Source organism: Gopherus flavomarginatus, chromosome 7, assembly GCF_025201925.1.
Source record: "Gopherus flavomarginatus isolate rGopFla2 chromosome 7, rGopFla2.mat.asm, whole genome shotgun sequence".
In the NCBI taxonomy this organism is placed as follows: domain Eukaryota; kingdom Metazoa; phylum Chordata; order Testudines; family Testudinidae; genus Gopherus; species Gopherus flavomarginatus.
In genome coordinates, this window is record NC_066623.1 from 79277272 (window position 1) to 79421450 (window position 144179).

The following is a 144179-nucleotide window of genomic DNA, read 5'->3' on the forward strand; positions in this document are numbered from 1 at the left end:
CTGTTCCAGTATAGTGATTCTTATGTTCTGAAATCACTACAGTAGGGAGAAAAAAAAAACCCCAAAACTAAGAAACAAACAAAACTACAAATGTTGGTCCCAATCCTGTCTGCCTTACTTATGCAAGAAGCTCCAGTGAAGTCAGTTTGACCACTTACATGAGTAAGGTTAACAGGACTTAGAAAATAAATGCTATGGAATGTGATGGGGCAAGGTCAGATGAGTATAGAAAAATAGTGGGAGATAGATATATTAGCCCCAGGTTAAACAAATCCCTGGTACCAGGATAAGTAAATGGAAGCTGCTCCAGGTCAATTAAGACACCTGGGGCCAATTAAGAGCTTTCCAGAAGGCAGGGAGGATGCTAGGTTGATTGGGACACCTGAAGCCAGTCAGAGGCTGGCTAAAACTAGTTCAAAGTCTCCAGGTTAGTCAGGAGCTGTGATGTTGGAGAGATTGAGCTGTATACACCAGATCAGGTGCAAGGAAGGAGGCCCTGAGGTAAGGGTGAAGTAGAGCTTGAGGAAGTGGGGGGCTGCTGTGGGGAAGTAGCCCATGGAACTGTATGTGTCCTGTTCCTAAAAGGTCAGCTACTGTAGCTGATACTATGAGGGTCCCTGTGCTGGAGCTGAGGGTGGGCCTAGGCTCCCACTCCTTTGTCCCCCGATTAATCACGGAGACTGGGAGACAACAGAGGCTGTGCAAGGAAGGATAGTTTCTCCTCACTTCCCTTGCTGGCTTATGATGAAAATGGCTCAGTGGACTGTGACCCTTCCTTCTAGAGAGAGAAGTGTTAAGTGGAGGGTCGCAGTGAGCCTCTGAAGCTAGCAAAATCCATCAGAAAATGCAGGACCCATGGAGACAAGGACAGAGCTTTGTCACAGGAACTAATATATATATATATATATATATAAAGTTAACATTTTTTATAGTAAAAGAAAATGTAGGCATATTTCACTACCCCAACACCTTTCCCCTTCTTATGCCACCCCCCCCCAAAAAAAAGCAAGAAGGTATTTTACCTTGAAAATGGAGAAGTAGTCCACTAGGGACTTAACTAGTGGAATTGATTACAGGGAACTCAATAAGACCCAGTTCCTCAAAGGTATTTAGGCACTTAACTCCCATTGAAATAAATAAGAATTAGGTACCTAAATATCTTAGATGCTCTTGGCTGAAGATACTATGGTGATAGATATCGGTATAAAACCTAAGATAGTTAGCATTTGCTAATAGCAAATATCTATGTTGGCTTTTGCAAACTTAGAATTATATTGCTAAGACATATGACAGGATTCCTTAACTGTATCCATCAGATTAAGCACCAAATAAGTCACCCTGTACAACATCTTTGAATTCAGCTATCAGCAAACTTTGCTACCTTCCAAGACCCAAATGTGGGACAAAGACCACCCAAATGAGGTACATAAAGAAACTGTCCATGCAGAAAACTTAAAATGTGGTGGGATTAATCACTTTAGTGTAAATAACTCTTACTAAAACAATGAGGAGTTCTTGTGGCACCTTAGAGACTAACAAATGCTTATGCCCATATACATTCGTTAGTCTCTAAGGTGCCATAAGAACTCCTCGTTTTTGCTGATACAGACTAACACGGCTACCACTCTGTAACTCTTACTAGAATCTCTCATCCATGATTCTTTCTCTGATGAAAAGAATTTATAACATTAGGAGTTAAGTGTGGAACTAAGTAATTTTGGGACTAAAAATGAATACTGGCCATTGAAATAAGGCATGGGTGTAAAATCTCTCAATTTTTCCTTCAGGACTCTCTCAGAATGATATTGCTACAAGAGGGGCTAATCTAGCCCATAAAAAATGTCTATTCTGTTTTAGCTTAATGTTGGGAAAGAAACATCTACCTATAAGATTTATTTTCTAGTAGTGGTATTTGCTATAATATGTGCAATCAAATCTAATTAAACTGTGCTTCTCTGCATATCTTTGCACAGAATTCATCAGATTCAAGCACTAATCAGTTGTATAACAAGAATCATAGAATATCAGGGTTGGAAGGGACCTCAGGAGGTCATCTAGTCCAACCCCCTACTCAAAGCAGGACCAATTTCCCAACTAAATCATCCCAGCCAGGGTTTTGTCAAGCCTGATCTTAAAAACCTCTAAAGAAGGAGATTTCACCACCTCCCTAGGTAACGCATTCCAGTGCTTCATCACCCTTCTAGTAAAAAAAGTTTTTTCCTAATATCCAACCTCCCCCACTGCAACTTGAGACCATTACTCCCCAGTGGTACCAGATGACAGAACAAGAACAGTCTAGATCCATCTTCTCTGGAACTTTCTTTCAGGTAGTTGAAAGCAGCTATCAAATTCCCATCATTCTTCTCTTCAGCAGACTAAAAAAATCTCAGTTCCTTCAGCTTCTCCTCATAAGCCATGTGTTCCAGCCCCCTAATCATTTTTGCTGCCCTCCATTGGAGACTCTCCAATTTTTCCACATCTTCCTTGTAGTGTAGGGCCCAAAACTGGACACAGTACTCCAGATGAGGCCTCACCAATGTTGAATAGAGGGGAATGATATAGCATCAGCTTGTCAATCTACAGTTTGTCTTTTCATCTCAGGCAAAATTGGATTTTAAAACTGATTTGGATTTAAAGGCTCTGGCCTCATATGGATTTTAAAAAGTATTTTACGTTAATTTGATGCTCTTGAGCTTGAGTGCTGGAATCAAGCATAATGCATGCTAGTACCGTCCAAGCTCTGCCAATGCACTTCTTCAGCACCCTCAGTTCTGGGTCACTCCTAGCACAGACTACCAATCTTTCTGATCCATGCAGTGGTTTTGGAATATGGATCAATGTTTGCAAGGGAGTAGTTTTGAGACCACCAAATTCATTTCCCACTTGTAGGCAATACCATGATTTGCATCCAGAGCTAAAGGCAAGAGCATTAACCTACTCTACCATTTACCCTATGTATTTTGATTTTTACAGCTTTCCTTCCGCTTATATTTATATTGTACATAAAATTCTTTCCCTTTCATTGGATTCTGAAGTACCCATTCAACCTATGTATTAGCTTTTACTTGCATCAGTTTAGTTGTTTGAAGTGTTATAGCCATGTTGGTCCCAAGATGGGAGAAGGTAAAGTAATGTTGGACCAGCTTCTATTGCTGAAAGAGACAAGACTTTCAAGCTCTTTCCTTTCCCAGACCTGAAGAAGAGCTTTGTGGAGCTCAAAAATTTGTTTCAGATGTTGGTCTAATAAAAGATTACTTTACCCACCTTGTCTCTTTTATTCACAGAGTCATTGGGTAATTTATGGATTGAGACTGAACAGATGACATTCAGATGTGCTTAACTTTTTTAATTACCCTGGGAAAATGAGACAATTGCCCCATTTTATTTTTTTAGACATTTTCCTGAGGGCCTTTCAAAAGGATGGTGGGGCAGATTCTCATCCCAGTCACACCACTGTAAATGAAGAATATCTTTAATGAAGTCCAGTAGAGTTAATCCTGACTTATATCAGTATAATTCAGTTGTTTTATATGGTAGATTATATCACCTTCCCTGTACTATCTCAGTACCTTTCAATTGTGTGTTAGGCAATGTAACCAACATGTATGCATGTGGTTCATTCTCTAATTCTTTCTTCCAAGGAAGAATTGTGTGTGCAGCATAGTTTATTTTAGTAGGACTTTTAAAGTATCTACATACTGGTATGTGTTTATATTGGGGGACGGAAAGCAAGGTTGAGGAAAGGTGCCTTGGAAGGTGATAAAATTTGTGATGGTCCTTAGTTTTTGTGGGAGTTTTCCACAGACTGAGACTCAAGTCTCAGAGAAAGCTGTGTCTTTTATGGCAGAAAGTTCCATGTGCTTGAGGAGTCGGATTCGGATTGTCAACCATGCTTCACCCAGGAGTTTTTAAGTGATCTTTTAGGTATACTGGACAGAGATCATTGAGCATCTTGAGGATAAGAACAAGAGTTTGAACTTGACACTCTTCTATGGGAAGCTACTTCAGAGAAAGCTTTGATGTGCTCATGGTAGCCCATGTTGCTAAGGAGATGCAAAGTTGTGTTCTCTCTGGAGTTTTCTGAGGGCTGATGGCTCAGTACCCCAAACTATTGCATTTCTATCATCCACACAGGAGGTGGCAAAGAATATATACTTGAAAACCAAGTCATTGTCCTTCAGGATGTGACAGTTTCCTGACAAACAGAAGTTGCTAAAAAGTGTTACTTGTAGATGATGCTATGTGAGAACTTAGCAAGAAATCCAGAGGTACTCCTAAAGTACAGACTCAGTTGACCAAATGTGGATGTGTCAACCAGAGTTTACTGCTCCATGGCTGCAAATTCTTCAAAGTGCTTTCTTCTACCCACCAGCATCCCCTGTGTCTTGCTAAGGTTCAACTTCAACCAGCTGTGCTTCATCCATGTACTGATTTCAACCAAGCATTGGACCATCTTGGTGATAGTGGTCTGGTCATATGCGATTTAAGTAAACCTGTGGTGTCATCTGTATATTGGTGGTGCTTGAGTCAATATCCTAGCTACATGTAGATCTTAAATAAGACATGAGAGAGAATTAATCCTTGTGAGGGACCTATTTGGGAGGTGTAGTTTCCCATCACTGTTCCTTGCATGTGTCCCTCTAATGGGGACATAGACCATTTTAATGCATGTCCCCTGGATGTCTTCTCCTTTTCTCAGGTAGGACAGCGGTATCTCATGGTCAACAGCATTCAGTGATGCGGAGAGATCCAGGAGGATGAGAATTGATGTCTGCCCTCTATCCATTGACAGCAGAAGATAATATAATTGGGATCAGAATCTGAAGCAATGGGGGGGGGGAATTGCTGCATTCCTGTGTTTTATCACTGTGCAACCTCACTTTTAAATTCATTGTGTCTTAAAAAAAGATGTGCGGTATCCATGACACCCTTAACTTACTCAGATGGTGCTTTCATGAGCAGAAACTCCATAAGGTATTGTCATAAGCAACCTTAAGGACATCTGTAATTAAAGTATATAAATCACATCCCAACGACTTATGCTGCACATTTTTTGAAAGTGCATGCAAGGATTTACCAAATTTATTTAGGACTAAGTGTGCCAAAATAATATTTTACTCAAGAAAATGCTACAAAACTGTTCAGGAAATAGCACTCAAATTGAATGAATGTCTCCATGTTTGACAAACACTATTAACCTCAAGAGGAGATGGAACAGGCCTTAAGAGTAAAAATCCCAGTTCTCCTCAATGAGAGCAGGAGTGGACCCTTATTACTACTATTAAATGTTCTTCTTTACCTTGGCCAGCAGTCTCATTGGTCCAGTGCACAAAAATAAAGTCCTTGCCAAGAACTAGCAGGATATCTCCTAAAGTACTTCAGGTATCATACCTGGCAGCATTTCTCAAATTTCAATGATCAGATTCCAATCTGAGTCTATTATTGCCACACACCTGGGGGAGGGGGGATATCTATTCACAATATAGTCCTTTTTAATAATTACAGGGGAAAAAAAATCAACTTCTTTCCATCAATGGCTCTGTAATGTAGTCACAGTAGTATCTGGTCCTCTATAATAGCCCCTGTTTTAATAAAAATGTATTAAAAAAAAATCTAAAAGCAAAGTTGATTATCTGAAACAGGAGTATTCATTTACATTGTTTTGTACTGAATTTTACTTCCACTCTGTGAAATTCTCTCATGGGACACTAGGTAGAACATAAATCAGTGGCTAAATTCAAGGCAGATCATGGCTCTGATCTGTGTTTTAAATGCCTTGAAAGTAGTAATATTTAATATAATGTTCTATGTGGTGAATTATAGTGTACCAAATTATGCAAAAAATATAGCTGGGTATAAATCTGCAGTGTATAATGATGATGAAGGTTGAATGAACAAGTTTTCCATTATACAAAACATTAAACTGACTTTTCCTCAAAATCAACTGTGCCTTTCTGCTTGGTCCATATAAGCTATATGCTACTTTCCATCTATGCACCTGCCTACCACAGAAGTGAATAAGAATTGCAAGTGCAGCTTGAGGTAAATAGTTCTGCGGAGAGTCTAGTGAAACTCCTGTGTCCCTCTTCCAGTAGCAGAACACAGTTGTACATGTTGGCTGGGGAAAGCATAACCAACCCATGTTAATTTGCTTTAAAGGTGGGGGAAGTGGTCACCACTACTGTGGTCAGAGAGAAAGCCCTCAGGAGAATAGTTAACCTTTTCAAATGATTGAAGTGGTTTGAAGCAGCAGGATCTATCCGGTGGACTGAGTGAGGCAGTGTCATCTATTACTGCCTGGGTGTTAACATCAGCTCTGACATTGATTTACTATGTGAACATCATAAATCATGTAAGGCTCAATCCTGCAATGGACTAAATACCTTTTACTCCTGTTGCCATCAAGAATAGAAAAAAGGCACTCAGCTGCCTGCAGAGACACTTTGAAGAATTTGGCCCATAATCTCCCTACCCTTCAGTTATCTTAAATCTTCTGCATACAAAAAAACAAAGGGAGGACAACACTACACTCATCCCCCAACCTTGAGCACCCTTAGACTGCTGCAAATCTGCAAATTACACCTTGCAGTAACAGGCTCCTGGGGTAATTAGAACTCCAGCCACATTCTATTCCCACTGGGCATACCCCTGACTCCACCATTCCTCATGGGGAAGATGTAGTGGAGTCCTTGGGTGGTATTAACAACAGGGGAATCCCCATGTAGCCAATTGAGCCAGAACCAGGCAAAGTGGCTTTATTGAAGGCCAGAGTCTGGTTCATTGTGAACATGAATAACAGAATTGGGCCTTCAAGAGTAAGCATTGTTACCCTTAATTGGTGAGGGGGAGGAGCTGGATTAATTGGAGATTTTGACTCCTATCTAGGTGCACAGAGGACTAAGGATTATTAATAGAAATGGGGCCTGGGCTTCCTCCAGCAGAACATTTTTTTGAAATATACATATAATCTGAAATAATTTAATTAAGGGTAAAACAAACCTGGTATATGCCATAGAACACTAACTAGCCTTTACTTAACAGTGTGCACCAATAGTTACAGAGAGTCTAAATCAGCTCCTGGATAAATGTACATAAACTCCATTGTAGATTTACTAGGTCTGATCTTAAATTGATAGGCATTGGAAGAGCTGCTGTAATTTCATTGATGCTACAGCAGCTGAGGATCATGCATCAATATTAGGTGAGAACTGGGTCCTAAGAGACATCATAGCTAATGATTGTCATGTTAGTATGCAAAGGACCAAATTCTTCTCTTCCTTTTTGCTAATTTTTATGCCAGTATAATATTACAGACTTCATTGGAGTTATACCTGATTTACACCAGCATGAGAGGAGGATCAGAGTGTTTGAAGTGTCTTTTTTGTATTTTGTTGCATTTCTGATGAATGTACAAATGCTGTGACCATTTCTAGACTAGCAAAACTGTCATGAGACTAGTAGCATTATGAGCAGAGTTGAGCTAGTTCTTTCTCAAATGCCTCACTCCCCCACCACCACCCATCCACCCTTTCCTTAGTGTGAGTGCTGAAGTTTTCTATGGTTTATTTTTATGGATGTAGGTCATTGCACATTTTCAAACACCACTAGCATCATTTCAACATTTGTTGATAGCTAAACTAAAACATATTTGGAATGCACACTGCTGAAGGTATGCCTTGGTTAACATGGCCAACATGACATTCAGATTCTAGTCCTTTGCATTCTCATTCCTTTTTATTTAAGTTAGACTGCAGCTTCTGTGGACAAACAGGAAGACATAGACATTGCCCTGAAGAGTACCTAGCACATTTTGGGCATTATTGTAATATTAATGAACAGCACTGTTAAATAATCCTTGTTGCCAAGTGCAGCTGAGCCTCAGGGTACAGCATTCTTTTTCACAGATAAACCCACAAATGCCATAAGAAAATATTAGCAGCATTTGCAAGATGTCTTTCCAACAGGGTTCAGTCAGTTGAAAGTTTCATTTGACCCAAATGTCCACAATCTGTAATTTGGAGGAAGGAAAGAGTAACCACACTTCTTCAAAGAGAATAACTAAGAGGTGGTTTTTAATAAATTAAGATGTTCCAATAGCAGTACTTATTTGCTTTTGATCTTAAATGTTGACAGTAGTGGTGGGTGAAAATGCCTGTCTCTGAGAGCAAGAGAGTATGCAATTTTACATCTACAATGTGTAGAGAATGCCTGGCTTTTATAAGAAAACAACGTATCAGGTGGTAAATAGTACAATGATTTCAAAATATGCAATAATTCACACAAAAAATGCTGTCAGAGTCACATACTTTTGACAAAAGTTAAATGTACAGAATAAAAAAAGAGGCCTTTGCCAGGATACCTGTTATGGAAGAATTCATTGAGAACAAACACATTCCTCTCTAAATGGTAGTGTAAAGTCTTTCATTTTTCCAAGCTGTGTTCGAACTCTTTTTTAAGACACTTATGAATTACTTATATGTTCTTAGAAATCACCTTAGGACATACTGAATTTAGGCACAACTCCATCACTCCAGAACTAGGCACAGGAGGCACCATAGCTCAGATACACCTTTGGGGAACACTTTCTTTCTTGCTTCTTCTAAGGGCCCGTTCAGCTGTGTTTGCCAGTGAATGGGGGGAAGCCAAAACTCATTCCACACTAAACACCTACCCATATACTCCAGGGTCAGGTAAGGGAATAGTCAGTCAGCTTGTACAGGGATGCAGTGAGAGTTCTTATTCCCCTTTAATATCTTTCACAGTCCAAGTCTCGATCTACAGCTTATAAATTAGATTAGATATGAATCAAAATGCAAGGACCTGACTCTGCCTATCGGGATGGCCCCTATGCTGAAAGTGTTGCAAAGGCACACAATGCTTCCTGCTGCTCCGGAGAAGCACAGCTCTCTTTTAGGAGCTGCCTGTGTGCACCTCATTCTTTATCAGGCAGCTCAGCTAGCTAGTGCATAGGTGGGGAAGTTGCCCGTCTCTTCCTCTCCATGCCCCTTTTAGCTTTGCTTGTGCCCCAAGAGATGCTAGTAGAGAACAGTTTCTGTGCCCATGGCTGTCACAGAAGCTACTCTGGATTTACAACAGTGTTAGTGAGAGTGAGATGCCGTATGTCATCTTCTGTATTTATGTAGGGCCAAGCACACATTTTTAGAATCATTTATAGTATTGCAGTGGCACCTAGAAGCTCTGGTCTTGGACCATAAGTCCATTATGCTACACACTATTCAGACAGAACAAAAATAGGTTCTCTGTTCCAAAGAGCTCACAATCTAAGTATTGAACAAGAGACAATGGGTTGAGCAGAAGGAAATACTGAAACAAGCTGGTCAGCATTCAGTGGTTTCAGTTACACTTACAGTCCCCAAACTCTACAATCTCTGCAGGTAGGGAATCTCTCTTCTACAGGAGCTGAGTGTTATTCAATGGAATTCACTCCGCTGAGCTCAGTCACTTGCAGGCCTGAGGGTAGTTTGAAGCTGCAGGACTGAACTGCATAAATAACAGTGATACTTTAGCAGTATCGTGGTTTCTTTTCAAGTCTGCAATGATTCAAACTCGCTTGACAAAATACTCAAGACTATACCTTACTTGAAAGGAGCTGGACTAGATTTCTACCTCTAACATGTTTCTATGTACCATGGCAACAGTCACTTCAGACAATGTGACCAAAATAAGCACTGACTTCTGCATTATTTTTCCTGTTTACTAAATTAAATGAAACAGTGAAAGCTTAAGCTTTCATTCTGATGACTCAGAGCACCATACTAGAACTGATATTCTATTTTCCTTAGAGCTAGTGATTTTAGCCCTTTTTCTTTTGGTCAGTTATCTGAAAACAGATTGCAGTTTCTACTAATTCACTCATTGTGAAAAATTGTTCACCAAGGATTTTATGTGAACAGATTTTAGCCTGTGTTTTGTCCATGAATCTGTGAGTATACCATATTCAAGACTGATATTCCAGCTGTGTGACTGGTCACCCAACTCACATGACATCCAGTTTGTTCTTTGTCCAGTTTACCTCTTCTTTATAAAGGGCTTCCACCGCTACTGAACATTATTCATGTTTCAATCAATCTTGAGTATTATTAAGGACTGGGCCTCAAGCAGTCTTGCTTAATGGACTAGAACCTAGCCTAATGTCCAGAGCCCAAATCAGGAGCCAAGTTGTCAAGTGCAAGGAGCAAGCCAGAGTCAGGAACCAGGAGCCAAGGGGCTGAAGCCAAATACCAAGTCCAGGCAGTGAGCTAGAACTAAACCTCAGGAAGAAGGAGCGAAGTGTTAGAACCAAAGTATTAGCCAGAGCAGTAACAGAAATCAAGATCTAGGAGCAGGAAGTGGGACCAGAAACACAGCTGTAGGTATAGAACATTATTAAGTAAAGGACCCACTACTGCTGCTGGGTTTAAGAATGTGCCTATGGAGTAATCAGCCAATGAGGAGACCAGGTTCATTAGCTAACTCAGCTGAGGGTAATGAGCTGGGTCTGAATTCAGCTGTGAGTCCCAGATGGGCATGATCCTGAAATTTACTTTTTGTGACTATTCCATATTAACAAATTTTTGCTTTCTCATATTCTCATTAAAATTGGTAAAAATGTGTGTGAACATTGCTGACGCTAAATTCCACATGGAGGTTTCTGAAATGCTTATGAGTTTTTAATTTTTTTTTAACCATTTGCCCAGCACTGATTTTCTATCTGTAATTCACTGGCTTTGAGTTTAAAACAAAAATGAAAGATTCCAAAATACTGAAAAAGCCTAGTACAGCTTCTAAAGTAACTGTCTGAAGGGTAATTCTCACATGGAACAACTACTGGGTCAACCTAAAGGTCCATCCAGCCTAGTATCCTGTCTGCTGACAGTGATCCAGAGGGAGTGAACCTAACATGTAATGATCAAGTGATCTCTCTCCTGCCATCCATCACCACCCTGTGACAAACAGAGGCTAGGGACACCATTCCTTACTCATCTTGGCTAATAGCCATTAATGGACTTAACCTCCATGAATGTATCTAGTTCTCTTTTAATACATTTACATACAGTGTTCAAATAATGGCCTGTGAAAGGGGCAAAGCTGGCTCACCCCAGGCCCAACTTCCTGCTTTTCTGTGAAGGATCTGTGATGATGCACTCCCAGCCAATGCTATAGCCCTAGCATTAGAGTGCCTTTTAAAGTTCTTTTGGAGAGTGGAGTGGAAGTGGGAATAGAGCTGGGGTTTCTTCCTAGGAGCAAATTGAAGAGAAGTTCCCCCTCAGAACTGGAAGAAAACTGGGATGAGGAGTGTCCATAGTCTAAATTAGAAGTGCAGGTGTCCTCCTGAGAACCTGGAGAATGATATGCAATGGGCAGGATATTCTTCCCAGAACCTGTGGAGGAGCAGAAGCTAGGAAAGTGGTATGCCTGGCTGAGGTGACGTATTAGACTAGCCACTTACCAGTAAGCCTGCTACTCATGCATGAGTGGAGTTATTATTTAGAAACACTTATGAAGTACTGTAATAGGTCATTGCCCTGAAAGGCTTACAATCTGAAGGCGTGCTCCTGCAAACCCTTACTATGCCCCTGCTACTCGGTGAATAAGCAGTAGTCCCTACATTCCATCCTAGCTGAGGAACTATGATCAGTCCCTAAACTCCATCCTAATTCTTGTCAGAGAAGTGAGATCCGGTAGCACACAACTGTTATGAAGCTAGTTACTGCCTATAATTGTATGCAAAATACTGTAAGGGCACTAACTAGAATGTTAGTTAAACAGCACAGATGTTAGATAGCATACATGTTATTTAACTAGCAAAATATGGAAGGCTGCAGAATATGCTATGCTATTTGCAGGGCAAATGTACAGTGTATGATTGATCTTGTGGGATGGGTGCTGGTATAGCTTGCTAGTTTAGCAGCAATAGAATGGAGTTGCTTATCTGATACCTACATCATGGAGAAGAATAATTCTCTTTTAGCAGAAGAAGGTCCAGCAAATAACATAGATCTTAGCCGTCTGTTGCCAGATGGAAGTGTTCTATATCTGAATCACAGGCTGAGATGACATGTTTAGAAAATTAATCTTTAGTAAATGGATCCACTGTACAATAGTGCTTCAGATTATGCTCATGTATTCATGCTGTGGTAATATTTCCTGCTTATTTAGATCTCACTTTATAAGGTGGCTGTTTAATTATGTAGGTAGTGTTATTGAGGGGAGGGATAGCTCAGGGGTTTGAGCATTGGCCTGCTAAACCTACTGTTATGAGTTCAATTCTTGAGGAGGCCACTTAGGGATCTGGGACAAAATCAGTATTTGGTCCTGCTAGTGAAGGCAGGAAACTGGATTCAATGACCTTTCAGGGTCCCTTCCAGCTCTATGAGCTAGGTATAGCTTCATATATTTTAAGCTGGCACTACATACTCAGTTCTTAGTGAGGTATTGCAGGGAGCATTGCGTGAGTAAGGATGCTGAATTTATCCCTAGAAAATCATCAGAGAATGAAAACACAACAAGGAATTCAATTTTTTGCTTTTATTTGCACTTGTGGAGTCTATGGAGGGTTAGCACAGGTGCCCAGGATATCACACAAAAATCTATACTCTTTGGTAATCAAATAAGGTTCTTACGGTTAAGTCACAGGACTGAGAGTCTGCCAAGGTACTTTCTCTTCCTGGCTCAGCCTTAGACTTGCTGCATGAGGAAAGATCTTATTTCTCTTTTTTAAAATTGTTTTGGAAATATTTACAGGGAATTTTCTCTATTGGTTTCATTCCCCAGCTCCATGGAATAGATTTTAAGTACAAACTATAGGATTAAGATTTGCCTTGATTTCACAAATGAAGTTCTCCTATGAAATTCTTTTACAGGTTAATCCCATATTAATTTGCCTGCTTGAAAATTGAGAGCATTCACCCTCATTTTCTTAACATAAAAATGTCCTTGCTAGTCTCAGTGATGCATCTTATTGGGCAGGGCCTAATCCTGTGTGCTACAAACATAATCCAGCGAAAGCCCTTCTTGGTGATGGCACTTTTGATTTTATAACATTGAACTCTTGTGAGAGATGTTGATTTGGTTTCTGACAAGCTTTCAGATCCTCCCAATACTAATCTCTAGATAATGAAAGATATAAGAAAGAAAGGGCTGTAGTTGTTAGTTGATAGTGGAGTTATGTTCTTTCATGGTAATAAGATTGTCTTTCAATACCGATTTACTCTGTCTGTTTTACAGTCTTTTAAAAACTCATTTTATTTAAATCCAAGGAAGGAAAACATCACTTCACATAATTAAAAATGCACAATCGTCAGAATTCTAGCACAGGATAGGAAGACAAGTTTTTGTTCGGTGACCCCTTTTGTTAAGTGGGTAGCATGCCACTGGGGAGGGAGATAGGGCAATGGTTTTGGCTGCAGCGTCACCAATGTGCTGATAACATGCAGCTTTACTTTCCAATTTCTTTTGATCCAGATGGTGCAGGCACTTGGCTTTCTCACTGCATGGCTGAGACTAGGGCTATGATAAAATTTAGTTGGTTAAGGATCAGTCCTGACAAGAGGTGAGTCTGGTGGAAAGATACAAGTATCTAGAGAAAATGCAAAAAGACCAATTACCCTGAGTATTGAAGGGGAGGAGTATCCAGAGTTTGTCAATGAGATTTACAGTTAATGGTTTCTCAGGCTACACTCAATCTCTGTTGCTTTCTTCTGTCTGCATTTGGCAAAGAGGTTGCAACTTTCACCCCTAATGTGGACCTTATTCATGCCTTTGTGACTTTCATTGTGATCACAATGCACTTCACATAAAGTTACACTTGAAGGTTGTCTAGAAGCTCCAGGTCATGCGGAACAAGGTTGTTCACCCTACTTGATGGTGCAAGTAAGTCATGGGTAGTGTAGCCCATCTGTTAACATACTATGTAGACTTCACTGGCTTCCTAGTTTGCTTCTGGATTCAGTTCAAGGTATGGAGTTTCTTTTATAAAGCCTTATACGGTTTTGGGCTCTGGCTATCCTAAGAGATCACTTCTCTCCTTCTGTACAAGCTTGACAACCTATATGAGCTGAGTCACTTCTGCTAACCATCACTGTATATACCAGCAGTTTATAGAGGATTGGATGCAGAACATTCTTACTGGACATTCAGTTCTGTTGTTCTGGCAAATCCTGAACTTAGTATTACTGAGTTCTTCCAGGCACAGTGAAAAGACAATCTTTCCCATTTTTGCTTTGCAACATATTATAGCACAAATAGTGATTTGGAGATATGTCACACAGTTGCTCCAGTGCAAAGAATCCAACTATTTCACCAGTGAAAAATTCTAACCTATAATCTTCTCCTTTTCCTCATCTAATGTGAAAAAATATATGTGAATTTCTGATCTTTGATTCTTTAAAGTTTCATCTGATAGCTTTGCAACACATGCAATTATGGTATGGAAGATCTGTGTTAGTAAACAGACTTCATCTCCATTTCCTTAGCTATTTGAAAGTGCTCTGTAGGCTGTGGATGTGATACTGCCATCTGATGGATGGTATTAGCTGTCTCTTTGCTCTAGCTTAGCATCTCTCCCTCCACAGATCAGTGCTGGCATCAACATCAGAGAAAAGAGTGATTTAATGGCTATACGAGCAAAATTTAAGATGTGATGGAAACTTTTTAGGAAAAAGAGGGAAAAAACCCAGCTCAGAATAGTGGGAAGTCTAAAGGGAGATTCATTCTTGATGTCTAGAGTTCTGCTGCTGATCAGTCAAATGCATTCTTCAGTATTCACAGCATAAGTGACTCCTCCAGAAAGAATGACTTAGAAATACAGTGGCCTATATTGCAAGATTTGTCCTGATCTTTTGTATAATGTAAGGCTGATCAAAGCCAAGATGGTATTGTGAGTTAGAATAAATATCGAGTCAGCTAAGAGAGTAAATACTTTCTTCTCTTTATATGTGAAGGGTCAGTTGCAGTTTGAAAAAACAAATTATGGGTTTTGTGTGTGTGTGTGAGAGAGAGAGAGACAGAGACAGAGAGACACACACAGAGAGAAGATGAGCTAGCTTCTTAAAGAGTTTTTCTTGAAAGGAAGGGGGATGGAAAGAAAAAGAGAAATCTTCATTTTCAGCCTTTTTTCTACGAGCAGAGTGTCAACTTAAATAAAAATCAGTTAAAAAATCTTGTTTGTTAGCTCCTGTTAGGCATCATGATTGTATAAGTGCATCCCTTTTCTAGCATCTGTGCTATCACTGCCTATGAGGAGCAGCTGAGAAAGATTGGAGTGCACCAATTTACTATCCCCTTCAGCAGCGCATCAGTTGCCTGTGGAAATCAGAACAAAATCAGTGTTTGCCATGTGACTCTGTGTATTCAGCCTAACTGTAACCATAGAAATTAGAGATGGAAAAGACCTATAAAATAATCTGCTCCATCCACTAGCATGTGCAAGATTGTTCCTTCCAATTTATTTTTTGTCCTGTCTAATTTTAGCTACATCAAGTAATGGAGTGTCATGGTTACCAGGATAGTGAACCTTTGAACTCTTGTTGGTCTCTGAGTGCATCGCCTCAGGTGCTTGGCCCTGTACCTTCACTTCTTTGAAGTGTAATTCTGTAATTCTCTTACTCTTAGACAGGGTCCCTTACTCCTTTAGCTTGCTAGATCTTTATTCTAACTCACAATACCATCTTGGCTTTGATCAGTCTTACATTATATAAAAGATCAGGACAAATATTGTAATTTAGGATCCTGTATTTCTATGTCTGGGCCAGGTATGACATTGGAAAATCTATCTTTCAGGAGCTGGTGACTGGTGGATAACAAAGGTGACCAGGCTGCTTTCTCAAACCAAAGTATTGTTTAATATTAATAGTAGGACGAAGGCAAACCATAAAAGAAAAGGATTTTTAAAACAATAAACAGTCTATATGTATGTCTATCTTACCCTAAGCCATACCATCGTGTAGTAATAGGCCAGGTAGGGTTTGCTTTGTATCCTCTTGTTCTTCTGACAACTGCCTCCTGCCTCTCTCTGGAGAGTGACTTTTAAACTGTATAGTGCCCTTTTGACCTTTTGGCTCCCAGCCTTAGCAAAACAAGTCTTATAATTTGCTGGAACTTTTAGGTACATCTTCCCAGCTAATAGCTCAGATGCTTAATTACTCCTGCCATTACCTTCCTGCTAGTTTCCTACCAGCCCTGCTATTCAACTGAGCAAACATGTGCATATAGTAAATCTTCCCTGAGCCCAGTATACATTCGTTATTAGAGATCAGTGCCCATGTCATTCACATGGAGTTCCCACTGTTTCACTGACAAAATAATGCCACCATCTAAAAGATTTCACTGTCAGGCAATGTTGCCTTAAAGCTAGTTTACATTGTAAACATTGCAATGATTGTGTCAGGCAGCAAACCCAGGAGACATTGCAGGCCTGCCTGCATTTTGCTGAAACGAATTTGGAAGCTACCAACCATGTGTGCACTATGTAACATTTACTGGATGGGAAGGGAGGCAAATAGCTAGTGATAACTTCAATAGAAAAGTTTAAGTGAAGAATCCTGCTTTGGCTGCCTGTTGGTATATCCATTAGAGTTTGAAGTCTTTCATGACATGGTATAGTTTTGGAAAGCTCTGAATTGTGTTTGGTAGTACAGTCATTGAGTTTCTGTAGTGCTTGTGCTGGTGTGCAAATACACAAAAGACTAGCATAGTTGAATCACCTCCGATAAACCAGTCAGGGAGAACACTTTCAGCTACATACATGCTAAAATATTATAATGAAATAGTTTCCAAAGTCACCATTGTAAAGGAAGAGTATGTTTTCCATAGATTAACAGTCAGATTCTGGCATTCTTACTCATGCCTTCCAGCCTGAGTAGACAGTGCTTCATGGATTAAGGTACTGCTTGATGTGAATAAGAGATTACTTCTAATCAAAAATTAGTTAAAATTATATAGTATGAATTCTGCTGCTGATTTGTAAACAGAATTCCCCTTTGAAAATAATAGGGAGTTTTGCTTAATAATTAAATACATCATATATTTAGATGAATTGTTTTAGAATCTACCAAAATATTGGTTACTTGGATAAAAGCCCTGCAAACTACTGTGACATCAGAATGAAGTGTCCTTTAGCATGTTTATAGTCTTATTTTACTGTATGTCAAAATGTGACGAGATTTTGACTCATAAAAATTTGTAGTGCATACAAATTGCCTTTTATCAAAAGAAACAGAAGACAAGAGATTTATACTGACAAGAGCAATTTATTAAACTGACAAATGGATAAAATAACACAAAATCAAAGAAAAACTGATATTTTGCAGCATTTTCTTTTCAGGTGGTATTTCCAGGAGTAATCAAACACTATTGTAGTTGATTTTAAATGTTATTGCATCACGGGTTCTGGAATAGTTACGATGGAGCAGGTAACTGGTACTTTTCCTCACTCAGAACTCTCAGAGTGGAAAGATTTCAGAATTGCTCCCAGCTAGCTACCCTTCCTTTGGAAGAACATCTTTAACTTGCCTTATTCTGGCACAGCTGAACACTGTACGTAGAGGAATTGGCTTTGTGAAAAAAACAGTTGCAAAATCATGAAAATTACAATAAACCTTGAAAAATAAAATACATGGGGGGGGGGCGGAATCAATAAGGAACTGCAAGCAGTAAACTCTACCCCAGTCCAGGAAAGCACTTAAGCTCCTGCGTAACTGCTAGCATGTGAGCAGTCCCATTGAAGTCAATGGGAATAATCACATGCTAAAGTTCTCTTCACTGCAGTGTTAGTTTGAATTATCTACACTTGAGTTAACTTCTTTCGTGAGAGTGCTCACACTGTAAAACAACACTTGAGCTACACGGTGAGCGTTTGGATTAGCAGCTGAGTCCCTACTACATAAGTAGCTTGACTGCTAGCAATACCGTTTAGCACAGCTTTAACCCATATCCCCCTGCAGTTATGTTTACCCTGCAGCTGAGAGTGTACCCCTTAGCCCAGATAGACAGATTCACACTAATTCTGCTTGAGGTAGCATGCTAAAAATAGCAATGTGGACATTGTTGCATGGGCAGCAGCTCGGAATAGCCAATCATGCTTGGACATAGGGATTGGATGGACTTGGACTCAGGAAGCTAACCTGAGCCACCACCCATGCTGCAACATCCGGCAGTGCTATTTTCAGCACACTAGGTCAAGCAGAGCTCATGCTAGTCTATCTATCCAGGCTGGTAGACATGTCCTGACAGGCCAGCTAGCTTGAGTTTAAAGAAGCACTCAGCTGGAGCTAGAGAGTTTTGTGTGTGGACAGGAGTCAGGTTAAGGGCTACATTGGAGTTGTGCCTCAAGCTAATACTGAGGCGAAGACAAGCCCCTAAAAGATAGAGAAGGGTATTGATAGATAGAGATGGCGTTATATGAACAACATAAGATACTGGAAGAAGTTGCTGTCCATTAGATTTTTCAATTACTGAACATGTATTTTTCCTGGTATGCTTGTTCCATTGTACTTAGTGATTATGGTTGCCAGGAGTCTGGTTTTCGACTGGAACATCTGGTCAAAAAGGGACCCTGGCAGCTCCGATCAGCACTGCTAACCAGACTGTTAAAAGTTTGGTTGGTGGCGGGGGGATGAGGAGGGAGCCTGCAGCAGCTCTCTTTGTGGAGCTTGCAGGCAGTGCGAGCACCAATGGGTAGGGGATGGATCCCAGCGGAGGGGCTGGAAAAAGCATTTGGCTGCAGACTGGGGCCGGCAAGGTTAACCCCAGGCAGCAGCCTCTGTGGTTGCCAGGGGTGCCCTGCGGAGCAGGCATTGTGGCCTTCAGGAAGTGCCTTCAGCCTCATCCCTGCCTGGCCTGGCGGGAGCAGAAAGAGGAGCTGGCCTTGCTCTCCACAAGCTGCATGCAGCCGGCAGCAGGGGAGGGATCCAGCCAGGGTGAGACACTGCTGCCTGCTCCGTAGCCTGCTCCCCAGGGGGCTGCTGCGCTGGGCTCGTCTCGGGACTATGTGGCCAGCAGGTAACAGGCTGTGGGCTTGTCTGTCTTCACTTGGGGATGAATGGGTTGTGCGGAAGCATGGGGCTAAAGTTGGGCTGTTCTCCCTGTGAACAGGTCCGAGTAGAGCTGGGCAGCAGCTGGGCAAGGAGGCTCCAGCCAGCGGCCGGGCTGGTGGGGGGCAAAGGAGAGGGTCTGGTGGTCACAGCAAATGGCAGTGGGATGAGGAGGAGCCCTGCAGCAGCTCTCTCCCTGGGGCTGCTGTGATTTGCGTTACACTGGGGTCACAGTGAGCCAGGGGCCGCAGTGGGCTGTGTGGGTCACTTTTGGGGAATTCTCACCCCCCTGCCCCTCCCTCCATTTCAGAGAACAGGAAAAAACGTTGTCCTTGATGCACTGGCCAAGCCATGTGTCCAGGAATCATGGCAGATATAGCAGTCTCTGAGGCCCAGGAAATGCCAGGGCAGCGCCTTCCAGAGACCCCGCAAACTGCACCAACCAGAGCTGCCTAGAGCCTGCACCCCAACCCCCTGCCCCAGCTTGGAACTCCTTCCTGCATGCAAACTCCTTCCCAGAGCCCCCATCCTATGCCCCCTCCCACACCCCTTTCCACACCCCAATCCCCTGCCCCAGCCCGGAACCCCTTCCCACACCCAAACTCCCTCCCAGAGCCCACACCCCATGTCCCCTCCCACACCTCTTCCCACACCCCAACCCCCTGCCTCATCCTATTGCCTCCTCCTGCACCCTAAACACCTCATCCCCAGTCTCACTCCAGAGCCCACACCTGTGACAGTTGCAGTCTATATGGGTTTATAAAATATGCTAATGAGTGAATATAATGTAACTGGAATATGCTTCACACAAAAGGTCTCTTGTAAGGTGTCATTACAAAACTTATAATCTACTGAGTGTGATCATCCTATTTGTATAACTGTACCACTCTCGTATCTGAAACTAGAAATATGAAACATAAATCTGAGGGCCTATTGTAATTATGCAAAGTGTGGGCCATTAATGGTGGTTTGGAATCTTGATGACTCCCATTAAACAGGACAATTGTCTGCAGATGGGTGTGTTTTACCTGTAAGTCTTCCTGTATACCTGTGTGCTGGCAAGTGGGCAATGAAGTCTTGCAGTGACATGTGATCATATCATCTGAACTGGAATCCATCTTTAACCTGGTGTCTTTCCATTGAGAAGGAGGGGGTGGGAACTCAGAGAGGGACAAAAAGATTCCCGCCTTATGCAAAAGATATATAAATAGATGGAACAGAACAAAGGGAGGAGAGGAGCCATCATGAAGAATCCCCTAGTTACCTCCTTAGCTGAAACAAGAGCTGTACCAGATGAAAGAATTGTGCCCAGGCCTGGAAGGTGTCCAGTCTGAGGAAAAAATTTACTGAAGCATCTTTGAGGGTGAGATTATCTGTATTCAGTTTCATTAGACATAGATTTGCGCATTTTATTTTATTTTGCTTGATGGCTTACTTTGTTCTATCTGTTACTACTTGGAACTGCTTAAATCCTACTTTCTATATTTAATAAAATCCACTTTTTAATTATTAATTAACTCAGAGTGTGTATTAATACCTGGGGGAGCAAACAACTGTGCATATCTTTCTATCGGTGTTATAAAGGGCGAACAATTTATGAGTTTACCCTGTATAAGCTTTATACAGGGTAAAACAGATTTATTTGGGTTTAGACCCCATTGGGAGTTGGGCATCTGAATGTTAAAGACAAGCACACTTCTTTTAGCTGCTTTCAGGTAAACCTGCAGCTTTGGGGCAAGTAATTCAGACCTTGGATCTTTGTTGGAGCAGACTGGCATGTCTGGCTCAGCAAGACAGGGTGCTGGAGTCCTGAGCTGGCAGGGAAAACAGGAGCAGTGGTAGTCTTGGCACATCAGTTGGCAGCTCCCAGGGAGGTTTCTGTCATCCAACCCATCACAACCCTCTCAGTCAGAGTCCTCACCCCCTCCCATATCCTAACCCAACCCCCTGCCCCAGCCCAATGAAAATGAGGGAGTGAGCAAGGTGAGGGAGGGGGGATGGCGTGAGTTGGGGCGGGGCCTTGAAGAATGGGCAGGGCCTTGGGCAGGGGACGGGGCAAGAGTGGTTTTCTGCAGTTAGAAAGTTGGCAAACCTAACAGTTATATGCAAAACAATAACAAATAAAAAAAATCCACAATAGCAACAAATAATTTTAACTTGTGAAACTCTGTATTTTTTCTATAATCATCTTAACATTTTGTTTGAGTTGGACATTACACAATAGGCCTCCATGATGTTACACAGGTTTACACCTGCTGAGAAGCTGGTCCTATGTTAAAGGTACATAGAATAATCTCCCTGTTTTAGGGAAAAGTTATTGACAATGGAGGTTGAACATGAGTTTATTTACATCATGCTAGGACAGGGGTTGGCAACCTTACAGAAGTGGTGTGCCGAGTCTTCATTTATTCACTTTAATTTAAGATTTTGTGTGCCGGTCATACATTTTAATGTTTTTTAGAAGGTCTCTCGCTATAAGTCTATATATTATATAACTAAACTATTGTTGTATTGTAAAATAAACAAGATTTTCAAAATGTTTAAGAAGCTTCATTTAAAATTAAATTAAAATGTTGCTCTTATGCTGCTGGCCCGCTCAGCCCGCTGCTGTCTGGGGTTCTGTTCACCTAGACCAGCAGAGGGCTGAGCGGGGCCTGCAACCAGGACCCTGGCTGGCAAGGGTCCAGCAGCCAGAACCCCAGACCAGCAGCAGGATGTGTGGGGCCAGCAGTTGGGACCCCAGACCGGCAGTGGGCTGAGCCGCTCAGCCCACTGCCGCTCAGGGGTTCCATCCACCGGCTTCTGCCAGCTGGGATCCCAGCTGCCGGTCTGGGGTCCCAGCCCTGCCCACATACAGTGGGTACCTACCTTCTCCCTGGTTCTGGCCCAGTCTCTTCCTCTCTCTGCACTGAGCTGAGGGTGGGAGTGCACTGAGCACAGGGCTGGGGGTGAAGGGTCTGGCCAGGAGCTAAAATGAGAGAGGAGGCTCAGGGTTGGGGCAGGAGGTTTGGGTGTGGGGCACTTACCTGGACAGCTTCCATTTGGTGCAAGGGGTGCAGGTGGGAATGTGAGCAGGGGGTGCAGGAGCTCCCATTTGCTGCTTAGGGTGGGGGTGAGGATGTGGGGGGTGCAAGAGTCAGGATGCGGGGTTGCATGGGGTGTAGGGGGGCTGAGTATGTGGGGGGTTGCAAGAGTCAGGGCAGAGGGCTGGGGTCATGTGAGGGGGCTGCAGGTGTCAGGGAAGGGGGTGGGAGGGCTGAGTATGTTTGGGGGTGCCAGAGTCAAGGCTGTGGTCATGGGGAGGTGAAGGAGTCAAGCAGAGGGCTGAGTGTGTGTGAGGGGGGTACAGAGCTCAGAGCAGGGGCCTGGGTGTGTGTGCGAGGCACAGGGCTTAGGGCATGGGGCTGCGGGGTGTGCGGGGCTGGGGGGCTCAGGGCAGAGGGCTGGGTGTGTGTGAGGGGGAGTCAGGGCAGAGGGCTGGGAGGTGTGGGGGTGGGGCCAGGGCAGGGAGCTGGAGGAGATATGTGCCTGTTCCACACCCTCCTCCCCCAACGTCCTGCCCCCGCTTCTTTTCTGCCTCCATTGGGAGCAGCGAGCATGCTGACGGGATTCCGTCAGGCAGCAGCGTGCCATTAAAAATCAGCTCGCATGCCATCTTTGGGACGCGTACCATAGGTTGCCGACCCTTGTGCTAGGAGATCCCTCTGATTATGCAGATTGCAGAAAAATAGGAAAAAGCTTTAGTACATTTTGTTTGGCTCAATACTAAAGCAAACCTAAAGCCTAAAGCTCTGTGAACTGAATTCTCAGGGGGATGAAAGTAGGAGTGGATTTGTCTTTGTATAATCTGGTCTGTCAGATATGATGTGGCTTCACAGCTGCTTAGAATTCAGCTCTCTGTCTCCAGAGGTGTCCTTGTGCTGTCCTATTCATCCTCAGGTTTTCACTCAGTGTAATTTTGTTAATTTAGATCTCTGTCTCCTTGTATAGAAGGAATCTCTTACTTCTGCCTGAAGCACTGGTGTGAAGTGAGATATCAAAGACCTTTTGGGGTGAAATTCACCTGTGGTACAGAGGGCCAGCTCAAGGCTCTCTGGACCATTTTAACAATGCAGAGGGACTATGCAAAAAGACAGCTGCCACACAGGGATGGTTGTATAACCCCTTCACTTTGCAGAAAAAGTCTTTATGCCAGCGACCACATTGGTGCAGAAGGCCAAAATGGAGGAGGCCAGGGCAGACCAGGAAGGAGTCAGGTTTCCTCAGATCCTGTTGTCCCAACACACCCTGTGAAATTGGTGTGGGCTCACTTGCTCTGGGTTGCTAGAGGATGTTTCAGCTCCGCAGCCACTCTGCACTGTACCTGACATCAATGGAATCTTTGGGTCAGGCCCATACAGCCTGATCACTCATGCATTAAGATTGTGATGTGGATTTCCGCCTTTATGAATATGTGGGTTTTGTAAGATGGGGAAACATATCCTCATCGCTTTTCTTTTTTTCTTCATTAAAAGCCCACGTACTTCCCTATCCCTCAGTGCCTCTGATAAGACTTGCTAGGTTTGGCACTTCAAGGTATTTTCCTGTTATAAGTTTTTTTTTTCCTTCATAGCACAGTGACTTTGTTCTCCTATTTTCCTGGTACATTTACTATACCCCAGTTATGTTTTATGTCTGCCTTAAGGCAAAGAAGTACATTCTCATCATTCTAGGGCATATAAAAGCTACACATAACCCTAATGAATTTTGTTTATATTTAAGTACATTTGATTAGTTCAGAATGTTAATCTTTACATCCTGTGAATTATTCACACCTAATTTGCCTCTGGCCTGAGTGAAACTCACCCAGAAATTAAGAGACTTGTTATAGGGAATGTGTTGAAAGGAATATGCTAATTGTATCTCTCTACTGAATCTCAGATTTAGGGAAAACAATGGCAGAAGACAAGTCTTATTTTTGATGATTTGGTATGATTTTACACCCACTTTGCACTGGGGTAATGGACAATACAAGGAGAACCTAGATCATAATGGAGAACCAAGCCAAAGCAGCCTGCCTTGCCAGTGCTTCCATTTTTGTTTTTGTTTTGTTTTCTTAAGAAAATGCTGGGAGGGTAAGTAGATGAGCATGTAAATGACAGATGCATGGAGCAGGCATGAAATCAATGGAAGTTAGATGCCTAAATATGTCTAAAAACGTGGGCCTTCATCTCTTTAAAAATGCAAGATGCTCAAATATCTCAGCAATGGGAGCCATAGGAGTACCTTGGATGATAGGCATTTTTTTTCTGTTACTGTAGTGGCTATTCATATTTTACATGTTCATAGGTTCATGACAAATTTCAACACAACTTATGGGAACCACTTACCCATAGAAGAATAGAACTAATTTGATTTTCATGTTCATTCCCATCTTTATCATGCAGCTTCAAATGGTAAGAAACTATATCCCATATCTTGCACTTCACTGTGAATTGAATATAGGAATCATACCCTGTTCTTAAAATAAAGGTTCCCTAGGAAAACTGATGTTTAGGCTTCAGCTCTGGCTTGTTAGCTGTAGTGGTGCTGCAGGTTTGGGCAGAGTGTGGGTGGGTAGCAGTGTGAGGTTGGTGTCCGGAGGTATTCAGAGTGGACAGTGCAGAGAAAGGCAGGATGCCTCAGTTATCATGTTCTGTGTGCTGGGTAATAACATGAGAGAACTCTGTTTCTAAAATTAAATGGGTTCTCTATGAAGGAAACTATTTACACAGATAGCATTCAAACCATGGGCAGACAAACTGGCTCCTGGTGCCTCTTCCCACATGCCACCTCTGCTTGTGCCTCCAAGTTCCACAGAGGTTGCTCTGTAGAGGCTGCTGAGAACCGCCTCAGAAGTGGCATTTATTTCACCTTTAAAAACAGGTGCATCTCGGGTTCCCCTCTGTACCAATCTCCATGTACATGCAGTGCTATGGCGGAGGGGGAAACCTGGGTGTGACTCCTAAGGACTTCTTGATGCCAACTACAAGAGGGCATAAAGGGTGCATTAGGGTTACAGAGATCCCTCAGCCTGGTATTTTCATTCTAGTTCACCAGAATAATGTCATGTAAGACAAGCTCCTCCAGACAGCGGGTGGGAGACACATTTCTCCAGGTGGAATCATTGTGTGTTGCATGTCCTACAATAGGAGTCTATTTGCATTTGAAGTCAAATGCTAATGAAGAGCTGGCAGAGATTTGAGGAGGAAACTAGCAAGAAGAGGAAAACAGTAGGGAAGAGGGAAACCCTATCTTGAAGCGAACATCAAAGATCTGCTCTGGTATATTTAAATGTGCAAAGAGACACCCAAGCATCCTTCATCTAGGAAGTAAATGTACAGTGAATTTGCTTCATTAAAAAGGGATTTCAACCAGTCTTGGTTGAAAATGCTGGAGAGAACTTTGGGTGAGATCAGCTTCTTTAGCTAGGAGGATAACTTGTTAGTTAAGTTTAGTCTCTAGAAAGTGGATTATGATTTGGTTTTATATGTAACCATTTGTTTTGACATTTCATATGGATTTTTTCTTGAATCTCTATTCTTTTTTAAATTTCTTTTTATTTTATAACCAACTCAAGTGCTGTGAGTAATACTGGAAGTAAGACTGGTAAACTGGGGACAGAGGACCTGGTATTTCTGTAGGTATCTGGTAATCAGGGGCTGGACATCACAAGGAGACACTTTGAAGGTGCTGCGGTACATGTGTTGTCAACCTGCAAGTCAAAGGCAGGGCTGAGTGGCTGTCAGGCTGGTTGTGTTAGGGAGCTAGCACCCAGCCAGTCCAGGCAAGACCCCCTGATGCTGAGGGCAGGTGATAATAAGGTGACTTACAATCCTGTGCGCTCCGAGAGGTAGTCACACTTGGACACCACTCAAATGACTCCTTCACACCCCCTTTGGGGCACTGAGAGCTATCAACGTTGCTAGACAATCATCCTTTGTATTTAGGGAGCACAAGCAACAATCTTGAGGCTGTGTCCTCTGTAGCATGCTGGAGAAAAGGCTCTCTGTGTGTTCCCATCTCCATCCTCAGTGAACCTCAACAGTCAGGAGCTGGCCCTTTAAGCTCCTCGGTACTGGGATTTTACTTTCTTCTGTTTCTTCTCTTAAGCATACTCTCCGGACTCAGTAAATAATAAATAATAGCCATGCTGGCCCCTCTTTTTAATGAGCTGACCCCTAGGCCTAACATTCTGCAGCCATGTATACATGTTTCTATAGGCTGGGTTAATAGCTTACATTATATAACAATGTAGTTTGGGAGGAGTGGGTCAATGGGAGTTTTGGCTGAGTAAGGAGTGACGAATTATAAACTTCAGGATTTGACCTTGGATGAATAAAAATAAATTGATATATAAAGGAGCTATCATTTTCTGCTTGTTGGTAAATATGCTCAGTCTTTAACAATCAGAGGCACATTTCAGGTAACACGTGCCATGCTCCTTGTTTTATGAAGCATTTTCTTCTTCATTGCTTTGTGTAAACATGAGCTGAATGCAAACAGCCTTTGCTGCATTTGTTGTAATTAAATGCTGTCCTAAAAATGTTCAGAATGACAGGATCTCAATATCAAAGCTACCCACTCCCAGCCAGACCACTTTGAGCAGTATGGCACTGACGAGGGCAACCGCTCATATGCACATCACCAGGTTCTCCCTAACCCCACTCACACGGGGGTCCATTAGGTACTGTGGGTCTCTGGGAACCAAACCACGGAGGCTTCACCCACTCACTGGAATTTGTTTTTCTAATGTTCCTTGGCAGTGTCTGGGTGACTCATCTCTTCAGTGCACTGCCTTCTGCATCCTCCAGTCCCTAACTCAGCAAAAAGCATGCAGAAGTAAAGCACAGGATGGAGGGAACTGGGAGGCAGATCATAAAGGAGAAGAACCAGCTGGCGTTGTCTTCCTTATTAATGGTCTAAATAAGGGAGAGGATACAAAGAAATATTTGGGAAGCATGTAAGAATGAAATAGGAGAGAAGAGGTGAGACGGAAGAGCTGCATGGGACAGCAGGGTAAAGAAAAGAGAGGACATGGGAAGAACAAAAGACTATTGATTTCTAGGATAATGAGGGGAAGCAAGACAAAGAAGCAAGGGGGAGAAACAGCAGAGAAAGCCAGGGAGGAGAGAAAGGAACACAACAAGGCATCAATGCAGAATGAGACAATGAGGGAGAGAAGAGGAAGAGCAAGTGGCACAGGGAGAAACATGGAAGGGGACAAAAGGAAGTAAAAATGATATTGTGAATGTAAATCTTATTTAAGGCTGGGGAGTAAGGTAAACAGGACTCTTCTCCATTTGCCTTCCTGCCCAAGAAGAAAGACTGCTGAAAGTACCTGAAGAGACAAAGGAACCGAGCGGTGGGAAAGGCCAGAGCTGAGTCCAGACTGAGACAGAGGAGTCTAGTCTGTAAAGAGAAATAACTAGAACTCTAGCTACAGAATCTCTGCATCCTGCCTAATTCAACATTTAGAGTGAGAAATTACATTCTGTAACCTGTTTCTTTAGTAAATCAAGCTTAGTTTGCATGTTTTGTTTTATTTGCTTAGTAATCTGCTTTGTTCTGTTTGCTATCCCTTATAATCACTTAAAATCCATCTCTTGTAGTTAATAAACTTATTTCTTGTTTATAACATAACCCAGTTTGTGCAATCCATATCACAGAATCATAGAATCATAGAATATCAGGGTTGGAAGGGACCTTAGGAGGTCATCTAGTTCAACCCCCACTCAAATCAGGACCATTTCCCAACTGAATCATCCCAGCCAGGACTTTGTCAAGCCTGACTTTAAAAACCTCTGAGGAAGGAGATTCCACCACTTCCCTGGGTAACTCATTCCAGTGCTTCACCACCCTCCTAGTGAAAAAGTTTTTTCCTAATATCCAACCTAAACCTCCCCCACTGCAACTTGAGACTATTACTCCTTGTTCTGTCATCTGCCATCACTGAGAACAGCCTAGATCCATCCTCTTTGGAACCCCCTTTCAGGTAGTTGAAAGCAGCTATCAAATCCCCCTTCATTCTTCTCTTCTGCAAACTAAACAATCCCAGTTCCCTCCGCCTCTCCTCATAAACCATGTGCTCCAGCCCCCTAATATATTTTTTACTGCCCTCTACTGGACTCTTTCCAATTTTTCCACATCCTTCATGAAGTATGGGGCCCAAAACTGGACACGGTACTCCAGATGAGGCCTCACCAATGTTAAATAGAGGGGAATGAACATGTCCTTCGATCTGCTGGCAATGCTCCTTCTTATACAGCCCAAAATAGTGTTAGCCTTCTTGGCAACAAGGGCACACTGTTGACTCATATCCAGCTTCTCATCCACTGTATCCCTATGTCCTTTTCTGCAGAACGGCTGCCTAGCCATACAGTCTGTAGCAGTGCATGGGATTCTTCCGTCCTAAGTGAAGGACCCTGCACTTGTCCTTGTTGAACGTCATCAGGATTCTTTTGGCCCAATCGTCTCATTTGTCTAGTTCCCTCTGTATCCTATCCCTACCCTCCAGCATATCTACCACTCCTCCCAGTTTAGTGTCATCTGCAAACTTGCTGAGGGTGCAGACCACACCATTCTCCAGATCATTAATGAAGATATTGAACAAAACTGGCCCCAGGACCGATCCTCGGAGCACTCCGCTTGATACCAGCTGCCAGCTAGACATGGAGCCATTGTTCACTACCCATTGAGCCTGACGATCTAGTCAGCTTTCTATCCACCTTACAGTCCATTCATCCAGCCCATACTTCTTTAGCTTGCTGGCAAGAATACTGTGGGAGACTGTATCAAAAGCTTTGTTAAAGTCAAGGAATAACATGTCCACTGCTTTCCCCTCATCCACAGACCCAGTTATCTCCCCATAGAAGGCAATTAGGTTAGTCAGGCATGATTTGCCCTTGGTGAATCCATGCTGACCTTGCCTGATCACTTTCCTCTCCTCTAAGTGCTTCAAAACTGATTCCTTGAGGGCCTGCTCCATGATTTTTCCAGGGACTGAGGTGAAGCTGACTGGCCTGTAGTTCCTCGGATCCTCCTTCTTCCCTTTTTAAAAGATGGGCACTACTACATTAGCCTTTTTCCAGTCATCCGGGACCTCCCCCAATCACCATGAGTTTTCAAAGATAATGGTCAATGGCTCTGCAATTACCAACTCCTTTAGCACCCTTGGATGCAGTGCATCTGGTCCCATGGATTTGTGCTCATCTAGATTTTCTAAATAGTCCCAAATCACTTCTTTCTCCACAGAGTGCTGGTCAGCTCCTCCTCATGCTGTGCTGCCCAGTGCAGTAGTCTGGGAGCTGACCTTGTTTGTGAAGACAGAGGCAAAAAAAGCATTTAGTACATTAGCTTTTTCCACATCCTCTGTCACTAGGTTGCCTCCCTCATTCAGTAAGGGGCCCACACTTTCTTTGACTTTCTTCTTGTTGCTAACATACCTGAAGAAACCCTTCTTGTTACTCTTAACATCTTTTGCTAGATCCAACTCCAAGTGTGATTTGGCCTTCCTGATTTCACTCCTGCATGCCTGCATAATATTTTTATACTATTCCCTGGTCATTTGTCCAATCTTCCACTTCTTGTAAGCTTCTTTTTTGTGTTTAAGATCAGCAAGGATTTCACAGTTAAACCAAGCTGGTCGCCTGCCATATTTACTATTCTTTCTACACATCAGGATAATTTGTTCCTGCAACCTCAATAAGGATTCTTTAAAATACAGCCAGCTCTCCTGGACTCCTTTGCCCCTCAAGTTATTCTCCTAGGGGATCCTGCCCATCAGTTCCCTGAGGGAGTCAAAATCTGCTTTTCTGAAGTCCAGGGTCCATATTCTGCTGCTCTCCTTTCTTCCCTGTGTCAGAATCCTGAACTCGACCATCTCATGGTCACTGTCTCCCAGTTCCCATCCACTTTTGCTTCCCCTGCTAATTCTTCCCATTTTGTGACCAGCAGGTCAAGAAGAGCTCTGCCCTTAGTTGGTTCCTCCAGGACTTGCACCAGGAAATTGTCCCCTACCCTTTCCAAAAACTTCCTGGATTGTCTGTGCACCGCTGTATTGCTCTCCCCACAGATATCAGGGTGATTAAAGTCTCCCATGAGAACCAGGGCCTGTGATCTAGTAACTTCTGTTAGTTGCCGGAAGAAAGCCTCGTCCAACTCATCCCCCTGGTCTGATGGTCTATAGCAGACTCCCACCAGGACATCATCGTTGTTGCTCACACTTCGAAACTTAATCCAGAGACTCTCAGGTTTTTTTGCAGTTTCATACTGGAGCTCTGAGGAGTCATATTGCTCTCTTACATACAATGCAACTCCCCCACCTTTTCTGCCCTACCTGTCCTTCCTGAACAGTTTATATTCATCCATGACAGTACTCCAGTCATATGAGCTATCCCACCAAGTCTCTGTTATTCCAATCACATCATAGTTCCTTGACTGTGCCAGGACTTCCAGTTCTCTCTGCTTGTTTCCCAGGCTTCTTGCATTTGTGTATAGGCACTTAAGATAACTCGCTGATCATCCCGCTTTCTTAGTACGAGGCAGGAGTCCTCCCCTCTTGCGCTCTCCTGCTTGCGCTCTCCTGCTTCCTCCTGGCATCCCATTTCCCCACTCACCTCAGGGCTTTGGTCTCTTTCCCCCGGTGAACCTAGTTTAAAGCCCTCCTCACTAGGTTAGCGAGCCTGCTTGCAAAGATGCTCTTCCCTCTCTTTGTTAGGTGGAGCCCATGTCTGCCTAGCACTCCTCCTTCTTGGAACACTATCCTATGGTCAAAGAATCCAAAGCCTTCTCTCTAACACCACTTGCATAGCCACTTATTGACTTCCACGATTCAATGGTCTCTACCTGAGCCATTTCCTGCCACAGGGAGGATGGATGAGAACACCACTTGCACCTCAAATTCCTTTATCCCTCTTCCCAGAGCCATGTAGTCTGCAGGATCTGCTCAAGGTCATTCTTGGCAGTATTATTGGTGCCCACATGGAGAAGCAGGAAGCGGTAGTGATCTGAGTGCTTGATGAGTGTTGGCAGTCTCTCCGTCATATCATGAATCCTAGCTCCTGGCAAGCAGCACCCTTCTCAGTTTTCCTGGTCTGGGTGGCAGATAGATGACTCAGTCCCCCGAGGAGGGAGTCCTCAACCACCACCACCCGCCTCTATCTCTTCGGAGCGGTGTTCGTGGAACCCCCAACCCTAGGACAGTGCATCTCATTCCTTCCAATTGGTGGAGTCTCCTTCTGCTCCCTTCCCTCAGGTGTATCATCTAGTTCAGTCTCCGCATTAGTACCTGTGGAGAGAACATGAAAACGATTGCTCACCTGTATCTGCATTGCTGGTACATGGGCACTCCTCTGTCTTCTTCTGGAGGTCACATGCTGCCAAAGTTCTTCAAAGTTCCTCTGTCACCGCTGCGCAGCCTACTCTGATTCTTCAGAATGTTGTGCCCATGGAAGCATATCCTGACATCTGTCCAGGAAATCTTCATTTTCTCTTGTACAACGCACTGTTGATACTTGTTTCTCCAGACCTCGAACCTTCTCTTCCAATATGGAGACCAGCTTGCACTTTGTACAGACAAAGTCACTTCTGTCCTGTGGAAGAAAGACAAACATGGCACAACCCATGCAGGTAACAACAGCTGAATACTCACCTTCCATATTGCCTTCCTTCTAAGAGCTTCCTCAGCTGTTGCAGTAACTACTCAGAGAAGCCCTCTCCCAAAGCAAACTCCCTCTGTTAGCCTCCGCTGTTTGCCGCTCCTGGTAGGGGGGCAAGAAGCTTTGCATTTCTCTCTTCATATTGAGGGAGAGGGCGAATTTTTATGAGCTTGTGCTGTGCAGATCTTTCTATACAGCCCAAGATAATATCATCTGGGGTTTACCTCTCCACCGTGGGTGTGCACATGAGTGCTGGCTGAATCCTCTCACACAGATCTGACTGCAGTCTATGTCTGCAGCTGGGTGTGGTCTTGCCTCAGTGTGTGCTGGAAAGGGGCTTGAGAGCCTGGCACAGCAATCCGGTGCAAGAGAAAACCCAGGCTGGCAGGGCCGGAGGGCTGAGTGAGACCCCAGCACACCAGATGGCAACTTGTCATACATTCAACTTATCACAGGCCAGTAACAAGGCCAACCTTACCTAAATAAACTTGAATCACTTTTATTCCAGAATTAGTGTCTTCAAACAGACTGGCACTGAAAAAAAACTAAATCAGTTGTAATTCACACTTATTCTGGTGCAAGTTTGTGTGTAAACCTGTTCTTATTCCATCTACTGTGAGCAAACAGTTCCTGACAATGTCAAAATTTCTAGTAAGCTCTTGGAATGTATCAGGAACAACTTTTTGTTCCAGAAAGTGGAGAAATAACCAGAGGGGTACCTATTTTTTACTTGATTCTGACCAACTAGGAGGAATTACTAGTGAATCCAAAGGTGAAAGGCAATTTGGGTGACACAGTGATCATGAAATGATAGCTTTCGTGACTCTCAGGAAAGGAAGGCATGAGAGCAGCAGAATAAGGATAATGGATTTCAAAAAAATAACACTTTAACAAACTCAGAGAACTGCTAGGTAAGGTCCCATAGGAAGAAAATCTAAAGGAAAAAGAAGTTCAGGAGCGCCTGCAGTTCCTCAAGGAAACAATATTAAAGACACAACTGCAACCTATTCCGATGCAAAGGAAAGATAGGAAGAATAGTAAGAGGCCAATAAGGCTCAATCAGGAGCTCTTCAATGACCTGAAAATCAAAAAGGGATCGTACAAAAGGTGGAAGTATGGTCAGATTGATAAGGAGGAGTACAAAAGAATATCACAAGTATGTAAGGACAAAATCAGAAAGGCTTAGGCACAAAATGAGTTACAACTTTCAAGGAACATAAAAGGCAATAAGAGGCGCTTTAAATACACTTGGAATGAGAAAAAGATGAAGGAAGTGACAAGGAAGGCAAGCCAAAATAAGGAAAGGACAGGTTAAAAACTATTTAGATAAGTTAGAGATATTCAAGTTGACAGGTCCTGATAAGGTTCATCCTAGTGTACTTAAGAAACTAGCTGAAGCAATCTGGGAGAGGTTAGGAATGACCATGAGGACAGGATAGGTCCCATAAGACTGGAGAAGGGCAAATATAGTACCTATCTTAAAAAGAAGGACAAGGAGGAGAGGGAATTATATACCAGTCAGTGTAACTTCAATACTGGAAAGATACTGGAGCAAATGATTAAACAATCAATTTGTAAGCACCTGGAAGCTAATAGGTTTATAAGAAATAGTCAACATGGATTTCTCAAGAACAAATCATGCTAAACCAACTTAATTTCCTTCTTTGATAAGGCTATTGACCTAGTGGATGGGGCGGGGGGGGAAGCAGATGGGCGATATACCTTGATTTTACTGAGGTTTTTGACACAGTTCCACATGCCATTCTCCTAAGCAAACCAAAGAAATGTGATCTAGATGAAATTACTATATGATGGGTGCACAACTGATTGAAAGAATGTCCTCAAGGAGTAATCAATGGTTTTCTGTCATATTGGGAGGGTGTATCTACTGGGGCTCCACAGGGAATATCCTGGGTCCAGTACTATTCAATATTTTCATTAATGAATTGGACGATGGAGTAGAGTGTATGCTGATAAAATTTGCAGGTGACACCAAACTGGGAAGTGTTGCAAGCTGGTTGGAGGACAGGTTTAAAATTTAAAATGACCTTGACAAACGGGAGATTTGGTCTGAGTTGAGCAAGATGAAATTCAATAAAAACAAATGCAAAGTACTTCAGATAGGAAGGAAAAATCAAATGCACTACTACAAAATGGGGAATAACTGTCTAGGTGCTCATACTACTGAAAAGGATCTGGAGGTTATAGTAGACCACAAACTGAATATGAGTCATCAACATGATGCAGCTGCAAAAAAAGTCTAATATGAGTCTATCGCGTATAAACAGTATTGTATATAAGATACAGGAGGTAATTGTCCCTCTGTTCTTGGCACTGGAGAGGCCCCAGCTAGAGGACTGTGTCTAATTCTGGGCATCACAATTTAGAAAAGATGTGGACAAATTGGAAGGAGTCCAGGGGAGAGCAACAAAAATGATAAAAGGTTTAGAAAACCTGACCAATGAGGAAAGGTTAAAAAAAAACGGTCTTGTGTAGTCTTGAAAAAAGAAGACTGATGTGGGCAGGGGACATGATAACAATCTTCCATTATGTTAAGAGCTCTTATAAAGAGGACCATGATCAGTTGTTTTGCATGTCCACTGAAGGTAGGACAAGAAGTAATGGGATTAATCTGCACCCAGGGAGATTTTGGTTAGATATTAGGAAAATCTTTCTAACTCTAAGGATAGCTAAGCTCTGGAATAGGCTTCCAAGGGAGGTTATGGAATTCCCACCTTTGGAAGCTTTTAAAAACAAGCTGGACAAACAGCTGTCGGGGATGGTCTAGGTTTACTTGGTCCTACCACAGCACAGAGGGCTGGACTTGATCACTTCTTGAGGTCCTGTCCAGCTCTACATTTCTGTGATTGTATGATTCTATAATTCTTTATTAATGTACACAGTGTCCTTTACTTCCTTCACAGGGGAACATGATTTCAAACAGCAGACATCAGACTCGGAGAAGCTACACAGTTTTACCATGCTTCATATTAGTTGAGGTAAGAAAACACTTGAGATAAATTTGAAAAGTTACAAGGGATATTTTTCAAAGAAAGACCTCTCACCAGAGGAACATATTTATATTTATCAAAGGACTCTAACATTTTGGTACACATTATTTAATGTCATCTATTAGCTGACAATCACTTTTCCCTGTTATGAATAAGATTTAGGTCCCATAGTTGCAATTTTTTTGTTTCATTTTTAGTATGAAAGGGAAACAACAGTGTCCTGCATACTGGCACTTTCCATTTTAAGTGGATCACATCCTGGAGACTAAAGTACCTCTCAATAAGACCAGCTCAGACACTGGTGGTGGAAGCTTTCCCTCATTGGCTTGCTAATGTAATAATTCTCAGGACTGTACTTCTATAGTTCTTTTCATCCATTGATCTCAGAGCACTTTACAAAGGATGGTAAATATCATCCTCCCCGTTTTAAAGAGGGGGAAACCGAGGTGATGAGAGGTTAAGTGACTTGTTCAAAGTCATACAGTGGGTCGGTGGTAGAGATGGGAATTAGAGCCATCACAGAATAAATTCATAATGAGTAATTTGACAAGCTCCAAAGTTGGCTGGGCTGCCCCTATTTTGAGACTATTTTGAGGGTGCATGATATATTTATAATAGTCATGTCAACATTTAAGGTACTTCATATGTTTTACTCTGATGCTCAGAGACTGTCTTCACAGCAAAACAGGCAATGCTGAAGCACCAGATTACTACAAAGTAATGCTCCATCTGTATTGTAACATGGCTTGGTCTCACCTCTGTGGAATAACCCAAGTTATATTATTTATAACATGGAAATCAAGAAAATGTTGCTATTTAGAAGCGTCCAAAGTCTTTATGGGCCAAATTACCTGCAAGTATAAATGGGTAAAGCTATTTTGAAGTAACTTGAGCTAAGCCCATTTATACTAGCAGATAATTTGCTCCTTTATTTTTTTATTGAGGTCTTTCTAAGCCCATACCATAGCTAACTCTCCTTAACAAGGACAGGGCAAGAAAATGTGGTTTTACTTTTTCCTCTTCTGTTTCCCTATATAAAAATCAGTTGTCCTATTGAAATTCAAGATTTCTCTCTATGCCTCCATCAACAGCAATCAGGGCTGCTCATTCCTAGTGTAGTTCCATGCCTGTAGAGAACAACGATCTGGCATACTTTGAATAGCACATATTGTCTCTGCTCATGCATCCTGCAATTTCATCTCTGTGTTATTAGCTGGAGATGGCTTCTAGTTTGGGTGTGCCACAAAGGTTGCTGATACAAGCATCACCATCAGCCAAGCATTTCAATAGGAAAAAAACTTCAACTGCTCTGATGCTATAATGTCAGTGAGAGCTATGACTGCGTAAAATAGTAAACAGTGGCATAAAAAGATATAGACAAAATTCTGCCCTGATTAACATACATATTTCATTTCATATATATATAGTTATGGTTATATCCATAAACACATTGTTACAGCCAAGAGAGGTCCAGGTGGCTAGAGTGCTTGCTTGGGATTTGGCCAGCTGGGTTCAGTTCCTGTTCCATCACAGACTTCTCGTATGACCTTGGACAAGTCTCATAGACTCATAGACTCTAGGACTGGAAGGGACCTCGAGAGGTCATCGAGTCCAGTCCCCTGCCCTCATGGCAGGACCAAATACTGTCTAGACCATCCCTGATAGACATTTATCTAACCTACTCTTAAATATCTCCAGAGATGGAGATTCCACAACTTCCCTAGGCAATCTATTCCAGTGTTTAACTACCCTGACAGTTAGGAACTTTTTCCTAATGTCCAACCTAAATCTCCCTTGCTGCAGTTTAAGCCCATTGCTTCTTGTTCTATCATTGGAGGCTAAGGTGAACAAGTTTTCTCCCTCCTCCTGATGACACCCTTTTAGATACCTGAAAACTGCTATCATGTCCCCTCTCAGTCTTCTCTTTTCCAAACTAAACAAACCCAATTCCTTCAGCCTTCCTTCATAGGTCATGTTCTCAAGACCTTTAATCATTCTTGTTGCTCTTCTCTGGACCCTCTCCAATTTCTCCACATCTTTCTTGAAATGCGGTGCCCAGAACTGGACACAATACTCCAGTTGGGGCCTAACCAGCGCAGAGTAAAGCGGAAGAATGACTTCTCGTGTCTTGTTTACAACACACCTGTTAATGCATCCCAGAATCACGTTTGCTTTTTTGCAACAGTATCACACTGTTGACTCATATTAAGCTTGTGGTCCACTATGACCCCTAGATCTCTTTCTGCCATACTCCTTCCTAGACAGTCTCCTCCCATTCTGTATGTGTGAAACTGATTGTTCCTTCCTAAGTGGAGCACTTTGCATTTATCTTTATTGAACTTCATCCTGTTTACCTCAGACCATTTCTCCAACTTGTCCAGATCATTTTGAATTTTGACCCTGTCCTCCAAAGCAGTTGCAATCCCTCCCAGTTTGGTATCATCTGCAAACTTAATAAGCGTACTTTCTATGCCAACATCTAAATCGTTGATGAAGATACTGAACAGAACCGGTCCCAAAACAGAACCCTGTGGAACCCCACTTGTTATACCTTTCCAGCAGGATTGGGAGCCATTAACAACTACTCTCTGAGTACGGTTATCCAGCCAGTTATGCACCCACCTTATAGTAGCCCCATCTAAATTGTACTTTCCTAGCTTATCTATAAGAATATCATGCGAGACTGTATCAAATGCCTTACTGAAGTCTAGATATATCACATCCACCGCTTCTCCCTTATCCACAAGGCTCGTTATCCTATCAAAGAATGTTATCAGATTAGTTTGACATGATTTGTTCTTTACAAATCCATGCTGGCTATTCCCTATCACCTTACCACCTTCCAAGTGTTTGCAGATGATTTCTTTGATTACCTGCTCCATTATCTTCCCTGGCACAGAAGTTAAACTAACTGGTCTGTAGTTTCCTGGGTTGTTTTATTTCCCTTTTTATAGATGGGCACTATATTTGCCCCCTTCCAGTCTTCTGGAATCTCCCCCGTCTCCCATGATTTCCCAAAGATAATAGCTAGAGGCTCAGATACCTCTTCTATTAACTCCTTCAGTATTCTAGGATGCATTTCATCAGGCCCTGGTGACTTGCAGGCATCTAACTTTTCTAAGTGATTTTTTACTTGCTCTTTGCTTATTTTCTCTTCTAAATCTACCCTCTTCCCGTAAGCATTCACTATACTAGACATTCCTTCAGACTTCTCAGTGAAGACCGAAACAAAGAAGTCATTAAGCATCTCTGCCATTTCCAAGTCTCCCGTTACTGTTACCCCCTCCTCATTGAGCAGTGGGCCTACCCTGTCCTTAGTCTTCCTCTTGCTTCGAATGTATTGATAAAAAGTCTTCTTGTTTCCCTTTATTCCCATAGCTAGTTTGAGTTCATTTTGTGCCTTTGCTTTTCTAATCTTGCCTCTGCATTCCTGTGTTATTTGCCTATATTCATCCTTCGTGATCTGCCCTAGTTTCCATTTTTTATATGACGCCTTTTTATTTTGTAGGTCACGCAAGATCTCAAGGGTAAGCCAAGGTGGTCTTTTGCCACATTTTCTATCTTTCCTAACCATTGGAATAACTTGCTTTTGGGCCCTTAATAGCGTCCCTTTGAAAAACTGCCAACTTTCCTCAGTTGTTTTTCCCCTCAGTCTTAATTCCCATGGGACCTTGCCTATCAGCTCTCTGAGCTTACCAAAATCCGCCTTCCTGAAATCCATTGTCTCTATTCTGCTGTACTCCCTTCTACCCTTACTTAGAATTGCAAATTCTATGATTTCATGATCACTTTCACCCAAGCTTCCTTCTACTTTCAAGTTCTCAACAAGTTCCTCCCTATTTGTTAAAATCAAGTCTAGAACAGCTTCCCCCCTAGTAGCTTTTTCAACTTTCTGAAATAAAAAGTTGTCTGCAATGCAGTCCAGGAACTTATTGGATAGTCTGTGCCCCGCGGTGTTATTGTCCCAACATATATCTGGATATATGTTGTCACCTAGTTTCTCTGTGCCTCAGTTTCCCATCTGCAAAATGTACCTCCCTATCACACAGTGGTGTTGTGAGGATAAATGCATTGATGATTGCAAGGTGCTTTGATACTGTAGTGATAGGCCCATAGATAGATAGACGATAACATCATCTGTTGGAGGGAGATGGTAGCCATACGCAAAACAAAGAAGTCTTTCTGATGTGAGGGTTGTAATTTAAACAACCTTCCCTGTACAAGTTTCTATCTCCTCTTTTCTTCTCCCAGCTACATTACTTTTCTCTTTTATCAGCACATTTTTAAAGTTACTTCTGTTTGTATGGTAAATGATTTCATTGTCTTGTATTATTTCTGTCACATAATTTCAATGAGTTTTGTAACTTGGCAATTTACATGCACTCCTTTCAGGCAATGTTTATGCTCTGCGGTGACATAAATCACTGCAGATCCATTGGCTTTCCTTGGTTGTGTTATGTTGCACTGAGACAAATCAAGCAGCATGGCTTCCAGACTGTCAAATCTCGAAGAGTTTGGAGATCCAAAAACTCTGTTTGTGTCCTGATGTTATCTGTACAGTTTGCAACACAGAATCTACTACATAGAGTCAGAATAGCCCCGCAGCTAGGGCTGTAGACAAAGGGTCAGGAGACCTAGGTCTTATTCCGGAATCTTTGTGTGGGAATTTGGGGGCAAATCACCTAGCCTTTCCATGCCTCTGTTACCTCATATATAAAATGTGGCTAATGCGGATGACCTATTTTTGCTAAAGGCTTGGAGATGCATGGGTAAAAAGCACTATTATATAATATCTATACTCTACGTATAAATACTATGTTATTATTATTACTGTTCATCATCAAAGGCCAATGCATGTGTTGAACAGCTGTAACTTTTTTTTAAGCAACAGATAGGAGAAATATGTAATCTTTGAGCTCCTATTGTAGAGTGGAGTGAGCTGATGAAAAGGTTTGCCTTCAACATTCATTCTAAAAATCCTGTTTCACTTGTCTCATTTTTCCAGGAGAGGAAATTTATTCAATCACAGCCATGGAAGACAAGATAGGGCATAAATGATATATTTACTTAGATTGCAGAAGGGTTTAGGAAAAGGCTAGTGCAGAGGTGGGCAAACTACAACACGCAGGCCACATCTGGCCCATGGGATCCTCCTGCCCAGCCTCTGAGCTCCCGGCCAGGGAGGCTAGCCCCCAGCCTCTCCCTTACTGTTTCCCCTCCCCTGCAGCCTCAACTCACCCTGCCATTGGCGCAGTGCTCTGGGCGGCAGGGCTGCGAGCTCCTGGGGCAGTGCAGCTGCAGAGCCAGGGCCTGACCCAGTGCTCTGTGCTGCGCGGTGTGTGGCTGTCTCCAGCTGGGTGGCCGCCAGCCATCGGTGCTCCAGGCAGCACAGTAAGGGAGCAGAGAGAAGGGGGGGTTGGGTAGATGGCAGGGGAGTTCAGGGTGGTGGTTAGGGGGCAGGGGTGTGGATAGGGGTTGGGGCAGTCAGAGGGCAGGGAATAGGTAGGTTGAATGGGGGCAGGAGTCCCGGGGGGGCAGTCAGGAATGAGAGGAGCAGTTGGATGGGGTGGCGAGGGGCAGTCAGGGTGGGGGTTCCAGGGAGGGGGACAGGGAGTGGAGGGAGTTGATGGGGCAGAGATCCCAGGGGGATGTAAGGCGGCAGGAAGTGGGGAGGGCAGATAGGGTATGGGGGCCGGACCATGCCTGACTCTTTGGGGAGGCATAGCCTCCCCTAACTGGCCCTCCATACAATTTCTGAAAGCCAATGCAGCCCTCAGGCCAAAAAGTTTGCCTGCCCCTGGGCTAGTGGATACAGCTCAACCAGCCAAACCCCCTATGTGAAGAGGGAGGGAACAGCCATCCTGGGGGCTGCTGCAGCACTAAGGCTTCTGTTGTAGCCACGAAATAGCCCCTTGTTCCCCCAAACTCTGGAGTCCTAACCCCTGTGCAAAGCTCATTGGCCTGAGCTGTGTATTAGGGGGTAGTTTTGTCCCCAAGAGCGCACACTAATAACTAAATGACTTGCCTGCAACTTCATCCAGTTTTATTTCAACAGTTTATTCTGCAATGAACTCAATCAGTGTGTAAATCCATCAGAAAATCTCTCCCTGAAAGGTGATGAATCAGTAATTTCTTAGCTGCTAGAATACATCTGGAGATAAATACACATCATCTTATGCGATGGGTTATGTGTCTTTTAGTGCCCCTTGGGGGCTGAGTAGAACCTTATGTCCTGCCACACTCCACCCCAGGAACTTCCTATGAGCAAATCCTACTGACTCAGTCAGTGGTTGAGGTTTGCAGGGTTAATTTCCAGCCAGAGTGCGCAGGTAGCTCAGATAGTCACTCCCAGCTGGTTTTCAAGTAGATACAGCTGAGCCTGTTTAAGTCCAGCTGAGCTTATAAAGGGATCTACTTCCTAAAGCCAGAGAAGAAAAGATGTGGGATTGGTACACGTTAGATCAGGGAACTCTGGAGATAAATAATCACTATTGTAGTTAGTTTATATTTTTAAGTTTACTCGAGGTAGAGCTGCATGGAAGAAAGGGAGATAGCACTCTTGTCACCATTTCATTAACCTATGACATTTTCATAGGAAGTAGCTAGGATCAGGAGAAAGAGAAAGGCAGGTGTTTATAATGGTTTAAATTTAGGGTATACAAAAGAGAGTTGCTGTGGGTGCTACAAAGTAGAATAAGAGCTCTCTCTTTCTGAGAGTCAGCTCCCAGGCCAAACTTTCTGCTAGTGTAATACTCTGCTCTGTCTTACTAGTATTTTCATATACCTGGTTATTTACAAACTGGGGGGAAAAATCAAAAGAAGCCTTAAAGTACTCTGAAAAGGGACACTAAAAATGCTTAGTGATGTTCCACGTTTTCAGAGTCCCATTTGTGTCTTGACAAAACTTTGTTGAATTTTTTTATTTGTAAACAATGAGGTTGGGTTTTTTATTGTTTTTTGTTTTTTAAAATGCTAGTCTGTAAACTCCTTCTGATCTGGAAGACAACCCGGGTTCTACTCTATACTTCTAGAACAAAAGATGTTAATGCAAGTGCAAAGTTGAGAACTCACTCAGTCATGCAATTCTGGAAGTTAAGGTTTCTCCTCTAGTGCTGACTCAATCATTTTATATATCATAGGGATATTGATGTCTGAATAATCTAGGCAATAATATATTAAAATTTACATTTCACAAGAAAAATATGAAAAGGAAATTGTAAATATGTGCATTAAGGCTCTGCTGAAGTTGTGACAAAATGTAACTTAAGGACCTTCCTGTGCCTGATTATCCTCCAGTCAAACCGGTGCAAATCAGTAAGTTAGTACTGATGCACAGCTAACAAACCAGTGCAAGTCAGAGAAGGATCAAGTCTCTGACTTTAAGGTGCTTGATTTCTCAGTGTTAAGGATATACTGATGTTAAGTTATGCAGTATAATTTTCTTGTGGCCTTTTGGGTTGTTGGTTTCTTAGGGAAAAATCCAAAATGGTATATCTTCTGGAGCTTACAGGCTCTTCTGGCTTTGCTGATAAAATTAAAAAATACTTTGACCCAGAACTGTTGGGCTTGTAGACTATACACACTCCACCAGCTTTACAAATTGAGCTCAAAAGTTCCCTGAATGGCCCTGTAGCTGCAGTATTTTTGATGGCTTAGATGCTCTGCAGAATCAGTCTGCAGAGTTTATGGAGCTCATACCCTATTTGAGGTTTGGGAGATAACAAATGCATCTTTAATTCAGCCACCGGTAACTGAAGCCTGCTTATCTTTCATTGTCAATGGAGTCTGCTTCAACTCGGTCATCATTTAATGAAATACGCATCCTTACAACACATATCCTTAAATTAACTGTCTATATCTGAGAGATCCTTAAATATCCCTCCTTAATTGCGATGTCCTTAAATAGGTGCTTGTAGCACAGCTGTCTAAAGTGCCTTCTGGAAACATTCTTCCAACTAGTCCAAAGCACTTGCATACAATTACCTGATTTAAAGCCCCAATACTCACTATCACAGGCTTGGGGCTTACATGTTCATGTCATTAAACTACCGAACTGGTACTGCTAAACAAGCCAAATGTGGAGTTTCTAGCTTTCATCTGTTTTTGAGAAATGTCAGTGCAAAATATCTGACTGAATTCTATAGGAAAACTACTTTTTTCATCCTCACACTCATATACCTTTAAAAGCTGTTAAACTTTTTTTCTCTAATTTATATAATATAGGATAGAATTTGGCCTTAACTTTGACAGTCACTGCTTGCAAACACTGTAATATATATGTGTCAGAATACTGATTTTTGGTACTATTATTATTTGTAAGTCAGATGGTAGATCTATATTCTGCAACTTCCTATCTAAATTTCATGAAAATCTTGCTTCTGTGCACTTGGGACACAGGTTTCTCAGAATAGAGCCCTATGCTCTATTTCATCATGCTGATGGAATTACTCTCTTTTGCGTTTTGATCTTGTGGATCATTTTTGTGTAGCTATATGGTAATGGTTTGGGGGGTTTTTAATGGTCCTCAAGACATCCTGACATGATATATCTCTCTGCTTTGGTTCTGCACTCTGCAGAGCTCTTTATGCAATCGTTTTCCATTGAATCTTAAGTTTTCTCATAGATGAGCCCAAAATGACTTGAATAATTTACAGCTGACTCAATAGTATGAAGTCAATCTTATTCTTTACTTTACCCTTTGGGCTTTTCAGTATTTATTTTCTGTCTAGGAAAGGTATTTAAAATGTACTGCTCAAAAAACGGTCACAGCCTACCAGTCTGTTTTCCCTTTTTCCCCTGCTACCAGTACCTACATAACTGCTACCAGTACCTATTAATTGTTTCATAAATCTGACCAGTGGGGAATTTTATGTAAGATACAGTAATGAGTCCTAACAGAGCAAGTGTGCAACGGCTGTACTAATTTATCAGTGACATTGGTAAATAAACAAGGAAGTGAACAGAAAAGCTTATTAGTATGAAGCTCTGTCATAAATTCCTGTCACTGCCATGCACTGGTTGCCTTTAAACAGCTTACATCATTGCTGAACAACAGGACCAGACAAAAAAAAATGATTATTTTATCCAATTGAAAATACAAGGAAATATAAGAATTTAGGGAAAATCCTACTTATTCTCTCTCTCTTGATTTTTAACTGGGTAGGGCCTTTATTTCACATGAACATTGACACCTCCAGTGCCCCTTCTCACCTTGCTTGATCATTGGTTCAGTTCTGACTCAGGGGAAGCATACCACCTATTGAATCTCCAGTAGCGCTTCCTGTCGCATGTGAGTTTTTCGTAAACATCTTGCATTCAAATACTAACTAGACCCAACCATATTTTGCTTATGAGTTCTGATGGGATCATAGCCCAGAAGGCAGAAGAAAGATGCAGAGGACCCATGTGACACATGAAATGATGAACAACTCAGGTGGATCACAAGGCTGATCTAATTGTAAAACTGTGCACCAAAGGAGTTTTATCACGGGCCTTCAAAAATCTTGTTTGGGTCTGGTATGTGGAACATTTAATAAGTAGCACTCAGAGACAAATACATTCTTGGGAATTGAATATTGCTCCTACATAGTAACCATTCCTCCTTTCTTGAGATGAAAGCAATAGCCATAGCCTGTTTTATTTTAATCCAAGTCTTTTGTACAACAGTGCCATATGCTGAAGCTGCAGTAATCACCTAGATTGCTTTGTGGACTGGATTATTTTAACTTATTGCTGGACAGACTTATTTGTTAAAAAGGAAAAAAAAATGATTCACTACTAATTTCAATAATTTATTTTGGTACAGTTGTATTTAAAAAGTTATGTAAGGCAATCAGTCTTCTGTTAGTCATTGCTAGATAGGAATAATACATTATTAGAAAACAAAGCCATATCTAACCATGTTTGATTTCAGTTTTAGAAGTAGCAACAAATTATTTTTGGCAATGAACTGAAAAATTTAGCTTCCAAGCATATCTAATATGGAGATAAATATCAAAGAAGAAGATTTCAGCACTAATAATTCACTGAGAGCAATGCAACTATAACAGGAAAAGAACTGATGCTGATGAAAAATGGTAATTGTGCTAATCACTTTTTGTTTTTTTTGTCTTCTGACAAGAAAAGCACTGGAAGGCTGCCACTTGTTTGAAAATGGAAAAGCCCAACAGAGCAAAATCATTCAATGAATGCTCTTTATTTTTAGAGAAATTGTCCAAAGCAATTCTCCGGTTTTGCTTTTGTAAGCTAGTCTAACCCTAGTAAGCAATAATTGTTTAAAAAATTTAAAGATTTGCTGAACAGTAGAGAACCAGCTGTGAATAACTGATGCACGTGAGACTCACGAAAGTGGTAGTCATCTCTCAAAGATGGTCAGCAGTGAGCTAACTGCCATTCAGTGTTTCTCCTGAACTGCTGGTGTATTTCCAAGAGGAAAACAATTGAAGTAGTTAATACCAATGGAACCTCCCTCCCAATGTCCTTTTCCGAGGGAATTGGGCACAACAAAAGGAGGCACCAATGACAGTGTGACTCCCTCAGGAGTTATACTGCCAGGGGAAGCAGAATTCCAGGGATCAACACCTCCTTAACACCCCTGAGTTCCAGTTTTCCAGGTTTTGACTCTCCCTGGCCCCTCCTCCCTCCATGACTCTCCAAACATTATGCATTGAGAGGAGCTTAGTAAGGAAACTTCATGACGAGGTGTACCTGAGTAGCAGTTTACCTCACTGGATAGTTCTCCTGGCAAGGGAGAATCTGAGCCCCTTACCACACTGATATGAAAAGAACTCTAACTTTCTTCTCTCTGTGAGCCATGCACTCCTGATGTAACTTCTTGATATTTCTAGTAAAGTAATGATGAAAGGTTTTGTCCTTGTAACAGTACACGTGGCTTATAAATCTGATTACTTTGTATTTCTTTAAAACACTCATGTTGTCAATATTTCTCCTGGACACACACACACACAGAGTGACAGGTTTAGCTGAAAGCATCTATTCAAGACATTATATGCATTTGGCATTAAGAAGAAACTACTGACAGTGGATTTAAATTGCAATATAGAAACAATTATAAACGTTTCTCATTCTAAGCCTCTCTACCTTTAAGGGAAGGGGTCTGGCAAGAATTCCCCAGTGTCCCCATTATCATTACTGTTTTCTCTGGAGCTGCTAGCTGCAAAGTCAAGAGAGCAAAATTATTAAGTATGAGGTGCCTGAACACAGTGAGATCTTATTCACAGATATTTGTATCTATTACAGACCCACAGCTAATACACTATACCTGATTTTCTTAAGCTTATTACTGAGTTTGGCATCACTGTATATCTATATGCAAGATCAGTTGGGACAAATCTGAGATCATGCCCATTCCTCCTGGCTGTCGCTCTTTGCTAACTGGAATTTTAAATGTTGCTGGATAGAAATTCACCACTCGGCAGATCAGAGTAGTAAGGCAAAACATCCATAAACAGTGATCAGTTACTTGCAAGTGGGAAGCACATTGTAGGAGAGTTTTGTAGTGTCATCCCAGTCAGTTCATGGCTTCCTCAAATTTTTGTTACATTGGCTATAGAAAACTTTTTTGTTATCTTTTCTTATACATATGTATTGGCCTTTAATTTCCTTATTAATTCTCCTTTCCTGTCAGTACAGGTTTTCTCCTCATTCAAACCAGTCTTTTGTAGCTGCCTGATTAGTTTCTCTTCTGTTTTTCTTGCAAACAGGATTATTCTGAATTTTCTTACATATGCACAATTCTGCTTATGCTAAGCTGTTGAACTATTAGATCAGAGCATGCTCTGTCAGGCCTGAATATGCCTCACTCCCAACAAATGTGTTCCTAATGAAGTTAAATAAGTGGACATTAGGATGTCTAACAAGCTAAATAATTTGTTTTAAATCCAATTTGGTTCCTCTCCTAGTTACTATAAAGACAGCCTCAGCATGCTGTAAACTAACAATGACTTTATGGAACAAGGCTAACACCATGAAAATATATGGCCTCCCTAGACACTTATATCTTTTTAGCAAACTGCCCATTACATTTTCCAAAGGTTATTTCATGAAGGCTTACTAAGGAGGACATGGTCCTACAGTCTTTATCTACGATATTCAGGTCTCCCATTTATTTTAATGTGTAAGTAGTTAAAAGAACAGAGTTCTAATGACATGACAGACCAATAAATATCATTATTTTAAAATGTTTCTACCTCTGAAAGGGTTGTGTTTTATATGTACAAGTCTTCCACACAGCATACATTTTGAAATAAATGATTCTGTGATAGTAGGTTAAAAATTATATCCTTTGTTGGGTTTATGTTGGCAAAAATTGCATGATGCTTCTTTCAAAGTCAACAGAAAACCATACAAGCAAGCTCTACCAGCTTCTTATGGACACACTAGAGTGTGAAGAAGTTTTAGCTGTGAACATCAAAAAAACCCCATAGTTCCTTTTATCAGATTGCAATATCTCCATGATCTATTGGCATTTAGGAAGGAACAAAAACCATTCCCTATTCAGATAAGAACATAAGAAAAGAACATAAGAACGGCCATACTGGGACAGACCAATGGTCCATCTAGCCTAGTATCCTGTCTTCTGCTGGTGGCCAATGCCAGATGATTCAGAGGGCATAAACAGAACAGGCAATCATCAACTGATCCATCCCCTGTCATCTATTCCTAGCTTCTGGCAAACAGAGGCTAAGGACACTCAGAGTATGATGTTGTATCCCTGCCCATCCTAGGTAATAGCTATTGATGGACCTATCTTGCATGAACTTACCTAGTTCTTTTTTGAACCTAGTTATAATTTTGGACTTCACAAGATCTCCTGGCAAGGAGTTCCTATGAATGACTAACCACTGAGTAAGAACATGATCGCCACACAGAGGTGACTGGATGGGCTGAGCACTTTCTCAGTTAACATCAGCATAGATTTTCAAGTGGATAAAAGGCTAAGCTTGTGACCTTGATGTGATGACAGATACAGTGCATTTATGATCATCTTTATAATAGCAGTATAAGATGTTTAAATAATCATTGTATTAATTAGTCTCATTCATAGGTGCCAACTTCCCCTCTTTCCCGTGGGTGCTCAACCCTCCCCCATGCTTGCAGTCCCAGCCCTTTTCTCCACCCCTTCAATGAGGCCCCACCCCCATTTCCAATCCCTTCCCCAAAGTCTTCGCCCCCTCCCTCCTCTCCTTTATTTCAACTCCTTCCCCAAATCCCCGCCACAGTCATGCCTCTTCCCTGCCGCCTCCTCTGAGTGCGCCATGTTACCGCTTCTCCCTCTCCCTCCTGGAGCATGCTAACACTGCCAAACAGCTGTTTGGCGGTGACCATGCAGGACACGCTGGGAGGTACGTGAAGGAGCGGAGACTCGGCATGCTCAGGGGAGGAGGAGGAGGAGGTGGGGTGAGGGGAGCTTGGCTGCCAGTGGGTGCAGAGCACCCACTAATTTTTCCCTCTGGGTGCTCCAGCCCCACAGCACCCACGGAGTCGGCTCCTATGTCATCATGTATTGTGAATGATCTGCAAATATAACTCTTTAGGAGAAGATAAGTTGGATAAATAGCAACATTACCAGATCCAAATTGGTGAAATGAATTAAATAATATATAAAGGGAGTTTCATGAATTTGAACATAAGACCTTTATGTATTGTGCAAATGTCTGAACTAATTTTGGAATGTGTAAAACCTAGGCATTTAGATATATATCATGTAATGTGTATATAGTGCAGGTCAGAGTAATTTTTCAGTTCCATGCTGCCCTATTAATAAAGCAGAACTCTGCTTATATTAGCTATTGATTCAGCAGTGTGCTGTCCCAACATTCCATGCTAATACTAATGTTCCCTGGCCATTATTTCTTTCCCTAAGGAAAGACTCAATTACTATATATTCTAGGCTGATGGGACTTGGAAACTTGTTCTAAAATACTGAGGTTGCATATGCAATTTTTATCTAACACGTAGTCCCAAAAAGTGAGCTAAAGTTGGCCAAATGCAGAGTAATTTACAATCTTAAATTCAGTTACATTTTATGTGATAGTAATGGAATGCTATCTACCAGTGATGACAATAACTTTATAGCAGTGGCAATAATTTTCTAATTAATTTTCTAATTTATAGTTCTTATAACTATAGATAACATTACCATTATGACACTCAAATATTCCAGTTACATGAGTATTCTGATTTCTGGGAAATAGTTTAAACTACTAGACATAAAACACTGACTTTATACATTGACTAAAAATCCTGTTTTTTCTTATAGTAAGAGTTTAACAGTGGGTATGCAAGTACAGCCTGTACATTTTTGGAAGATATACAGCCCCTATATATAGGGCCCTTTCTGCTTTTCCAAATGTATTGCTCCATCCTGCTGAGAACTTGTACACAATAGTACTTTTCACTTCCACTTTCATCTGAGGATAGCAAAGCGCTTTACAAAAATTAATCACTTTTGCCATGTGCATCATGGCTAAGTACTTGATGTGCTGTGACTGCTACTCATTATATCAAACTCCAATCACTTCTCTGTTACCCTGTCCTCCTTCCCATTTGTTTTACTTCCAGCTGCCATCTCTCCTCATATGCTTAGATTGTAAAATCCTGTAAGCTTTCCGGGGAAGAGTGTGTCTTGTTATTTCACATGTGCTGTGTCTAGCATAATGGGATGTCTATGAGCTACTGCAATACAAATAATACTAACTATTATTAGTCTCATCACTAAGTAATTCATAAATTCTGTTATTCCCATTTCACTGATGAATGGTGGGAAATTTAGTGTCTTGTCTAAGACCACACATTGAGCTGGGAACAGAACCACAAACTGCTGATCTTCTGTCATATGTTCCACTCCCTAGAAAATGTTCTTCCTTATATCTTCCTCATTAAGGATATGATTCCTCAGGTACAGCTGTTTTGTAACTAAGAGCCCAATCCAGTTCCCAGTGAAAATGGCAGTAGTTTTTTCATGGACATAAGCACTGTTTAAATTCAGCCAGAGCTAGCTGGAGCAGAACTCTGGTAAATATTTTCAAACCTTGACTCCAGCCTGATGCTCTTGTGCAGGGGTGGCCAACCTGTGGCTCTGGAGCCACATGCAGCTCTTCAGAAATTGATATGCGGTTCCTTGTATAAGAACCGACTCCAAGGCTGGAGCTAGAGGCGCCAGCTTTCCAATGTGCTGGGGGATGCTCTGCTCAACCCCTGACTCTCCCAGAGTCCCTGCCCCCACTCCACCCCTTACCACCCCCGCCCCTGATCCTGCCGTGTCCTTGCTCCCCACCCAATCCCCCAGAGCCTCCTACATGCCACAAAACAGCTGATTGGGAGGTGTAGGGAAGGAGAGGAAGGCACTGATTGGCGGGGTTGCTGGAAGTGGGTGGTGGGAGCTGCTGGGGGGCTGCTGACATATGACTGTGGCTCTTTGGCAATGTATACTGCTAAATTCTGGCTCCTTCTCAGGCTCAGGTTGGCCACCCCTGCTTTTGTGGTTCTCAACTAGGGGGTCTGTGGCCTTCTGGGGAGCCATAAGCCAGTTTCTGGGAGTCAGCAGGGCCCTGTGACTGAAGCCCTGTGCCCCGGTGCACTCCTCCATGAGGCTGAAGCCCTGAGCCCTGCTGCCCATGGAGAATGGGGCGGGAGGGCATGGTGGCCTCTGGGAAATATTCTCTGGGAATTTAAGCCTTGGACAGAAGTGGAAATTGGCTTAGTCTGTAGGTCAATGGAACTACTCATGTGAGTATAGTTATTCATTTGCGTAAGTGTTCACTGGATCAAGCCTTAAATTAGACCTGGATCAGATCGGCCAACTTCCCCACTGAACAATTCAAAATACCCTGTTGGTTAACTCTTAAAGATGTCTCAGTTATCAAACATGAGAGAGAGAACTGTACATTTGACTTCTGAAGAGTGTAAATCCCAGCTGAATAACCCTGCAACAGTGAACAAAGTAGTGCCATTTGACTGGCTTTTTGTTACAAATGAAAAACAATGAAGAGGTCACATTCCAAGAAATGCACACTGTTTGTGTAGAGTAGAGAGACAAGATTGGAATTACAAGGGGGCTGCAGGTTTTGTATGGGTGCATTAACAGAACTGTGTGGAGGAAGCATTCACAATATATACCTTCATTATGCCTGGCTGTTGTCAAAACTATTACTTCCTCACCTTCATTTGCATCAAATTCATTTACATCAAATTCACCCACAACATGTTTAAAAGAAAACAGAACCCACAATCAGTATTTCCTTCACTCAACAGCTAGAGTAATCAGATGTCACAGTTCATACAGGACACAGCCTTCATTTTCAGAGGACTGTCAGTACTATTCCTCTTTAATTTCTAATGTAATCCGCATCAGAATCACTTTGTGATCCAATCCCCATGAAGATTTATCTAAAAATAAACATTCATCCTGCTATTTGCAGGAATTCCTGACTCAATCCCATCTGATAAATTAGGGGCTCTTACTAGTTATTTTTTCCTCTCCTGCCAGAGCAAAGGAACCTCCGCAGATTTTGTGTGCTTTGCCTTTTTTTCCTGCACCATACTAACAAAAAATACTCCCTATAGAAGAACTGGCTTAGCATAGCATAGAAATGTGGAACTGGAACAGCAATAGGGTTGGCAGATTCTGTCACTCTGGTAAAGAAAGTGCTAAATAGGAGAATATATTTAGAAAATGGGGGGAAATTATTCTTTCAAACACACATACATAGCTCTAATTGCAGTTGAGGGGAACTGTGAGCAAAATTAGCCCCTCTGCATGAATCTCACAAGGCCTATGCAACTCAAGGCTTAAGTGGTGTGTAGACTTTATATAAGTCCTCTGCACACTGGTGAAAGTCACCTTGTGTAATAACCATGGGTAGAATTGGACCCTGATATTTCTTTGTTTTAACAGGAATGGGGTGGGAGACAGAAGGTCTCCTACAGCAAGATATTTTGACATCCATTCACACTATCCTCCCCATCCTGAGCAGGTTCCTACACCCTGCCCTGAATGTTTGTGGCACTGATGTCAATGCAGTGAGTTCAAATGTACACCAGTGTAGCTGAGGGAAAGAATTTGGACTATAGATTTAACAGTGTAGCAGTAAATATGTGAGTAAGGACCCTACTCAACATCCTGTGAAGGCTACTGAGTTGGGTGTAGTCACAGTAGCTTGTTCATCCTTTCTGACTCACCAGATTTCATTTCAATAAGTTATTAGCTTTGTTTCTTTACCACCTTTTGTAGCAATAATATGTTTTGTGGTTGAGAAATATTGTCAGAAATGATATAAGGCACCTGAAGATAAATGGATTTAAGTCTTCGAGTGGAATAGTGTCCTCAGTCTGAAGGTCACTATTTCAAAATATTACAAGAGAGTGAAGCTTCAGCTCTATTTATGGAAACAAACAAGAATCCATTAGGCCCTTAATGGGAAATATTTCACTGAAATTAATGAGACTATTCTTGAATAAGACACTATTTGACATAGGTTTTGTCACCCACTTTGTATCTGTGATTAGATGGGCAATTTGACCAATTCACTTTTTTATGCTATTTGCAGCATCTGAGAAACTGTTGGTCCTTGGCCTTTCTCTGTCAAACTGCCATTGCATAATATTAGTATAAATTAAAGGAATGCTGTAAGTAGAGACTATACTGAGTAGATTGCATTAATCACTGGGGATTGTGTCCTCGGTCTTGTATTTGTTTGAATTAATAAATATTTGCATATTTAACTGCTTAGCCAATAAATATTACATTCATAATATAATGTGTAGCTGGGTTTTACTTGATTGGCCAACACCGTATTCACAGAATAAAGCTAATTCTGTACAATATGTTTGTGTTTGTACAGTATGTATGCACAAATGGGGAGCATGTTTATGAATATGAAAACCCAAACATCTGGTGGTATTGGATTCTTGCAGAGCCTGATCCTGTATCCAAAAGGAATCTCTAGTCATTTTTGTAAACTTTATTGCCGTATCAAACAGTTTCCTACTACACTGAAACATTCATAGTTTTAGAGGTAAACCATAGCAAACACTCTTCTAGAACTTTGGGTTAAATTTTAGATATTAGATTAAATCACTAGGCCTTAACCTGCCACTTTTTCTCATGTGAGTAATCCTTGCTCATGCAGGTAATCTCATTGACAACTCTACAACTTCTTCTATGTTGACTAAGGTGGTCCTGCACCTGTTGTATAACAACTTCTAGAGGACCTAATGAGAGGAAGAGACAGATTAATGGAAGATCTTATTGTACTAAGATTCTAGAATACTTTCTTCAATTACATTTAAAAAAATGAGTTACTATATATTTGTGTTTGTTAAGTACAACACTGGATTTTGATAGTCAAACACAGTCAAAGATATTTGGACTTTGCTCCTTGTATCACAATATACCAAATATTTTGGACTGTTCAACCAACCATTTCACGGTATGCAAATACATTTTACAAGTTACTTTTTTTTAAGTGGCATGTTGATTTCTTTTGAAAAATTGGAACTGTGGGGGGCCAATTTTGCAGTACCCTGTGCTCCTAGGATGCCAAACATTGGTCCTCAACTCCAGTACGATTTCAATGGGAGTTGAGTACTTATTAAGCCACAAGAATGTCTCTGTATAATATTGATAGTGGACTCCAGTACTCCTCCAGAACTCAGTGGTAGCTGCTACTGCTGCTGGAGTCGCATTCTTTTCCAGCTTGATTGGCAAGAAGCATTTTGACCTTAAAATAAGTAATCTGAGTGATTTGAATCAGAAATTTATTTCTTTCATTTTTAAGATACTTCTGATTTAACAGGAGAACACACCCAACAGGCATGAATATCTATAATTCTGTAGTCTTGCTTTGGGGTTTTTGATTGTTTGTCCTGCCATAGTTAAGGTTGTTTGTCACCATTTATACTATAAATCATGTTTTCAGAATTTTATAACAGCCATAAATATTCATTCAAGTCTGAAACTTTGCTGTCAAAACCTCAGCTTAAAAGTTACTTTATGTTTTATATTTTTTTGCATAAAAATGTTTTAAAGGGTGGCTATTTTAAAACTATGAATAAAAAGGGGCAGGGGGAATTACCCCTTGCTTCTGCAGGCTTGCTTATCCTTTTGTAATTTAAAATATGCATCCATTTAAAATTGATTTTGGCTTGTCAAAGATGCAGGATTGATAGTCCTACAGAACTAAATCCTCTATGGATCCTCAGAATAGCTATAGCAAGGGCAGCAATTGCACAAGCCTTGTTACACTTTTTGCAAAATATTATTCTATATTGGGTTAGATCCTTCATCAGGATTCTGATACTAAGAACCACAAGCAATTGTGGCTGTGAATATTCCATTTAAACATGTACAATTTTCCACTGGTATTGATTCAACTAATTAATAAAGTTTGCTCAGATCATGCACAATTATTCTCAATGAAAAACGTCTAGATTTTTCTATATAATTTCTCCACTTTTTGGAATCACAACTCCCCCGTGGAAGAGCTATCATAGTGACGACGGTAAACTCTAATTTGACTTTAGGGATATAGGATCAGACTCTAGCTCTGTAAACCTTTTAGTAAATTACTTATCCACTTGATAAGATTTCCATTAAAATTTAGGTTTGCTTGGTTGGAGTGGGTAGTTCATTCTCCATTTTCATTCGGACCTTGGCTTTTCTGATGAGATAACCAACAGGGTGCTAATTGTGTAATTTTTTTTTTTTTGTGATGTCCTGGGGACTAGATTGAGACAACTGAACTCAAATGAAAAATTTATATTGATTCAGCATATTAAATCCTATATTCCAGTTTGCTGTACAATATATTTAAATGTGTCTGGAAGCCACATACTTTAGAGTGCCCAGCTAAGATTTGACAGCATTATAGAGCAAAAGAAAAACAAGAATAAAGTCTCTTAATTGTAAGCGTTTAATAATTTCTTTAAAGGCTCTATGTTGAACTTAAAAACAGCAGATAATACATTTATCACTCATATCAACAATGAAGACACAGCAGCTGTTGCCTGCTTGTTTTTCCCCAAACATGCATCACTCTTTTGCTACTGATGACTCCTCTGTACCAGCTTCAAACAGGCTCATTTTATCAGCACAAGAAAAAGACCATTTCCTGCCCTTTAATGAGTATGTGCAATGCCAGTTCTGTTTGCACATCCAGGAGAAGAATTTGTCACACAGCAGGTATTCCAGAATGTAGGATGGTCACAGATGTTTCATTAACTAGAAATTAAAAAGATAACATTCTCTTGGTGATTTTGTCCTGCTCCAATACACATTCCCTGAAATAAATATTCAATGTTACTTTAACATTAGTACCCGCAACAAGGAACATTTTACATTAGTAAAAGCCCCAAATCTTTGCTATATGGCACTACACCATATGCTCATACATTAAACATCAAATGTTGCCACTTTTCCTATGTCACTCCCAGTGAAATACATTGGAAGCTATGGGTCTGAACCAATGCCTATCAGTCAGTGGGAGTCTTTCCACCGAGTTCAAAGGGCATTGGATCAGGCTCTATAACAATAGTTATGTATATATTTAGCTAACTAACAATGCACATTGAGCTATTTTGACACAGATAGGTAGGTCACTTTCAGTGGTTGCTGGCAGCTGCACTAAGGAAAATAAAAGTATTTGGGCAGAGCGGAGTTCACCACTAGATGTCTCACTGCATATTAAGAGTTTATCTAACAAACTAATGAAATCTGATAAATACAAATGAATTCCTTTAAGGCCTGTTTTGGAGAATAAGTTCAACATTGAAGAAAAATAGACTTGGTTTGCTCCACAGCTATAAAGAGCATATTCTTTCATGCAGTGGTTAGAAATGAGTGCATGTAGACTAACATCATCTTGCAAGACCAGGATAATACCAAGTTAATGCTCCTGAACCCCGGAAGTAAACCAATTTTTCAAGACTCAAGTACAGCCAGTAGGAAAACACTCATATACTGCATGAATAGGGAAAGCAAATCTGGTTCTTCACAACTGAGATCAGACTGATTGCAGTTATGACGATGCGGTTCTGGCGGGACCCAACTGAGAGTGCCAATTCAGGACCAATTGCTTAAACAGGGAAGTCACAGCCCTAGGCTGGGGTTTTTCCACCTCTAAGGCAAACCAAACCAGCCAGACAAAAATGACTTCGGTTTCACCCCACTGGCTAACCACAAGTCACACAAGCAATTTCCTTAGACACTCCAGTCTCCCAGTGTCACCACCAGTGCCACCTGTCCTGGGGATGAATGGTTATGAAAACCAACACCCCAGTAAAAGAAAAAGATTCTCTCGATCCCAAAGGACCAAGCCCCAGACCCAGGTCAATATACACATCAGATCTTACCCACAAATCACGCTGTTGCCAATCCTTTAGAATCTAAAATCTAAAGGTTTATTCATAAAGGGAAAAAGGTAGAAATGAGAGCTAGAATTGGTTAAATGGAATCAATTACACACAGCAATGGCAAAGTTCTTAGTTCAGGCTTGTAGCAGTGATGGAGTAAACTGCAGGTTTAAATCAAGTCTCTGGAGAACATCCCGCGCTGGGATGGGTCATCCATCCTTTGTGTAGAGCTTCAGCTTGTAGCAAAGTCCCTCCAGAGGTAGGAAGCAGGACTGAAGACAAGATGGAGATGAGGCAGCAGCCTTATATAGGCACTTCCAGGTGTAAGAACACTTCTTTGTTCTTACTGTGGAAAATTACAGCAAAATGGAGTTTGGAGTCACATGGGCAAGTCCCTGCATACTTTGCTGAGTCACAAGGCATATTTGCTTCCTCTCAATGGGTCAGTTGTGTAGCTGATGGTCCTTAATGGGCCATCAAGCAGGCTAAGCAGAGTTAACACCAACTTGTCTGGGGTGTCACCCAGAACTACAGCACCAATTTGAAATACAGACAGTATACAGCCAGTACTCATAACTTCAACTACATAATGATACAGACAGCATAATCATAACCAGCAACCCATAACCTGGTCTTAGACACCTTGTATGACCCCCTTTATATAAGATTTGGTGCCACTACAGGACCTTGGTTGCAACTCATGTTCTATATGGTCCCAGTTTATATCAATAAAGTCACAGCAGTAACAAAGCCAAGTAAAGTTTTAAAATGAATTTAAGGTTAATAGTGTGGCCTTGTAAAAGACCATTTGAGCTTTTTTACTACAGTCTCTGGCTTTTGTTCTTTTAGGACACAACCTTAAAGTTACTTATCTGTATTTACTTTTTTGGAGTTCTGATCTGAGAGCATAACTTTTTGAAGAATATATTGGTACATCTGTAAAAGAATTTACCGTTTTTGTTTAATCTTTAAAAGGCTTGCATTTTTAAATTAGAAGACTCCTTTTTCCATTTATATTGTAAGTGTGATTTCCTCAAAGGATGGAGCATTTATTTGTTTTATTTTATCAAGTTAAATATACATTGTCTTCTTTCAGGTAAGATCCTGGAGCAGCTTATACGAAGTAAATATACATATAAAGCATTTAAAGAACACAGTAAAAGCATGTAACCATTGTACTGCTGTAGGATAGCATTGTTATAGTACTATTGAAAAGTATATTGTAGTTTCTGAGAATTTATTAGAAATTTAAACATTCTTAATGCCCCATCTCACTAAATATTTGTCCTAGGAATGAAGTTGTTTCACATAAGAAGCAGAGCATAGAAAGTGTGTGCTTAGGGTCTGATCAGAGGCTCACTAAAGACAACGGAAAGACGGCTGCTGACTTCAGTGGTTTTGGGATCAGCCTCTTCTAGTCCAACCTTGTTAACTAAATTAAAATTCGATAAGTCTGGTGGTGAAATAGGCTCTGGGGAGCTTTCGATCCATTCTGCTGCTCTCGCTCCCTCTCATTGCCCACTGGAGTGCTTCAGGTGGGGCTGTTTCGGGGGTCCTCTAGGGAGCTGCATCCACAGCGTTGGCCCTAAAGAGACAGCATCAGTGTGCTTGCCTTGCAAACAAACTGCAATAGGGCAAAGTTTGGGGCAGGGTTTTGGGTGGCCCGCCCTTTGCTAAACTCCTTGGAATCCCCATGCAGCATTTTGGAAAGCGAGGTTAAAGCAGATGATGAGCCAGAGGAGTCTGCCAGCGTGTGTGTGTGTGTGTGTGTGTCTCACGGGCTGGCATCGCTGGCTTGGAGGAGAGCTCCGCAACGCCAAGTCTAGCAATCAGCTAGAGTGGAGGAGGTGGCGGCGGCAAGGGCTGTGCACAAGGCTGCTCCGCACGGGCAATTATTGCTCCAGCTGTTTGTACAAAGAAACAACATCCTAAGGGAGAAAAGGATTTGGCAGCCTAGGAGCCGCGATTGCGTTGCCTGCCCGGAACCGGGCTCGCGCGGACAGAGCTGACGGGCTCGGAGTGACGCTGGGATTCCCGCCCCCTCCCGCGGGAGGCTGGCGCTGGGCAGAGGCGTCAAGCACCTGCCCGGGGGCGGGCTTGGCTCGAAGGCTGCAGCCCCAGCGCCACTGGAGGGGAACCCTCGGCTCCGCTTCTCAGCCGGGCTCCCCGCTCCGGCGGCCAGGGGCTGCTCCCGGGAGGGAACCCGCCTCCCCCTGCACGTGCCCGGCCGGAGCTGGCGCTGCTGCCCGGGTCTAGCCGCCGCCTGCCCGCCCCCAGTGCACGAGCCTGTGCTCGGGCGGAGCCGCCTGCCGGGAGCAGCCCATGCGCAGGGGCTTGTGCCCTGCTGCAGCCGCCCGGCGTTAGCCCATGGGCCGAACCACTGCCCGGAACTAACCAGCCTCCTGCGCTGCCCATGTGCTCCAGCCTGCGCCCGGGCTCCGCCGCCGCTGCTGGCTGGGACTAGCCGCCTCCTTCCCCGGTGGATGCCGCCGGGGAGCGGGCGGAGCGCGCCGCCGGAGCCGGAGCGCCTGCCAGTGCCCTGTGCGCTCACCAGCATGCTTTACTTCCAGATGGTGATCATGGCAGGGGCCGTGATGCTGGCTTATTACTTCGAGTACACGGACACCTTCACGGTCAACGTGCAGGGCTTCTTCTGCTACGAGGGCTCCTACCGCAAGCCCTACCCGGGCCCGGAGGACAGCAGCGCCGTGCCCCCGGCGCTCCTCTACGCGCTGGCCGCAGGGGTCCCGGTGCTGGTGGTAAGCAAGAGCCGCTTCTCCCCTCCCTGCCTCCCCTTCTTAGTCAGGCGGCGCTCCGGGCCCGGGGCTGCGCTGCCCAGGCAGCGCCCGCGAGGGAGTGAACTTGTTGGCAAGGCGCCCCCGAGCCCGGGGACCCTGCTGAGGGGCAGCTGCGGGCTTTGGTGCAGGGCGAGGGCCGTGCCGAGGATCAGAATAACGGGGTGTTTCCTTGGATAGTATGGATCTGCAGCCACCATTTGCCGTGGCTGGGAGCAGGAGAGAGCCGATTTCTTGGGGAACGGGTGCGGGGGTCTTTCCCTTTCAGTCCCTTCTAGGAAGTAGCCTGCTGCTTTCCCAGGTACCAGTGTGTTTGGGCTGCGGGTTACCCCAGCAATGGTAATGGAAACCAGGGGCAACAAAGCCCCCCAACGCCCGGGGACATTTCCTAATGTCTGCAGGGGAGTCCTCCGAAGTTCATTTTTATCATGGATGTCTTAACCTGCTCCCTTCAGTTTGAAACCACAAATCGATTTCTTAAGGGGAAAAAAAATGTATGCGTTTATTTATTTACTTCAAAGCATGTGGGTTAGTCACCGATCAAATCAGCGAGCTATATTCCCAGAGCCTATGCTGCTAATGTCCACAAGCCAGTATTTCAGCTATTGGTCATTAAAAGCTATATTTCTGTGCATTTATTTTCTGAAAGTAAGTTGATATACAAACTGAACTAGGCAGTGCTTCCTTTAGTGCACTGAGTAGGTGGAAAATAAACCTGTGCACTTGTTACTTTAGTGTGGGCTTCTATAAATAAGGTTTATGTAAAATTAATTTCAGTGGTTTTCTTCCTTTAGAAACATGCAAATGGAAACATAATAAAACATCTGCCTTTAAACTGATGAATGTACAAGTTGTAATGTCAGATGACAGGGACATTGGCATCATTTAGTAATCCCTGATCATATTGTGAAGAAAAGAGTCAGAGGATCAGCCAGGGGAGTATTTAACCATTTGGAATGATGGGGCACACAGGCAGGAGCTGCTCTTGTTTCCATAACACTAAAGACCAGAAGGAGCTTGACAGACAAGAAGAAGAGCTCTGGAGATTGAAATTGTTTATTTTACAAATGTATTCCCTTTCAGCAAGTTATCTTTAAAACACATTTGAGAATAAATTGCTTTCTCATCAAGCAGGTTCTGTCAGTAATCTCTAAAAACTAATTGCATCATGCCACTGTATTACCATGATGTTTCTGGTTGTGTCAGATCCTCCAACACAAAACCTTAGGGCCAAATTCTGCCCTCATATTGAAGGGTGTAATTATGAATGGATTTGATCCTTGTTTTCTAGGGATTGAAAGTGCACCCTGTGGTAACATGTGTTGTGTAAGTTTTTAGTCCAGGATTCATTTTGATTTTAACAAGTGTTAATAAAACAACCAATTCTGTCATTTTTTAGGCTGTAGGAAAAATATTTTGTACGTCTGGACTATTTTTTTTTGTTGCTGTTTTCAATACCCAAATGTCTGTTTTTGTTGTGTTTTGTTTTAAACTCTAACTTTTGCAGCAGTTTGATTCCTGGGGTTGTAGTAGGATTTGCTATAGCCCAAGATGGTAGTGACCAAAAATTATTAATATCTAACAGCCATTTGGTGTTCTAGATAAAATAAATTGGTGGTTTCCATTCATTTTCGAATAGTTCTGCATCTCACTTGTCACTCAGTTGCCACCCTTGTCAATGACAGTATCACCACAGTGAGCTACTGTGTTGTGGAGGTTAAACACAGATACATTGAGTTTACCCACTTCTTGTTTGGTACACCATTGCTCTCTCCCAATAGCAGAGGCCCCTCTAGAAAAGTGTTTGAGACACATTGGCAGATCAGGGCATGGAAGCTTGCACTGCAGTTGCCTATGCTGTACCTCTTCCTTGGATAAACAGGAGACTTCAGCTTTGGGGATGTCAATCTGGCATCTGTAACAAACACTAAATTAAATTAATAAAGAAAAAATATTGGGCAGGCCTTGGGCTAAATTCTACTATGATTCACCCTGGGTAATCCCATTGAACTCCGTGGATTTTCATGGGATATATTTTAGTGCGCACTTTCAGCCCCATCATGCATATTATGGATGAGGCTCTTTTATTTTACTTTGTTGATTTGGCTTGTTTCTTTTCTGTTTAAGAAGTAAGGCTGTTTGTTCTTTGCAAATCCAAAAGTATTTTTTACCCCATGACCAGAGTCAACCATGGTGGAACTCCACTGATTGAGTTTTCCTAGGGATGAATTTGGGTCTTTGCTACTGTACTAAGCGCTTCTTTCTGCCTTTGTAGTTCTTCCACGTACTGGTGTGCAAGAGAACTTTAAAATGAAATGCAAGGAAGATCACATGGCTAAATCTCTGCATACATAGCTGAAAATGTAGGATGATCAGGAAGATATATTTCCACAAATAAAGATATTAATCTTTTAAAAATGTTTGATATGGAAAAACTGTTTAATAAACATTATCATGTTTGGAAGTGTGTAGGGAAAAAAAATCCCCCTAAACAGGAAACAAAATCCAGATGATACTCTTATTCATGCTAAATACTGGAGCTTGTTGGAAACTTTTGACAAAAACAATATTTTGATGAAAATGGGGAGGGGGGGATCACAAATTCTTGCAACATTTTTCTCTCCCATTTTCCAAACAGTTCTGAAAAGCACATTTTTTCATCCTTAAATTCACATTATTTCTACTTAAGCTGATCAAGAAAAATACCTTGGACTGAGTGGGAGGACATCAGGAAAAGCTCTCTGACCCGCTTTGGTACCAGATGAGCTGGAGAACACTGTGGGGAGCCAACAGAGGGAAGCTTAAGGTATTCTTGGGGTGAAGATTGTTCTTTCTTTTTGTGGGAGAACATTTCTGACTGAAATGGGCTAAGTGCACTTTAAGGAGTGTTGGGGAGGAACTGCTGTGACTCAGATTTGGTGGGCAGGACCCCTGTTTTTTTGAGGGAGGGGCCTTAGGCCATAATGTGTTTTGCTGGTGGAGCTTCTCTTAATAGGTGTGAGAGAAGGCCTCTGTGTATCAGACTTGAGGTCAACTGTGCTAAGTGTGGGAATAAGCGGGTTTCCCAGTGACTTTCCTCTTCCCTAATTCCTGCAGACCCTGCATAAGTGGCAAGAGCCAGTTCATGGAGGAGCTTGTAACATGTATGTTTGTTTTGAATTGAATGAGTTGCAACACAAACTATCATAGTGTGTGTGTGTATGTATATATATATGTGTGTATGTATATATAGATATATACTGTGTTTTACATAATATTTTAATATCATACAGAACATGTTGCTGCTAATGAGAAGTTCCAGGAAAAACCTATTCAATTCAGTAATAAGCAATTAATCACACATGCTTATACACATCCAGTGACTAGAAAGCCCTGTGTAGAGGTAGGGGCTGTAGCTGCTATTGCTTCCTATTGAATGGAGCAGCAGCTGTGAAAGGCCTGGGGTAAAGTCTAACAGCTGCTTGCAGGTTAGGGAAAATTTCATCACCAATGAGACTCCCATATTATAACTGTTTTATGTGGTCTTCTTGCCAGGAGATATGACTTTCATCTTATCAGAACATACTATAAGAAAGCGAAGTGTGTGAGGTGTGATATTGAGATCAGGCTCCATGCTATTCAATGTAGATTGCAATATTATTTGTAAACATTTCCCACTTTTAGTTATCCTTTTAGATGTAAAATCATGACCTATACAAGAAGACCTAGCTGCAAACAGGCATGCTGTTTGTACTGGGAGATATTAAGTCATATCTTTTTAGAACCCTCTAAGAATACAGGTCAGTGCAAAATGTGGAAGAGGTTAAAATTATGAGATCTCAGCAGAAGAATTTAAATGGCCCGGTGATGTGATGTGATGTGAAGATCAATGGATCTGAAGATCCAATAGATAGTCAGTAGAATCTATAGGCTTGGCTTTTCCTCCTGACCTTTTATGTGAGCTGTGGATGAAGCAGCAGCTTTAACCGAGACTCTCCTTACTTTTGCTGGTTGAAGAAAAAAAATGTCCAGAATGACACTTGTATCCTGAGAAATTATTAAAACCTTCTTTGTAACTTGAAGTGAAATGTAAATGTGGAAAGAAATGTGGTCTTGATTGATTCTATTTAAAAATATGAAAAAAAGAAACATAGAAATGATAAGTTTTGTGTTCAGTGCTATTTAAACCTTTTCCCAAAGTGCCAGATTTTGCTCAGCAGGCTGGTTGCTTTTTTAGACTTGTTATGACAGATATAGTTTGAGAAATATACGTCAGTCTAATCCTTTAGCTTCCAGTGGAAATGATTTGTAGAATTCTCAGCTAGTTGCTCATGTGTTTTCAAAAGCTACAAAATGATCTGTTCTGCTCCATTTCTTTCTGGTAGACCTTAGTAGTATTTTGCAAAGGTCAAAATGGTTAACTGAGCAAAAGAATGATTTTAGTGGCTACACACACTAGTGCATGTGGTTGATCTTGACAATATTATTTAAGCAAATAATCAGTGTAACACAATGCATGATAGGAACTAATACTGTGTACTGACTGCTTTATATAAACTAGGAGGAGATGACACATTTTCATTAATACATTGTGTGAACGCTAAGAGTTACCTCATGCTAATATTGTTTGTTTTTATATCCAGTTAATAAGCAGATGATTACAGTACTTATTCATAAAACATTCACAGTTCTGTTTGTTTAGGCAGATTCCTAACATATTCATCTTTTCCCTGTAAATCAATTAGTTAGTAATTTGTATTTTAGCATAATCCTCTTAATATCATTGAAAAAATGAGTTTCATTTAGAGACAATATATTGGTTTTTTCAGTAGCCTGCATGAACTTTTTCATTGGTGCAACTGAAAGAAGTAACTAATGTCAAAGTCAGATACTGTTTGGGCTAACCTAGATGCAGAAGCTCCCTTCTCACTGCACTTTTGGAGCAGGGACTTCTGCATCATATGTAATGCATATTGAAAAATAATAATTCCAAGTATACATACAAAATGAGCTGTTACCACTCAAGAAAGAGATCTTGGAGTCATTGTGGATAGTTCTCTGAAAATATCCGCTTAATATACAGCAGCAATCAAAAAAGCAAACAGAATGTTCAGAACCTATAAGATAAGACAGAAAATATCATAATGCCCTATATAAATCCATGATATTCCATATTTTGAGTACTGCAGGCAGCTCTGATCACCTAATATAAAAAAGATATATTAGACTTGGAAACAGTACAGAGAAGGGCAAAAAAGGTGATTGAGGGTCTAGAACAGCTTCCATATGAAGAGAGATTAAAAAGACGGGGATTGTTCAGATTGGAAAAGAGATGACAAAGGGGGGGATATGATAGAGGTCTATAAAATAATGGTGTGGAGAAAGTGAGTAAGAAAGTGTTATTTACTCCTTCAAATAATACAAGAATAGGCAGCAGATTTAAAAGAAAGAAAAACAAGTACACAAAATGCACAGTCAACCTGTGGAATTCCTTCCAGGGGATGTTGTGAAGTCAAAAACTATAACAGCGTTCAAAAAAGAACTAGATCAGTTCATGCAGGATAGGTCCATCAATGGCTGTTAGCCAATATGGTCAGGGATGCAACTCCATGCTCTTGATGTCTTTAGCCTCTGACTGCCAGAAGCTTACAGGGGATGACGGGGGCTGGATCTGTTGATGATTGCCTGTTCTGTTAATTCTGTCTGAAGCATCTAGCACTGGCCATAGTCAGAAGACAGAATATCCAACTGATACAGACCATTGGTCTGACCCAATATGGCCATTCTTATGATCTGGAAAAAAAACTATAAAACTTCACTTTTCACTTGTCTTTCTGTGTCAGATTACATATGTACTCTTGCCAATGTGGGTAAGTTAATACACACTTATGGTTTACCAAGACCTGAACTCAGACCATATTGAGAACAATGAGAAAGAAGGGCTCTCCTAAGTATCACTACAGCTTTCATAGCTCTCTGCTCTTTCCTCAGCACATTTGCCTCTACAGGTTGCCAGTGTCTGAGTTGATCAGACCTGGGACTACTATATTTAGTTAAGACTGGTTGAAAATTGTGAGTCTGTGCATATGTGCTGTACATTGCCAGGACTGCTTCTATAAAAAGCCACGTGTGCACTTCAGTTCTTATTTTCTGTGCAGATGCACAACTACTGTGGGGAGGGGGAGGAGACATGGGAGTCATATGCATCCTGTCAAAATTGTTTTCATCCTGTTGATGCCTCTTTCAAAACTGCTGCAGGTCTCATACATTCTCTGCTTCTTACACCTATGATTGATTCCTTGTGCTATTGCTCTGGGGACTGCTCTTGTGTCACCCACTTAAGAGTGTTCAAAATGTTCTTGTTTAAGTGTAGTTTTTAGTTTACTAGTCTTTTTATTATAGGCTTAGTCTTGTGTAATTTAGTGTAGTGCATTTTAAAAAGAAGAGTTGCTGGATTGTGTTACATTTAAGGGTGGGGGGAATTTTTGTTTTGTTTTCTATTTTTTTCTTCTTGGTGCTTCTTAGAGGATTCAAGTTCTGCCACAAAATATTTCCTGGAGATGTCCCTAGTGAATTCAGTGTGCCATGGACAGGAAAATTTTTCTCCATTAATTACTCACTCCCAATCAGAAAGCAGAGCACCGTCACACTGAGTCCTCCATCCATTCATTCCACGCTCATCCATGGTACCAAGTGGATTTGTTTTGGTTTCTCTGGGTGCTTTGGCACCAGGGGAAAAATCAAAGCAAAAGAAAAGGAATGCTTGATGTCAGATATCTTTTAAGATACTTTAATACCTTTGAGTGTGGCACTAAAACCCTTAACATTTGAGTGTGGCCACAACATTGGGTTTCATGGCACGTGTACACTGAACTCATAGCTTTTCCTAAAGCTTAAACTGAAATCCACCCTAATATTCAATAAGTTGGTCAGAACTGAGGCAGGCTGATCTTTTTGATTCCTTGAAAAATACAGAAGTCACATTTGATGTCTTCTCTTGGTGCAGACATAGGGGCCTTCTGTTAGGATTCATATTCACCATTCTCCATGTTATTGCCTCCTTTGAGTCTTTCTGCTAGTAAGTGCTATATGCGTCGGTTGGAGCTGCTTCCTTCGACCTTTTCCAGGTTTAGACTTGGCCCATGTGACCTATATAACTATAGCTGTGTCCTCCTCCATAGATCTTTTTATTAACACTGGTGAAATATTCTTCTGCTTTATTGTGATTCCAAAGCAGATGTCTCAGCGTATGTCTACACAGCAACTAGACACCCACAGCTGGTCCGTACCCGCTAGCTGGGCTGCAGGGCTAATTCATTGCTGTGTAGACTTCCGAGCTTTTGCTGGAGCGTAAGCTCTGGAACCCTCCCACCTCACGGGTCCTAGAGCTTGGGTGCCAACCCAAGCCCGGAAGTCTACATAGCAATGAAACATCCCTGCAGCTCGAGCCCCGCAAGCCCGAGTCAGCTGGCACAGGTATCTAGTTGCTGAGTAGACATACACTTAATGATTCCTATACAGTCCCAAGGAGACTAGAGAGACTCCTTTCATTTCATCCCTCCTGACAAGAAATCAAGGAAATTGAATAATTGAGGCAGGAAGGCGTACACACCCACAGCTCCTTCTAGCAGGGCAATAAGTCACCAATTTCTGATGTCCTGGAAAGATCATCTTATGTGTGGCAAGATGTTAATTACTGAGAGTCCTCCAGACAGTCAGTCATTTAAAGGTATCATCCAAGAAAGTTTGGATCAGTCCGAATGTTCTGTCGGGATGGATTTTATACTTGGCACCCATCACTGTAATATCTGAACACTTCTGAGTGATATTCCACAAATAAATAGTCATACAACCTCATATTATAGTTGGATACCCAGCTCCTAAATAAGCACTGCATCTCCACTTTCACATCAAATGGAAATGTTTTTTACATGTGTATAATGAGCAAAATCTTCCTTCTTAATATATGACCTATCTAGTAGTTCTGAAACATCTTTGATTAGCTAAAGCTGATTTACAAGTGACTCCTTTGATGGTACTTTTGACAGCTATTAACACTTGACATGAAAAGCTAGCCAATAAAGCTCTCTTTCCTCACCAACTAATCAAATCATTCCCGAAGGGCCCCTGCATCTTTATACCCAGTTTAAATCCAAAATGCAACCATGGGATATGAATTTAATTTCCATATGCTGAATTTAATATTTAAACAAATCAGTGAATGACTACTACATTTCATTTGCTGAAATTGTCTTTTCTATTAACAATTGTCTCATCCAGACTAGTTATTCAGCTCCAAGCCCTTATGTCTCTACAGTACTTCCATCTTTATAGTCTTCTATAAGGACAAAACTTGTTTCCATTTTCACACAGAGGTTTTCCCCAAAGTGCTTTCAAGATTCTATTTGAACCAGCCATCTCAGCTTTAATTTCTTTTGTGAGAGTTTTTTTCCTTCATCCTCATTTTCCCAAGAAACTAATTTCCACAAATTCTATGTATAACATGCTATCAGTTTTTACCTGAGAGAAAAAGGAGTTTTAGAAAGTCTCCATTTTTCTATTTGGCACACGATGGTAAAACAAAGAGGAAATCTATACTGCATCAATTTCTGTGTGAAAGAATAGTTGCATTGCAAACTTTTTTAAATATTATTTTTAGTTTACCACTCTCAAGGTATCTTAAGGTTCATCCCACCAGATCTAAAGTAATTCAATACTTATTTATTGACCAGATAGGGTTATACCTTTTGGATTGTTGGCACAGATGTCAGGGCAAATACACTGTTTTAGAATCTCATTCTGCTCTCACTTGCACCCAGGTAAAACAAAGAGGCCAGTGAAGTTGTAACCTGTAAATCCAGGATACAAATCAGGACCTTAATCTTTCTTCATTGGGAGTCATTCAGTGGTGTTTGTTTTCTCCTCCTGTTGCTATTTTCTGAGAATCCAAGCCAACATAACACCACAAAAGATACTTATGGATATCAAAAGTGGAATTCATAATGCCCATTGTGCTCACTGCATGCAGTGCTCTGGAACACCAGCCAACTCTGGGCCATGTGTTTCATTCCATGGGATGGGTCAGGAGTCTCCGCTTTCAACAGCCTGTTTGTCCTTAAATGATGCACTTATGGTTAAGGGAGAATGTTGTGAGTTCAACTAATCCTGTGTATAAATTCCCAAATCACATGGCACATTGTTTGTTTTTAATCTAAAATGGAAAGTGAAAACTACTTACCATGCTAAGTAACTGTTATTCATTGTACATAATACGGGATTGAGGATTTATATAGCCATATGATGTGTAATAAATGAGAGCCAAAATAGAATTATAAGTAGCTTTTGCTATTTTTGTTCTGCATTGAAAACTATATGTTTGAAATTTTGGAATTTACACACTGATCTCATAGGGTGCACTCTCAGTGGACACCATCAGTTTTCACGTATGCTTCCATCATAAACAATACTAATACAAATAATGAATAATATATTTTGGGGATGCATATAAAAGTCTAGCTGAGGCCAATAGGCCACTTCTCCAAAACCCAACAGTTCTGCGTGATGTCCTATTTTAAAAATGAATAATATCTGTGAACACTTTTTGTGACCCAGCCTTTAATATTCAGTTATGTGGATGTGACATGGTCTAGTGGGTAAGGCATTAAGACTGGGAGTTAGGAGAACAGAGTTCTATTCTTGGCTATCACTAAACAGCTGTGTAAGTTTAAGAAGGTCACTTCATCTTTCTGTGGCTCAATTTCCACATGCGTAACATGGGGATACTACTTATTTTCCTTTGAAAAGTATTTTCAGATCTACAATTGAAAATCACTATATAAAATATCTAAGATTTGATTATTTTAATTTAATTTAGTCTACTTGTCTGATACGTGGTAGAGGACATTTAAAAATAAAGGTCCTGATCCCACATGTGCATGCTATTCCATGTGATTTCATGGTCATATGGAAAATAACCCTGCAGTACTATGATCATATTGAGTCTAATCCTGTGATCCTTCCTCGGGCAAACTTTTCACTGACTGGAGATTCAATTTATACTGAGAAATAGCTGCAATTTTTTTTCACTTGTAGTCATAAGCAATGTATAGTATAAATTTAAATTGCTTCTATTTTGGGCATCTTCCTCCATTATAAATTACAGTAGTTGATCTTTATTCGTTTCTAAGGATATTTCATTTTGTTTGTTTATGGGGTTAGGGAGAATGAATGCAAACTTTCTCTCACAAGGCAATTGGGAACTTTGATAGAAATTATAACACACAGCCTTTCAAGAATTGGTATCAGCCCATTAATGTGGTTTGCTGGTTTTTCTTCTCTACATGACATTCTCAAACACTGTTTTGGTGGTTTTAGGCATGTGGGTGGCATGCAGTCACTTAAGGAATCTGACTCATGATTTCATTGTCACTCAAACTCTGAATAATTTTGTGAACATTTTCTTTAATCAACTAGTAGCCTGTCTCTTTTTTATTCAAGAATGATGTTGGAATCAGTAAGTGGAACTTTCCATATATAGTTGTCTTGGATTGTAAAAAGGATTTCTATTATACAGCTATAGCAACTAAGGTCCCAGTTGAAGAAAACACACTTGAGTATTTACGTATTACTCTGTCCTTATTACTTAGTTATGTGCAATTAGAAAGCTGTTTGTTTGTATACATAATTAAAAATTAAAACCATAAAAGATTTTTGATCTTCAGTGCCATCGTTTAAATGGTATTGAAGTCTTGCTCGTTCTAAATAAGAGTGTTATATCTGGTAAAACCAACTCAAATCATCTTCTGGGAGCTGAGGGGAAAATAACAATGTATTTATGTGAAAGTGAAACCATTACAGTTAAATAGAATGGTATGAAATGCTATTGCAGGGCTGGCTCCAAGTTTTTTGCTGCCCGAAGCAAAAAAAATTTTCCGGCCCTGCCCCAACTCCACCCCTTCCCCGCCCCATTGCAACCCCTTCCCCAAATCTCTGGCCCCACCTCCTCCCCCAGGTGTGCCGCTTTCCCCTAAGCCTGGGAGGGAGGAGGGGAGAAGCAGAGCGGTGGTGCGCTTGGGGGAGGAGGCAGAGGTGAGCTGGTGGGGGGAGCGGTTCCTCTGCCCCCCCCCCGGTTACTTTCTGCGGCCTTCCCCACGCCCTCCACTGCCGCATCTCACCTCTGCTCCGCCTGCTCCCCTGACTGCACTGCCGCCGCTCTGCTTCTCCCCCCTCCCTCCTAGGCTTGCCACAGAACAGCAGATTCGTGCAGCAAGCCTGGGAGGGAGGGGGGAGAAGCAGAGCGGTGGCGCATTCGGGGGAGCAGGTGGCAATGGAGCGGAGGTGAGCTGGGGGGGAGCGGTTCCTCTGCCTCTCCCCCAAGGGCTACTTCCTGCGACCCTCCCTGCATCCCCCACCGCTGTAGCTCACCTCTGCTCAGGGCCGGCTCCTGGCTTTTTGCACCCCAAGCAAAAAAAAAAAAAAAAAAAAAAAAAAAAAGAGCTGGAGTGCCACCCCTTGGAAAGTGCTGCCTCAAGCACATGCTTGGAGAGCTGGTGCCTAGAGCCAGCCCTGTGCTATTGATAGATTGTATGCAGTGTTGTAGCTGTGTTGGTCCCAGGCTATTAGTGAGACAAGTCAGTGAGGCAGTATCTTCTATTGGACCAACTTCTGTTAGTGAGAGAGACACGCTTTCAAATTTATACAGAACTCAAAGTCCTGAAGAAGAGCTCTGTCTGAACTCAAAAACTTGTTTCTCACCAACAGAAGTTGGTCCAATAATTTATGGATTGCAGAATTCATAGGATAGGTCTTAGGAAGGAGGAAAAATGAGTATATATTGTAACTAATTTTCAAAACAACATTTTTGAATATAAATATGTATGTCATTTCGCTGACAGAAAACAGCACCCTTATATGGCTATATCATGGAACATTTGGCTCATTTATCTTTGCTGTAGCTTCACTGAAGTCAGAAGAGATGGAGCAGGGAGGAATCTGGACAGTTCTGTAATTGGAATAATTTTTCACAAACAGCCCTAAAAGGTTAAATGTGGTTTTGTTTGTCCACCAGAGTTTGAGCCCTAACCTAGGAAAAAAGGGCAATTGTGGCTTTTTCTTGAGCTCCATATAAGGGGCAGCTAGTAGCTTTGCTCTTCTAGGAGCTAACCAGGAACCAGACTGAGAGTCACAATTTGATTCCTGGTTCTCTGGGATGGGGGAAGTACTCTGCACCATCTGGCACAGCTTACTTCCTCTGATGCATTGGCTCAGTTGTGTTTATTAGAGCATTGTGTGGGAAGGAAGCAGGGAGTTGTCGCAGGAAAGTGGACAGAGCCTTATTTCACTCACATATATGGAAGGGAAAGAAGTGGGCCTGTGGCGGCTTTCCCTTCCACACCCACTCTTCCTCAATTCCCTGTGCAGCAGCATAGTTAGGTCACAATTTGCTAAATGTGTTTATAATTCTAGCTAAATATGTCTGTAATTCTTCGAGGGGGCGAGAGAAGTTGTCTCATCTCTTGCAAGTAGGACATGAGTTTGTAGTATTAGAATGTGATGCACAAGATGGCTTAAGAGGAGGAGAAGATTCAGAATGCACATCAGGAAATATTGCAAAAAGCCTCAGAAACAGGTATAGAGCCTGATGGAATCTGTCCTCTGGAAATAGTGAAAGCCAAACAAGGACAATGAAAGAGCCATATAGTCACCCAGATGGAAAAGAATGACAAGGCTGGAACACCAAGAAAGAAGTAAATCTTCTGTAGTTTATAGTGACAGGCAGATGGAAACAGTACTGCTGAATACTTAAACACCTGAAAAAATCATAATATCACTGAACACGTATAAACACCCAGCAGCACAACGCTGCATTCCCAGAACACCTGGAACTCCTCTTTCCAGTGAGAGCTCTGTCTGTCCAAAGTTTGAGAGATTGGGCCAAATGCTGTGTACACACACATAGAAATTATACATTTTAACTAAATATCTGTTTATCTTCACAGAGAGGAGTAACTCAAGCCACAATAAAGTCTGCATCGAAGCCCATCCATTTCACAACTTTTCTAGCCCTAGTACTCTAATATAGATATAGTTAGGTGTTCCTTAACATACTTGTCTCCATTCAACACTTGAGTTTTTCTCAAGACATTTGATATACCCAGCCACATCTTGTTACCATTATTTTACAGCTAAATAGAAAATGTATGTTCTTTGAAACTCTTTGAAAGGTAAATACCATTTGCATTGTTTTATGAAGTAGACAGAGAAATACACAAACACTGAAGAAAAGTAACAAGACTTACTCAGCTCACCTTAGTATGTAGCCTTTACAGTATTTTTACTGCAAGTCCACGTATCTAGAAAAAAGCTGTTTTGCACTCCACTGTCTTGGCAGTAAAGTGCATGATTTTCTTTTTGCAAGGCCTTTTCTATGCTAGAAATGTTTGCTAAAATTTCCCACTGTTGCTATTTCTGGTTTTGTTCCACCAGTGAGTCACCCTAATGAAGGTACTTGCGACCTCTAGCATTTTAAGTATTGTATTAAGTAAACCTCTAAACTGGATTGGATAACATGTCGCTTACAATGCCAGTAGCCATCTGGTGCCCTGTCTAATCCAACTTTCTCACTATTCCTACCACCCAGTATAGCTGAAGCAGTGGTAGTAATAGTATGAATATTTTTTTGGCAAAAAAGTCTAATGTAGATATACCCTTTAGGTTTCTTTGGCCTGTGGGGGAAAAAAAAATGTTGAGCCATGCTATTTTCTCATGTACTCCTAAATTAAAGTAAATACCAAAGGCATTTATGCTACTGGTATGTACTGTACTATAAAAAGACTTATTGTATGGATTAGTTAACTACCGTTACATAATTAAAGTAACCATTAAAATCTCTAATGCTCATGCTATAAATAACTCTTTGCTCCCATTTCTGTGCCTTCATTAAAATTTTATCTCTAATAAACATCACTTCAGTTTACTCATTTATTATAACATTCTCAAGGAGAAATAATTGGACACAGTGAAATTATAGCTCTTCAAGTGTGCAGGGAAAAAAAGGACTGCAGGAGGATGATCTTACACTGTTGTGTCTATACTTTATTAATCAGTACCACTGAACCTGTTATTTTTGGGCTGCTAGTTTGTTGTTTTCTAGTCCTCTCCCTTCTGGTTGGTACATACTTATAGCATCTCTTCTAAAATCCTGGCCCACTTTAAGTCAATGGGCGATCTGCTCTTGACTTCTGTGAGGCCAGGATTTCAGCTGGGCTCCTTCTGTTTGTATCAAACATCTAATAAAGATTGCAATCCCATTCCCTCTTCAGGGTTCATTCTTCTATCTTCTGCATACATTAGAAATAATAATGTCATCTGTATTTCAGTGTTGGGTTATTCATAATTTTACTGCTGCTTTTGTGCTCAAGATATAGTATCTTTGAGCATATGATCAAAGTACAGAAGATAAAATACAGTACAGTTGAGATTTGACTAATAATTCCATACCATCAAGTATTTCTCCATTAGGGATGTTAGTGTGTCTTTATTCATCTCTAGTTATATTTTGTCCTTCTGCAGCAATTGCTTAATTGTAAGGAAATACTTTAAGATAATTACAAATGATCATGAGCAAACCTCACATTTTTGTCAGATCTCTTCTGTTTGATTTATGTGAACTATTAGACTCCTTCCCCATAAGTTGATACTTAGTCCTTTATCAGTATGCTTTGCTGGCATTACTTCAGCTAGTTCTTGGGACAGCATTCGTTTCTAGAGTTTATGTTTCAACCCCACATTTTATTTGAACAGTTTATCTCATCCCTAATTGCAAAAGGATTTAGGGGGCCAGTCCTCTTCCCATTGAACTCATTGGGAGGTTTATCATTGACTTTAACAGGAAAAATATAGATATATTGGGTTGGTAATTAGACAGTAGCCTTAAGATATGTGCGTAGGGAGAGAGTTTTATACAGAGGCCCTTATAATTAGAGCAGTGCTAGATGTGTGGCTTCAAAGGAAGCAGTTATGTCGTTCAGAAGATAAAGACAACATTTTGCAAAATGGTGACTTTTTTATTATTACTTTTATTTAAGCTTCTTTGCAATCATGGCTCAAATAATAATTTACAGTGACAAACAGGAGCCAAGAGGAAGTATAAATATAGGCTTTGCAGATGCATTTGTCTGGCATGAAAAGCCAAAGCAACACTAGTGACAAACATCAGTCAGGTGGGCAGCATCATTTGTTTAATTCCAATATTAGAGCATAATGTGTTAATAATGATGTAGGGTACAGTGTCTGATCCTTCAGTCTCAATGGCTTGAGTAAGCACTATATGATTTAGCCCCATATCTGCAAAATATATGTAAATTCAGGCAGCAGTTCCATCCAGGAAAGGTCACAGCAGATACTTACCAGTCCCCAGGTAAATCACTAGTAACACTAGCCCCACCCTCTTAAACGCACTAGTCAGAGACACACATGCCCACTAGAAAAGTGGTCAGAATAGGAGCAACATGTCTAGACACTGGGGAGATGTTTGGGGATAGGAGGTAGAAGAGGAGGGAAAATTAAAGAGGGAGGATCATGTCTCAATTTCTATAATGTATTTTAAAGTATGGTGGGGCAATGGTAGTCAAGAATCCCAGAAGTGCTTTGTTTTTCCTCTTCTTGAGAAAATTGGATTATTAGAATAAGCGGAAGATAGGCAATGTCCAAAATCGTGCCGTTACTGAAATTAGTTTCTGGCATGGTGCATTTCAATGGCACTGTTGAAGCAGGAAGTACCACTGTTATCAAAGCATCACACAAGACAGGACTCATGGGGAGGGAGGTACTTTTGAAGAGAGAGAAAGTTGTCACCCCACGATTTCTGTTCAATTTCATTTGGACTGGGGAGAAGCTGGTGTGAATTGAGGACAGGATGAGAGGCAGGAGATCCAAATTTTCTATCTCCCACCAAACCTTCAGAGCATACAGAACAGGACAGCAACATGCAAGATACAAACTCCCCAGTTAACTTGTGACCAGTTTTCCAGTTGCGGAACAGTGTTTTAGCCTGCAGCTTGTTAATATTACATGACTGATAGGTTTGCATAGTTAAGCATGTCTAAAACAATGTCACCAATGCACTTTATTAGGCACAAACAAATCTTTGTGCCCCACCAATTTTGCATTCAATCACCACGTTTCCCAATGTCCCCCAATGTTAACTTGGCATAGCAATGACTTGCAGCATTCATGCCTTTCTCTGAGTCCCATTTGCACTGAGTAAGTGGTAATGACCACTGATCATCATGCCACTGCTCCCCTTCCTCACCGGTTCTATTTGTATAGGGAGTTGATTATCTACTCTGCCTCTTGTAATGTGACATTCCAGAATATGCTCCTTGTCCCAGCAACCTGTAGCTGTTCCAGTGACAATTTTAAGAGAGCAGCCTGTTGGGGCCTCCATATAGCAATCGTAGGAGCATCCCCATAGTGATTCCATAGTGTTTTATCCATTTTGTATTCATCCAAGGAGTTTCCATGCATAACAGACCACTGAATGCTGCCTTTTTTTGACAACAGTACAGAGGGCTAGACTGTGCCTTTTAACTCAGAGTCTTGAATAGGGGAAGTAGTGCAGAGCCACACTGTTGTAAGAGGTATAGCAAAGAGATTATTCGTCAGACAGGTAGAATCTCTCCAAGGCTGGTCCTTGCACAAGGAGCTTATTGTTCCCTCTCCACCTCTGCGTGATCAGGCATTAGCATCTCAACATCTAGCCCATGATGTGTACATTACAGAATAAGACTTACACTCTTCCCTTATGCAATGGTCATGTAAAGGGGATTCTCATAACTGCATTAGAAATAGCCTAAATCTAAATCCTCATAACCATATCTAAAAATGGCCTTTTATGTGTCTGAACTCTGGCCTCAAATGATGCATTTCCCGTGTTGGAATTATTATCTGCTATGCAGCTAACTCATCTCTGGGGCCATATAAACATTCCATAGGGAATGGGAAGGTACTCACAGATAAGTGCAAAAGATCAGAATAAGAGAGCTTTTAGCCACAATGTACTTCAAAAGATTCTGTTTCATGCTACTGAAATACAACAGTATAACAAATTATTGTAATTCAAAGGCTGAGGGCTGAGTGACAAAGCTGGTCACTTTATATTTTATAAAGTGCTTTCTCATAGCATTCCCTTGAAGTCCTCTGGTTATAAAATGTCTGATTAATATGCACTTTTCACCTATAAGCAGGAGTAAAATTTGTATAAAGTGAACAACTTTCAATGTTTTTACATAATGACTAATTATACCATATATCATAAAGTGAGATAAAGAGCATTTAATGCCGTTAGAAATAGTTAGCTAATTTACTGACTGACATGCGACTTACGTTTTCCTATATTATAAAAATTGTGCGAAAGCTGCTAATATTTACAAATCTAATTTGATATACTACTAATAATTTTTCAGTGATAACTTTAAATGCACTGAACTGACCCCCTTCCTAATTATGGATAAGGCACCACATTGAAAATGAAGGCTATTTTCCAAGTTTTCCTTGCTGCTCATTTACTGATAAATTGTGGAATTCTTTTTTGTGTCATCTCACAACACATGCTGAGTGGTTACTCAATGTAATTGTATTTCTGCATGCTGAATGCCACGTGGATTATTCTCTGTATAATTACCAACTAATACATTTCCTTCAGAAGAATTTTTTTTCCTCAGAACTTTTGGTCATATTTACAATAGAAAATGTGTTTAGGAGGAAACTAGCGATGGCTTTCTCAGTCAGTTTAAACAAGCAAGAAGCAATGAGAATGAGGAATCCACAAAGAAAATGGCCTCGAGGGAAAGCTTTGCATAATGAACTTTGAAATTGCTACTGTTGGTAATACTGCCACTGCTTTTCCTGCCAGGGCTGTCACCTCATAAGCCAGTTTTAGTTTAAAGGAGATTGTAGAGTTAGTCTACAAAATCACTAAGACCACAGTGTGTGCTGCTAGATTTTACATGCTCTATAGGATGTTGATGTCATTCAGAAGTGAATATTGCTGTCACTTGGAGGTGAATGCTGGCCAGAAATGCAACACTATCTTGTTTTATTTTAAGAAAACAAATCTGAGGGCAGATCAGCAACAACAAGACAAACCCCTTAATCCTGCAGCCCTTTCTGTGAAAAATTCTTGTTGAAACCAATGTGAGGGCCTGCAAGATAAGACCCACATTTTGCTGAAGTTATTTCTCCCACAAAAAGCATACTAGAAACAAACATTCCTCTCATCCATCTTCAGTAAGATTTTTTTAGCCTGGCTTTTTCCTCTCACAAATCTGGAAGAAAAGCAGGACTTGTGAATTCAGGCATGAGGTTCTTGTGCGCTGGTCTCTGAACCATGGTGATAAGGGGACATCTTTCAGGTGGTCAGGAGCTCTTAGTGGACTATATGGTGCTGTCTGTCATTAGGTTTGGTCCTGTTGAAGTCAATGGAAAGGCTTCTAGTCACTTCAGTGGGTTTTGAATCAGTCTCATTGTTTCCAGCTGAGACAAACAGAACTGGTCGGAGAGAGGAATGAAATGAGGAGCAGAAGTAGACAGTATCATCAGTATTTTCAAGAAGGACAAAACACTTAGCACATTAAAGAACGTGTCACATAAATATTTTCCCAGAATTATTTTTGCATGTGAGCAATTGCTGTAACTGGAACATAAACATAAGAATTGACATAGTGGATCAGAACAGTGGTCTGTGTAGTCTAGTGTCCTGTCACATACAGTGGGTACTATCTGATGCTTTATTGGGAGGTTTAGTAAATCCTAAAGTAGGCAGTAACAGGAGAATCTGCTCCTAGAACAATTTCCTTCTAATCTCCTAATATTATAATTAGATAGTCTTATCTGCATGAATGTTCAATCTTCTTTTTAATCCTGCGAAATATAACCAGGGGTGTTATGCAATCGTGAATGAGAAAGGAGATAAACCAAATAACTGTGAATGAGAGGGGAGGTGGTCCACAAAAAATCTATCTGTTAGGATGTTAGGAGCCATGTGCTAGATTAATTCATCTGCAAGGATATTGTCTGTTGTAAACAGTAGAGCAGAGATCGGCAACCTCTGGCACTTGGCTCACCAGGGTAAGCACCCTGGCAGACTGGGCCAGATTGTTTACCTGCCGTGTTGGCAGGTTCGGCCGACCGCAGTTCCCACTGACCATGGTTTGCCTTCCCAGGCCAATGGGAGCTGCAGGAAGTGGTGTGGGCTGAGGGATGTGCTGGCCACAGCTTCCTGCCACCCCCATTGGCCTGGGACGGCGAACCACAGCCAGTAGGAGCTGCAGTTGGCCAAACCTGCCGACGCAGCAGGTAAACAAACTGGCCTGGCCTGGCAGGGTGCTTACCCTGGCGAGCCGCATGCCAGAGGTTGCCGACCCCCGCAGTAGAGGAAGGTAAAGAAGGTTGTGTGTTTATGGAGTTAGCAGAAGGTTATTTCTTTATCCAATATATTGAAGAACCAGTGAGGTCACAGCTATTGTAGATCTAATAATTGGAGTGAGCCAGGTGTATTGTGATATTTCAAGTTAGAAAAGGGTTCCGAATTTAGGACCTCTGTTGTTCAGAATATACCATATGAATGGTAAGGTGATACAGAAAATAGATATCTAAATGTACACACGATGCTAAAACTGAAAGGCAGATGAGTGCCAGTGTAACCTGACTTGAGAAGATTTGGATTGTTTAGGAGATAGCGTCAGAAGATGACTAATGCAGAAAAAACTGAAAGAATTTTGGCAGTGGGAGCTAATCTAGGAAATATGTGCTAAATGCTACAATCATCCTGAAAAGTGAACAGAAAAAGGACTTACGTTGTAGAACACTTTTGAATCTGTGGGACCCGTGCATAACAGCCAAGAAAACAAGCAAGGTATTAAGTTGTATCAAATGAAAGTAATATTGTTCGACTTCCCTCCTCTCAATTTAAAGAACTGGATGTAGTATGGGTCATACCACAGGAAAGATATTTGCCATGGAGATTAAGTGTAGGGGAGAGAACTTTGCCTATGGGTTACATCTAGTGCCCTTTCTCTGGATGATTCTTCTTTTCCTGCATATGTATATCTCTGCCTCTCTCTCTCTCTTTCTAGAAATCTTAGCATTCATAATGAAGTTTGCAACATAACATGTAACGTACATATCCTCTGCAATCTATCTTAATGCTTTATATGGCTCTCATTATGATAGTATCTGAGTACCTCACAATCCTTTAATTACAACAGTCTTCTGAGGTAGGAAATGATCACCATCCCAGTTTTACAGATAGCAGAATCGCTTCTGGCCATCTTTCGTCTGATGTGGAGAACTGGAACTCTGCCAATCCCCTGGAAGGACAGTATTGTGATCTCACTCTATAAGGGCAAGAGACCACAAAGTGAATGTAAGAGCTACAGGCCGATCACCTTGCTCTTCATTCCAGGGATGGTGTTTGCACATGTTTTGCTGACATGCCTGGAGCCTTTGCTACATCAGAAGCATCGTCCCCAACAGTCAGACTTTACAAGGAACAGGTCCACATTAGAGACCATTTTGACTCTTCGCTTGTTTTCAGAGATACACTGTGAGTTGAGGAAGCCCCTGCAGGTAGCATATGTTGCTCTTAAGGCTGCATTTGATTCAATAGACTGTGTCACATTATGGAAGACCTTAAAGGGTATAGGTGTCCCAACCACTCTTCTGGACTTGATTAGAGAGCTACATAATGGAACCACTGCCTGTGTTCATCTGGGGAATCAGATGTCAGCGTCTTTTAAATCAGTATCTGGTGTCAGGCAGGGCTGTGTCTTGGCCCCTGCACTCTTTTGGATTTCATAATGCAGCAGTCCGTCATTTCCATAGGCATTGAGCTTGGTTATCTCTCACTCACAGACCTTGACTACGCTGATGACGTTGTTCTCTCAGTACAGAGCGCAGAAGGTTTCGTGAGGCACTCCAGCATATGGAGGAGTAGTCAGCTAAGATTGGTCTGCATGTTTGATGGTCAAAGACAACACTGCAAAATCTAGGACCAGGTCCACCTGTGACTCCAATCTCTTTAAACAACGAAACCATTGAATCAGTTTCCAGCTTTCACTATCTGGGTTCTATCCTTACCAACTCCTCCAATTCTCACATGGAGGTTCCCCCTTGGATTGGCATCTCAGCATCTGCCATGGGCCATTTACAATGGATACGGAATCATAATCATCTTAGTATGACAACCAAGTTCAGGATTTATTCAAGCTGTATCCTTCCCATACTGTTGTATGGCTTCGAAACATGGACACTACGCTATGCTGGCTTTCAACACAAAATGTCAATGTCATATACTGGGCATAAAGTGGAATGACTTCATCTGTAATGCAGATGTTTATGGTCGTTTGAGTCTAGAGACTACTGGGCCATTGTCCACAAGCGGCGCCTTATGCTTTTCGGCAAGGATGCCACAAGACATTCCAGTGAACGCCGTTCTCCAGGTGGCTTCTAACATCTAGGACAAAATTCCACCACTGAAGGGTGGAGGCAGCCCAGGGGAGACCCCCTATTACATGGGTTCATCAAGTCTGTTCTGATGTTGGACTCTCAGGCCATCAAGCCTTTACAATTGCTCAGTAACAGACCAAATGGCAAACGATCGCTACGGCCAACTGTCTGGCAAAGTATTGAAGAAGAAGAAGTAGTTGTTTTACAGATAGGAAACAGGCACAGAGTCTGGGCGACTTGCCCAAGATCATACAGGAAGACTGTGGCAGAGAAGAGACTTAAACATAAGTCTCTCAAATTCTAGGCTAGTTCCCTTAATCGCTTGCACCATCCTTATCCTGCTAGCCCTACTAAGACAGCCAGGTAAACCGCATTTTGACTTAAGATGTGAATTTTCCAAAGAAAATAAATTTTACACTAAATAAAATATTCACCATATATAGGTCTGTAAAAATCTTTGTTTTTCTGATACCTTATACATTATAATTCCAGCTCAACTGGCTCTTCTAAATCTAGGATTCATTCTTTAATAACTATAATAATTATAGAATCCATCCTTGACCTCTGAATTTTTGAATGTGCTCTTCCCTTTAGTGGTCCAAGCTAGCAAGCATATCTCAGACAAAACAACCTAATGGATACTGCTACTATCTTCTCTGTCACTTTTTCATCGCTCTCAGTATGTTTGTATCCCTATAAGTCCCTATATCAATGCTACGATGGCCCATGGACAGCAGGATAATTATTTACTAATTTATTTAACAGAATTATTCATTTTGGGCTTTGAACACTATCAGGAAAAATAATTTTTTGCAGAGTTATTGTGGGGAGGAAGTACACAGATAATCACATTTAATTCAACATACTTGGGATAAGCTTCTGTCGTACCCTCCCTTTACACATCTTCCCCATGCAAAGCTGGGCACTGTAGCAGCCTCTGTAATAGGGGAATTGCAGCGATTGCTCCTTCTTAGTCCATACTGGGCGTTCAAATCACAGCAAAGGGGTAGGGAGGCAGTGAGGTCATGGACCCTTTGCCTCCATCTCTGTAGAGATGCTACTCACATGGAGATGGTAGGACAAGGGATGTGTGCAGTACTAAGATGGAGTGGGGAACAGAATCTGGCCCAGGATCTGCTGTGAGAATCTGAGAGGAGAATTACCCTCTAACAGCAGAGTTGTGCCCATGTAGAAAGCTGCAGAGAGGGAAGAACAGCTTATCTGAGCTGCCAGCACAGCTCTGTCACCAAACTCTCGGAGAAATCCATCAGCTTTCAGGCCTTGGAGGAATACAAATGGCTGCCTGTTGTGCACAATGACTTATTCCACTAATTGTACATTATATCTGAGGGCACAGAGCAGGACCTGGCACATCAACAGCTCTGCTTACAGCAGAGTTCTTAAACTTTCTGACCCCCGAAACTGCATATCAAGTACCAGAATAACTTATTTCACCTCAGAAGCAGAATACTATCGCATAATATGCTATGAAGACTTGACAAGAAAAAAGCAGTCAGGTCGGTCTAAAAATGAACTGTTGCAAAACGAAATACATGTGATCAGATGTCTTACGAAAAGCTTGAATAATGGTAACAGGAGAAGAAATTGAAGAAGTGGAACGTACATATATTTGGGCCAAGAAGTTAATATGCGCCAAGACATGAACGGAGAACTCTCGCAAAGGATTCGGGCAGGATGGTGTGCATTTAATTCCATCAAGGACATCCTCAAAGAAAAAATCGACAAGACCACATGTACAAATATCTTCAGTTCAACAGTGCTGCCAGCCATGCTGTATGGCAGCGAAACGTGTGCACTGATGGAGAGAACAGCGGCTGTCGGTAGTTGAAAGGGCAATGGAACGAGCTATGTTGGGAATTTCCCTTCTGGATCGTATCCCAAATGAAATGATTAGTGGTGTGAAAGATACTGTTGTGGAAAGCAGATATAATAAGATTCCATGGGTGGACCACATAGCGCAGTTCACGGACAATAGGTGGACTGCAGTCATTACTGAGTGGTACCCGTGAGAACAGAAAAGACCACCTGGTTGGCCTCCAAGAAGATGGGAAGATGACATTGTAAAACATTTCGGACGAACGTGGAGAAGAAAGGCAAGAATGTGAGAAGAATGGTGGATGTGTTGTGATCGGTGCAGTCTTAATGACAGTGAAGACTGATCGATCCAGGTGACCCAGATGAGGTGAATATGCCATGAGTAGCAGTTGTCTTTGCCTGGCTTACCAACAGAGATAGGAGGTTCAACAGGAGAACCATCACTGCTTCCTGTCAGGGTTCAGATACAACCAATAGAGACAAGCTGCCAAGTGATGGGCAAGGGTGCCTGTCCCACATAGAAACATGAGATACTTGGAAATCCTGATTCTCCCATTGAGAAGCCCCAGCTTTCCTGTAAACCAAGAAGGGGAACCCATATTTATGCCTCCCATGGATCAGCAGATTCAGAGATACTAAGCAACTTTGACGTTGCAAGCAGTAGCAGAAGGTTCTGCATTCTGGTGTGATGCTTTTGTGAATAATGTAGTTCACAAAGCTGTTCAAAACCATTTTGTGGTTTTAAAAAAGATTAATTATTTCCTATGGGAAGATTTTTAAAAATTTGGGCCATAATACAGCATTGTTTATTTGAATAAGGGTTGCTGTCTTTCCAGAATTTAATAGCAAGGCACTTGGTATACTGCTTTTCATCCAAAGTTCTCAAAGTGCTGTGTAAATAGGTATACATGTTGATATCCCCTTTATGTAGATGGGTTAACTGAGGGCAAACAGGTAAAATGGTTTGCCTAAGATCACATAATGAACTGAACCCTGGCAGACTGGTATACAGTATCTCAACCCTATACTTCATTCACTAGACCACCCTTACCCCCACAATACTGTACATGGTGTAAAACTTCAGTACTCTGTATAAAAAACTTCAGTTGTATATACACATGCAGATCAAGAGCAGTGTATAGCCATATGGTAAAACAATGTACACTTTATGAAGATTATTTTAAATTTCAACTTGGCATTTGTTTAGTGTTTCTGAATGTTTCAGTTCTTACTGACAGAGCTGAAAAGTGTGTGGTCTAAAAGCATTTAAAATATAAATTCACTTTGGTGTAAAGATTGTAAAGTGTGAAACAGGCCCCAGTGACTGTTCAGATATCAGCAATGACATTTTGTTGAAGTGTGATGAACAAAGCTAATATCGAACTTGACAAACTCGCTTAGCAAAATAGGCAGTCATTGTCCCTTAAATACCTACTGTGGCCAAACAATCCCTGATGTGAACAGAAGCTTTAGAGTGAGTATTTCCTCTGTGATCAAATGATTTAGGGCCTAGTCTGGCGAGGTGCTGAGTGCCAGCTGAAGTCAATAGGATTTGAGTGTTCAGCACCTCACAGCATCAGCCCTTCACTCCTGATGCTTTTACACATATTTCAGATATTATGTAGTCTGTGGCTCTTAAGAATTTATTTTCCTGAAAACTGGGTCGTGAGTGTAAGTGTCAAGTCTCTGTTATGAAAGGTTATCCTCTTTTTTTTTATGCAAATACATTAAGACAAGCTATATGGCATGTTTCCTTCACAAGTAGATTAACTGTGCAGGACTTGACTCCCTTATGTGGTTTCTGTTTGTTTTTCTTGTCCTATCTTAACCCTCCCCCGAACCAAACAAACAATCATCTCTACATCATTAGTATTTATGCTTGCTGAACTCTGATGTACCGTGTCTTCCCCTTTTGTTTCCCTCCTTAGATAATCATTGGAGAAACTGCAGTGTTTTGTCTACAGCTAGCTACAAGGGATTTTGAAAACCAAGAAAAAACCATATTAACTGGAGACTGTTGTTATATAAATCCACTGGTGCGCAGAACCATCCGATTCCTTGGTATGAGCAAAGTTAATGCTTTTATAGTTTAATGAATGCAAATAGTCAATATCATAAAATTTCAAATGAGGAAAAACTTTGTAACCTGAAATACTTTATATATAATCCTAGCAACACATGTAATGGGTCTCTTCGCCGTGTATGCACTCCTCTGTAGACCTAGCACTGCTCTTTTAGGCAGCCAGTGGGAGTTTTGGGTGAGCAGTTATTATTAGCAGCAGCACAGATAGCAAGAATTGGGTGCCGGCAGTGCTTGATTTGTGCCAGGGCTTGCCAGGGCTCAGGGCTGGCTCCAGGGTTTTTGCCACCCCAAGCGGCGGGGGGTGGGGTGGGCAGCTCCACCGTGCCACTTTATTCTTCGGCGGCAAGAGGGACCCGCTGCCGAATTGCCGCCGAAGACCCGGACATGCCACCCCTTTCCGTAGACCGCCCCAGGCACCTGCTTGCTGCACTGGTGCCTGGAGCCAGTCCTGCCAGGGCTGAGCCCTGGCACCTCTAGGCTTGGCAATTCATAGCCCCAGCATCTCTGGGCTTGCTGCATCAGTTATGAATGTAAAAATGTTGCTTGAGCCCTGGAACCTAATTGCTTGAACCCCAGGCCCCTTTCATTACAAATTAAGCACTGGGTGCAGGCCAAGTGAGGGGTAGAGACATGGTCAGCAGATTTGCAACAAGGTAGATTGGCTGACCAGCCCACTGCAGACAGGGTGTACAGAGGTATCTCAGCTCCTAGGGCCTTTAGCTTGGCTGCCAGCAAAGCATGTACATGTGCCTAACTTGAAGTCAGTCGGACTTAATCATGTGCCTAAAGCTAAGCACATGCTTAGGTACTTTGCTGAATCAAAGCCTGAATTACAGTTTTATACACCTTGGGTGAACCTCTGGCTCCATGGAAGTCAATAACAAAACTCTCATTGACTTCAGTAGGGCCAGGATCTCAGTGCCGCTATTTAGTGCAATGTAATCTTTCATTGGGGAAAAAAACACTTAAAATATCCATAAAATAGTTTCCAAATGTCACATTTTGGAACCTTTGAATAAATATGGAGATGCTGTAGCAGGGCTCAGTTGGGTCTGTTAGACACAGCCCTGAGCAGGAGGTGATGCCTCAGGGATTCACAATCCCTCCCTTATTGCCCTACTGTGTAAAGGGAGAGCACAGCTGTGCCATTCTTTACAGCCTGAAAGGTTTTGTGACATCTCTATCTTATGTCAGAGACTGTCATTCCAGCTGGCTAGTAGATTTATATTAGCAATAATATTGAGCTTGTAGAAATCATTAAGGACCAGACTGTGCTGGGACTTTGTATGGATCTATGGGGATGGGAAGGGATGGTGTAAAGGAGCTACCTCCACTCCACTTGGTTTCTTAATGTAGGGACATGTATAATCTGTGCCTGCACTCCTTCTCATTCAATGAACCCTCGAGTGCACAGAAGCAAAGAGCAATTGGAGAGTAGGAAGGAGTAAATTTTACTGTTCTTTAGGGTGTCAAAGTTAGAATCAAGACTCACAATTTGTCAGACCACTCTGTTTATTAGCGCAGCGCTCCGCCAATAACATTCAGAATATGTGAGTGGCCATGCAAGACCCAAACAGTCTTATTTATACAGATAAAAGAGCGGGAATTAGACAAAGGAACAAAGAAAGCAAAACAGGAAAATTCATTTGGGGCACAGCATGCATATCCTATTTCCTTACTAACTGTTATCGATCTAAGGCTAATGCTTCACCAATTGCCCTTAAACGGTGCAATTGTTCTATGTTAATGTCTGTATTCCTGACACCTGGTTGCAACATTCCAACATTTTTGCTTACAGATACAGACAGCATTTCTTTAATCCTTTCTATTCTTAATATATAATTTATTTTACTTTCACAAGGGCCAGTGAGGGGGTGAGGCCAAAGCCATGCATCTTCTTCACCTTCCGACCCATTTGGGAGCAGTGTGCCCCTGGTGGACTGAGGGAGTCCTTCCATGCAGAGCCACACAAGCACAATCCACCTTGTAATGATTTATAGCAGTCCAAAATGAATAATCATTGGTATGGAACAGTAACCATATGGACTTACTGTCTCTGAAGTTAAGAGGTGTGAAGCCACCTCAAAAATAATTCTGGTTCTTCTAAGTTTTTCTGAGATGTCTTAAAAAAAAAAGTGGTCATTAGCAGCACAGGTACTTCTGCAGCCCTCTCCTTGGTAGTATCTAGGTGCCTCACAGTGATTAATACATTTGTCACAACACTCTGCCAGATAAGGAAGTAGTATTATCCCCATTTGTACATGGGGAACTGAAGACGCAGAAAGGCTGAGATGACTTGTCTAGGAAATCTGCGGTTGGGCCAGATTCTGCCAAGTGTTAGGCTAGTGTTCTAATCACTGGATTGTCCTTCCCTCTAGTGCTAGCTACTGTTCCCAACAGGAATGGTAAGAAACATGATGTGTACATCACATAGTAGCAATTATCCTTTGAATAGTCAGATAAATGTATTTCCACACTAATAAAACAATGCATATAAAAGGCTAATACTTCACTGATATGTGTTTCATGATCAATCCTGTGGCATAAATAATTTCTCATATATACATCTTTACCATGCTATGCTGATGTTTTGATAAACATGCCATGCACAGAAAGGTACCCAGTAGTAGACAGTTGAAAACGGCTCGTGTACAGCTATATTAAATAATTCATCACTTCAGCTAGTTTATACAGTTGAAGGGAAAAAAGAGATGCTTGTCGAAAATGTGTGGTTCCTAGTATGTCTTGAAGTTATTGATCCAGGCCAAACTTTCCTGGTTCTTGAGTTGGTGTGTTGGATGGAAAGCTGAAAGAGCCTGTCCACTGTCCCTTGCACTGCCGCCCATGGGCCAGACAAGTTGCAGTCCCCATGCTCCAAGTGCAAGTACCGCTAGTTACCCCAAAAGGTTAGAAAGAGGTAGAGCTAGGATCCTCTTCTCAACCATAAGAGCTAGTGAAGCAGGCAGCCTGCAGAAGGAAAGAACATACTGCATCTTTCTAGAGGGTGAGGCGAGGCTGAATTTCTCCAAAGCACTGAGAGTTTCGGGCACCTTCCAATGCCCTTGCAAGGCTGTGCAGGTATGGACCATCTCCAGCACAAGCCTGGAGCTTAATGCCACCATCTGATCCTTAATATGTGTGAAGTGCTTTGAGGTGTCTTGAATGGCAGGACCTATTAAAGGTGTAGAACAGCTTCCATGTGAAGAGAGATTAAAAAGACTGGAAATGTTCAGCTAGGAGAAGAAGTGGGTGGGGAAGATATGACAGAGGTCTATACAGTCATGAATGGTGTGGAGACAGTGAATAAGGAAGTGTTAATTCCCCTTCACATAACACATGGCTATTAACTTAGATGGTCAGGGATGCAACCCCATGCTCTGGGTGGCCCTAAGCCTATGACTTCCAGATGCTGGGATTGGATGATGAGATGGATCACTCAATAATTGCCCCATTCTATTCATTCCCTTTGAAACATCTGACAGGATACTGGTCTAGATGGACCATTGGTCTGACCGAATATGGCCATTCTTATGTTCTTATGTAATATTCATATAATAATAAATAATAGAGCTACAATATAATGTACTGGAGTAGGAAATTAACTTTGTTTTCCTCTTTAGGAATCTATGCATTTGGACTGTTTGCTACAGATATCTTTGTAAATGCTGGACAAGTAGTAACAGGGAATCTAGCACCACATTTTCTTGCACTTTGTAAACCCAACTATACAGCACTTGGATGTCAACAGTTCACACAGTTCATCAGTGGTGCACATGCCTGTACTGGAAACCCAGATCTTATTATAAGAGCCAGAAAAACATTTCCATCCAAAGAAGCAGCTCTTAGTGTATATGCAGCTACGTATCTGACTGTAAGTACATCATACCATGTAATTTCATTGTACTTTGAGCATAGTCTGTATATTAGCAATCTGAGATATTTTATTATTTTTTAAATTTAAGTTAATTATCAATAATAGGTCACATATCTGAGATTTTCCATCCACTAAAACTTAGATGTGAAATATTGTGTGAAAGTAATGAGGCTCCTTTGAAAATTTGAATCATTAGGCCAAATTCTGCTGTCAGTTACATGGATAAAAGTAGGGAGATTATAAAGAAAAAAACTGAGGAGGAATTGGTTTTATGAAAAGGAAAATATATTTCATTTTTGTTTTAAAAAGGCAGTTGTGCCATCCTTAAGTTATGGAATAGAACAGTGGTCAAAGAGAGAGCCCCACTGGGTGAAATTCTGCACTCACATTAGTATAAATTGTGAGTAACTCCATTAAATTAAGTGGAGTTACTATGCATTTTTGTGTGCGCATCTAATCTAGTGGTGTCCAGCCTGAGGACCAGACATCTTTTAGAAAGACAAAGCAGTCGTAGTCAATACTTTGGAGCAGATTTCCTGTCCTGTTCTTCTCTTTTTGTGCCACTCAGATGTTGGTGCGAAGGGAAGGCATCTGTAAATCCCTGCTGGGGTTCAGAAGAAGCCAGGTGAGCCCTTACCCTGCTCTCTTGGCCAGGGAAGCAGGGAATGAAACAGCCAGAACCAGAACTGTTCTGTTCTTTCCTTCCTCTCCTGTGACATAGCTGATGGCCAGCGGGGGAACTGCTGAGCATCTGTTGCAGGGCAGGGACAGGAGCTGCTCTGGGTAGACCTGGATCGCACCAGAGCTGTTGCAGAGGCTGTGGAAGAAATGGTGGGAGGTAGTGAAGGAGGAAGTAGCAATGAGACTGATTCAAACGGTACAGTTTAAAAATCATAGAGTATAGCTCACAGAGCACATTTTCAATTCATAGCCAAATCCACATTTTTCTTCTTAATATAAAAGTAGCAAAGAGTCCTGTGTCACCTTATAGACTAACAGATGTTTTGGAGCATGAGCTTTCATGGGTGAATACCCACTTCGTCGGATGCATCCACGAAAGCTCATGCTCCAATACATCTGTTAGTCTATAAGGTGCCACAGGATTCTTTGCTGCTTTTACAGATCCAGACTAACATGGCTACCCCTCTGATACTTCTTAATATAGTCACCTACATGGCCTCACTTCAGAGTCTCTTGGTCTAAGCTCATAACCTAACATCTGAGCACCAAGACAAATGTATAGCTCTGTGGTCCTCACAGGCCTGAATAGATAATTTCATCATTAAATAAACTATTGCCTTCAAATGGGGTAGTCTTTGCTTTGGATATGTTTATTTTTAAGCTTAATTATATTTAGAAAACCTTTAGTGAGCTGACAACTGATATTTGTCAATCAAATTCCTACTGGCAGGCATCGCTTTATGTCCACTGACCCCTGAGTGCACTTTGAGTGCACTGAGTACCTTCTTGTTCCTAGAGTACCTTCTGGTGCTTCTAGAAACTGTTAAGGCCAACAAATTAGTGTTTCCAGCACTAAATGTAGCATTTACAAATAGTTCCTTGAGTACACTAGGAGCATTGATCAACATCACAAGGAGAGTGTTATCTGCAAATAAGTAGGGAAGGAAACGGTAAAACATCCATCTCAACTGTAGGAGAGAGCAACACTTATGTTCAGCAATCTTTCTTGCTTTGGGGACATACCTGAGGCATTATTTCATATGTTTAAACTTACTTCTATATCTGCTTCAAGCTATTTTACAAAATACTTGTAATTTTACATTTTAATTGCTCCTATTTGTCTTATCCATCTGTAAAACTGTACCCATTGTAACCATGAGTCACAGTGACTAAAGAAAACCAGCTGCTACAACCACTGCAGAGCAAAAGAAAAAAAAAGTACTAATACATTTTTTTAAAAAGCCAAACAATTCTAGACTAAGTTTCTTTAAAAAAATTGTCATGATTTTAAGGTCCAATATCTAGTGAATCATCAGAGTGAAGGATAAAAGCTTTATTTCACAAATCACTAATATTTCCAACTTTCTAATTATATAGATCATTTTGTTTGTAGCCCTGACAGTTCATAAACTCCCACTGGTCCAGACCTGAATAATGCAAGTCCTGGTCCTCAGACCTGTGTCATTTTCAATTCCTACCCTTACTTGATCTGAGAAAGAAGAGAACATTTTTATTGTAGGGTTTATTAAGAAGAAAAACTGGTAGCTATGAGGGAAAACGGATTAATAAGATTGGAGTGCTTGAAGTATTTCTAGTGCAGTTGGTGTGCAAGTGTGCAGGTGACAAGGTCAGAGAACTAAATAAATGGGGTTTATTTCATGTTTTCCAGGTCTCTCTCTAGCTTCAGAAATACTACATATGTCTTTGCATAGTATATATCAGTATAGTTAATTATACTACAGTGCTATAAAACAGTGACATAAATTGAATTCTGAATTATCTTGTGGTGGATCATATGTATCCACTGAATGATCATGATGCAATTCACACCCTGAGTCATGAAACAACATAGGGAGAAACTTATCCTTTTAATTTTTTTTTAATTCATATTTCCTGCTTTCATAATTTATTTTATAAAAGCTTTGTGGTGTGCGTTGTTAAAGCTAGAAAGCCCAGTTCAGTACATGTAAGGGTAAGAAGTACAATGTCCTGGAATTTGGGATGGCTGTTCCTGATATTTATATATACCCACTTCTTGTCAGCTGATCTCCCATAGAGTTATTCACTGGGGAAGAGTTTTAAATTGTGTCTGGGGCTCCATGAGAGCCTTGCTGGCAGGGATAGTCAGAGGATGCACAGAATCAGTTATGTACCTTACTCAGCCAGACTAACAAGAGCGTTAGCATTACTGGAGTACTGAGCTGAACTCTTCCCTCTGCTTTGTTTGTTTCTAGAAGTATTGTTTGGGAATTGTTGCAGAATCCCAGTTATTGCTCCCTTTGCATTCCAGCCAGCTATGAACTAAACACACTTTAGGATATAAACAGGCAAGGAACTATTTCAGTGATTTCACCCTAATAGCAGGTGGAGTAAACAAAGCAGGATTGATGTGATTTTTACCAATGAGTGTGTTTAAACCTAAACTCAGGAACCCTACTTGTGCTATCTTCTATCTTGGTCTATCAACAAACATCTATGGCCCCTGTCACCTAGTATCTGAGCAGATTGGTTTGTTAACAATAGCTTATTTTTTGGCTAACTCATTTGCTGTGTGTGTTTTTTGTTTTTTGTGTTGTTTCTGCACGTGGGCTGTTGCTATGGCAACTCTGAATTTCCCTCCTGCTGAAAGCACAGCCTTCTCAAACAATTTTATTTCTAACATTTGAACCTTTCTTTTACTAGGGACTTCTGCAGAAGGCCTTAGCAACTGAGATGTTGGACGACAGCAATGTGGTCTGATGGCTTCCCCGCCCTTCTCCAAACATGGACGATTGCAATGATTCAAAACTTACCCTTTTCCTAGGGTTCCTCCCCCCCCAAAACAAAACTCAAAATGAAACAAAATTCAATCCAAACCTTCTATCTAGGCTTGGCTACTCCTGGGCTTCTTCTTTAAAGATTACTCAGCCCATAGACTAGATCCTCTTTTAACAAAGAGTCACTCCCCATCCCTAATATCCAGTTATGGTATGAGTCACCTGCCTCAGTAGAACCTCAGAGTTATGAACACCAGAGTTACAAACTGACTGATCAACCACATACCTCTTTTGGAACCGGAAGTACACAATCAGGCAGCAGCAGAGACCTCCAGAAAAAAGCTAATACAGCACTGTACTGTGTTAAACATAAACTACTGAAAAAAAGAGAGAAAGCAGCATTTTTCTTCTGCATAGTGAAGTTTCAAAGCTGTAGAAAGTCAATGTTCAGTTGTAAATGTTTGAAAAAACAACCATAACATTTTGTTCAGAGTTAGGAACACTTCAGAGTTATGAAAACCTCCATTCCCGAGGTGTTCGTAACCCTGAGGTTCTTCTGTAAATCTTCAGAACCCTTTCCCAACAGATCAACCCTGCTAACACTGTGGGATGTCAGGTGACCATTGCCAGTCTGTTAAACATAAGAAAATAGTATCACCAGAATTTTGGCATGCAAACAAATAGCAAAACCAAGTAGAATACGCTGAAACTTTGTCTGGTCTCATTAAGTTGGGGACATATTAAAGTACATCGGTTATGAAAAAACATAAATATATGCATAACTGAACACATGAAAAAGTAGTCATGGGTCTTTTGGGTAAAATTTCAAAACAGTATATTGGGATCTCTCTTAGACTTTAATGAGTCTTGTGGCTAACAACTATCACTCTGCTTTGAAAATGGAGGGGCTGATCTTTGCAAGTTGCAGCTTGGGAGAGATTTTAGTTCCATTTGTGAGATTTAAAATGTTTTGGATTTAGACATCTGAAAAATATTCAGACCATCTTCAGTTTTGTTCTGTTTTTTTTTAATTTTATTGCATTGGTGAAGGCCATTAGGCAAATGCAGTTTGAGATTACGGTGCAGTGACTCTAGCAATATCTAGAGTGTTAAGATCTCCTAGATCCCTTTCTAACTGGATCTAGATGGGATATGGCAAGGAATCATCTCAGGACATTTTATTTGACTTCTTGATACTGGACAAAACTTTTTGATCCATTGATTACATTTGATACCATTGATTGTGAAGTGTTGACATGGCTGTGATCTAAGCAGGGATCAAATTTGGTGTAAAGTGGCTCCATTCTTTCCTCTGAAATTCTAATGTTGGGGCACTTGATGTTCTGTCCTGGGAGATATTCATCATCCTTCCTGTTTAATGCACGTTTAAGGCTGTGAGAGGAGACAGTGAGGAAGTTTGAGTTCCATTACCATCAATATGATGGTGACACTGACCTCAGTGTCTCTCTTATCAGATCCAGATGGTGCAGTCTTCCAGCTTTCCCTGTGTCCGCTTAATGGAGTCTGGATAATAGCTTTCCGAAGCTCAGTCCAGACAAGATGGAGCAATGGTGATAGGCGATGAGAAACATCTAGATGTGATGGTGGTATTGGTATTCACAGCAATGAGAGAGAGAGATGAGGTTGTCCATGGTTTGTTAGTAAAGTGTACAACACAAAGGTCCTTTTGAATCTTTGACTGCTCTTAGAAGTCAAGTGGCAGCAGTATCCACACATGCGATTTATTTCCAATAATGGGCATGACGATTAAAATCTTTCCTCTCTGATACTGATCTTGCCTCAGATATTAGATGCCTCTGTCACCTTCAGGCTGAATGACTTCAATGGTACTCTATCCGGGGCTGGGACTACACCTGAAGACCACTTGGTGTCTTCCTCCAATGCCCAGTGTGGCTACCAATTTATTACTGGTGTGTTTCACAATGAATAGGTGACACCTGTGCTCCATTGTCTGAATTAGCTTTCAGTTTGGTTTGAGTGGACTTCGAGATGTTAGTTTAGATCTACAAAGGCTGTGGTCCTGGCTCCATAACTAGCCACCTCTCTCCTTGTGTTATTCCCTACCTGTTGAGATCAGATTAGGTACACCAGCCTTACACACCTCAAGGCTCATAGCAGAGCATTTTCTCTGAAAGCTCTACAACTCTGGAACTTGCTCTCCCCTTTGACACAAGAGGCTGATTTTGTGGGTATTTAAGGCATATTGGAAGGCACACCTTGCACAAGTTTTGGCCTGAAGGGAGGACTGGAGGAAGCTGAGGTGGTTCTTTGGAACTGTGATGTTAGAGTCCATGTTTAATGTTTGTTTGTTTATTTAACTAATGTATTTCAGTATTGCTTGTCTTCTTAGAGAAGTCTGAAAAGCACATTGTATAACTCTCGTGACTCAGTAATTAAAACATTGGAGACTAAACTGAGAATTAATAATTTAGGAGTGCTATGTGTGTCAGAAAATCCTGAACCCTAAATCTGGTGGTTCTGAATAATTGATTAGCACAAATTCTAAGAAATTTTACAATATTATACTTAATGCCTTCCTCAGAAAAGTTCCCAGAACTCTCTCTATACTTGCACTCTGAGCATCCCTAAAGTGGACAAATAAGATTTCTAGTAATGCCTTATATTTGCAATGCTGTGGAAGAAGTATAGGTTTGAGTATGGTCACAGAGGAACTGAGGAATTTTCTGTAGGTCTTGCAACTCTTTTGTTTGCAGCAAGGCTCAGAAGATTGGAAAACAGACTTCTTTTCTATTTGCCTTAAGGACACGGCCATGGAGTTACTCCAGGATTGAATTTGGCCCAATGATTATTGTGTAGACCAAGAAGTTGGAGACAGCTTCCAAAAGAATGTCAGAACAGGAATAGGGTTCCCTGAGCCTGCAGTGTGGTGGTCATTAGTCCATTTACTTACCTACAAATCTTTGCATTCCTTTTTATTGTTTTCTTTTATCTGAGTATCCTGCTTCTTGCAAATTCAACCTATATTGTGGTTGGATGTCCCACAGATGGTGCAGATATGACCACTTTTATCTGTACAGTCCAGAAGTTGCTTGTTTCTACGCAGTATATTAAACAGTCATAGGCTAGACTGTTTGAACTCTGCCCAGAATAAGTGATAGCACATTGATTCCCTTCCTTTTCACCCTTACTTCATGGGGGCAGTAATTTCCCACTGGTCCATACCAATGACTACCCTGCCCTGCACACCATTACTTGGCACCATCTGCTTCAGCATTGGAGGGAGTGCAAGGGGAATAAGCAGGCAGACAGCGCATCCTTCCCCTGGCACACCTGGCTGTAGGATCTGGGGAGGTCACTCAGGAATGTAAGCGTATGTGTACTTCTCCCCTTTAGGCTGTGCACCCTCACAGGGCTTGATTTACAGTCCAGGACCATCTTAACTGTGAAGAGACTTCAAACCATGGGATGTCTTGATCCAGTGTGTGTGTGGAGGGTAAAGGAGCATAGGATGTAGAGTCATTGGAGGAGAAAGTCTAGAGAGAGCTCTTACTATAAGCCTGCAGGTCATCTGTCCTGTATTTGACACATGGTTTCTTTTTTAATCTTCATTTGTATGTTTCTAGATTGTTTCATTTACCTCATAATGTGCGTGGACAGAATATATAAAACCTGTATTTTGTTTCATATTGGGCAGAGTTGTCACACTCTTGGCTGGAAGCTTTCCTGTTAAAATCTTAACATGTACAATATATATCATTCTTCTCCTGGTTAGATCTTTAAAGACACAGCCCTAACAGCGGTTTGCATTTAACAGGTTTTTTTGTACTGGGCATAACAGTGAAGATGATGATGATCATTCTGACCTCTAGTGGCAGAAGCAGTGAATTGCGGTATTGATGGTTACAACCAATTCTTAATTTTTGAAAATAACAAATGTGTAATATATTATGTTTGGGAAAAAAATATACAGAGTTCTTTCTAAAAGAAAGATGCACATTAATCACTATTTGACTACAGAAAGGCATTATGGATTTATAAGAGGCAGGTCTTCCTTCTATAACTTTCCAGAGTGTCTCAAAACCATTACAGTCTCATGAGACCAAAGGAACAGTAATGAATATGCTATATTTAGGTTGTCACAAAACACTTGATAAGTTTTGACATAACCATTGGAAAATATATGCATGCAAGGCAAAATAGCTTTTTTGGTAGAATCTTGATTAAAAACAAGGAGCCTAGTGAGATTTTCAGAAGTGCCTAGGTACCTAAGGCCCACATCTTTAGGTGCCTACATACCTTTAAAAATCTGGTTCATAGAAAGTAAGTGGGGTGGTTTTTTTTCTGAAGAGAGGTTACCAATATAATACGCTATTGGCAGGTTCTGAAAATATAGGTATCAAAAGTACAATTTCCTATATAGCTTATGATGCCAGCATTTTGTTTCGATGAACTAGCATCTAGAAAATGAACTAGCAAATATTTATTTTTGGAAACACTTAGCTCTAGATTTTTCTTTCAGTTTATGAAGTAGCTTTGACAACCTGAATTCCAATACCGTGAAGATTGAAGGCAAAATGAGTGTTTTACTGAATGTCTAGTAAATGTTTGTCTACAAAATCACCATGACAAGTCACTTTCTTACTGCCCTCATGCCATATGCAAAGCAACTTCCTAGCCCTACACAGCTAGATCCATGTTTGGGAAAAAACAAGATTAGCAATAGGAAGAGTACTGCTGATCAGGATTTAACAAGGAACTGATGCAGCAAGAGAGAAGAGTGCGGTCTATGATAGTTCTCTCGTGGATCATCTCAGGACACTTATCCTTGATATTACATAAATAATCTAATCTTTTATTAGCCCTTTTGCTAAACTGATTACTTTACAAAGTTTGGTTTTTTTATTTTTAATTTCCCCACATTTTTATCCTTGAAATAAATTGAAATACTTTTTCAGTAAGTAAATTTATTCATCCAACATCATTCAGCCTCACTAATGAGATCACAGGTTTAATTCACTGAGCTGTTTTTCCTTTGTTGAGATGAATTTATTATTTATTAAAATTAATATTTGTGTAAACCTTAGCAAAATAGGTCAGCATGTTTATTGTTTTGTTTAAATTATTTCTTTGTTCTGTTTAATGCCACTTTGCTTCAGGACAGGGATAAAGACTAACACGGTTATCCTCTGATACAGGACAAGGAATAGAAAGCATATTTAATTATATTGTGTGTGTGTGTGTGTGTGTGTGTGTGGGCGTATCTGTATATATTGCAAGGCTAATCTTTGAGTTAAATATCAGAATATATTCCTCCAAAACTGCAGGAAATCAATGTTAGAAACGGATGGTTGTGATTCCTAGTTTGTAATGTCTACAGAGAACATTGCAAATTTGAAATGCCCAATGGACAGGTTCCTATTTCCCCAGATTCATTAGCTGTAAAAGCAGTTGTGCCTGTGGTATACAGACATGGTAAAAATGGTGACCATTCTGGCAAAACTCTCAAGTTACCATTGTGAAGAATGCCAGGGGTATTACCATTTTGATTGTAGTTATCAGTGGACCCTGTAGTTGGAACTTATCGTTAGTTATCCAAGTAGGACAAGGATACATATAGGTCCTGATCCTGCAGCACTTTCTGACTCAGGCAACACTCCAATTTGTTCAAGTGGGTATTTTGCCTAACTAAGGAGCTCAGGAATGCAAAGTGCTGCTGAACACTTCCTGCAAAGTGTTGAATCTAGAAGGGATTTAAGGGGCCTTGGCTTGCAATAGAATTGGCCCCTTAGATTGTAATGTTTTTGACACCTGAGTTAGAGTTAAGATTATCTTTTGGAGTGATGAGAATAGATCATAGACAATTGATATGCATCACTGTCACTTGCCTTTGGAAAAGTCATTTATTCAGTTGATATTTGCTTAGAAGTAGTCATTTTGACTTAATACCCCATGGTGCTGCCAGCTCTCTGGTCAAATCTGTCTCAACTGTTTGAATTCTTGTGATCCTGCTGTGCACTTAAGATATTGCTGTATTTTCCCTGATCTCAGGATGAATGGAGACCTATGTTACGTGGTGTGGATCACAGTGATTGCACAGTACTAAAACACCCAGTAACTCTGGTGAACTGACATAGAGGGTCACTGGGTCATCCAGACCACATTGTACTTGAAGTGGGTTTGGATGTTCAGTATCTGAAAAAATAGCTGACAAAAAAGTGCTGGAAGTTTAAATCATTATTGTCTCGTCGATATTTGACTTCAGTACTGTAGCACACAGAGAAGTGAAGATAAAAGGAGATTCGGTGAAGGGAAAAACATGTTTTCTAAATGAGAAAGAGAGGAGGAATAGCGGTTGGAAATACAGCCTAAAATGCTTATTCCCATGGTCTATTCTATGCCTGCAATAATTGTATATATAATGAATTCTTGCTGTACATCATCCATTTTATGCTAGAGGTCAATGATGAGCAAGTTTAAGCAGCATGTAAAGTATGTTGTGTGTGTCCTGCCATGATTTTAAGTTTCCTAATTTGGCTGTTGATTTTTTCCTCTATATTATGTTTCTCTCTCTCATGTTTTAAGCAAAGTACTTGGCATTTATCATGTCCTGTCTGTGGATCTATAGTGGCAAACACACCTGTCCTTTGTGACTGATGATTTTTGTCTTTAGAGAGCACACTGTAGCTCTTGGTTTGAGGCTGGGATTCAAGATAATGGGAGTGGGGTTGTGCCTTTGGCACAGTCTGACTATTATCTCCTATGCTTAGAAGTCATGGCTCACCATTGCTCCCATAAGGATAGACCCATAAAATACTTATCTTATCTTCTGACTGGATTATTGCAGTGCTGTGTGAGAGGCTACACCTTAAAATCCGTTGGAAGCATCGGGTAGTACAGAATGAGGCTAGCCATTTGTCGCTCATAGGAAATATAAAGCATCAGTTCTCCAGTTCTGCCTACCTATTTCCTTGTGTAATTCAAGGTTTTGGCTTTCATCCGTGAAGCTCTAAATGGCTTAGGTCTGTAGAAATGATTATTTTATTTTGAATTCTACACAGGAGAAAAACCTTTTTGTCAAAAATGAAAAAGTTTTGTGGTTTGGAATTTTTCTGATTTTAGACAAAAAGTCAAAATTTTCTGCAGAAAGCAAACACATTTATTGAAAAAAATTGTTTTGTCGAAAACCCAATTTTCCAATGAATAGCATGGATGAAAAATTTTCGGCCAGTCATAGAACCTACATTAAACAGCTTGGGGGAGGACTGGAAACGGCCTTCTCAGTGGAGAGCTTACAGCTCTGGAATTTACTTCTGTGGGTCTATTGGAGCCTGAAACCTTGTATGTATCAGGATAGTAAGCAGTGTAGCTACTCAGATGTAGCTGCATCATCACAAACCACTAGTGTAGACATGCTACACCCTCAGAAATCACTGCTCACACCACTGCCATGATGACTGTACTGGGGTTTACACTGATAATGTTATATAGAGATAACTGGGTGCTCAGAAGTGGAAATAGTTTAGGAAAATTTGGCATGCGAAGTTGCTGTTGAATACAAAAGCTTCAGTTTCTAGGTCTATTCACCCAATGGTATTTATTGTCACTAATTGCCTTCAGTGTGCATCTGAGGAGTGCAGGTATGCTATCCAGCCATGATTACAGAAATTTAGTCCTGGTCGTGGTGGTGGTATAATTCTCGATGTTATTGGGAAGTCCCTGTGTACCATCAGTTTATGCAACAGACAAATAGACAAGTCTCCCTTTTTAAAGCTACTCACATGCTGGTGTGTGAGGGACAGGCAATTGCCTAGAGAGGTCAGAAGCTTTGCAGGACAAGCATTTTCTCCAGTACTGGCAACACCAAGCATTCAAAAACCATGAGTCAGCTGCCTGAGAAAAAGCCTGAGATTGGCATAAAATCATGAGATTTAAAAATGATACATTTTGGGTTCTTTTTTTTATATTTGCCTTCTGGTTTTTGAGCCTTTAAAGATTCATGTTTTCAAGATTGTTTCCACAATCATGAGAGCTAAATACTTGCCATTATTTTTAATGGGGATTGAGATTCTAGCATAATCCCATGACCCCACGAACACCAACTATCACAAGACTTGCAATAAAATCACATGACTTCGTTACACTGACTCCTAAGATGCACAAGAGAATGGTTCTCTTCTGTATGCTTTTGAAGCTTCACTAGAGTAAAGCTAGGCTGACTCTGGAGGTGGGACAGCCAGGTCCTCCTCACATAGCATTGGAGCTCTGGAGATGTTAGCGACCTGTGAAATCCCTGAGCTCTCACTTGTTCAGCTTTAACTTTACCAACTCTGTAGCCAGAGCCTCATTCCCAGTCTTCTCAACACCCAGGCCAGACTCTCAGGAGACCCTCTCTTCCTCCTCACTACTGCTATGCACAGAGTTTAGAGCTAGTTCATGCCAGTAGTTGGAAGGGGATTTCTCTACTGTGCCAGGCCAAACTCTGAACAGCAGGTGTCTTGTGGGTAGAATTTTGCACTTGTACTGAGCCTTGAATTATAATTCCTGAGGTTTTGCTACATATTGTATAACAAATATACTGCATGGTATGGGAGGGGACATTGCATATTGTTAAAATGCTGCCGCCCTATTTCACAATATGAAAGCTAAAGATTTTGCTAAAACACTGCAAGATCAGCATTTTTTTGTTTTGTTTTTAAAATAACTGGAAATTAGTATGTTTCCACTTAGCAAAATGTCAAAAAAAAAAAAAAAAAAGGAACGAGAGAGAGAATGTAAAGCAAAATGCATAGGGAAACAAATAAGGAAAATGTACATTTGACAGCTATGTAAGATTTTTAATAGCCATATCATATGCCACTCTTATTTCTAATGACTGTAATGCTAAATCCTCATAAAGAATGCACCCATCTAATCTCTGGGTAAAAAGAGAATGAAACTAGTATGTACTGCATAATGAGCCCTACTTTTTTTCTCTATACAAAAATCAAAGTATGCATAGTTGTCTTTTTCCAACCAAATTACAAAAAATTCCCTTAGAGGTTATAGTCTTATGCTTCATTTTTTCTAATTTTCAGATGTATATTACCAACACAATAAAAGCCAGAGGAACAAGGCTTGCAAAACCTGTTCTGTGCTTAGGCTTAATGTGTTTGGCATTTCTTACTGGTATCAACAGAGTAGCCGAGTATCGAAATCACTGGTCAGATGTGATAGCAGGATTTATAATTGGAATATCAATAGCAGTGTTTTTGGTAAGTGCATATATGTGTGTGTGTGTGTGTGTGTGTGTGTGTGTGTGTTTGGATGTGGGTGAAAGAGTGACAAAAGGTAAAATCTTAGCCCCATTGAAGTCTACGGCGAAACTCTCCTCTACTTCATTGGGTCCTGGATTTCTTACCTTAGTGATGTTGCAGTTCAGGTGTCTGGTTTGTATATTGCATATAAAAAGATGCCCTTTTTCTTGTGGGACTGGACGCACCTATACTCTGACACCCAGTTCACATGGGCAAATGTCTACATCACATTAAAGAATTCCATGTGTAAATGTATGCTGTAATGGGAGTACTGATGCCTTAGGTTCTTTTACAGGAAACTAAAATGCCAGACTTCGAGGCAGGCCTCAGTTTTTTAATAAAATGCCAGTTTTCATAGATGCATAGATTTTTAGAACAGAGGGCATAGAATTTCATGCCATACATCAAGTTCCTGCATCAAGCCCATAACTTGTTGAGCTAGGGCATTTCTTTTAGAATGACATCCAATCTTGATTTTCACTATACAGTATTAAAGTACCTTATTAGCATTATCAATCAGTTGCTCTTCATGGCAAAAAGAAACAAAACAACAACCTGGTAAATTTACTTTGTATTCATATATATTTAATTGAAAATTATGTGGCTTACCAGAATAAAAGACTTAATTTAACTTTAAATCCTATAGAAGCCGACAAAGAGTGATTTAATGTATCATTTTCTGTCGTTGCAAGTGTAGCCATTAGTGATGCTGCAATTGGAATCTAGTTTGTATAGTCCATATAAAAAGGTGCCCTTTCTCTTTTGGTGAGATTTTTGGAATTGGATGCAACTTTATTATGGTACCCAAATCTCCGGTCTAAGTTCATATGGACAAATGTCCATATCACAAAACCACCACCACTCTTTAACACTTTTATTGACGATCTCAATAGAGAATTGAAGTTTGTGAATGGGCACAGATGCTGATCTACACTCAAATTCCTTATAGGTCTGTGTCTCTGACACCTTTCACTAATACTAAATTCACCCTCCCAAAAGTTTATATATTTTTTCCCCTAAGAAACACTTTGGATGTAATCTTTGGATATGACCAAGCTACACTGGGCTCAGAACCCAAGGAGTGTAAAACCATCACCCCACCTTCAGCCTTCCTGATCCTGGAGATACATTTGAGAGCAGCCTTAGGGCTTCTCTAAATTATGCTCCCCCTCCCCACCAACCTTTTCAGGGGTGATCCTGTTAGCTCAGGATCCAGGGAGGGAGTGTAGGACACTTGGCCACATAAACCTCATGCCTCAGAGAGCCAGGAATAGGTGGCTTTGAGCGATCACATGGGAAATACTCTAGGAGAATTCCTCACCTGCTGTTTAAGCCTGCTCTCTATCCTGCTAGGACCACAAGGGAACATGTACTTGTTTCACATATTTCAGTGCTAATGCCAGAAAGCATGAGTCCTTATAAAACTAGTAGGGACATTAGATTTAATTAGATTTTGGAGAAGATTCAGTGGTAAAACCCCCAGCATTGCAATGTTGTCTTAGTAGAAACAATAAAAAAATTGTGGTGTTTAAATGTGTGTTTATTCGTTAGCTGTTTCTGGGGAAGAGAAAACAAGCTGTACAAACTTGTGTGAATATCATTCTTATATTCAGACAATTGTAGAAATCCTTCTATTTGATTAAGTATTTATTTAAAGAAATAAATTACATTCTACAATAAACATGTGAAAAAAGTGCAATGCATTACGTATTAATTAGCTGTTGGAAAGAGAATATAAATAAATGTTTATCAAGACATTTAATTTATACTCTACTAACTGCAGGAGCAATTGTTTAACATTTTGAAAAATGTCTTTCAAAGTAGTCAATTTGTCACTAAAATCATTTCCACTCTACACAAGTGCTGCAATCCATTTTGAAAAGCCAAGTAAGTGAACAAGTTGAGAACATGCTATATAAGCAATAAATAAAATAAAACAGCTGATTTTTACAACCATTTCTAGAGGAAGTGTTTGTGAATGCTCATGTTGGTGTCAGGATAGTACCAAATGATAAGCATTTAAATTATACTGTGTTAGAAGCACTGTCATGGACTTCAATATTTGCTAATCTTTATAGGAGTTCAGTGTTATTGCTGTACTTTTTGTGCATTTATTTCATAAAACTTAATTTGAAAATATACTTAGTTTGAGATTAAAATTACTATAATTGGCCTCTTATTCTTCCAGATCAGCAACAGATTTTTCTTTTAGGAAGATCGTTTGTACTATGATATTGCATGTAACCATATATTGTTTAAAATTATATCATCTTGAAATACTAAAGGCTTTTTGTCAACATAAATTTGACTAATACACTCACATGATTCTTTCAGTCAGTCTAGTTAATTTGGTCACATTTATAATGTTATCTTTGCTAGAATTACTATGCCATTGCTTCTGGTATAGTGGGTCCACTCCTGACTTTTCTACTTTGGTAAAATGTTCATTGAACTCAGGATAGTTTAAAAATAATTAGTATTTAGAAGGTTAGATACAGTAGGACAAACTGGGTATCTTTATTTTATTTCATTGATATTTCTGTTCTCCTACAGTAATCTCTTAGTAAAGTCAGTAGGAGTTTTGTCTGAGTAAGGAGTTCAGGATCAGGCTCAAATAAGTAAAATGCTTGTTCATTATTCTAACTACGTTCTGGCCTTTTTAGGTTGTATGTGTGGTAAATAATTTTAGAGGAAGACAACCAGAACATGAAAATTCTCATATGGATAATCTGGCCCAGATGCCAATGATCAGCATCCCTCGAGTAGAAAGTCCTTTAGAAAAGGTAACGTCTGACCAGATGGTTTCATTTTAAATACCGAAATGTAATGGTGATTTTGCTAACTTTTCTGGATTGACTGAACATTGATGCGTGTATCCTGTGTCCCAAACTGCCTCAATAGAGTGGTAGGCAGGAAATGCTATATTTAAGGAGTGTTTATGTTTTGGAAGCAGGGAAAAGAACATATTATGAGACACATGAGGCTTCCCCTTTGAGACCCTTCTAGCAATTGTGTTACGGGAACGATGCAAAGTCAGCCAACCCCTAGATTGGATTACAGCAATGTGCCCTTCTTGCAGCCATTCCTAGTGATGCCACAGGCACATTGGGTCACGTATAATGTGACTGTGAAACACCCCAGAGTAAATGGGCAAAGGGGGGAGCACATGCTACTTGCATCTACCATTTATTCCCTTTATGGTTTGGTTACACTGGAAACCAATCCACTTCTCATGTTCCATCTCACCAGTTCAGGTCAACTGGGTGTTGAATTAACATCCCTCAGATTTAGGGCTGAGTGCTGGTGTTAGGATGCTGACAGTAAGGGACTTTGAGGTGAGGAGATTTGAGGATGAAGATTTCAGTGACTTCCTTAACAATGTTAAATTGATTTTTTTAATTGACACTGACACTAAGTATTCAGGCTGAGAGTGGGTGGAACATGGAGCAGTTGGAATCATGAAATCTGTGACCCAATCCCCAGGTTACATGTAGGGTTGCTGTGCAGCTGCTCCAAGCCAGCTGCATAGGGTACTGGGGCTACTTATATACATAAAAGCACAAGTTTAAGTGGGGTCAGTGCAGTGACCTTTTCTGTGACATGTAGGAGTGCACAGCTGCCCTGTGCAGCTGTTCAACCAATGGATCCCTGTGTAGGGCTGAAAAAGTGCAGGGGGTGTAGCGCTGGTCTTGTACACTCTGACGACTTTCACCCCATGTACAGAACTCCTATTCAAGTAAGTAAAAGTTTTGGGTATGTTAACTTTGCAGAGCAGGTTCAATAATATCTTTGCTTAAGTAAGGACTGCAAGGTTAGGTCTAATTCCTGAATGAGAATGATGATAATGGAGGATAAAATGGTTCATACCCCAGTGGCACAGTAACGGAGAAAAGCTGTGGTCTCTTGCCAAAACAAATAAGATTTTAGATTAGCACGTACTAGTGACAGGATCCTTGGGTAAATCAGAATGCTTGGCATGAATAACTGTACTAAATTCTGTATTTAAAATTCATGTTATCTTGCTGTACTAAAAAATTTGCTTTTGCAAAGATGCTGTTCTGTTATATAAATGTTAGGTATGGCTGCACCAGAACAATTTTGTTAGCGAGCAGGCATTGAAACAGATAGCATAACTAAGGAACGACAATACTTCAGACATTTTTACCTAAAAGAAAGTTTGAACTACTAATGCAAATTTTAAAGTAAATCTAATTTTTATAATGAGCTTTTCTGTCATTATTTGTTAAAATCTTTTCTCTTCTCATTTGAAGACAGTAAACAACTTCGTATCCTGCAGGACACTAAAACAAAGATTTCATTGGCATTCACTTTAGTACAAATTAGTATTAATGTACTTCTTTGTATTAAGCATAAAAAGTGCATTTTTAATCAAGTCACGTCACATGTCCATCATTTGAGAATGGGACCCCCACCCCCCAAAACAAACAAACAAGAAAAGTTTGCTGCATGAGACCCTAGTTTCTGTTTCATTTCCTTGGAAGAGAAAGCAGATATCTTTTTAGAATTATCTAATATGCCTTTATAATCACATGTGTCTAGGTCAGTTGTGTTGAGTTTTTGTTATAAGGAGGTCACAGGCTCATTTGCTTTGACAAGCATTTAGTTGATGAATATATATCTTCAAAATAATCCATTCAGTAAATTCTCTATCAGGTGTCAAAACAAAACAAGATGTTAGTTGGCCTAGAACAGACTGTGTTAGTAGAAGAAAACATTCCTTGTTTTTGTGCTGTGCTCTCCTAGGCTCAAAGCCAGTGAGGCAGGTAAGGAGCCATCATAGGTCACACATTTTGACTCTGCACAGAGCTGACCTATTCATCAGAAATCCAGTCAGGCCACTGAAACCTCTCTCTCCTGCCTGCTCTGGGGTGAAGATTTCATGGAAGCCAGTGTTTTCTTCCTTGTTGTCCCTCTTCCATCTCATCCAATAATATTTGTCTGAGGATTAATTCAGGCAAGATAGATGTGATGATGGTGGATTGGGTGAAACCACTGAATGAGTTTGTGAGCGTAATACCTTCATCCTGGCTGAGAGAATGTGTCCACCATTTGTGAGTGGTTTGGGACCCTGTAACTCTCCCTCTCCAACTCATATTCCATCTGCTGAGATCAGTGGTGCATTCTCAGGTTGGGGGATAGTAGCAGGTGTTTTCCACGAGAGTCCTCAGCATTGTAATTCATTTTCCTCCTGGCTCTGCCCAAGCCCAGGGTTTGCTGCAATGCCACCTTGTCTTTCAGACTCTTAGGCATGTTAGGGGTCCTGAGGTAGAGAGGCTGAAGACTGACGGATGATTTAGGCAGTGGGAAAAGCATCTTTCTTTTTTCAGAAAATAAGTTAATTGGAAGATTTGTAATTGGAAAATAGTCTTGTATTGAAATTTTTAAATTTTCAGTGGTGTGATTTAAATTTTTGGAGAAACCTACAGTTCTGGATAGGATCCAGAGAAACAGTCAAATAGTAATTCATAATTAATAATAAATAGTAGAGATGTGTGTAAAATTAATCTAATTTATGGCTAGATTAGTTCAAACCCCAATCTCTTGGTAGATGCTTTTATTATCGACTCGTTTTTTGTTTTCTAGCTAATCTCTTATAATATGGTCTTCTCTGGAGACAAAGGCAAGCTTGAAAGCTGGCATACATGATGCTTTTTCCTTCCCTCACCTGTTGATAAGTGTGTACAAAATTAGATTATCCTAAATCTAAATCCTGACTTTGCGTGTGTTGGAATATTGGAGTATCTCTTTTCCTTATTATCAGTTTACATGCTGCTGTAGTAGTACTCAGGATAACTTAATGACAGCAAATCACTACTGTGCATGACTAGAACTCTGACAGGGTCATGTTGCCATGGACCAAGGCAGTACTGGGGAGAAACATTTCAATGATTCTGTTTCTCTTTAATAAAGAAAAAAAAAACTAAAATGGAGCCATTTTCTTGCTTAAAACTGACTTCATTTGTTGCCCCAGCAGAAGGAGTGTTTGCTCATACATCCTAAAATTATATATACATTTCTTCCTATAAATGAAGAAAATATACTGTCACTTCCTATGCCTGGAAACTCCCTGCCAGGGTCAATACCTATATCTGTGATGCAGTATTCTTCACATAAGGCTAGGTGGCACCCAGCACATTCCTGGGTGGCCAGTGGAGGTGAGCACACAGATCCTTCTCCACTGCAACCACTTGTGCTAGGACCAATACAGTTCCAGCCCCTGCACTCTTGTGACCATAGTGAATGCTCCCTGTTGGCATCACCATGGGCACCAAAAGGGGAATGGGAGAAAGGAGAGCCATATCTCTGCCACTCCCCACAGCTCCATGGCAGCTGGCAGAGATGGCCAGCTGCACAGGGGAGCTTATATTGCTCCCTTGTATGACTTAATAATGAGCAAACTTCCTTGTGTGTGCACCTATTGGAGACATTATACACCTATGTGGAATTTTTCTTAGCAAGCTGAATTGAGCCTAATGGCAAGGAATGGTTATTAATTAGCTAGCAAGTCTGTTTAATTGGGATGCTTGGAGGTGATTAAGCAGTGCTGAAAGAAAGATATCCCGTCTTTGTGATGCTCAGAAGTTGTGCGTGCCGTGTCTCCCCTCGAAGGATCATTGACAGTGCTGGCTCAGCAATGCAAAAATGCTGTTTTAACCTTAGAGTTGAGTACGTTTATCCTTAGAATGCTAAGATGAAGTGGTTTTATTATTATTTAATTGGGAGGTGTAAGTATTGAGATAGCCATACATGTAATGCATATTTGAACGTCTGGACAGATCTGTTCCCGCTAGCATGCCATCTAACCAGAATGCCTGGGTTTAAATTTCTTAGGAGAAATTTTGCTGACCTTTTGTGACCACATGGCTATATCTTGATCACTCAGTATGTCAACAATATGTACAATAAACACAGGAGAGAGCTCATTCAAAAAAGGATAGAAAGCAGTTTAGCTCCAAATTTTACTGAAATCAAGCATCTGACTATATGTTCCCATCAGACCTTTCCCACGGTTAAACATCTACTTCCAGGCAACTGTGGTGTATGTAAAATAGTTTTATTTCAAATGCAAATGACATGATCACACATCTGAGTTTCAGTAAGCAGTACAGTGAAATAGCAGTTGAACAAAAGAAATGGGAAAATATGTTTAATGTGATTTCTGTAAAAATACATATTGTAGGTATTACGGAATCCAGATATTGATAGCAATCAAGAAGACCATTTAGAACAAAACTCCTTCAAAGCACACCTTGTTAGGTTCTTCTCCTGGATAACACGAATGAACCGTTTCGAACATCTTCACATCAGGCAATAAACATATGTGCGCAGAAGCGCACTAGTGTGTTGGAGTGTGGCTTTAAAGCAAAGGCAGATATAATGTAGGTTAGCCTTCTGTGCAGGTTTAGAACTTTGCAAGAAGTAGCATTTCACTGCGGGATTACTTGCTGTGTTCTCTAAAAATGCCTCTTTCCTGTAGAACCAGGAGATATTCTTTTGTGTTGGGACTAGGGTGACTAGACAGCAAATGTGAAAAATCGGGATGGGGGTAGTAGGAGCCTATATAAGAAAAAGACCCCAAAATTGGGACTGTCCCTATAAAATTGGGACATCTGGTCACCGGAGCTGGGACTTAAATATGGGAGAGCTAACTTTCTGTGACTACAGAATTTTTCTGAATTGCTCCTTTTTAATTTTTCTATTAATTTTAATTTAAACTCCACCATTCTAGGTAGTGTAAGAACTTTTTTTTAAAGTGTCTTTGAAAAGAGAAATTTTGTTGCATAAATGGCTCTTTTTAAGTATTCACAACTATAGTAAAGACTTTTTATGGAATAGAAAAGAGGATGTCCTACTCTAAAATGTGAAATCTGTGTAAAGGAAAATACAAAACGTAAGTAAGATGTGGAATCTTTCATGTACAACATGCACTTGATCAGTCTGTAGCAGGGTATAAATCAAAATGAAATACATAAAAACATGCTACAAAACATGGGATTTTTTCCCCAGAAACCTGCACTCAAGGTTTAACTTTTAGCATTTCACTTTTCATTGGTTTGAAGGAATAATTACAAAGCATGAAATGTTTAAAATCTTCTCGTTTCCACAAACTTCACACAGTCAATTTAAAAGAAACTTCAGCAGTTTTACACATTGGTACACTGTTTTGTGTTAACAGAACCCAACTGTATCTTAATTATTTTGAGCACTGAGTAGTATAACTATTTCCCATGGAGTTTGAGGATTTGAGCTCTCATGCATGTATTTTTGCTTGTCTGTTGCATCTGTGTGTGCCTTTCCTGGCATTGTTGCAAATTTCATACACTGAATTCTCTGTCATAATAAAGCTAAACTGAAGTAAAAGGACAAGGTAAAGCAACCGAAGAGTCGCTTATTCTAGAGTGCATCTGCTGAAATGCCACCGAGAAGCGGCAACGTCAATAGGGGTCGCTGCCGACAAGCAGCGGCATTTCAGCGTTGACACCTCTGGATGACGCTGCTTCTCGGTGGCGTTTCGGTGGATGTTCATCCGCCAGACAGTACACGGGTGCACATAGATGCCCCGCCATGGCACCCGTGGGCGCCGTGTTGGGGACCACTGTTCTGGGAAGAGTCTATTTTTCTCTAAATACCATCCTTCATCATAATCTATGTATGAGAAGACTACATATGAAAGCACAAAGAGTGCTACACTTGCACGCATCAATACCAGTCAGTCCTGGCACAAGTAAGGCATTACTTTTTGATCCATTTAAAATGGCATCTTGCAAAATCCATTGAAAATAACTGGGCAAGTTTTCAGGATGTTCACAAGATCCACCTCTCCATAACTGCAGGTGATCCTAAGTTAGCAGATCTTGCTGAGGATCTTGTGCAGGAATTCTTCTGCAGTAGGATAGCTTTTGCCCTAAGACCACACAGATGCACCCCTGTGTGTATGATCTAGGGGTTTGGTGACCAGCTGGTTTTTAGAGGTAGGAGGATGAAGCTACTGTCATTTGCATTCTCTTCTCCTTAAGTAGTAGGTATCCACTCCTAAAGTAATGCCACTTGAAACAGCATTGGACTCTGTGCATTCTCTCTCTCTCTCGCTCTCACACGCACACACACACACCCCTCTCTCAGAAAGGGGGATTATGCACAGTAGCTATGCTACCAGAAGAGTAGCACAGGTGGATCAGTTATCTGCAGGACAGTGTGTTCCCTTTCCTGGGGATCCAAAGGATCTATGGTTTTGGAAGGCCATAACTTCTGCTTCCTCCACGCTCCCAAGGAAAAAGATGTCCATGAAACTCAATGTTGACCACCAGTCTGGGTTCCACTAACCCCTGCATTGGATACTTTTGTGGAAGAGCACTGCATCTCTAGAGTGAAAATCTAGCCAATTTTAAAACAATGAGCTAAGCAGTTTCATGTTCTACACCTTCTACACCAGAGGCACTAGAGTGCCCCTGCCAGCGTATGTTTAAAATGTTTCCTTTTCTCTATTGCTATGTGAAAAATCCACATAAACAACAGTAGAAACTGAATATTAATATAAAGTATCATCAAGTATGCGAAGGGTAAAATATTCAAAATTACCTAAATCCTGTTTTCTGAAAATATCACCTAAAGAAAAAAGAGTAAATATTTTTTGCTAATCTCTTTCAATTGGGCGTTTGTTATAACAATAGAAAACAATTTTTAGACAGCAATCAGATTAAGTTGACAGTATAATTTTTCAGGTCTAAATAGGTGTTAATATAAATACAGTGGGCCAAATTTTGTAATCCCCTATAACTGCTTTGGGTTCAGTGGGGTGGCACAAGCATAAGTAAGAGCAGAATTTGGCCCAGTAAGTAAATAGTTCCCTGAGCTTCATCTTAATATGTTGTCTTCCATTTAAGAAATCTAATTTTATTTCTCTTTTGTGACAACAGTCCAGAAATCTCTGCCAAGTATTAACACTGTTAAGCTCTGAAAACTTCTTCACATCAAGTTCTGTAGTAATCAAAATGATCATTAGAGAAAGTAATTTGCTAGCAGACGTCTAATCAGTTTTCATTTGCATAAAGCATTTTTGTTGTTTTTGAGTAAAATTAAAATAGAGGCTTTACAGAAATCCAAAGTCCCACCAATACAAAAGCTTTTCTTTTTTATTCCAGTATTTTTTAAATCATAATAGAAATATGGGTTATTTCCCCTCCCCCCACCAAATAAAACATAGTTATGTCCCTTTGCTGTGCTGTGAGGCCAGGAACAAAGTCACCAGAATGACTGGGATTAGAGAGAGAGGGACATAAGGTGTAATGGTGGGATGTTCCATCTCTCCACTTCCAACGGGTAACTACTACGTTCCCTTCCATAAAATGCCCCTATCCCCGTAGGAGACTGGCCTAGAGGAAGAGCTAAGGAATCTGCACTTTAAGCAGCACCTTTCCTCTCCTGCACAGATTAAATTCCTTCTAAAAAGTAAGGAGAGTGCAATATGAATGAACCTTATGTGAGCTCAGAACCCTGTCATCTGAGTCACAAAATCAGCCCACAGCCTGAGAGCAACTGAGAGCACAGTTAGGAATGTTACTGGCAAAGGGAGATGAGGCTGGAAGGGGCACTGAGGAGAGTCAGACTAAGTGACAGTAGGGTAAGGCGCGTACACAGTCTTTCATATCCTTTACCCATTTTTCTTGCTTTGCACTGTCTCCACATTACTTGTGGTCCTACTGCTGGGGGATATGAGAAGGTGGCAAGAGAAAAGATGTGATCCTACAGCAGTACACCAAAATCTGCAGTACTTCCGGTTTAAATTTTCCTCCATGCATTTTCACATGGGAGGAGATGCATAGGGCCCTATAGCAATAGGACTGTGTTTCATTTTGTCTGTTTAAAACCTGTTTCACAATGGTGGTTTAAACAATTCCTTAGGAAAGAGATTGTATGTTGAAGACAATAGGAGGTGAGAACAGTTGGTCCCACAGAGTAGGCTTTCAGTGCCTTGCAGAATCCCACCACTAGGGACCAAACGCAAACACTTCAGCAGGTGTGTGAAATGAGACTCGTGAGTCAAGTTACCCACCTGCATAAATGTTTGCATAAGCAGTCTCAGACTGGAGCATGACAATGGACAGCATAATTATTCCGGACCCTTCAGGTTTTGTTTTTTTTTACTGTGTAGTGTTTTAAGTAAAAAGTGAAGTAAAATCTGTTACGTACATACACACACATTTTTAAAGAATACACTTGTTGAAGGAAGCAACAGAAGAACATTGCAAATGATGCTGCAATGGTTCTGAAGAAGTAATTTTTAATATGTTCTATGAACTAGCGAATTCTAGCATTTCACTACTTCTTTCCATGCCATCTGGCTCAAAGGGAGCAATTAAACTTAAAAAGAAATGCAACATTAAAATTGTATTAACACTAAAACAGAATACTATCAGCTGTCAGGCAGCAGTTTGCATTCCCAGAAATTTAGCTTTTAATTATAAATAAGACAGCAGTAAAATGACAACTAATTTAATTATTCAAATTGTTATTAAATGAAAAATGCATTAAAAGCTAAAATGTTGTAGAACTATACCACTGAATTATTTTGTTCGCTGTACTTATGGATACCATTTTTGCAATATTTAAAAAAAGATTTGCTATGGGAAGGGATGGACAGCCTTGCAATTAGAAACATTTTTAGTTACATTGTACTACAAAACTCTCCAAGCCTGAGAATGTTTCAAAAGCCAAAAATAGGACTAATCTTTGTTCTGATTATTATACATAGCTAACTGTGTGCTTTTGTTTGGTGGGTTTTTTTTTTTTTTAAACTTACAGAACCACATCACGGCCTTTGCAGAAGTCACATGACGATGAAGCGGCCATGTATTCACTACACTGGACATCATCTCTTTTCACAGTCCACTCATAATAACTGAAGCGTATTGCAAAGAAGAGAGTAAAAATTGTCTGATTTATAACTTGATTTTTACGACATTAAAACTACATCAACATTTGAAAACTGCTTCTTAAATATTAAAAGTTCAATTTACTTTCCAACAAAAGCATTGCACCATTATTTATGTATTTATTTATGGAGTGGGGGGGTGGGAAGGAATCTGAACACTAGTCATGTTGTATGACAATGCCCTCTCTAGCCTTTTTTTGGCTATTTATCATTTTAATTATTCATATATGTATTCAGCAGTACATCATTTTCTGATTGATTTGGATTTTTAAAATCTGAGTTTTTAATTCAGCATGACATTGTTTCCATTTGAGCAGATTTCAGTGTATGACATTTTTTTAAAAATTATGTTCTGTACTAAAATGCTGTTTGCTCATTATATTATGCTGTATTTCACTTAAGATATCATTCATACCATATGTTACATGTAAGACTGGTGCTTCTGCTTTTGAAGAGAAAAATGCTAATTTTTACTGTAATAAGTATTGTATCATAATTAAAAGTTTATTTGGATATTTTCCTGACTTAAGTGTAGTCCAGTGGTTGATATGTAGTTCCTGAATGTCTTGGATGATGTACATTGTAGCTAGGATAAAGGACATGACAGAATATAGAAATTCTGGCTATTGGTCTATATCCTTTTTTAGTAATGATTTCTCACTCTGAGTTACGGGCTCCATTCCTCGTCCCAGGATATCTTAATTTTTTCTGTAACTAACATGAGAAGTACAGCTATTGCAGATCACTGAAACTACATGGAGTCTATATTCTCCCTCTGAGTATGTGTTATGCATCTCAGGGCACCCAGCTGGCATGCTGGAAGTGTATGTGTCAAGGTGAATGGGGGAGAAGGAGAAGGGGAAACTAGCTTAACAAGCAATTTACATATTTCTGTACCCTATGTTTTTGTTTCAGGGAATTTGTGGGAAATGTGGCTGCGTAAATGTAAGAGGTACATTTGGCCCAATGGGCTCAAGATATTTAGATACTGCTGAGTTCAGGGTTGTCAATGATCTTTTGGCTCCTGTGTGCCTAAATCCCATTTGAAAATGAGATTTAGGGTCCTAAATCAGTTAGGTGTTACAATGCTGAGTGCAGCACCTAATACCTGTAAACATGTGGTCCCTTTAGGTAACGTGACCAGAACTTATATAATCAAGCACAAGGGGGTCTGATTGACCTTGGGAGCATAACAGGGGACATATTTCTAATTTTCCAACAATCGCTGTAGTGTATAATTGAGAACCTGACTTGTCTTTAACTTCATGCATTCATATCTTCTTTTTCCACTTATTAGTGTTCATGAGCATATCAAACCTACCCATTGGAAAGGCAGTCCAGCTCTCCATTAATGCTGAAGTTGGCCCGTATAGAGTATTTTATAGAGGTGGAGAGCCCAAAAGGGTTTGCAGCTGTTTGATAGAGTGTATGCTTGACCTATCTCTGAAGACTTAGCTTTGGCAACTTCAGATATAATGCTACAGTTATTCACAGATCAAGAATAGCAGTGTTGGTAGATCTATTGAGACAAGCAGAGCATGCTAAGCCTTACATTTTCCACTCTTTTAGTGCCTATGCACTGGCCAGTGGTGGAGGCTGCCCAGCCTAAAACAAACAAACAAAACCCCTGTGATGTCAAGTGTACATTATACGTTTAAACCTATACTTTCCCTTCACTTGGTCAATAAAGGGAATGTCCATTTAATCTCTACTTTAACAACCTAAACACTACCTGGAGAACAGAGCAGGATCACATAGTGTGAATATTATTTGAGTAGAACAGAGAACAGATCATACACTTACCAAGCTAAACTGAAAATCCAGAATAAAGATGCATGGAAGTGAAAAAAGCAAGAATAGAGCCCCTAAGCACCACAATGCTACTTACACTATTGACAACAATGTTCATTAAAATATCAATTGTTTAAAAAAATGTAGTATTTTTCAAATGTGTGTACTACCCTGCTAAATACACTTACCTTCCTTCCTCTAGCTGTTTAGGAGCCAACCCACTAAAAATGGTTCTATGTGCAGCTTAAGTGAAATCACTTTTTTTTTTCCATGGTATTGATCCTGCAGCTTTTATATAATATTACCAAGGGGCTCTTTTATGTTGAGCTCTTTTTTTTTAGCATATTGTGTATATTCAACTTGTAGCTGGGTCTCTCCCCCCGCCCCAGGAATCTATGCCAGTCAAGTATTTGGGTTAAATTGATCAGATGTTTTTGTTGTGAACTAACAGTGGATAAACGAAAAGCAACACACTCCTGTGTAAAGGAGCAGTGCCAGGGTTTTTGGCGCCCTAGACGGGGGTCCTTCCGCGCTCCCGGTCGTTGGTGGCAATTCTGCGGTGCGGGGGGTACTTCCGCACTCCCGGTCTTCTGGGCAGTTCAGCAGCAGGTCCCAGAGCGAATGAAGGACCCGTCGCAGAATTACCGCCGATGACCCAGAGTGTGGACGGACCCCCCGCTACCAAATTGCCGCCGAAGGCAGCAAAATGCCGCCCTCCCAAATCCTGGTGCCCTAGGTGACCACCTAGGTCTCCTAAATAGAAGCACCGGCCCTGCCTGTGTACTGTATTTTTAATTTTTTTTCATTTGTAGGTACAGTATTTTTTAGACAAGTAATCTGGGACAGTAGTCAGTTGATAGTCTACAAGTAAATAAGATGAGCAGAGTAATTTAAAAGTTGATATTGACTGACTGTCTTCATTATTATAGGATGCACTAGAATTCCATGATGTATCTCCACAGTATTTAATTAGTCTTCATCTACGGTGTACAGCAGAGGGGCTGGTCTTATTGCACTTTAGGTATCAGTCGGTAAACTTGCCCACCACTTACCAAGTCATTTATCTCTTTCTTTACCCTGAGGGCTTTTTTTTAGAATTTTAGAAATACACGGTACCATGCAGGACTGAGGGTTCCAGACTGAGTAGTTGTCATGACCCTCCTGGAAAATATATTAGCTAGGCCAGTGTTGTTCCCAGTAAAATATATTGGATGACTATAAAATGTCAATTATTTTCAAATGCAACTGTTTTCATGAACTCTTGATGGGCCTGGTTTGATTATGATGCAGAACACTCCAGTGCAGCAACACTACTTGTATGTTTTAAAGAGATGCCTAAAATGCAGAAACCAGCTCTGATGCTATACTTAGATTAGATTTTTATCAGAAAATGTAAGCAAACATTGATTTCACCAAACACATACAAACCAATGGAAAAATATCTTGATCCATGATCAAAATTTACAGCTATGCAAAGGAAGAAAGACACTACTTGAGAACTTAGCGTTTGATTTATTATTAATTATTATTATTATTATTATACATTATTTGTATGTTTTGATATGTTGACAATTTTGTGCTTTAGCAGTTATAAACCTTAACTTCTTGAATCTCAACATCTGTCATTAAATAATTGTCTGGTGTCCCTCCCCCCGTCAAATGTGAAAACTTATATTAATTAAAATGTAAACAATTCTTAAAAATAAACATCCATCAAATTTATATTAAAAAAATCAAATTCTTCCAAGCTTATATATGCTCTGCTGTGTCACTACATGGTGAAATTCATAAGGCATATGGGGACACCAGCTGGGCTCATATCCATACCATTTTAGATGGCTTGATATGTATCCTGCAGTTTGTTTGTAATCATGAAATGCACAAGACGTATGCAGACAGCATCTGGACTCTCATCTATTCATCTTGTAAAAATGTTCATTTTTAACAATATATATTAAAAGGGAATAATGTTACGATTTTTCAGCTGCAATTTGCTTTGCTATTTGTTGCTTCTTCCTAATTCTACAGCTTTCCGGGATCCTTGCAAGTGCAGCAATGTGCTTGTCGGTCTGTTGTCACATTCTGCTAGCAGGAAGCTTTTTGCAGTCTAGCAAATATTTAATTTTGGTATTTCTGTAGCCTGTCAGCAGAAAGTCGGGGCAATATATTTTATGGACAGATAATGACCATCTCCATTAGCATAATAAAGAGAAATGACCTATATGATGTGGGAGGCAACAATGAAGATGGAGGAAATGGAAAATCAGACTTACTTCTTAAAGATGCAGCTGATGGATTTATTTAGGCACATGATAAACACTTACACCAGCACCTGAGCCTGGTGGGAGGAGCCCAAGTTGGCCCACCATTACAGCTGCAGTCTGCTTCATTCCCTGGCTCTCTTCAGTGGAAAAACAACAAAAAGAGATGCTACTGTGTACTGTATTTTTTAGGAAATAAAATAATTTATCATGATTTTTTTTCAGGCCAGTGACTCCTTTTCTTTTGCCTTTAGCACCAAACTTCTCGTGATCACCTCATCATTAATCTCTCATATATAGCAACATCCAGGTTCCAGTACACAGGATACATAGCTCCCTACACACTATTGCTTTATCAGAGCTTGGGCCAAGCACCTGCATGGAAGCCCTAGAAGCACTCCAGTATGTCCAGCATACCACTTTTGAAACCAGTCTCTTCGCTGATGTCCACTAGTCCTGACTACCTGGCCCCAGCGGTAGCTGAAATCGTCAATGCTTTCAAAGAAAGAGAGCTCCCAGACACCTTAAAGAATGCAATAGTTCAGCCAGGGTCTTGTATTGGCAATCAGTGCAAGTAATTTGTATTAGAAGGTTATGTAACTCTTTCTGACAACCCTCCCACAGCAAACCTGGGGATGACAGGTTGTTTTACTTTCAATAAATACATTTCAGGTATTTCACATTTTACTTGGGGGAAAAAAGACAAACAATGTGTTTTGATCTATAATTCCTTGTCAGCTTGTCAGAAATACATGCCATTGGGAATGGACACTGTAGACTACAAGCATTATTTATTTATGTACTCCAAAACCAGAGGTAACTTTCCTATCCAGGAATCTGGCATTAGTAAGATTGCTGTCAGCTATGCACACTGAAATAACAGGTAAATACCCAACATTTTAATTTTATAAATTCTGAAGCAGTGCTGAAAGCTAAAATCTGCATAATTTTACTATTAATTATTATTAATTATTACTACAGTCTGTTCATGAAGACCATGGGCTCTTCATATGAAGAGATGAAAAACATTATCTTAAGTAAAGTTCATTTTGAGGGATGTCACTCGTTTTACTCCGCGTTACCTACATTCCCACAGAATTTGGGGACCTCTTTCTTACACTGTACTGTATTTAAATAAAGATGATGAGATTAGAGTTATTTATACTAGCAGGTGGAATTCCACATCATTTTAAGTCTCCTCAATGAGGATTTTTTTTGTATTTCCTTCATTTTAGGTCTATGTCACTCATTGTGTCTCACGTTTGGGCCTTGGCTGGATGCAGACTCCATATGTGCTGCTATAGTCAAGCACAGCTGAAATCCTATCAGAATGCTCTCTCTACGTGACCCACTAGAAAGGAAAGCAGTATGATCACCAAAGGAACGCAAGTTGAACTCACTTACTTGTTATGGTCAATGGGTGAAATTGAGCCCCATGCACAGACCTGAAAAAGTCCCAAAAGCTACACTAAAACTTTAACATAAAGTGTACCCACTCTAACCCAGTGTGGTTCTTTGTCCCTTCTAGTAACCAGGCCATGGATAGAAGCTGAAGAATCTGCTACTGTCTCCAAGCAGCAGATGCTCATGCTTTTAGAGCCAAAGTTCAATTCCAACCATAGACTTCATTACAAGGGGTGCTCTATGTGGGGATGTGAACTGCTATGTACCTGTAATAATGTTGCTGCCAGATTGTTTGCAAGGATTGAACCATGGACCTCAGGATAAAAAATCATTAGCCTCAACAACTTAAGCTAAAAGGCCCATCTCCATGAGCTTCAAGACTCAAAAACCTCTCTGGACAAGCCAGTCCAGGAAACAAAGCATGGGAAGTGTTATTTACCTCTTCACGGAACTCAAGAACCACAGGTCACCCAATGAAATGAATAAGCAGCAGGCTTAAAACAAACATAAGGAAATACTTCTTCACACAATGCACAGTCAACCTGTGGAACTCATTTCCTGGGGATGTTGTAAAGGCCAAAAGCATATTTGGGTTCAAAAAAGAATTACATACATTCATAGAGGATAGGTCCATCAATGGCTATTGTACAAGATGGTCAGGGATACAACCTCATGCTCTGGTTGTCTCTTAACCAGTGATTGCCAGATGCTGGGACTGGACGATGTGGGATGGATAACTTGATAAATTGCCCTGTTGTCTTCATTCCTTTTCAAGCATCTAGCATTGACCAGTGGTAGAAGACGGGATACTGGGCTAGATGGACCCAGTACGGATGTTCTTATGGGGTTACGTAAGACAAAGTTTCAGTGGTCCATAAGGCTGTATGCTGGCCATCGGAACTGCGGTGAATTTCACCTAATTGTTCACCCTATCAATACTGTAGTTTCAGTATACACAACATTTTAGAGGAATATACATACCAATAAAAAAGGAAACACTAACAGAACATTCATCTTCTTCACTTCCCTTTTAATATATCAACACCTTTGAAGTGTGCTTTGGGTTCATGGTTCCCCACCTGCACCCTTTATTTCTGACAGCTGCATGACTTTCTCATCAGATATTACATATTGCTGTGTCACGTTATGTAATAACCAGCAAATGTACTTGGGGCTCAGATCTTTGCCAACAACAAAATGCATTTTCAAAATATTCATGCTCTAAACAAATATGGAAGCAGAAAATTATGAAGAAATTTCTTTTCATTTTTTAGAGGAGTAGAACAAAAGAAGATGGTGGCACTCGAAAGAAGCAATAAGAAGTTAAGCACATTTTTATAATAAATTCCAATTGGATAATCAAGGCAGAAAGCCTAATATAAATGAAGTTTTAGAGAATATCGTATACACCAGTCAATAGGGAAGAATTTTCTATATTTAACTGATAAGGTTAAAATATCATCAAAGTACCCTAAACACATCCTAGATTTTTGGATCTGACGTTTGTGCTACAGGCACAAATATGGACTGGGTTTGTGCAAAAGACAGTGACAAAGAAGACAAAGTTGTGTAAGGCTGGGGGCTTTTACCTTTATGGAGTATGGAAAAAAAGGAAACTGGTCAAGACAACAGTTCAGAGTGGATTTTATGACTTGATTTTGATTTCACCCAGGTTTTACGCTGCTGTAACTCCATTCACTTCAATGGAGTCATTCCAGATTTACGTGGGCGGTTTCTTTAATGATTTGGGTCTGGCCTATGTTACAGACCTCTTCATCTACATGTGTTATTTGCAGCTCATACCATATCAAACAGCCAAGCGTTATAGTTGTAGGATGGTTTTGCAATGATCATGGGTGGAACAACCAAGGGGGAGGCCAAAGACTCCGTATATTGACCAGATATCAGCAGACCTTAGAGAGCCCTCTTTGCATGACAGCCATGCATACAATGGCTATAAAAGTCACTGACCCAAAATAGAGAAGTGCCAAGAAAGAAGAAGACCATATCAAACAGCCATTGCATAAGCAGGATTCCCACTTGCAAGTGTAACTAAAGATTTACTAGACTGTCAGAAACAGAGTAGAATTAAACTTAAAACAGCTTGTGTGCTCTGTTTTAGAGAAATCCACTTTTTGCTACAGTGTACCACCCCCACATTGACCAAATCTGGAGATTTTAGCTAAGCCGCAAACATGGACCACCATCTAAACATGCGATTTCTTAGCAATACCCCAGCTCTAACCAGAATCTGATTTATACAAGCACATGCCTGCATTCGCAGTGGCTGTTAGTACTGCTTCACAAATGCATTAGTTATAGCCCATTTGGGAAGTCATGAGACAGTTGAGGTATACATTGCCATGAGACAGCCTATGATCCAGTGCTGGATGATGTGACAACTATCCCACATCCTTCCCTTTTAGTTAAATAAAACGATGGCAGACGTTTTAAATATGCCCTTCCACGGTGTTGCAGACCATTGATTATGGTCCTAGGCCTCAGAGATGATTTTTATATGCATGTTGCTATGATAGTGTTGTCTCTTCTGATAGACCTTATTGTGATGAGAGGTTAGAGCTGATACAATATGTCAGTGCAATCAGTGGTTGTTGCTACCGCATAGGAGTGTTCTTTCAGTTAGTAAGTGGTCAGTAGAATTATTATGCAAACACAGAAATTATGCTTTCTAGAAACTTCAAGACATCCTGGTATAGTCTATTTACAGTACAGTGAGAGTATGCTCTTGTGCCTGTCATTTCTGAATCTTGGAGTAGTAGATGGATGCAATTTCCATTCACTCTCTGCAACGGATGCTTTTTTCTTTCATATGTCTAGTTCTTATTCTTGATTACTTTTCAAACTTACTCATTCTTCCATATTGGCCTTTTATTGCTCTTATTGCCAGACAGCATAAAGAGCCTTGGAGTGTACATTAATCTAGCTTTAAAAAATTTTCCGTTTCCTTTCGGTGCCATTCCTCTCCAGTGCTTCATTCCACTCAGTTTACACTTTACATTCTACTTCAGTTAGCGTTACTTACATGTACTGTCTTCTCCCCTTTTCCTTAACATCTTGGCATTTGTCTTAGAATATATCATAAACAGCTACCTAACTTTCTCAGCACATTTCTATGTATTCCCTATAGGGAAATTTAGGTACTACTGAAAATACCTCAACTTTCCAACACTTTTGCACTTTCTGTTACACAGCAAAATCCATATAGCCATCACCTTTATTTTCCTTCAAATTCTTCCTTAACACAGGTAAAATCCAGCCTGCTGATCATGGCTAGAGAGATGACAAGATGTGACAGTCTTTCTTCTGTTTCTTTCCCTTGCCTGTTCCCATTCCTTATTCCTCTCCTGCTATGCCATTCTCTCACCCTCTTTTCATCCTAATGAAAAAAGTAAGTAACAAAACGGCACCATTTCATAACCATATTTATTTGCTTGCATGCTATATCCCTGTCTGCAACTCTTCTTCTGTTTGTTTCTTTTAAATTGTAAGCTCTGCGGGGCAGGGACTGTCTATAGCCATGTTTGTACAATGTCTAACACATTGGAGCTCTCATCCTACTTGAGACCTTTGGATACCATAAGAATGTACCTTTATCTAGCTAAGCCAAATTTGGTATCCCACCCCTGTGCAGTATATTTGGCCACAATTCAGGAGCTGATGCTAGCATTGCTTGAGCTGCAGCACACAATCTATAAATATGAAAGCAATAAGATTGGATGCATAAGCATTTTTTAAAAGCTAATCAACAATATTGTTTATGGCTTTGGAGGGAGCTTAGTTTGAGTGGGAGAAGAAATATGAAAAAAAACAAGAAAAAGGTTAGGAAAATACTAAACCATGGATATTAATTTCTTTTAAGAACAGTTGCTTATTAAAGCTATTCAACAGAAACTGCACCAACTAAGGATTCATATGTATTCCAACCAAATTCAAATTCTTCTTTGTAACTTTTTGAATCTTTTTATTAAAGACACCATGTTAGTTTCCAGAAGGGCAAATGGATTTCTCTCATTTTTCTGTGACTCAACTTTTCTCTATTGAGAAATTTCCAATTTACGTAAACTGAACAAAAGAACGAATTGTCAGAATATATTTACATAACATGGATTTGTTTTCTTAGTGGATCTTTCCTGGACTGAACCCTTAATGAATGCAAAGCACAGTGAAATGGAGTTTTCATTTGATACGGACCAAAATCAAGAAGTCCTGGTTTTATTTAAAAGAAAGATTTTGGGGGTAGGGAATTCAGGGAGGAGAATAACCAGTGAAGGAAACCCTTAGTTAACAAACACACTACAGTAGATACAGATTACAACCAGGCAGCTTGATTTACAATAGCAATAGCAACATGTTACTGACTTCAATATTTTAAATTCCATCAAAGGAGAACAAAAAGTTTTCTAATTATAGTAGTTGAGGATCTTCTGGATAAAACAAATGGGATAATTAGATCCCAGTTTTATTAATAGTATTTAGGGTTCATACTAGAAAGTATCATGATTGACAAGTTACTTTTAGAGAAACGGGGGGAGGTATTTTCAGGTGCAAGGTAAAGGGGCTCCAGAAGGACAGTAACTGCAGCTTGCTAACACTAGCCTCCAAGAGAAGTTCTGTGGCTTTATTGGGCATGCATGTTACGCAATCTTCTGGGACTCTTAAATATGAGAAGACTCTGAGTGCTCACAATGAGTTGGTCTATTCAAAAAACAAGGTCATCTGGTGTGTAAAGAGGAAAACATACTAAGTGATTTGCTTTTGCCCCTGAAGAAGCAGCCCTTTTCTGGCTGCTGAATCCATACAGCCCATGGAAGTTACTAAAGAAACTTGCTACAAAGGAAAAGGTTAGTTGGAGGGATGAGAGAGTCTCAACCTACTCTTTGTTTTATTCCCCACCCTTAACAAAACACAGTAATAGCTGTGGTGGTTTCTTCTTTGGGAGCTTTCCTAGTAGCTTGTGAGGCACTCTGAAGTGTATCAGCACCAAAGTAAGGAAAGGGCTAAAAGGAGGTTAAAGCTGCTGGGCCAGAGAAGCATTACCCACTTCTGCTGTTGCTCAAAGACCAGGGGAATGGAAGCAGACAGTGTGCCTCCAAAATACTCTGGCTAGACCTGGGATGGAAGGCAATGGCCAACTGTCTACTGCCTGAAGACACTGATGAGCAGAGTAGACCTGCCAACAGATCTTTAGTGTATGTCTCCACCCTCAATATCTTACCTCCTTCAGTTCAGTCACATCACTACAGTGGTTCAATGGAAATCATGCAGCAGCCGGATTGCTCACTGTGTTGAAACAACATAATGTCACCAAATTAGTTCTCCTTGACCATCTCTGCAGCTCTCAGCCTCTCCAGTCCAGCTGGCATGCCACTCTTCACCTATGCAACATGTTGCTCAGGTACAGCTCCTCCCATAGGCTGATCAGTGTATTTCCAATTGCTAAACATATCCTGGCTGGCCATCTGCTTGCCTACTTGATTCCCCTCACTGCTACAGTCCCAGTCTCATGAATTCCTACAACCTCTCCTTGAATAGTGGCACCTGTAATCAATGAACTCTGGGCCCAAGTCTAACCAGGGACAGCTGTAGGGTTTTTGCTGCCCCAAGCAGGCTGCCTTCGGCGGTTTGCCTGCGGAGGGTCCGTTGATCCCACGGCTTCAGGAGATCCACCGAAGCCACTGGACCAGCGGACCCTCCGCAGGCATGCCACTGAGGGAAGCCTGCCTGCTGCCCTCACGGCGCTGGCAGAGCGCCCCCACGGCTTGCCGCCCCAAGCACACGCTTGGCGTGCTGGGGCCTGGAGCCGCCTCTGAGTCTAACAGACCTGTTGTTTAATATGGATGTAGGTTGAAAGCCATTGGATCTATCCAAACAAAAAACAAGCTTGCAAAGAAGGAACTAGGTGGGGCCTGTTGAGCTGTCAGAACCTAAACAAATGTTAGCCTTTAAAACAAAAGTTGTTCTTAGGAATGCTCTAGGAAAATATTCACAATTCTGCTGCAAAAATCAAAAGCAATGGCCTCTTGTCTCTAAAATGCTTAAAGTCATCTTATTGTTCTTCCTGGCCTCTCTGAGGAATAGTATGGCTGTGCACTGTGAAATAATCAACATGTTCTGCCCCAGAGACAGTGACACTTGAATGCTGGATGAACTGATGTATGAATTGGGGCCAGGTACCCAGGGGTAGGCAGTACACTAGCTCCTTACTTTTACAATGCCCGTTCCATATAATACAGACTGGTGGTCAGGCAGAAAGGAAGTGGAGGGTTCCTTTTCTGAGAGGTCACTAAAGTCTTCAGGCAACTTGGTCCAGTCAATTTCTTGCCTGCTGCCACTCAGCTAAGGAGGATGCCTCTCCTCTGAGACACTCCATCTCCTGCTATCAGCTCCCCAGTGCTGCAGCTACCATATTTGGTTATCAGAGAAAAGATTCAAGTATCAGAGGGGTAGCCGTGTTAGTCTGGATCTGTAAAAGTTTCTCTAAAAGTAACATGCATCTGACAAAGTGGGTATTCACCCACGAAAGCTCATGCTCCAAAATGTCTGTTAGTTTATAAGGGGCCACGGGATTCTTTGCTGCTTTTAGGGAAAAGATTGGTGGCTTGAGAACTCCCCTCAAGTTCTATGCAGCCCACTTGTAATGCACATTAGTTCTTGGGCTCTGTGTAGAATTTGGCAGATAGTTGAAGTGCTCTGAGATCCTTGGGGATGAAATTAATTGTATTTATAAACATACAGTGGCTAAACTGGCTCATCTGTTCACAATGATTATATTATTATTATAAAAAGCAGAATCTACAAAACAAACTGGCACTTAGAAAAGTGCCAGAGAAGAAAAGTCTGAAAATATCAGCCCACTTCTCTATGGCAGTAAATATGCCTCAGAAATTAATGAGAAGAACTAGTTTATAATGGAGTTCAGACTGACAGACGCAAAAGCCTATAAACTACAGCTTCATGAACCACAATAAGGAAGTCCCAAGTAAATTTTATCAAGTCAATTCTTACAAATATCAGTAGTAACATAACATGATATTTGCAAATCCTGCAGTCTGCTTAACTGTACCTATCAGGAGTCTATGAAAATCCTCAGTAACATTTAAGATTTTCCAGACCCAGATTTCAATTTAAATAGGGGAAAAATAGGATTAATTGAAGGATAGTCAAAAAATCTCAATGTCTACATGTCAGAGTAAGAAACTACAGATCAGCGAACTGAAAAAGTGGCATTACACAGATACTAGAGATGCCTCTTAAGGACTACGCAAAAACACAAAATGTGGTAGGAAGTCTCAGATCCCAGTTCAACTGACTTGTGCTCACACTACAGGGCTAAAAATAGCAGCATAGATGTTCCCACTTGGGCTCTGAGACCCAACCCCTGGCCAGGTTTCAGAGCCCAAGCTCCAGCCAGAGCACGAACATCTACACTGCTATTTTGAGCCTCATAGCGTGGGCCCCACAAGCCCAACTCAGTTGACCCAGACTCTGAGACACACTCTCACAGGTTTTGGGGGTGTTTTTTTTGCATTGTAGACATACTCTCTTCAGTCTACACAGTAGTTGTTCAGGCCAATCTCCGCCAGCAGAAGCATTCATCTTGGGTGCCCTCATTGTTATGCAAGTGATGCATGCCGTCTTTTGAAACATGTGGGCAGGTGTTGTGAAGTTTTTTCAAAGCATTCCCTTGGCACAGAACACAGCCAGTGCAAATGAAGTGAAGACAGGAAGAAAGAATCCATATAAAAGGAGAGATGAAAAGTGACTAAGTAAAAATGGCATTTTCTTACTTCACAGAGCAACACCCTGTGTGTATTCAGCAACTGCTCAGTTTTTACTATTCTTTTCTCCTGTATAGTATATAGAGCCAACACAATTATGGACCAATGAACCTGAATTTTATTCTATTTTGTATATCAACAGCATAATTGCTTACCAGAGTCCAACAAGTTACACCTGTGCAAATCTACTGAAGTGAATGAGGATTGCACAGGTACCTGACCTGATCAGCTCATGACCTGATAAGTTTATCTGAATGTTCTTACTCGTGATGATGTGCAAGAAGCCAAGAACTCAGTTTGATTCGCAGAACCCAAGTTGATTTTAATGGGCTGGCAGTTACAAAAGTATCTTTTTACATGTAAACAGCACATTTGATCTGGAAATCATTGGGAGATAAAAAGTATAGAATCCACAGTTCTAAAGATTCACTCTTCATAGTAGAAATGTACTTTAAAAGCTATTTTGTTATGGAGTGGTGCTCTATTATTTTGTAATGATAATAGTTCCTCTGGGTGCTTATTTTAAGTTCTTATACTTCTAAATTTGTATAATTTTGATATTTTTATATTGACTGTATAAAACTGTCTTTGATTAGAGCCTGTTCTAGAGATTGGTGAGCAGGGCAGTTACCATGGATGCCAATATCTGGGGGGGCCACACCACAACATTGAGCTGCTGGGCTTTTTTGTTTTTTTAAAGCTTGGTCACGGGGTAGGAGCAGGGCAATCAAATTACTTTCTTCCCTGGCTGGCAAAATGGCTAGGGCCACTTCTTACTGTAATCTTGTGTTTGTATATGAGGTCAAGTTGTTACTTAATATATGCATCCTCGTTTTGCCTACTTAGTATATGCATCCATTTGAAAGAGGGCAGGGGTAAGACAAATGAAGTTAGGAGAGGGGGATGTGAAATCACGGGGTGGGACTGGCTATGATTGAAAAGCTTACAGTAGTGGGGCCACTGCAGAAGCCAAACAGATGAGAGGATGCCAAAGAAAATAATGCAAATAAAGCTAAGGTCACGCCTACTTAGAGACCAACCAGTGACTACACGGAGGGATGTAGTACACAGGTACGTGACCAGGCTCCACTTAACGGAGAAACAAGCCATGGACAGGAAGGAATGGCAACATAGTACTGCTCCACATGTCTACAAAGGTGCTTTGGGATGAAAGTGGGAGAGATTATGTCTACACTTGGAGACGGGGGTATGAGTAGACATCCTTCCTTGCACTAGCTTGCTAAAAATAGTAGTTTGGCTGTGGTAGCATGGGCAGTAGCAAGCAATAGCATGGACTAGCTGTGCTGCATACACACTCAGGGGTCTGGACACGTTTCTGCTTAGGGTAGCTAACCTGTGCCACTACGCACCGCTGCCCATTCTACCAGAGCTCTATTACTATTATCAGCATGCTAGTTGCATATGTCTGTTCGAGCTAGGAATCACAGCCCTAGCTAATAGTGTAGATGTAGCCAGAGAGCTGCAACCTAAAATCTTTACAAGCAGCACCCTTACTTTCTGTCTGCAAATTTAGGCCAACATTTTCAAACATAGATGCCTGAAGATAGGCCCCTACATACATATTAGATATGAAGACAGAGGTTTAAGAACTGAAATTTTGGATTTGTGATTTAGGGACTGGCAGAATTATAAACTGTTGCTGTAATGTTCATTGTACAGGTATTCGCCCTAAAAGAGAAATTTCCTTTAGTCTCCATTATTTACCTCTAACCTGAGAAATGTAATCACAAAGTGTTGACCTACCATAATTGATTACTGTGTGTGGCTCAGACATACCAGGAGGATTTTGAGATACTATATGTGTTACTCTACCAGTCTATAGTTGGGATTCAAATCAAACTCTTGGTTAACACACCGTGCAGCTCCAGAATGTACAGAAAGCAAAACTCCCAATGAGAGCAGAACACATGCAGAACAGACTATCTTGGAAACATTCCTAAGTGTGAGGCAAATAAAGAGCTAAACGATGCCACATTCGAACATGGGTGTGCAAGAGCGGAAAAGAAGGGCACAAGAAGTCTTCTGACCCCCCCCCCTGCACCGTCTGCCGGGAGCTGACATAATCCCAGTCCTTACCCAGAATCTTGGATGCACTACCATGCACCAACTATATTGGCGGGATGGGGTCTCCAGCCTTACTGTCTTGGGGGCAGTACTATTTGCAGTCTCATACTAGGCTGTGGAAGCCAGTTCTGCAGGCGATATTTTCCCTAAGCAAACAAATGACAATATAATAAACAAAATTATATTCCATGGTTTGGATTTTAAAAGAGACTAAGGGAGTTAAGTGCCCAAATCCCATTGCATGTCAATGGGAGTGGGGCAGCTAATTCCCTTAGGCTCTTTTGAAAAGCCCAGTCTATATTATTAGCTTAAAAGGCTCATGTCCCCTTATATATAATAGCTGTCTACAATTCTAGGATGCCCCCTTAAATTGTTTACTTTGGGGTCAGGAGCTCCCAAACCAAAAAACCAATAAACAGAGATATTTCTCTCTTATAGGAGAAGCAGTAGCCTGTGCAACATTCCACTATAGAAAGCTAAAGGCAGGAGACCTGAGCTCACATTCCCCTCTCTGCTGCAGACTTCATGTGAGACACTGAGCAAGTCACTTAATATCTCTGTCTGTTTCCCTGTCTATAAAATGAACTTAATACTTAGTTCATACAGAGGTGCTGTGATTTTCATTTTGTTAATACCTGTGATGTACTTTGAGATCATGAGATGAAGGTTATTGTAGAAGTGCAAAGTATTATTATTACTATAGTCTTAGAGCTATATGAACAATTTGCTTGACCAAAAAAAAAGTTTTTCAGTGATCTGGATCACTCAGGGGATTAGAAATGGTAAGTCAGCAGGAAAGTTACTGCCATCTGATGGCTGTTCAGTGGCGGATGTGAAAAACTGACAGCCCTGCAGTTTTAAGTTCTTTATATATGCACAGACCAGGTATTCAAGCTCTCACCCATTTGTTTCAGTGTAAAAGAACAATTATTGCTAGAAGTGAAAGGACAATTTCCAAGCCCAGTCAATCCTTGGCCTCTCTTTTGGAACAGTCCAAAAAGCGCTACCAGTCCTTCAGGAAGTGGACTTAGACCAGCTTTATAATGTTTCATGTGCATTCTGAAGAGCTGTCGGATAGTAGCATTCAGTCACTAATCATCTGTTTTACTATAATTTCAAAACAATTACATTTAAAACCAGTCTGGTTAAATGATGTCCTTGCTCTGAGTTCTTGGATACCATAACTGAGCCCAGAGCAAGTTTGCATGACTGTTTTAAACCAATGAAAAACTGGATTTTAAATGGAAATTCTATCAGTTAACTGTAGTTGTACAAATGGTACCAATTGTATCTGTGTGCCTATAAGCATTCGCCTCATGGATAACTTTTCTTAATGCTATTTTGACATATTATACCATCACCATCCCAGAATAAGGTTTCATTCCTGCAAAGATTGAGGCATGTACTTAATTTTAAGAACACAAATATTGCCTGTGTGTTCAGGATCAGGGCCTACATTAATTTTTAAGACTACATTATTTTATATGCCACAACCATTCACTTGTAAAACCTACTGATGTCTTATTAATGTCTACTTATTTAACATACTTACCATAAATTATGCTTCACTGTTCAGTACATCTGAATTTTACACTTAGTCTTATTTTAAACAACACCAGCATAATTAAAGTGACCTATAAAGGCCCTGATTCTGGAAGGTACAGAACATCCTTCTTGGATGCAACTAAGAATCCCAGCTCTCATTAAAATCAGGAATTAACCCTGAATCTATGTAGTTGCTAGATCATTTTCATGTAACAAATTAACTTTGATAAAAACTTTTAGCATTTTTTCCACAGCATGCAACTCCTGCTTCCATCAGACGTACCTGCTGTATAGAAGTTTAATGCTAACACTAGTAGAGTATTCTTATTGTATTGGCAATAGGTGTGTTCTGGCAATATTTTAATGTAATGTCCCAACACTATAAATAATTCGGGGCAGTATTCCAAAGTGTACTCGTAGTTCAGTTCTCTTAATAGGATAATCTATGATCTGCAGCATTTCTAATGGTGCATTGTGTGTTTACAAGCTAAGATGTCACTTGGAAATAAAAAGCAGATTTCAAATACTTCTAAGCAGTAAATCAGCAAAGAATGATGTTCATCCTGCTCTTTACTGCTGATGCTTTTCCCTTTAGAGGTATTCAGATCACCTCTGGGCCTGACTAGTAGTTTATAGATGATAATACCAAATTCAACTATGTAGTTTTGTTCCACACACTACCTCCTTGAAACAGCAGGGTGGGTGGTGAGTCAATTAGACCATGTGGAATTTTTTGTTTTTATTGATTCAGTGTCAAATTCCCTCTTATACCAAACTGCTGCCAACTGAAGAATTAATCATTTTAGAGGAGTTAGAAAACACAGTTCACTCTCTCCTCCCCCAGGGTGGAGGGAAGGCTTTATGTGCGGTCAGGGGAAAGGGGAAAAATTGTCCTCACTTCATCTCACATGAGATTCACAATTCATTGCAACAGATTTCCTAGTAATTATTTTAATATTTATTTAGAAAACTAGATACAATATGTCATTCAGAACTATTTATAGTTGTGGCTGTGGTGCATTTTCTTTGCTCAAAGGTATTACAGCAGTCTTTGTCCAGCATTCCAGGATGGCCATTTTTGACAACTGATAGCTAATTTTCTGTCCTATATTTGGAAGCAATTCTGAGCTAAGACTCAAATTTTCACCTCTTAGATGCTTTCCTGGAACTTCAAGGAAGAGTTGTAGCTAGTGCCGAGAATGACAGCCAACTGGCAACTTCTCTGAACTTGGCAGAGTCTTGTCATTGGTGCTTTTGGATGAAATATTTTCTTGGCAGCTTTGTGGCTTCCACGGGCTCATTAGACTTTCTGTTAGGAAGATCTAAAGTACACTGCTGAATTCTGTCATGAAGAGGAGGCTTCAGTTTCTTGATGGAACTGCAAAGTCTGTTTTTCTTTTCTTTTTTTATCTCTGACTTCAGAACTAGGTCCTTTACCTTGCAGCACATGCCAGGGCAAGTGCCTTTTCTTTCTATGGCATTTATCACCAGAATTGTATTTTGATGCTTAGCACACAACAGAGGGCTAAGCACTACTGCGTATTTTACAATAGCAACATTTCCTTTGGACAGATTGTGTGATCCAATTTAACCAGAGTTTTCCTCATGAGCAGCACATCTGAGTTCCTGATTTCTGAGAGATGAACAGTCCAACAGGATTCTTTGTATGCAGTGTGTTTTAGCCATGTTGGTCCCAGGATATTAGAGAGACAAGTGGGTGAGGTAATAGCTTTAATTAGACCAACTTCTGTTGGTGAGAAAGACAAGCTTTTGAGTTTACACAGAGCTCTTCTTCAGAGAAGTTGTTCTTCCGCAACAGAAGTTAGTCTTGTAAAAGATATTGCCTCACTCACCTTATCTTTCAGTGTTCTTTGTCTGCCTCAGTGGTAAAGGAAAACATTTAACAAAGCTGTCATCCGTTTCATGACTGTGATATTGCCTTGTTTTTCAATGAATGTGCCTTGCTCACCACATGAGATGATATGAAAATATCACTTTCATTAAGATGTTTGCATTTTGCTTTGAGTAAAGGGAAACTGAATATTTCTTCTGGAAAATCAAACACACCTTTACAAAGAAAAGGAAACATGACTGGAAAATAAACAGTGACACTGTACTAATACAGAAAACCTTACAGCAATGCTTCTCAATAATAGTACCAATAAACATTTCATAGTGAAAAGATTAAATAAAAGTGTGTCAGCAATTTATATTCACTAGCATAACAAATGCATTATATCATCATCAAGCTGAGTGTACAATTTGAAATGACTAATTTGTCCAGTGAATTCAGCCTTATTTATGGATTTACTTGATGTATTCATTATTCAATTAATTATTTTGCAAATAGAGGGCTCGGGAAATTTCCTTCTGAGAAAAAACTGAAAAGAGTGAAGCAGTGTAGTTTAGAGAGGAGACAAATAAAGGGAGGACTTGATACAGGTAGAGAAAATAATGCATTGCATTTGAAAAAGTAGATAATTCACTCTGATATATTTGTGATACAAGAACAATGGAATTAACTAACCTATGGGACCCATTGCCATAAGGTATCAGTGAGGCTAAGCAATTAGTAGGATTCAAAAAAGGATTAGATACATGTATGCAAACATCCACAATTATACTAGATATGGCTTTTTAAAGATACTTCAAGGCATAATCCACCCACTATCTGATACGATGAGGATGAGATTTCCCTTGTGGGAAGATTATTCCATCATTGTCTACTATACACCTTATTGTGTAGAATATGGTACTGACTGCTTTGAGAGAGGCTACTGAACTAAATGGACCACTGGTCTGGTCCAGTTTGACAATTTCTGTTTTCCAGTGTAAATGTTTTACTTCTCTGAATTGATTGGGAACTGCAAGTATGCATTATTCACAACTAAAGCTGTGTGGTTAGTTGCAACTGGTCAGATCAGTGACATGGTATTGTTTCAGCTCTATGACTGGATATGTGCACAAACATTTCAGAGTACATACAGGTGCATGAATGTTTCAAATTCAGTTTCCATGAACACTTGTGCAAGTGACTTTGAAATTCACTTCTGCAAATAGTCATGCCAATAAAAACTGATTGCAACAATCTCAGTGTCACAGAAAGCCAACACAAAAGGGGTTGAGCAAAGTCAAAGGACATTTATTTTAAAATTCTAGCTAATGCTTGCAAACATTTAGGTAGTATTCATCCAGCTCTCTTTGCTTTAATGCCACCGTTGTAACTGGGAGAGGGCCTCGTGTATGATTATGAAATTTGGTATCTGGCTTGTTCTGTTGACTCTGGATATGCTGCAAAGCCCACCTTTTTCTCTCTGTTATTTGGGGCAATTGGAGTTGGGGGGGGGGGTAGGTTGGAGGTTTATTGAGATGCCTGCTGTGCAGGGGACAAATTTTTAATTTATCTTTATCTCTGCTATTTCTTCTGTTTGTTTCTCCAGGCAACCAGCATTACTTTAGTATACAATGATTGTATTCTTACCTATATAGAAACACCTGGAAATCTTTCAGGCCATAAATGGCAGAAGTGTAACAGTTTTTCTTTAAAACTAATATTTTAAAGGAGAGATGTCAGGAAAAAGCCATTTTATTAGCCTTCCAGCAGGGAAATAAATTTTCACAGATCTCACTGAAGCTGATCAGAATGCACTTATTTTCAGATGAAACCTGATTAGTCACCAATATAGAATATAAAAGATAAACTGCATCAGCTGGATTTTTCTCATTTACATAACAATATATTATTTATTGCAACAGTACCACAGAAAAACAATACATTATACAATTAACATTGTATTAATAGGAATTGCTTTAATAGTTTGAAAAAAAGAATGGATTAAGACTGTAGTACAATGAACAAAACCTAGATAATTTCAGGTTGCAAGTTTTTAAGATATTACAAGAAATCAGATAATATTGATTTTGTTTGCAATGGTGTGATTCCAAGTGTATAATACTCTCACTTCCACTAAGTGCTTTATGAGGAAGGATTTCAGGATTGGACCAATTGTTTTAGGGAAGTAGAGTTTATTTTGGTGTTATGATCACACATTGATATAATGCTTTTCTAATACATCATTAACTGAATAAAACAGAAAAAAGTAATAAAATATATTCAATCTGGTTAACGAAAAACTTGGTTTAACTGAGATTAAAATTACTTCATTAAAAACAATTACACCGTAATCTCTTCATCAAGAGTTTGTCTTTTGAGATTGTTTGGGGTATCCTGGAAACCTGAGTAAATTGAATATGAATTAGACAGAGCTGACTGAGAAATTAGTGACCAAATAAATCATCCAAGAATAGTTTGCCATAAAGTAAAACAGGGGATAATGTTTTACAGCCCAGTTACTGAGTACCCATAAGTTCCATTTTTTATTTAGTTAATTACAACATGTACAGAGGTGAGCATTAGAAAGTGTTTTCCCTTCGGTGAGATTCCTCACTGCCTGAAATTGTAAAATGCTCACTTGGTTACCATACAACGAAGCTCCTTAATTACTCCCTGTATCTCCAAAATCCTCCTTGCTGCCTTTCCACTTTCCAACTGTCTTTGCTACATGAACGATGCCATGTTTTCAAAGACTCTTAGTTCACATTAATATAATTAGAGCTGCAATATTTTTATTTTCTTAAGGTTTCATCTGTCAGGTTTTTTTATGTTTTATCAAGTGCATTCATGTAACAAATGCCACAGGCTACAGAATCGTTGCTGTTACGATGCTGCTATGATTAAGAGTTAGGCAGCAAATTATGCTGAACTGAATCTTTGATTAATCAGTAGCAATAACTATAAATGTCACATCAAAATAGCCCCCTCCACACACACATACATATATTTCATGCCTAGCTCTTTTGCTGTGATCCTTGCTGTTCTGTGTAACAATGACTAGGTAACCAAAATATGGTCCAGTGGCACAAAGCAATAAACAGTTTCCCATGAAACATTATGCAAATTATGTAAGGATTTAAAAAAAAAATTCAAATGCCCTGAATCTATAACATTAGCCAAGGCACACACCTGTTTAATATATTTGATTTCTAACAGTCTGCACTATTTTTAATGTACAATCTTGTGCTATATTAAAGCTCTAATCAGGTCTTTTAATGTATGGTCCAGTGGGGTATACTAGCTAGTCAGAAGGGATCCTAGTTTTCCATAATAAAATCTGAAACTCTCTGATAAAAAAACATTAAAAAAATGATTTAAATAAAACATTGAACCTTAGTGTTTCTGCTCACACTTTATATAGGTATCAGTTGAACACAAGGTTTTATTGAAATGTTTACAATTTTTAAGCAAGTTCAAAGCCTACCAGTGCCATCAATCATTATAATAAAATAAAGTTAATAGAGTTGCAATTTGGATTTCTTACATATAACAAATACTTCAATATCTGTAATCTATATTTTCATAAAATTGGGAGTGGGAGTTTAAACACCAAAAATGCTGGAATCATCCAATCACAGTGCATTGTCTTTACTGTTGTTCATGACCCTGCTGTTTCAGCCTCTTGTTTTCATTCAGTTTATATACAGCGCTTTCCATGTGCTCTACAATTGTCTGCTTTTGAACATTATCTATAGCTTTGCTGCATACAGAACAGAACAGCATGTTATCATCAATGTGGACTCTATCCTTGCCAAATTCAGAGATATGGTCTCCAGGGGTGATTTTTAAAGTTTGCAGCATCTTTTCATAACTTTAATTACTCAGATCTGGAGGCTGAAGTGAAATTTGAGATGAATTAACCCCCTATATGCCAGAAGCAGTTTATTGGCATAAGTTTAGCTAGGTAAATTTAAAGCGCATTCAAAATCAACCACAAGGGGGGGGGGGAGAGTTGCAAGCATTGAATATGCAACACTGGTACTGTCAGTAAAATGTAGTTAATATATGTTTTAATTTTCTCACAAAATGCAAAAAAAACTAAAGATGCTCTGGAAAAAATGCAAATTCCATGTTTTTCCATCAGAAATGGATGGCTAGGATCCCTGCTAATCAGTTACAGTTAATATGAGGGTATATGAGATAAATGTAACTGCTCACATGGACATCACCTTCACACATGGTTGGTCTGAGTATGCATGTGGCTGAGAAGCCCAGTTCCTCTGTGCCAAGCTATCAGGCATCTGATAGCATGATGCCTGAGCTGTACTGTGCTTTAAGACATCACAGCCGGGGGAGTCCTCAAAGCACAGAAACACTGGGACTAGGGTTCTTGGCTCGCCTCATACACCAGCGCCATATAACATAGTGCTCATCTCTCTAACATAGCCCCCTACCTCAAACACAGCCCATTTTCTCCCCCAGGCCATGTACATCCACCCTTTCTTCTGCTCTCTACCCACCTGGCACCCTCAAACACCACTCATCCCATGCCTTCCTCAGAGATGACCACTCCCACTCCTCATTCCATTTGCACTATGATGTACTGTTTTATGGTAGTCAGAGGAAGTGAATGAGCAATGCGGAGGCTGATGGAGAAGGAGGGGAAAACAGAGATGTGCATGAGGGCTATGTGTGATAAAAGTGTTTATGTTAGCAAGATGGTGCTTAGTGAAAGATGAGTGGAAGGAGACCAGTCCCTGACGCTGATGTTTCTGTGCTTTCAGGACTTCTGTTCTCCTCCTTCAGCTGTCCTGGTGTAACGCCAACAGACCCCAGTCACCAGCGGGTGGAATCGAACTAGAGACCTCTGGAGCTTAGTGCATGAGCTAAAAGCCAGCTGGCTCTTAGCTAGGGCAGTTGACATCTCAGATGAGCCCCCACTTGGCAGGCAAGATCGAACTAGGCAGGACTAGTATTACCTAGACCAGGCCTGACAGGTATTTGTCTAACCTGGTCTTAAAAACTTCCAATCATGGAGATTCCACAACCTCCCTGGGCAATTTATTCCAGTTTTTAATGATCATGACAGTTAGGAAGTTTTTCCTGATGTCCAATCTAAACTACCCTTGCTGCAGTTTAAACCCACTGCTTCTTTTTCTGTCCTCACAGGTTAAAGAGAACAATTTTTCTCCTCCTTCCTTGTAACAACCTTTTATATACTTGAAAACTGTTATCATATCCCCTCTCAGTCTTCTTTTCTCCAGACTAAACCCAATCTTTCCTCACAGATCATGTTTTCTAGACCTTTTATCATTTTTGTTGCTTTCCTCTGGAATTTGTCCACATCTTTCCTTAAATGTGGCATCCAGAACTGGACACAATACTCCAGTTGAGGTTTTATCAGTGCAGAGTAGAGAGGATGAATTACTTCTGATATCTTACAACACTCATGCTAATACATCCCAAAATGATGATTGCTTTTTTTTTTTTTTTGCAACAGTGTGATACTTTTGATTCATGTTTAGCTTGTGATCCACTATCACAAGCTAAACATCTGGGAGTACCCCAGATCCCTTTCTGCAGTACTCCTTTCTAGACAGTCATTTCCCATTTTATTCATGTGAAATTGATTGTTCCTTCCTAAGTGGAGTACTTTGCATTAGTCCTTATTGAATTTATTTACTTCAGACCATTTCTCCAGTTTGTCCAGATCATTTTGAATGTTAATCCTATGGTCCAAAGCTCTTGCAACCCCTCCCAGCTTAGTATCATCTGCAAACTTTATAAATGTACTCTCTATGACATTATCTAAATCACTGATGAAGATGTTGATTAGAACTGGACCCAGGATCGTCCTCTGGATCCAGTTTTGGACACGTGTCTAGTCTCCGTCATACCACTGACTCATTACAGCCAATAAAATTGTAGCATGCAAATTAGCTGGAGGGAGGATGAGGATTGGTTGAGGTACCTCTGATGTTATAATAGTCCCACCTTCTTATTCAAGTAAGTTGGTAATCATAACAATTATTCAATGAGTTGGTAATCATAACAATTATTATTTTGGCTTAATTATAACAATTTCCTGGGACACAGCCTATGCATAAGATTTCAATTAATTTGAACTGTAATAGAAAGTTTGAAGAATCTGTATTTTTCTCTCAAGATCTTTCAGGATAACAATATCTGAGTGCTGCATTTTTTTCAAGGACCTACTTTAAAATTAAATTTTAAAACTAACCCGTTTACTTGTAAACTATCAGAAAATCTGTTCTGGGCTCAGAGAGCAAGTACTGTAAAGTTTGGGAGAAAACACAATGCCACTGTATAAACCCATGGTAAACTCACACCTTGAATACTGTGTGGAGTTCTGGTCACCCCATCTCAAAAAAGATATGTTAGAAATGGAAAAGGTACAGAGAAGGGCAACAAAAGTGATTAAGGATAGGGAACAGCTTCTGTAGGAGGAGAGAGTAAAAAGACTGGGAGTGTTCCGCTTACAAAAGACACGACTACAAAGGCAATATGACAGCATTCTATAGAATCATGACTGGTATGGAGAAAGAGAATAAGGATGTGTTATTTACTGCTTCACATAACTCAAGAACCAAGGGTCACCCAATGAAATGAATAGTCATCAAGTTTAAAACAAACAAGTATTTCTTCATGCAGTGCACAGTTAACCTATGAAACTCATTGTGAGTGAATGTTGTGAAAGCCAAAAGTATAACTGGGTTAAAAATAAATTAAATAATTCATGGAGGATAGGTCCATCAATGGCTATTAGCCAAGATTGTCAGGGATGGAACCCCATGCTCTGGGTGTCCCTAAACAAGTGACTGCCAGAAGCTGGGACTGGATGACAGGGCATCGATCACTCAGTAATTGCCCTATTTTGTCCATTCCCTCTGAAGCATCTGTCACCAGTCAATGTCGGAAGACAGGATACTGGGCAAGACAACAATTGGTCTGACCCAGTATGGCCATTCTTGTGTTCCCGTGTTCTTAAGCTTTTTAACTTACGCAGAGCTCGTCTTCAGGTAAGAAGATGATCTATGTAAGCTTTAAAGCTTGTCTCTTTCACTGCAGAAGCTGGTCCAATAAAAGATATTACCTCACCCACTTTGTCTCTATCTTCTCTCTTGACAGTTATAAACCCATTTTTTCTCAGCCAGTTCAATTTTATTTAAGAAAACAAACATGTCAGCTAGAGGGAAGTTTGTGTGATGCATTAGTATTTAGAAGAACACCTCCTAGCTGGCACAGATGAGTGTCCAGGACATGAAATACAAAACAAGTATATAATAATCACAGTCTCTCTACGTTTTTCATTCTGCCCTTTTTGCTCCATTCTCCTCTCTCTATTTTTCCTCATTGGATAGTTTCCTCCTGGCCCTTTCTTTGCTCCCTTTTCCACAGTATTTCTAAGCAGAACACTAACCAAAGAAGCCTCAAGCCTGACCTGAACTTTCAACCCCACAGTGCTATTAAACAATCAATTTGTTAGCACCTAGATGCAAATAGGGTTATAAGGTCAGCCTGAATTTGTCAAGAACAAATCATTCCAAACTAATTTCCCTCTTTGACAGGCTTACTGACCTACTGGATGAGAGCAGTAGATGTGCTATACCTTGATTTTAGTAAGACTTTTGACGCAGTCCCACATAACATTCTCATAAGAAAATTAGAGAACTGTCGTCTAGATGAAATTACTATAAGTTGGGTATACAATTGGTTGAAAGACCATACACAAAGAATAGCTATCAATGATTCACTGTGAAACTGCAAAGACGTATCTAGTTGGGGCCCACAGGGGTCAGTCCCGGGTCTGGTACTGTTCAATATTTTCATTAATGACTTGGATAATGGTGTGGAGAGTATGCAGATAACACCAAGCTGGGGAAGGGGGGTTACAAGCACTTTGGAGGACAGGATTAGAATTCAAAATGACTTTGACTAATTGGAAAATTGGTCTGAAATCAACCAGATGAAATTCGCTAAAGACAAGTGCAAAGCACTCCAACAGAGGTTGTGGATTCCCCATCATTGGAAATTTTTAAAAATGGGTTGGACAAGCACCGGGTCATGGATCGTCTAGGTTTACTTGGTCCCAGGGCCACCCAGAGATTTCAGGGTGGCCTGGGGTCTTTGGCTGCAGGGGCCCCCCACTTCGGCAGTAATTCGATGGTGGGGGTCCTTCTGCTCTGGGACTTGCCACCGAAGTGCCCCAAAGACCTGTGGCAGGGGCCCCCCGCCACCAAATTACCACCGAAGACCCAGCATTTCGACGGTGGGTCCCACTTCAGTGGTAATTCGGCAGCGGGGTGGACCCCCTGCCACCCAAGACCCGGAGCGGAAGAAGCTCCGGGGGCCCGGGCCCCACAAGAGTTTTCTGGGGCCCCCAGAGCGAGTGAAAGACTCTGCTCCAGGGCCCCCAAAAAACTCTCATGGGGGCCCCTGTGGGGCCTGGGGCAAATTGCCCCCCCCGGGTGGCCCTGCTTGGTCCTGCCTCAGCACAGAGGGCTGAACATCATGACTTCTTGAGGTCCCTTCCAGCCCTACTATAGCCCTTCTATGATTCTCTATTTGAGGGGCTTTCAGCATGTAGGTGAGAAAAGTTTAACCATCCCTAAATACAGCTCCTTCCTCCTGTTTGAGAAAAGGAGACTAGGTGCTGGTGCTTTCTGACAGCAGAGAGGTGAAGATGTATATGGGTGACTGGAGAAGAAGAGTTTAGTAGCAGACAAAGGTGGTGCTATATAACAATCCCAAGAACATCCAGTGGTAGTAACGGCAGCAGTCTGGTAGAAAGGACGAATATTCCAGACTGCTCATTTGAGATTGTGAAGATAATGCAACTTTTTCAAACTAATGTCATCAGTGGTCCCAAAAGACCACATAATAGCCCCCATGCCTGTCTGATTGGGTGGGAACACTAAAAACATCCTCCAAGGATTTTCTGGAGTTATTCCCATGCAGCAGCACCTTTGTTTTATGATGAGGAAAAGAACTACTGCAGCCAGTGAAAAAGCCCAAAGTAATATATAAGTGCTTATCACTGACACACTAACAATCATGAGAAGGGAAAGCAAGGATGGCCTTCAGCAGCAACAAGACAAGGGGGATGCAGCTTCCCTTACTGGCCTATTAGCAGGATTTACCAACAGAAAGCACCATTTCTGAGCCAGCAAGTCAGAGGATGACAGGCAGCAACTGACACTATCCTTAGCAGGAAAAGGAACACAGATGGAGAATGGATTAGTGCCATACTGCAAACCCAACTGCCCCACCCCCTTCCAGGAGTTTATAGTGCTACTGAATTATCTTTTTTAATGAAAAGCAAATGCTAAAAGCCAGTGGAGCCATGTGCAGCATCCACTGACAGGCATGGCCTGCTGGCACTTTCTTTTTTAAACCTGGCATTTAAAATCACTCAGACAGATGGAACAAAAGTATATAATAAAATCTGACATTTCATTTTATCATCTATATTTGTTAAGTGAATTCTTATGATCATTCCCATTGTCATCAGTACTGAAGGAGAATCAGAATCTGATCGTTGCATTTAATATAAATCTGATATTGTTTCCCTAGGCCAAACAGAAAAAAATAGGTAATTATTAATTACACACATATATGGTAATGTCACCAATGGGCTCGTGACAGCTTCATTTATTAATGTAGGCCTGGCTTGACATGTTGTTAAACATGGGGGAGGCATCATTTCTTGGAAGACAGGATTAGGGAGGGAACTAGGCCAGCAGATTGAAAACAGTTTGTGCTAAGATAAGTAGATGGGTCAGGAAGCTAAAGGACAGAATGTCTGAGCTAGCTAAGATAAGAGGGAGAACACGCAAGGAACCATTTACTAAGAACAAGATAACAATAGACCAGAGAAGTCAGGAGCTTAAAGATGAGGTAAAGAGTAAAGTCAAACATGGACAGCATGTGGATGGAGCATGCTGTACAGGTACTAGTTCCTGCAAAGTAACCAAGCCAATCCCAAAACATGATGCAATATATAGTAAATGTAATGTGATATGTAAATGTATATGAAGGAAGGGGGTTTCTGGGCAACTTTAGATGTGTGGTGGGCTCTGTCCCCACCCTCAAACTCTTGACCCTGATCAACTCAAGTGTTGTTTGATTGTATGACAATAAAGAAGCTTCAAGAACAAGTTTGAAGTCGAGCTGAATTCTTGGAAACTGAGTGGTTAAGGTCTTGAAAGCTACTGAGTAGAAAAGGTCTCAGAGGCTACCCCAACAACTAATAGTAAAACTAAAATGGTACAACAAAAGATCACAGCTCTTAATTACTGTTTGTTTGATACCACCGAGATCTCTCAGTATTTATCTTCTGGCTCATAGTTTTTTCTTGTATTTAATTTGATGTAACAAATTCATATGAAAATACAAGAAAAAGGAAGATTTTTCTCTGTTGTCTAACCTGTCTGCCTTCAGTATTTAACAGAGTGACAGCATTTCTTTTCAAAATACAATGTCATTTTTAATACACTGTCCCTTCTTCTCAATGCTCTGCTCCATCAGAGAATGCCCAAAAGATCTCTGGAACAGCTACAGAATTAAACACAAAAGGGAAGCTTACAAGTGGAAACTTGGACAGATGACTAGGGAGGAGTATAAAAATATTGCTCAAGCATGCAGGGATGTAATCAGGAAGGCCAAAGCCCAATTGGAGTTGCAGCTAGCAAAAGATGTGAAGGATAACAAGAAGGGTTTCTACCGGTATGTTAGCAACAAGAAGATGATCAGGGGAAGTGTGGGCCCCTTACTGAATGAGGGGGGCAACCTAGTGACAGATGATGTGGAAAAGGCTGAAGTACTCTATACTTTTTTTGCCTCTGTCTTCACAGACAAGGTCAGCTCCTAGCCTGCTGCACTGGGCAGCACAGTATGGGGAGGAGGACTATTTAGAAAAACTAGATGAGTCTGGATTTAATGCATCCGAGGGTACTGAGGGAGTTGGTTGATGCAATTGCGGAGCCATTGGCCATTATCTTTGAAAACTCATGGTGATCAGGGGAGGTCCCAGATGATTGGGAAAAGGCAAATAAAGTGCCCACCTTTAAAAAAGGAAAGAAGGAGAATCCGGGGAACTATAGATCAGTCAGCCTAACCTAAGTCCCTGGAAAAATCATGGAGCAGGCCTCAAGGAATCCATTTTGTAGCACTTGGAGGAGAGGAATGTGCTCAGGAGGAGTCAACATGGATTCACCAAGGGAAAGTCATGCCTGTCCAATCTCATTGCTTTCTATTATGAGATAACTGGCTCTGTGGACATGAGGAAAGTGGTGGATGTGATATATCTTGACTTTACCAAAGTTTTTGATACAGTCTCCTACAGTATTCTTGCCAGCAAATTAAAAAATATGGATTGGATGAATGGACTATAATGGTGGATAGAAAGCTGGCTAGATCATTGGGATCAACAGGTAGTGATCAATGGCTCAATGTCTAGTTGGCAGCTGGTATCAAGCGGAGTGCCCTAGGTGTCAGTCCTGGGGCCAGTTTTGTTCAACATCTTCATTAATGATCTGGATGATGAGATGGATTGCACCCTCAGCAAGTTTGCGGATGACACTAAGCTGGGGGAAGAGGTAGATAGGCTGGAGGATAGGGATAGGGTCCAGAATGACCTAGACAAATTGGAGGATTGGGCCAAAAGAAATCTGATGAGGTTCAACAAGGACAAGTGCAGAATCCTGCACTTAGGATGGAAGAATCCCATGCACTGCTACAGGCTGGGACTGACTGGCTAAGTGGCAGTTCTGCAGAAAAGAACCTGGGGATTACAGGGGGCAAGAAACTGGATATTAGTCAACAGTGTGCCCTTGTTGCCAAGAAGGCTAATAGCATATTGGGGTGCATTAGTAGGAGCATTGCCAGCATATTGAGGAAAGTGATTTCCCCTCTATTCAACACTGGTGAGGCCACATCTGGAGTATTGTGTCCAGTTTTAGGCGCCCCACTACAGAAAGGATGTTGACAAATTGGAGAAAGTCCTGCGGAAGGCAATGAAAATGATTAGGGGGCTAGGGCACATGATTTACGAGGAGACGCTGAGGGAACTGGGATTATTTAGTCTGCAGAACAGAAGAGTGAGGGGGGATTTGATAGCAGCTTTCGGGGCAGTTCTAAAGAGGATGGAACTCGTCTGTTCTCAGTGGTGGCATATGACAGAACAAGGAACAATGGTCTCAAGTTGCAGTGGGGGAGGTCTAGGTTGGATATTAGGAAAAACTATTTCACTAGGAGGGTGGTGAAGCACTGGAGTGAGTTACCTAGGGAGGTGGTGGAATCTCCATCCTTAGAGGTTTTTAAGGCCCTGCTTGACAAAGCCCTGGCTGGGATGATTTAGTTGAGGATAGTCTTGCTTTGAGCAGGGGGTTGGACTAGATGACCTCCTGAGGTCTCTTCCAAGCCTACTCTGCTATGATTCTATGAATTGCTTTCCCCAGGATTGGTATGGTTGTCAACATTCAGATTCCTTCCCATATAACTGCACTGTATTTAACTTTCATTTTTATTAAGGAAAAGCTAAATCTAAAGGGTAATACTTTCCAGTTTACCATCTGTAACATAAAGAGAAAGTGAAAAGTTGGCCCCAAC

The 144179-nt window shown here is 40.8% G+C and overlaps 1 protein-coding gene across 2 annotated transcripts; it reads left to right on the top strand.

Moving 5' to 3' along the window:
• Positions 1-34632: 34632 nt before the first annotated feature.
• On the top strand, positions 34633-113359 carry PLPPR5 (phospholipid phosphatase related 5). Of its 2 annotated transcripts, XM_050960981.1 has the most exons (7): positions 34633-34707; positions 58662-58850; positions 84137-84269; positions 87912-88162; positions 100659-100835; positions 103541-103660; positions 112701-113359. In XM_050960981.1, the coding sequence occupies exons 1-7, from the start codon at positions 34639-34641 to the stop codon at positions 112731-112733; spliced, it is 972 nt and encodes a 323-aa protein (XP_050816938.1). In that variant the 5' UTR covers positions 34633-34638; the 3' UTR covers positions 112734-113359. The 2 variants fall into 2 exon arrangements, with proteins under 2 accessions (XP_050816938.1, XP_050816939.1); XM_050960982.1 differs by lacking the exon at positions 34633-34707 and having other exon boundaries at positions 58607-58850.
• The last annotated feature ends 30820 nt before the right edge of the window (positions 113360-144179 follow it).

Bases quoted from the DNA above. Each gene is read 5' to 3' on its own strand.
- PLPPR5 (XM_050960981.1), top strand. From the start codon at position 34,639: ATGATTTCAAACAGCAGACATCAGACTCGGAGAAGCTACACAGTTTTA. The intron at 58,851-84,136 runs GTAAGCAAGAGC...TTCCCTCCTTAG, and splicing joins CAGGGGTCCCGGTGCTGGTG to ATAATCATTGGAGAAACTGC. The intron at 88,163-100,658 runs GTAAGTACATCA...TCTAATTTTCAG, and splicing joins ATGCAGCTACGTATCTGACT to ATGTATATTACCAACACAAT.